Here is a 126,013-nt window from a genome sequence, read left to right on the forward strand (position 1 = left end):
TTTTTTTTTTTTTAAAGCTTAAAAACGGCTAAAATCGCAGAATTTATTTTTTCTCCTACGCTATTATTAACCTCAATAACATTCATTTCCACTCATTTCCAATCTATTCTGAACACCTCACAATATTGTTTTCAGGGCAAAATGTTGCACAGAGGTAGCTGGATAATTATGCTAAGCCACACAAGTGTGCGGCACAAACACTGGACTGATACGGCACACTAAGCATCACCCCTGGACTGATACAGCAGACTTGGCTCACCCCTGGAATTATATGGCACACATGCGGGCACCTTTGGACACATGGGGGCACCCATGGAATTACACTGCACACATGCAGGCACCCCTGGACTGATACGACACACTTAGCATCACCCCTGGACTGATACAGCACACTTAGCATCACCCCTGGACTGATACTGAACACTTAGGATCACCCCTGGACTTATACGGAACACTTAGCATCACCCCTGGACTAATGTAGCACCCCATTAATTATACGGCAGACTTGGCTCACCCCTGAAATTATATGGCACACATGTGGGCACCTTTGGACAGATACGGGACACATGGGGGCACCCATGGAATTACACCACACACATGCAGGCACCCCTTGACTGATACGACACACATAGCATCACCCCTTGACTGATACAACACACATTGCATCACCCCTGAACTGATACAGCACACTTAGCAGCACCCCATGAATTATACAGAAGACTTGGCAGCAACCCATGAATTATATGACACATTTATTCATATTTATTCTCTGTAAAGCGCTTTGGAATCTGTGTGCGCTATATAAGAAACTATAAGAAACTGCTAATAAATAAATTATATGACACACTTGGCTCACCCCAGGAATTATGGGTCACACATGCGGGCACCCCTGACCTGATACAGCACACATGGAATTATACAGCACAGATGGCGGCACCCCTGGACTGATACGGCACACTTGGCGGCAGACATGGAATTATACGGCAGACATGGAATTATACGGCAGACATGGCAACATTCCTGCAGTAAAAAAAAAGAAAAACTTGTATTATTTTAATTTAAAAAAAAGAGCAGCACACCTGGAATTATACAGCAGACTTAGCAACACCCCTTGAATTATATGTCACTCTTGGCTCACCCCTGGACTGATACAGCACATTTAACATTGCAGTAAAAAAAAAAAAACACCTTTTCATTAAAAAAAATGGCAGCTTCCGAGGTCTGATACAGAGGACACATGGGGGCACCCCTGGACTGATACGGGACACATGGGTGCACCCATATAATGATACAGCACACATGGGGGCACCCCTGGACTGATACAGGACACTGGGCACCCCTGGAATTATACGGCACACATTCGGGCACCCCTGGACTGATACAGGACACTGGGCAGCACAGCTGGACTGATATGGCACACTCAACACCCTTTGCAGGTAAAAAAAAAACTTTTGTATTTCAATTAAAAAATGGGGGCAGCTCCCCATGACTGATACGGGACACTGGGCACCCCTGGAATTATGCGGCACACACTGGCACCCCTGGACTGATACAGGACACTGGGCACCTCTGGAATTATATGGCACACATGCGGGCACCCCAGGACTGATACAGGACACATGGGGGCACCCCTGAAATTATACAGCACACATGCGGGCACCCCTGGACTGATATGGGACACATGTTGGATCGGATCTCTAGGATCCGAACCTGCTCATCTCTAAATAATAATAAATAATGAGGGGACAGTGCATGGAAGTAATTATTAAGGTGGGTTATGGGCCGTTGAAGGAGTAAATATAAATTATACATAGATACACGTGTTTGAAGAGAGGGGGAGAGAGGGGCCTGCTTGTGAGAGTTTATATTCTAAAGAAAAGACCAATTACCTACAGTTGTACAACAGTATACACCATGATCTCGTTATTCTTTAATTTTAGAACCGCATTAATGAGAGGACATATTCCTGTTGCATGCCAATATTACAGAGAAAGTGCCAGGGCAAAACTAACTATACTACAACCCCTAGAACTGAAGTTGAACTGCTCTAATGTCCCAGCAGACACAACTGGCACAAGTCATCCATAATATTAGTGTCTACCAAATAGAAATAGTTTACTATAAAACAATATACAGTAATGAAAAATGATGTCAACAGGATGAGCACTCGTTAGCATATGCCTTGCGAATCCAAGGTCACCATATTGGAAAATGGAAGTAGGGCTTCTACTGAGAAAAAAATTAAAAACCATCATGGGGTGACTTTAATAAACTTGTTTACATCCAATCAGATTCTGGCCATCATTTACCTGCTAATTTCTAGAAAATTATAGCTAAAATTCGATTGGTTGCTAGTGACACAACTCCTCCAGTTTTGTAAACCCGCACTTTAGTAGTAAATTGACCACTTTATCTGGCATATGTTTCTACAGTACTTGTGTATTATCACGGCGCCCATCGTATCGCATACCATAAGGCATGCGATGGTATGCGATGCGATATCACGCGATGTTCTACAATGTCATACAATTTTAAAATTGTATGGCATTGTATATGGCATACAATGCCATACAATGCGATGCAATGCGATTATAAGTTGTATAAGCACCCTAATGGGTGCTTACAATGTTAAATGCACACCCACGCCACCCCCCCTATAAACGTGAACCCGAAGCATAGCGAGCCCGCAAGGGGCGGCGGTACGCGTCCTACGACCTTTTCATACCCCCACTATCCACGTCGGCGTGGAGTTAATTTTATAAAGTGTAGCGAGCCACCGAGCCCGAAGCGTGGCGAGCCCCGTGAGGGGACGCGCAGAACTTCACAGGTATACACGTGCGCTCGAAACGCTTCGGGCTCGGTGGCTCGCTGCGCTCGCCACACTTTATAAAATCAACTCCACGCCGACGTGGATAGTGGGGGTATGAAAAGGTCGTAGGACGCGTACCGCCACCCCTCGCGGGCACGCTGTGCTCGCCACGCTTCAGGTTCACGTTTATACTTGGGGGGTGGCGTGGGGGTGCATTTAACATTGTAAGCACCCATTAGGATGCTTAAAAGCACCCATTAGGGTGCTTATACAATTTAACATCCTATATGGGGCAAAATCGCATCGCATGCCATCGGGTGTATGGCATACGATGAAAAATGGGACGACTAATTATTGTGGGTGCCGTGCTAGTACACAAGTACCGTTTCTACTACAAGAATAAGAGCAGACTTTAAAGACCAAAGATATCTTATATAATAAGGGGGGTATTCAATCAATGCCAATATCTCCATCTGGTAGAAGTATCGGCTATCGCCTATTCAATGCTGCCGTTTCTGACTATTTTAAAAGTCAAATCTATATTGTTGGAAACAGCCCGTGGATTGACGAATCTGCCAGTTTTTTTCCGACAATCCGCTGCCATTTCTCGCCGATCCGCAGACTTTCCTGCTCTCAGCAGTCAGAACAATGAATTCCAACTTTCAAGTTAGTGTTGGAAGCCAGAGAAAGTGTCCGGGATTCAAACTGTCAAGACGTTCCAACAGTCAAAATCCCGGATTATATACCCCACAATAAGTCTAAAGCTGGATACACACTATAATATTATCTTTCAAATCTGTCTGTTTGGAATTAGAATCTTCAAACATAGAAGTGTTAATAGTTTATTTGTATCAGTTAACAAAATGCAAAGTGAATGAACAGAAGAGAAATCTAAATCAAATCAATATACTGTATGCTGTGATGACCTTTTTGCCTCAAAACAGCAGCAATTCTTCTAGGTACACTTGCACACAGGTTTTGAAGGAACTCAACAGGACGGGTGTTCCAAACATCTTGGAAAATGAACCACAGGTCTTCTGTGGATGGAGGCTTGCTCAAATTCTTCTGTCTCTTCATGTAATCCGAGGCAGACTTGATGATGTTGAGATCAGGGCTCTGTGGAGGCCATATCATCACTTCCAAGACTTCTTGTTCTCCTTGTCTACACTGAAGACAGTTCTGAATGACATTAGATGTATGTTAGGGGTCATTGTCCTGCTGCAGAATAAATAGGGAGCCAATCAGATGCCTCCCTGATGGTACTGCATGATGGCTAAGTACCTGCCTGCATTTCTCAGCATTGAGGACACCATTAATCCCGGTCAAGTCCGCACTCCATTTCCTGAAATGCAGCCCAAAACTTGCAAGGGACCTCCGCAATGGCTCACTGTTGCCTGCAGACACTCATTATTGTATCACTTTCCAGTCCATGTCGAACAAGATGCCTTCTATTACATCCAAATATTTAACATTTTGACTCATCAGAGCACCCGCTGCAATTTTTCTGCACCCTGTTTCTCTGTTTTTGGCATTTCCACGTCAAAAAATATGGCTTTTTGACAACAAATCTTCCTTGAAGATTACTTCTGGCCAGACTTCTTCAAACAGTAGATGCATGCACCTGGGTCCCACTGGTTTCTGTAAGTTCTGAACTGATGGCACTACTGGACATCTTCCTATTTCAAAGGAAAGTAATCGTTATGTGTCTTTCATCTGACAACTGTGTCTATGGTCCTCAATGTTGCTCATTTCTTTGTGCTTCTTCAAAAGAGCTTGAACAATACACCTTGCATCCCCAAACTGTTTTAACTCTTTGCCTGGGAGAGACCTTGCTGATGCAGTATAACTACTTTGTGTCTTGTTGCTGTGCTTGCCATGGTGGTCACACCAAATAGTGGTTTGATTTAGATCTCTCTCATGTTCCTCTCATACATTTTGTAAATTGATCAAATAAATTAACTATTAACATTTCTATTTGTTAAAGCATTATTACTTTTCAGCAGTATTGCACTTTATACTGTATACATACATACATACATACATACATACATACAGTATATTATCTGAAATAAACACATGGTTTTAGGCAGGGCTTAAAGTGGTCCTGGAGAGGTGATGGAACTCCTTTCCCCTAAAACCGCGCCCCCCCCCCCCCTTTCCTCTCATTAGGCAGAGCCAATGAATTTGCACCCTACCTCCCAGAAAAAGGATAATGGTCCCACAAGGAAGGGGTGTGGCCACACAATAATAACTCCAATTAAAATTTCAACATACAATAGCACAATCATATACACATTACACCACATGTAGTGCCTTTGATTCATATTCAATCACAGAGTAGTGCCCTTTATATACATAGTTGTGCTGCTTATACACATCTGTCTTTGTCACTCCAGCAGCTCACTGTCCATTTCCCTCCGTAGCTCCATGACCTGTGTCCGTCCAGCAGCTTCCCCACCTCTGTGTCTCTCCATCCCCCTCTCACCCTGTCTCCAGCAAGCACAGAGTCTGCTCCTCTTAGTGGCTCTTCTTCACTTCATCAGAGGTGCATGACATCACATATGACGTGACAGAAGAATAAGCCGCTGGAACAGGCTTTTCTATTGGAATTACTGTTCAGGGCAGTAGTAGAGGTGGAACTCAGTTCCCCCTACCATTAGAGGGGGTGGAACGCAGTTCCACCCCATTCCCCCCTCACTTTAACCCCTGGTTTTAGGGCACATTTTAATCAAAATATAAATACCGTATATACTCGAGTATAAGTCGACCCGAATATAAGCTGAGGCACCTAATTTTACAACAAAAAACTAGGAAAACGTATTGACTCAAGTGGGGACCCTCACTCGAGTATAAGCCGAGGGGGGCTTTTTCAGCATAAAAAATGTTCTGAAAAAGAAGGCTTATACTCGAGTATATATGGTACATCTGTGCCAAGGTGACCGCCTTCCTTTTCCTGTTTATCTCTTTGAAGTCTATAACTACCTTCCACCACTTATAACATTTAGGGTTGCATTGATGACTAGTAAGGTATTTTCTTGGCTTTGTGACTTTGGCAGAATATTCCCATTGCCCTCATACACGGTAAGGCCACAGGCCTGGCAGGGGGTGCTTCTAGTGAAACAAGAACCTTTGCACACTATAAGAAAATTGGTCTGTTTAAGACTACATACAAGTAACACCAACAAAGAAATCTGTACACTGCGGTATATTTCACATTTCAAAAATGCAAAGGTGAACATAAGTCGTTGCATGGATGCTGATTGCAGACCTGACTTTCCTCGTGCATTGAGTATGGTTGCATTTTATTTCTTGCAGGATGCATACAGTATTCCTCTAACTCCCTAAGATATGCTTTCATTTCCAGAATCCTGCTACTTAGTATGTCTGTAATGTCCACAGGCCATGCCAGCTAATGTGATCTAGTACAGGATTTCCATCACGCTCTATGCTGGAGGCTGAAGGATCTAAATTACTTAGAGGGAGATTGAAAAAGACTGGAAAGGGAGCATCTGGTAGTGACCTGGAGCCAAGCAACAGACTCAGCAGCTATATGAGAGTCATTCCTGGTCCCAGCGACTCAGCATAAGTGCATATACAGTATGTTATGTGTGCATAGGGTGATATAAAGAGGTATGGAGCCTGTAAACACATATCTACAGAATATTTTACATGGAAACACTGAGATCTCTGTTCCCTTCTGTATCATGTACAGGGGAGAGGAATCAGGACGCAAGGAGGTAGAGTAACAGACTTGGAATAGTGACGTAGGCTGGTGCAGGAAATCAGAGGCTTACAGACAGGAGAGGAGAGAGGTGCAGGAAAACACACACCAGAGAGGGGAGAGCCCCCACACTGCAGCAAATGGTAAGGATGACACTTCTTCACTTGCTAGAGCTGGAAGAGGAGATTATTATGAGAGCCAGACAGGATTATAATGAGAAGTATAGAGGCTGCAGGGAAGTGACAGGTTATTTGAGTGCTTGTGTGGAGATTTGCAGACGTTGTGCATACACAAATAGGATAAAGACTACTACATGTCATTAAACTGAGAAATGATTGCCTGAATGGTTTTTGAGATTGCAAGATAGAAGTTATTTCAATGATTGACATACAGTGTATGGGACCAGTAATTTGTTAGTAATATTCATAGACATATTAAAATATATATTTATAAATACTAATGAAATGTTGAAACTGGTAAAGTTTGAGCCTATTTGCAGTGACTGCATCCAGATTCAGTATACTGCAGAGTACTGCATCTCGCTGCTGCACTCACATACAGGGGGTTAAGTGCAGTCAATTGAAAACTAAATTAAATCATTTTGGAAAATAAATGTATGGGCTAATAAGGGGTTCATAATATTATACTTGAAAGGATGCTGTGTATCGGATCATTAAGGTAATTGTAAAATCAAGTATGCCCACTGGCAGATTTTTAAAACTTGATACCATTGAAACAGATGCCAGTGCAGCACAGTGTTTACACTACCTTGGCACTACCTCTTGAGAAGCAGACCTGTCAATCATCTTTTCTTTTCCTTTTTTTTTTTTGCTTTAAGAAGTCATATTCTTTAATGCAGTGCAACTTTAAGGAATGGAATACCTGTGATTGGCTGTGTAGCCTTGTAGATAGGAGATCTGTACCTCTGCAGCTGCAGATACGCTATGATACAGGTTGATGGGATCACATATGAGTTACCTACAACTGAATTACTGACAATTACTGTTATACCGGCAGGTTGCAAATACCTATGGTCAATATCCTGACATATACATAATACCGACTGTTAAAATGCACACAGTCAATATATTGACATGATCATAATGCAGAACATGTTAAAATACCAACACAGTTATAATGTCGCCATGGACACCATATTACTGTGTACCGAGTCCCATCGCATGGGTTGCTGCACTCGCCATGCATTGGACACTGTGCCTTGCTGCGCTATTTTGGCTATCAGTATTGTGGTTGTGTCGGAGTTATCTTACTGACAGTGTTCTACTTGTCAGTATTTTGATGTTGTTGGCGTTGTGTATATGTCGGTATATTGTCCATTGGCATTTGGTTGTGGAGATTCTGCCAACCAGTATTCCATCTGTCAGCAACTTAATGACAGGTTTCTGGAGTGTCCTTTTTTACTTGCTAAAAGCACTACTGGGGACATCTGTAACTGGCACTACTGGGGACATCTGTAACTGGTCCTATTAGGGATATAATATGTAACTGGCACTACTGGGGACATCTGTAACTGGTACTACTAGGGACATCTGTAACTGGCACTACTGGGGACATCTGTAACTGGTCCTATTAGGGATATAATATGTAACTGGCACTACTGGGGACATCTGTAACTGGTACTACTAGGGACATCTGTAACTGGCACTACTGGGGACATCTGTAACTGGTCCTATTAGGGATATAATATGTAACTGGCACTACTGGGGACATCTGTAACTGGTACTACTAGGGACATCTGTAACTGGCACCACAATGCAAGAAAATGATTGCTCAAGCCTTAAGCATTCAGTTCTTGAGATAGTACACACACTTTGTATTTCATGTGTTTAATGTGTTTATACATCATAAATGCATTTTCTGTTCACATGTGGGTCCCGTCCTCAAGGTACCATACCTCATTGAAGTATAAAAATATTCCAAAATATGGAAAGTGCTTCTGGTCCCGAGCATTTTGGATAAGGGAAACCTGTACTTTTCTTGACATAGCATATTGCCCTTATTGTAGATATTTGTATATATTAAATATCATAGCTGGCACATATGTATAAGTGTAAAGGGGCATACACACGTAGAATAGAGATGTGTGCTAAGCAATTTTGCTTACGCAACAACAAAAAAGTCTGGGTAATGGTTCAGAATGAGAGATTGTGATCAGTATCTCTCATTCTGTACACACAGAGAGATTTACAGTCACTTGCTAAGCAATTTGACTAGATTTTGACTGCATGCACTGACTTTAGTTAGCAAGAGATAATTAATCTCTCCTGGCATACACACGGAGAGATCTGTGCTTACTTTCTAAGCAATCTAGTCAGATTGCTTAGAAAATAGCACAAATTTGCTCCGTGTGTATGCTTAAGGGGCAGCACAGATTGTAACACTGTTTAATGTCAAACAAATATTGTAATCAGAAAGGGAAGTCATTTTTGTAAGGATTTGATCTGAACATTGTTTTTCTTCTCAGAGACACTATTGTTTAGCAGCATTCACAGAATACTGGATACAATTTATGCTAGGTACACTACACACCTGATCGATTAATCGTTAATCAAAGATTTGGGGAGTGTTCTGCACTTATGATATGTACCAATCCACAGCCCGCCATGCCTAGCCACAGGAACTGGTAGTGCCAGACCGGCCGATGTAACAATATACTGTATCTGTAAGATATGTAGGCATCAGAAGTGCTGCACAGCCAAAGTTATACTGTATGTCTCTGAACAACGTTGTTCACAGACATATCAGTTGTACACACAAGCTGATGGCCAGGACAACATATCACATGGGCCCTTATTCTGATCGGTGCGGATATATCCGCGTGCGTTCGTGCCGCCGATGTTTTGTGTCTGCGCATGTGCGAGGGGGGCGTACAGCCAAATCCCGCATGAAATGTGAACACTCCGAACAGGGGGTGGAGAGGGGCGTGAAGGGCTATTTGGGCTCATTACCATATGCATACGCCCCACGTTTCATGGGCGTTCCCATGCAAATGCTGGGCGTACGTATGGTAATGCGGCCGTGACGCACATGTAGGGGGCGGACATATGACATCGCCGGATATCAGCTGCCCGCCCAGATCTCTGCTTTTGCACGGAAAAATGTCCGTGTGGTCTGAGGTTGCGGGAGCTGGTGGAGCACTCGGTCCTGCATTCGATGGTCTGCGACCATCGAATGATGGGGGAGGTTCCCTGAGACGGAGGAGGCGTATTCCATGAAAAATACACGTGCGGTCCGTTCGGCCAGCTTCTTACCGCGTACAGACGGAGTTGGCGATCCGTATGGAAGGCGGGGTTTCGCATGCACGGTCCTGGCCGCATATTCGGATCCGGCCGCACCGATCAGAATAAGGGCCATGGTGTTCACCAAGCCTTAGATGCATCCTGTGTAGTGTATAAGTTACAGAATAATATTTAATGACAGATAATATTTCATTTATTTTTGCAGACCAAAATCATGTCATTATAGGCATTATTCAGTCCTGCAGAAAAACAGGGGGGGGGGGACACATTTTGGTCAATGTTACTTTACAACTTGAAGCAGAAATCCCATATAGATTTTTTTTCTTGACAAGCAAGTTAAATAGCTTTTAAACATGCATCTGATCTATTTTTGCTTATCTATCCTCCTATAAATCGTTACATCCTTTGAAAATCTCTCTGGAGGGCAAACAAAAATGGCTGAAAGCAGTCAGTCAGGTTGCACAAGCTCCCAGGGGAGAAGAAATGATTTATTATGGGACGTAGTGGAAGTGGCAACAATAACAATGTTGACATGCCTATCGTCAACACCAAAATGTCAACTTATCATGTCGTCATTGTAAAAATGTCAACAGGCAAATGTTGCTTTTGTCAGAATGTTGACATAAGGGCTAATCTGAGGTAAGGAGAGTTTGGCTGCAGAAGACAGGTAAGAACTAGGCGCTTGAGGGAGAGTTATAGGAAGGGGTTATGTATAGCGGAGAAATACTCACCAGACGAGATCTGACCCAGAAGTGACAGTCACATGACCACCAGAACCCGGAAGACTACACTGGAGCAGGTAGATCACAGCTGGCCCACCAGGGAGGGACGATGATCCCGATTCAGACCTGCATGCAGGGCTGCTAATTCACAGCCCTGACGATTTTCGTATGACTGCACATGCGTACAGTACGCTGTGTGCTTGTGTGAGCTGACTGTTCCAACGGATCTAGCCTTCGCTGTCTGTACACAGGGCTATTGACACCCTGTGACTGTTTATGCGCGGAAAACCGTTCCCAAGCTGTTGGGAGGGAGGGCCGCTGACATCATCAGCAGCCTCCTTCTCCTCATGGCCTTCGCAGCGCTAATTCTAGACTTACTCAGCGCTTGCGAACAGGGGAGAATCCATTCAATGATGAGTGATTCTGAATTCCCCAGCTGTTTGTGCTTCACAATATATATATCCCATCTATGTGATATACTACAGATGGAGCGCCTCTCGCTCTTGCCCCGCCAGCGCCAGAATCTGTCCGCTGGCGATCGCCAGGGCGGAGAGGTGCTCCATCTGACTGAGATGCGCGTGTGTCTCACGCACACGTGCGTCTCAGTTTTCCGTCGGCGGGGGGACGGGAACCCTGTACGTCTCCGCTTCAGGGAGATGGACAGGGTTGGGGGGGGGGGCGGCAAGGCGGCGGGGACCCAGGCGACCCTCGGCGAGGCGGCGGGGACCCGAGGGGAGCCCCGTTGTAAGGTGACGCGCACGCATCTCGTGCACGCGCGGCCCCTTGCGGCGGATGGCGAATCTTCCGCCATCCCCTGCAAAGATTAGACCCGCTCCATCTGTATGTCAGATAGTCACTCAGATTTTTTCTTTAAACCCCAATAAAATGCTGTAGAAAATGGGAATAAAATCCCCAAATAAATAGAGAAAGAGCCCCTTACCATCCAAAGACCCTTGAGCACGAAAGGGGTAAGAGCCCTAAATTATTACTGAAGAGGGGGAGAGTGCCAAAACAGAAAAGAACAGCGGTAACCGTAAAGAGGGGTAGGAAGTCTGTGTGACTATTGTGCAGTGGTGACACTGAGACAGGGCTGAGGTATCAGAAAAGCATTAGGATAAATGCCTTTCTTATGTAGGCCACAGTGTCTGAATTAATAATGATAATTATGGCAAGATATGTTTCCAGGACTGCTTGAATTATAACATGATGGACTCTTTATTGGATTAAGTTGCAGTATTAGAGAAGTTGTCTATAAAGGCCAAAATGAAAAATAGCAATAGCATCTGTTCATCTGTAAAGGGGCCTACAACATACCTCCCAATTGTCACGATTACAGCGGGACAGTCACGATTTTCGGGTCCTGTCCCGCTGTCCCACCCGCGGCAGGCATTGTCCCGCTGCGGGGGGTGGCAGTTGGGAGACCCCCCAATCTAATAGAATAGACGCTGTGCGCATGCGCACAGCGTCTATTCTCGTATGAAAATGAGGTTGCGGCTAATTAGCATAAGCCGCGACCTCATTTGCATATGCCCCGTCCCCTTTTCGGACGCTGAAGCACAGAAGTTGGGAGGTATGCTACACACAGGGAGATGCTAGATCAGTGGTTCCCAACCCTGGTCCTCAAGTACCCCCAACAGTGCACGTTTTCCAGGTCACCCAGCAGGTGCACTCATTATTCAGGCACATTTTAAAAGAACCACAGGTGGAGCTAATTATGTCACCTGTGATTCTGTGTGGAGACCTGGAAAATGTGCACTGTTGGGGGTACTTGAGGACCAGGGTTGGGAACCACTGTGCTAGATCATTAAGAACGCTCAGCAAGATCACTCAGTGCACAGTGATGTGTCAGCGCTGTGTGCTGAGCGATCTAGGACACTGGCCCTGACCGGCGATTAACTAGATTTCTCCAGCATGCTAGATATTAGTCGCCAGACGCAGTGCCAGATTAAGGTCTAAATGGGCCTGGAGCTGAAAACTATCAAGGGCGTATTATGCACAATAATAGTGGTTATGGCCAGCACCTAATAATGTAGGGGGGGGGGTGACCAGTGTTCTGGTTGGGTGGTCTGCTCATGGGTGTGTCTCTATTTGTGTAAATACTTTCAACTAATTATATATGCCTGCAAAAGGCAGGGAGATATGTTGGCGGGTGCCCGCAGGATGCTGATGTCCTAAGATACTTGCGGGGTGAGGCGGCATTCCAGTCATAAAAAAAATACTGAAAGCTGAAACTTGGTAGACAACATTTCAGCACCTTTTATGTGGTCACCTAAGTTTACCACACCATATACCCCTTAAACAAATCATGCAACACTATAGTAACCCCCTTATACTGTACTTGCCTCTTACACATTATGCCACATGGAATGAGCCAAAATTCACACTATGCCACATGTATTGAGTCAAAATAAACACTTTACCAAACAGATTGAGCAATAATGCACAATATGCTTTATCAACAGGGGCATTGTGCGCCAAAGGCGCGCATTAAAAATTTACACCATAATGCCCATTACATGTTAAGTTACACACCATAATGTCCATTACCTATTATGCCAAACACCATAATGCCTATTAAAAATGATTGTGCATAAGTGCTGCTTACCTACAGATGTAGCCCCTGTCATCTCTGGCCGGGGCTCACCAGAGTCTCCCCTCTTGCGAGCGCCTGCGGACAGGGGCTACACTGAACAGGGACGCATGTGCCCCAATCCTTTGCCGGCGGGGCAGCAGCATCCTGCCCATCTCCGCTTCAGGGAGACAGGCAGGGTTAGGGGGGGTCGGGGCGGCGAGGGGGACCGGCGGCGGGGGAGGTGGCAGGGACCCGGTGGAAGCTCCGTTGACACGGGGTGCTGGCAGGGCTGGCAAAAGTATCGCCAGCACCTGCAAGGTTTAAGCCGGCACATCAGTACATATAGATCCCACTAAAACCCCACCCAAATCTAATTCTCTCTGCACAAGTTACATCTGCCCCACCTGCAGTGCACATGGGCCCTTATTCTAGTTGAATCGGATGGATGCGTATTTTCGGACAGGAACCGAGTGTTCTTAGCCCCGCCTTCAGTACAGATCGCTCACACCGTCCGAATGCAGTAAGACGCCGACCGAACGGACCGTGAGTGGATTTTTCATGTGAACACCTCCTCCATCTGTGGGAACCTCCCCCATCATTCGATGGTCGCCGACCATCGAATGCTGGACCGAGTAGTCAGGCAGCACAGGAGTGCTCCAGACCATTCGGGCATTTCAGGGATATGGACGGGCAGCTGGCATCCGGCTATGTCATATGTCCGCCCCCCACACGTGCGTCACGTCCGGATTACCATACGTACGCCCATGCGGTTTCATGGGAACGCCCATGAAACGCAGGGCTTACGCATATGGTAATGAGCAAAATCAGCCCTTCACGCCCCTCTCCACCCCCTGCTCAGATGGTTCCATACGATCATTTTCTGCACGGATCTCACGCCGTTTTTCGGACGTGTGAAGCGTTCGCACATGCGCAAATACGCCTCTGCACATGCGCAAACATCAACCATCGGCCGGCTGTCCGCATTCAGAGCCATCCGACTCAATCAGAATAAGGGCCATGAAAGAGTGAACAAAAATAAACCACATACTGCTGATTCATATTGCAAAGTCCTGAAGTTTCAAGACAGTACTCGGTGTTCGTTTTTTATGGAAGTGTGAATGGCTCTATTTCAATGGCTTGAAACGTGTCCCTTGGGGGTTAAACGGGTTGAATGTTTGAATAGTATTAAATGATTTTTAAAACGGTTTTCACCTGCAATGTGAAAGGTCTCAAGGTTTAGACCTGTTTTAAAGTCCCATTTAAGAATACCGTGTCATTACCCATTTCTGCAATGTGAAAGCAGTATTACAGTTACAATAAGTATTACAAGTAACAGTGTCAACTGTCTAATGTGTCATTTTACATATCATTTCTGTTTATTGACAGAAAAACAGGTATGCATCCCCTATGCTGGCAATATGAAAGGGCTGCATTACAGCATATAATTATGCCAAAGATAAGCCAATATGTTAACAGTTAAATATGTTAAAGTGCATTATGCTGTAATAAGTGTAATAAGTATGCTGATCAATCCTGCATAGAAATAAACACAGTAATTGGCATATATGTACTGCTGGACACCACTCATAGAATGATTAACTTGTTATTTTTGAATCAATGTTCTTGATTTTATTTTTCTAAACATTAGATGTATTTGTTTATTACAGCATAATGCACTACAACATAGTTAACTGTTAATATATTGGCTTATCTTTGCATAATGATATGCTGTAATGCAGCCAAGGGCGTAACTACCATAGGGGCAAGGGATGCAGCTGCTATGGGGCCCAGAGCTGAAGGGGGCCCATATTTACAGTCTAAGTAATATGTTTTACATACATTTATCACCATCAGCTGCTAAATAGGGGGCCCTTACAAACTTTTGCTATGGGGCCTATGGATATCTAGTTACGCCACTGAATGCAGCCCTTTCATGTTCCCAGCATAGGGGATGTTTTTCAGACAAATTCATGTTTAAAATAAACTGCCACAAGAAAAGACAATAAACAGAAGTGTTTTAAATCCTGCACCTAAAGAACAGAGTGTATTGCATTGTTACTGAACTTACTGGAGCAGTCAGTAAAGAGCAGTGGTGTAGCTAGGTGCCACGGCGCCTGGAGCAAGGGCATGTTTCGCGCCCCCCAATTTGTAGTAAGGCTCCTGCGCAGTGAAAAGTGGGCATGGCCCAACATTATACCACACACCGTAATGCCCATTGCACATTTTAGCAAACTTTGTAATTCCAATTACACATAAAGCCACAGCCATAACGCCAGTTACACATAAGGCCACACATGATGCCCATGGCATACTATCCCGTCACATACTAACACCGTTATGCCCATTGCATACTAACACACCACAATGCCCGTTGCATACTATTTAACAAACCGTAATGCCCATTACACATTTAACACATAAGTGCCACTTACCTACATGCTCGATGCCAGGGGCTTCATGCTCCATGCCAAGGGGGACTGAAATTGCTCATTGCCAAGGGGGACTGAAATTGCTTGCAGGGAGGGTAGGTGTGAGTAATACCCCTTTCACATCGCACTTTTAAAACGGTATATTGCCGTTTTTTTCCCTTTTTAAAACGTTTAAGGGTGCACTGTGAATGCACCACAGGCAATTTACCGTTTTAAGTTAACTGGCATTTCGAACCGTGTAAAAAGCAGAGTCCTACACGGTTCCTTGCCGTTTTTTGTGCAATGTGAATGTGTGCATTCCCCCCCCCCCCCCCCCCCCCGGACAACATATATCCCAGCACTTGCCCGATCATGGCTAGAACTTCCTGCAACATACTGTATATCCCAGCACTTGCCCGACCATGGCTGCAACTTGCTGCAACATACTGTATATTCCAGCACTTGCCCGACCATGGCTGGAACTTGCTGCAACATACTGTACTGTATATCCCAGCACTTGCTCGGCCAAGGCTGGAACTTGCTGCAACATACTGTATATCCCAGCACTTGCCCCCCCCCCCCCCCCCCGTTAAAAGACCTCCCCGGGAGCTGGCAGGGGGTCCGTGCGGCGCGGAGGTACCTGTTAAGGGAGAGCCTGGAGGTCCCTGCGCCTGCGGCGCTGAGTATGATGCTGCCGGGGTCCCTGCAGTGAAGTGGAAATAACGCGCTATCTCCAGCGGAGATAGCGCGTTATTTCCACTTCACTGCAGGGACCCCGGCAGCATCATACTCAGCGCCGCAGGCGCAGGGACCTCCAGGCTCTCCCTTAACAGGTACCTCCGCGCCGCACGGACGAGCACCGGGGATGGCGCTGATCAGTGCATTACACTCTGCCTTGAAACGTGTTCAGATTGAAACGTTTCAACTGCAATGTGTAATGACACTGAACCTGCTTTTAAAACGTTTAATCTGGCCACTATTAAGGCTCTGACCCGTTTTAATTACCGGTTTAAAATACCGGTTTTTAAAACGGGTCTGCGATGTGAAAGTGGTATAATTGATAGTGCAGGGGAGGGGAGTGCAGGGGAGGGGAGTGTGGGATTGATAGTGCAGAGGGAGGGAGGGAGATAGTGCAGAGCAGGGAGGGTGGGTGCGTAGGAGTGATAGTGCAGAGCAGCGTGGGTGGGAGTGATAGTGCAGAGCAGGGTTGGTGGGAGTTATAATGCAGAGCAGGGTGGGTGGGTGGGAGTGATAGTGCAGAGCAGGGTGGGTGGGAGTGATAGTGCAGAGTAGGGTGGGTGGGTGTGATAGTGCAGAGCAGGGTGGGTGAGTGTTGAGTGAGGGTGGGAGGAGTATTGTGGAGCCCCCCAGCTGTCAGGGTACAGTGGCACCCCAACCCCACCCATAGCCGGCAAAGCAGCGGTGCAATCCGCCTGCCCGCTCCCGGGTCCCCGCTGTGTTCGGCGAGACGTGCACGGTGCTATTTAAAAGTCATATCTCCCGCTGGACCACGCTAGCCAATAGGCGCTCGCGGTCCAGCAACCACCAGTTGATAGCTTCTGGCGCCTGGAGCTTGTGCTCCACCGGCACTGCCCTCGCTACGCCTCTGGTAAAGAGTTTGTTGGGCATTAGAAGATACATAGGTGCACTATTCTATTCAAATAGAAAAAAAAAACGTCCCGGAGAAAACACCATGTTCCGGAGAAAACACCATATTCACAATTGAAACCATTAAATGGGTTAATTATTAGGGATTTTTTCTCCCGCAAAAGTCAGTCACTTTGCACTAGGACAAGCTTGTACTCTCTTTTACTAAGCTAAAGTATATTAATAAACCACTCTAAGACATCCTGACATAATTTAAACTAGATCGGAGCATCTTCATAGTTTTCGTCTTTTTCACCAAAAAAGTGAGAATTTAGGCCTCTTGCCAGAACAGAAGATGTTGACTCAGATCAAAAAGATTTTGCACGTTTCTTATTCAGGTCAAGTCACAACTTTCCCACACTAGCCGATTTTGAATTTCTCAATTTTGTTTTTTTCACTTCGCCCTAATGCGCAGTCTAATGCCAGGCAACATCTGAACACTCACACTGTCTGGCTGTTCCTGATCACACCAGCACCCATCCGCACTCTCTTTGCGGAACACCGCACCACTGCACACCGCTGCCCTATCCCCCCATTTTTTTAAATTAAGGAAGCCAATCCCAGGATTGGGCATTTTTCAATCCCAAATCCAGGGATTGAAAAATGCACTGGGATTGGCTTCCCTAATTTAATGTTATTTTCATCCTGGGGCCCATGTAAGTAGGATCACATATACAATGCAGTGTGTTCTGTAGCCCATAGGCTACAATGGGGTACCACCATCTTAGAATGGAAGTAGCCCAGGGACCCGCTGAGATGCTGCCCGATATTGATACATTAGGCCGCAATGCATCGCACATAGAAACCTATAGCCGTTGCAGCTGCAGGCGGGGCAGGAGGGATCGCAGCAGGTATCAGAGATTCTTGCTGTGGTCCATCCTGATACATTTGGGTGATACTTAATATTTGTTGGTCATCTACAAAAACGGGTGTTTTCAGGGATTTAGCCGCAAATATAAAATGATAAATGACCTTTAAATACCACGAGTCTTTTAGATTTCAGAAATACAGGGTCAGCGGAAAATAAATGAATCTCTTCAGAGGGCTAAGGAGCACGTTCTGTAGCTCCGAATACCCAAAAAAATTAACCACAGATTATTCAAACTGCCCTAGTAATTTTTTAAATAAACAAAAAATTATTTAAAAAATTTGCAGTAAGGTGTTGCAATGTCACAATAAAAAATATTCAATAGGCTAATACACTGCAGAGAGTAGCCTAGCATCATCTTACTGTACTTATGGGAGAAGACGCACAGATCCTGGGAACTGACACTCCTGATTGGCCGCTAGGCGCTGCAAGCCGGCCAATAGCGGTATTCAGGGGGCGGAGCCGCATGATGTAAACAAAGACAACGTGCGGCTCCTGCTCAGTCCGTCTGGGTTCGGGTAGCCGGTTTGTTTTTTTGCCAAGACCCCTGGACTACTGCTGTAAAGAAGAGGATGTGATCTTCGCCGCACAGTTGTAAGTATAATTGGTACTTGTTTCCTAGCACGGCGCCACCGATATTAATTGTATGAAAGTGGGTCACAAAAATCGGGTCGATCCTATCGCATGCAACCAAATCGTATGCGATGTGATCGACCCGACCGACCCAATTTTTACATTGGAGCCAATGTTAAATGGTCCCTGAGACCCGATTTTACATTGGCCCCAATGTTAAATGCCCCCCAGACCCCATTTTTCATTGTATGCCCTCCCTTTGTTAACGCCACACCACGATCAACGTCAACCCGAAGCGTGGCGAGCGCAGCGAGCCCGCGAGGGGTGTTGGTACGTGTCCTCCGACCTTTTCATACCCCCACTATCAACGTCGGCGTGGAGTTGATTTTATATAGTGTGGCGAGCGCAGCGAGCAACCAAGCATTAGAATGGCATGGGATGCGACCGATTTTCAAAGTGCGTTAAAAACGTGTTTAAAGCCCGAAAATCGGGTCGGTCGGGACCCATCGCATACCTTAAGTTAAGGTATACGATGGGACCCATGGGGGCCGTGCTAGGAAACAAGTACCGTATAATTTCCTTCCACAGGTTCCCCTATGGATTTCGTCAGACACCGGACCCCTGGACCAGGACACCGGACTCCCCGACCAGGACCACGGACACCAGACCCAGGGACCTACCTACGGGATCAAGATAGGTAAGTATCAGTATGTATGGACTTTGGATGTAATAAAGTTTCATTTTTAATGTGTGTCAGTGTGTTTATTTGACTATTTTTAATACTGTGGAACTACAAGTGCCAGCAGGCCCTTTAATGCCCCGCATGCTGGGACTTGTGGTTCTCCAAGTCCTAGCATGCGGGGGAGGCTTGCTGGGACTCATAGTTCACCAGTATTAGTATTATCAGCCCGGTGACACAGCCCAGGGTCACCGGGGACAGCACCAGGGAACCGGGAACCAGCCCCGGCCCTGGGGAACCCCTGTTTGGCCGGTTTCCTGATTTTTTATTACCAGCTCTGGCTCTTTCAGCCTGGTGCTGGATACGGCCATGGGGGGGGGGGACTACCTATACGAATTCGTATTAGCGGCCGTATATATGGCCGCTAATACGAATAAATACGCCATCGGGGGTTTACAAAGCAGTCGTATTTGACTGCTTTGTAAATTACCCTCCAGAACACAAATTTGCATACGGCTGAAACAACCGTATGCAGTCATATACATTTGTATTAAGAATACTAATACGATATATCATATTCGTATTCTTAGTAAATTTCCCCCTCTGTGTCTACTACTGGATCTGATGCCCTTCGCCATACTAGTGCTGCGCATTGTCGTGTTCCCGGGGCTTCTTGTCCTCCTGCGAGATACCCAGCAACAACACAGATGCCAGGTGGGAAGTGCAATGCAATGCAATCCCCTAGGGCCAACAGAGCAGTGAATAAATTACATAAAAAATTGCATCGCATCGCATGGCATTATAATGGCCCATGAGATGCAATGCAATGCGATTTTGCTACGGAGAATAGCCCTTTACGCTTACAGCATACTGGGTGCCCTGCTAGGAAACAAGTACCAAAAGAAATTGTAATCTTAAAGTGCGGCGGCATGACAGTTGAGTGGTATGCTACTATGCATGTGCGGCCTCTCCTTGCCACTGTGTTAGAGCACCATAGTCACAGACAGATGTCTTCCACTTAGCTCCAGAGAGACCTGCGATATATTGTGTTACCACTACAGAGCCTGGAACTGATTGTATCCTGCATTACTACCCAGGCACAGTCAGCTGCCGGTGGCCTGTGTGCTCCACTCTTCTCAAGCTCAGCTCCAAGCAGTGGCATATCTATAATGGGTGCAGTGTGAGTGGTGCACACGGACCCTGAATCCCAGAGGGGCCCACACCACACACGCTTTATACATGTTTTATATACTTACCCTCTGGAGTTCACCGGCGGTGGCAGGAACGCTGCCGAAATCTCTGGGAAAATGGCGCAGCGGCCATTTTCCAGCAATTTGCACATGCGCAGTGGAGTCTAAGCACTGTAGTGCTCAGACCCTACTACAGTGACAATGCTGCTCCTGAGTCTCGGCAGAGAGGAGTAGGCCCGCCCGGAGGAGGCTGCACACGGGTCTCCTCCTCTCTTAGGGGTAGAGGTATGAAGCAGCAATAAGGAAAGAGAAATGAGCCAGAGGAGAAGTTACCCATGTCAACCAATCAGCACTGAAGTAACATATATAATTTTGCATAATATTAAATTATACAGAGCAGCTGATTGGTTGCCATGGGCCGCTTCTCCTCTGGCTCACTTCTCCTCCCTTATCACTGCTTTATATATCTACTCCTTAAAATTAAACACCCCTTGCTCCAAGTCTATGTATTAATAACTATGAGTAGGACTGCAACTTCACATTGCTACAAAATAAACCACAGCCACTTTTGCAAACATATTACAACAGATATACCACATATTACCACAGACAGTACTGTGGTAATAATAGGCGGGGTTAGGTGGAACAGACAGTAGGAAAAATATCCTTAAGTCACACTGAAATAAGTTTGATTCTTTGCATCTGCAGATATTATCCATTCAAACAATCAATCCAGTCTTTATAACAAAACAGGGCATATGCCAAAATGGATCACAAGTTGCATGCCATAATGGCTATTTTTTGGATATGTCCACAATTATAATGTCGACATTGCCCATGTTAACATTCATCATGTAGGTAATGATGATGGCCCAGCAGGGACATAGCATCATGTGACGCCACTTCCTGGTCAGACTACCAATCCTCCAGCATTCCAGTAAGTAATATTCACCTATCCCTAATCATTACACCTAAACTTAACCCTCCCTCTAGTGCCAGACCATAACCTCCTCCCACCTGCAGACTAATCCTATAATCTTTAGTTCCTAACCCTTCCCACCATATATTAACCCTAATGTAAGAATCTGAAAATATCATAAAAAACAGATCACACCCCTTTTCTATATAGCGCAAGTCCCGATATCTACAAAGGAATTGTTGGGAAGTATTGCCTCAATCATACTTGTCTACCCTCCCGAAATGGCATCCTCCACTTGGCCACCCAGAGGGGTGGGAAAGTCTCCTGCATTCCCTGCAAATTCCCCTCCTCTGCATGTCAAATGACGGTAATCGTGGTTCTGGGAGGGGGTAGGACTAAAATAACGCAAATTGCATCAGTTTAGCCATTACTGTAATGGGTGTGGGGCTTGATGACCCCAGGCTTTGTCCCCACCCCCCCAAAGTGAAGATGGTGAGGAGAAAAAAAATGTCGGTAAGTATGGCTGTTGCAGATCACATACTATGGGCTTTAGCAGCAGCCCATAGAAGCTAAAACACATTCCAGATGCCTGTACACTACAAATGATAGGCACCAGGACTGGTGTATGCGCGGCATTGCCCTCGGTACTGGGCATGCACAGACCCCTTTTAATCTATGGGCTGCAGCCGTAGCATCCCATAGGGGCATCCCGGAGAGAGAGCACACCTCCCATTGGGACTGCCTTGGGTGACTGGCAGGTCGGACTGCCAGTCACAGTGAGGCCAGTGCAGTATCACAGAGAACAGTGGAGGGTTTTACATGACAGTCCTGCAGTCCATAGGGAAAACCCGCCACTGCCAGGGACTCTACATGAACCAGAGGAAGTAGACAACAGTGACCTCAGCTCACCATTCCCCGTGAATTTATGGTTGCAAAACATCTGTGCCCATGTATATAGAAGGTTACAAATAAATATTTATTTTTAAGCATACAGTATATACCCATTTGTTATGAAAGTGACCTAGCTCATTAACATAAATGACACATAATAATACAATTAATTATAACAATAATGAAGAAGAATAAGAGCGTGCCAGGTGGGACTGGAAGCCACACATGACCAAACACTGCTGAGTTATTGGGACTGGCAGCTATGGCAACTGAAGCCTCCTAGTACACAAAGAGGATTATGGGATTTCCCTCAGTTGTGCTGTTAGCGGCTCTGGCTTGTGCAGTATTTCCTCATCATAAACACTCTGAACCATTATGAATAAGAAAAAGAACCTTCATCTTGTCAGAAAAATATGGTAATTTAATTTAGATTTTTTTATTATACACATTACATAAGCACAGGGGAATTCCAGGCCTATTATTCCATTATATTTACTGAGTTGCTGTTTAAATTACCAGTAGGATTACACAGTCTGGCCTGCTGTGCTGTGTCTTTTCAGCTATGAGATTGCACTGAAGCTTTTGGTTGGTTGAAATTCTAAACACACAAGACCGGTTCTTTTTCAATGGAAAGAAGCATGGTCCGGCTGTCCAATCTTTGATATTGTAGCAGATAAAAGGGCTGGGTCTGGCAGATGGAGTTTGAGGTGAAGAAACCTGCAAAAAGGAGTGTTATCAGGGCTAACTTTCCCAGGAGTTGCTAGTCAGCATAATCCATTGAGCTTGTTTGTGGGCTATATACTGTATCTGGTCACTACTCCGCTGATTGTTTAGACAAGGTCTGGAGCATAGCTGCCTACCCTCCTGCATTCTGAAGGAGTCTCCCTGAAATAGCAGCAATCTCCCTCTCTCCCTCATTAGTCTAGCAATCTCCCTCATGTCACCTAGCCCACATTACAATGTTACATTTTTGGGGAAAAAGGAATGAGAGACAGATACATTTACATTGAATCTTTAGCACCATTTCCCAGCACTTTACCAAGTATAGTAGCTCTTACTAACTGCTTTGGGGCTCATCTACATTTGGATATAAGTCATTTTAAAAGATTCTATAAGTCTCTTTTCACATTTTCTCCATATATGGAGCATGACACGCCCTTCAATGGGGCTCTGTGCAAAATTCTATTAGCAACTATAATCTCCCTGAAATTAGTTTTCAAAAGTAAGTAAGTATGGTCTGGAGCCCTCTTCCACATCAGTCTATTACCGCATAATGGGATCAGCTCTGTAGCAAAAAAAAAAAAATCTTATTATGTGTTCTCCAACGGGTGTAGGTTGTTAGGTCTACACCAACTAGGTCAACAAGCATGTCGACTTAGACCCATGTTGACCTAAACCCATGTCGACCATGCTGCCTGTCGACCTAGTGGTGTTGACCCAATGCTTGTCGACCTAGTTGGTGTAGATCTAATGGCCGTATCCCTCTCCAACTATACAATACAATACTAGGGAGTCCTATAAATAATATAACTGGGAAGTGACACTGTTGACAAACATTATAAGATACTATATTAGAACTGGCAGCCCTTTCAGCGCCCCTGGCGACATACAACCACACCCCTCAGATGCCCCCCGAACCTCCCTCCCGCCAGTGTCAGTGCATGTCCTCCTGTTCTAATACTTCTCTTTATTTGAAGAATGTCTCCCTCCTGGAACTTGTTAAAACCCTTGGTATATTTGAAAGTTGCATGCCCCCCACCCCCTTTCACTTCTCTGCTCCAAACTATACAAATTGAGATTTTTTTTTAGTCTTTCTGGGTAAGTTTTGTGGTGTAGGCTTTGCACCATTTTAGATGCACTATCTCTAATGTAATGATATCCTTCTGGAGATATTGGAGTAGGGATGCAGTTTAAATCCCGGCTGTCGGGATCCCGGCATTCAGAATCCCGACGCTGGAATCCTGACCGCCGAAATCCCGACACTTTCTCCCTCCGTGGGTGTCCACGACACCCCTGGAGGGAGTATAAATTAGCGTGCCGAGCGTAGCGAGGCACCGGGCCCGCTGCGCGGCAAGCGCAGCGAGCCCGCAAGGGGGGGGCGATCCACGTTTCCCCCTTGTCGGGATTTCGGCGGTCGGGATTCCAGCGTCGGGATTTTGAACGCTGGGATCCCGACCGCCGGGATTTCATACTGAATCCATTGGAGTGGAATTTATTAAGGTTTACTATTGAAGATGGGATGTTATCCACAGCAATCAGATAATACGACTTCTCTTTGTATTTGGTAGTCGGATTTTTTTCCCCAAATTTACTAACCTGTCGTATTTTGGTGCCCACCATGGCGACAAAAGTGAAGGATGTAGTTGTGCGCACGCCGAAGGGGGCGTGTGCTTTAGTGTAGTGTACCACACCATATACAACAAAATACTAGACCCCATTATACTTGCCCATTACACATGATGCCAAATGGAATGAGCTAAAATTCACATAATGCCACATGGATTGTATAAAAATTCACATAATGCCACACAGATCGAGCCAAAATTCATAAAATGCCATACGGATTGAGCCAAAATTCACATAATGCCACACGGATTGAGCCAAAATTCACATAATGCCACATGGATTGAGCCAAAATTCACATAATGCCACACGGATTGAGCCAGAATTCACATAATACCACACAGATTAAGCCAAAATTCACAATACGCTTCATAAACAGGGACATTGTCCGCCAAAGGCGCGCATTAAACATTTACACCATAATGTCCATTACATGTTAATTTACACACCATTATGTCCATTATGTGTTATGCCAAACCCCATAATGCCTATTAAAAATTATGCTACATAAGTGCTGCTTATCTACATGCTCATTGCCAAGGGTTCCATGCTCATTGCCAGAGGTTCCATGCTCGTTGCCATGTTGGATTACATGCTCATTGCCAAGGGGGAATACATGCTCGCGGTAAATGGGGGACAGCCGCCACCAGGCAGAAGTGATAGCCACTGACAGTGGCAGAGCCTGGCTGTATTCAGAGCACTGCAGGTCCCGGCTATTTGAAATAATACCCCTCTCACACCAGAAAATGCATTCCCAGGTTGGCCCCTTTTACACCAGCCTAGTCCCTGCATTTTCTGGTGTGAGGAGGAGAGAAAACCACCCCTCCCCCCCTTTAACCAGTTATCTCATTTAACCGGCTATATCTTTGGAACCAACTGACCCATTTACATGAGACAAGTATCATATTAAAGAACTTTTGAGTGGGCTTTGAATGATTTTGGTCCAGTGAAACTGGAACCTTTGCTTCCAGGGTAATTTGCCCTCAAAGAACATGAACAGCCATGAAATTACATTTGAAAAAAAAAAAATCGGTTTACTCGCAATATCTCTGGAACTGAGTGACCGATATGGACCAGCCTGGTATCATATTGAAGGCCCAGCAATTTGGAATTGAATGAGATCAACCACAAGCTTCTGTGATGGCAGCCGTCGGAACCAGGTGGGGGTCAGAATTAACGGGTGCCATATTATCCTATGGGGAAAAACGTTACAGCTTTGCCAGGCGATATCTCCGGTTCCCGGGGGGCTAGTGACAGTGGGGGTACGTGCCCGGGTGCCCCCCCCCCCCCCCCCCCGAAACCGCCAATGGCTGTTGCTGCCCGGGAGGGACAGAGGGAGAAGGGAGGGGTTGGACCAGGGCCCCTGCCGGGCCCCTCCATCAAGCCTGGGCCCGGGTAATTAGTACCCCCCCCCCACCCCCTCAGCTGCCCTGAGCATACGCAAGTATGATTGCAGCATTGCAGCATACAGGTGTCACACGGCATAGTAAAAACTCTACAGAAAGCTCCAGGGTTCCCTACTGTAGCCCACACTCCGGCCTATCACTTGTGCAGCTATTCCACCATCAAATGCAATGACCCTCTGCCCTGGAAACCCTTATATCAGGAAGCCACAGGTGCTGCTTGAGCACATCAGTTTTCCTGCTGCTGCAGCTGCTCTAAACACTGCACTAGATCTTCCACATTACTATCATGTGTAAAGATGCTGTCCCTGCCACAATACCTGCAATCTTAAAAACACCTGTTCCATTCATACAGCACCCTCAAATACCTGCCCCACAGCAAAAGTTGTCTGTGGACGACGAAACGCGTCAGGCCAAGCGTTACACTCTAACTATTTGGATTACAAAATAAGAAGTTTATCCACTTAGACCAACTCTCCCTCTCCCAGAACTCTCAACTGTTGGACATCTGTACACTGGACATTAGAAGGGACACCACCACCTGTTACTCACTGGAGCCTTCCTTCAATAAGGACTTAACCTATACATCCATACAAAAACAGGATCAGGTTTTAAAGCTTACAGTCAGGTTTATGGACACCCGCCATTCCAGTTTCTACAAGTATCAAAGTGAGAGATTGTGATTCCTCAAATCGGGAAAGTAACAATAGGAACACAGTATTCTGTGTTTATAAGCATTTATGTTCAAGTATCCATGTAATCCTAATCGGGGTGTATACCACATTTTAATTATATCATATACAATTGTTTTTTAAGTATTCTCATTGTTATATTTGCTAGAATAAAAGATTTTTACTTGTAATACCCAATAGGTCAAAACTATTTTTATGTAGCACTCCACCACCTTCTGTTTTTTCATTCTTGTCTTAATCTTTTGGGGTCTGACCACCCCTAGGTGTGAGCAGCTAGCCAAACCAACCATCTCTAACCGTCTGTTTATATTTTTTTTATCAAGGTGGTTTCATATACACTACGGGTGAGATTTAATAGGATGAGAGATTCAGAAAGTGAGCGATTTGGGAAGAAATCTCCAGGTTTTTTTAAAGCGGCAATCATTTACACGTCAAAATCAAACTGGTTTTGCAGTGTAAATGATTGCCGCTTTAAAAAAACCTGGAGATTTCTTCCCAAATCTCTCACTTTCTGAGTCTCTCATCCTATTAAATCTCACCCTTCTTGTCTTTAATTAAACACGTTTGTTTAATTAGAGTATCTGATGTTCATAAATTATTTTAATGGTATGGAAAACAGCACACCCAATAAATATAGACAGTGTATAGACAGTCCAGTGTTCACAATAAATAACATTTAGTACACTGAAAATATGCTTATTTGCTTAGGGATGAATTCACACAAGGTCAAATTGCATTTGGAATTTATTGCATTTATTGCATTTCTTGTATACTGTGCTGACTGAGAGTAAAATAAATAAATATTGCAGTAAATATAAAATTGCAAGCAAGAAACCTCATATTGCAGACAATGTTAGTATCAATATTTTCAAAACATCCCCAAATATATTGTTATTTATGTAGAAACTAGGTGATTCATCGCGCCCTACGGGCGCTCTTCACACCGTCGTAGGGGGCTACGCCCCATTAAAATGACAACCGTGATTTGCAAGGAGAGGCTTTAGGAGCCCGGTCCCTGCGTCCATCAGGTTTTTCATTGGTGCTAAAAGTCTTGCTTTAACAAAGCAATTGTGGGCGTTAATGGGGGTGGTGTGGTGTTGTGGGGTGGGGGTATGTAGTGTTATGGATGTTATTGCTGTGCTGTAAGTGTAGGTAGGTGTAAAGCGCATGGGGTGGTATAAGTGTGTGTGTATTGTGTGAGCATGAAGGGGTGTTACAATGGAGTGTGAAAAGTACCTTTTATCCGTTGGTGGTATAGTGCTGGGCTGGTGTGGCAGACATGCAGCTTAGAGAGGAGGTCGGCCACAGTAGTTGTGAGGCAGTAGGGGGTGTCAGGCAGCTGTCTCAGGCGGCCGGTAGTGGCATGCATCGGCCACAGTAGTTTGGCAGCAGGAGGGGGTGCCAGGCAGCGGGTGCAGGCATCCGGTGGTGGCAGGCATCAGCCACAGTAGTAGTGCGGCCAGAAGGTGTGACAGGCGGCATCTGCAGGCTAGGGGGGGTGTCAGGCTGCGGGCGCAGGCAAGCGGTGCTGGCAGGAGGGAGTGTGAGGCAGCAGGCACAGTGAAAAGTCAGCTTGCGGTGCTGAGCGTCGGGTTGGCAGCAGGAGGCAGCGGGCGCACGGCACAGTCTGTGCGGAGCGTGTTCCCGCAAGAGTTGCTGTGATGACGCGCACTGCCCTGAGCGCAGGAGCCGGGGCAGAGGGACCGGTACCGTGTTTGCATTATTAGTGCATTAATGTGTGTGTTATTGGGGGGGGGGGGGGGGGTTAGGTTGGCTGGCATGCAGGGTTGGTGATGTCATTTTTCTCTTATATATTTGGCTACGTTTTTTGCTTGTGTCGGCTGGGTGGTGTGTGACCCCGCCCAGCGTTAGACACACACTCTGGGGATGATTGACAGTTGTAGCCAAATATATAAGAGAAGATTGGAGGCATGGATGGATGGAGGTGTGTGTGTGTGTATTTTAGAGTTGTGGAGGCATGGATGGGGGTGTGTGTGTATGTATGTGTGTGTGTGTGTAGAGGTGAGTATTGGAGGCATGGATGGGTGTGTGTGTCAAATTGTGAGTATTGTAGGCATGTAGGGGTGGGTGTGTGTAGTTGTGAGTGTGGTAAGCATGGATGGGTGTGTGTGTGTAGTTGTGAGTATTGGAGGTATGAATGTGTGTGTGTGTAGTAGTGAGTATTCGAGGCATGGATGGGCGTGTATGTGTGTAGTTGTTAGTATTGTAGGCATGGGTGTGTGTGTGTAGTTGTGAGTATTGGAGGCATGGATATGTGTGTGTGTGTGTGTGTGTGTGTGTGTGTGCAATGAGTATTGGAGGCATGGATGGGTGTGTGTGTGTGTGTGTGTGTGTGTGTGTGTGTGTGTGCGTGTAGTTGTGAGTGTTGGAGGCATATATGTGTGTGTGTGTGTGGGGGGGGGGTTGTTGGGTGCGATAAGACATAAAATGAAGTGTGCTAAAGTGGTAAAGGCGGCAGCAGCTGAGGCAAGATAGAAATCCAACACAATATAGTGTGAGATGAAGTGTTTAAGCAAGGAGAGGTGTGTTTAAAGAGGCGTTTGTGGTGTAGCTGTATGGGTTGCTGTGTGGCGTAAGACATACAATGAGGTGTTGTAAAGTCAAATGAGGTGTGTGAAAGTTATAAATGGAGCATGTACCGATCTGATATGTTAATCCACACAATGAAGTGTGAAGAAGAAATGTTGAAGGGAGGATAGTTGTGTTAGAAGAGGCATTGCTAGTGTAGTGGTATGGTGTCGTTGTGAGTATTGGAGGCATGGATGGGTGTCTGTGTGTGTGTGTGTGTGTGTGTGTGTGTGTAATTGTGAGTATTGAAAGCATGGATGTGTTTTTGTGTGTGTGTAGTTGTTAGTAATGGAGGCATAGATGTGTGTGTGGTATGGCTGGGTGTGTGTGTATTACAGGCATGGATGTGTGTGTCTGTATGTGTGTGTACTTGTGAGTATTGAAGGCATGGATGTGTGTATGTGTGTGTGTGTGTGTGTGTGTGTCTGTGTAGTTGTGAGTATTGGAGGCATGGATAGGTGTGTGTAGTTGTGAGTAGGGTGGCCAATCCCGGGATCGGGATCGGCGGGATCCCGGGATTTGGCCCCTAAAACGCCGGGATTTCAATCCCGGGATTGGAGTTTCCAATCCCGGGATTTCGGGATTAGACTGCGCATGCGCAGTCTAATGCCGGCAGCGTCTGAGCAAGTGCTCAGACGCTGCCCGGCTACTCCCGTCCCGGCGTTGTGGCTCTGCGCAGCGTGACGAGGCCAGAGGTCACGCTGCGCAGGCCAAGAAGCTGCGCAGCCCCGTCCTGTCATCGCCCGGCCGCCTGCCCGGCCGCCCGCACACCTCCCTGCCCGGCTCCGGAAGTGAAGTGGCCGCCTCCCGCCCGGCTCCAGCAATGGACCGCCCACCCTCCCAGTTTCACCGAACACCCGCCCGGCCGCACTGCACATGTAAGTAAATATGCGGGGCGGCCGGTGCGGGTTTTTTTAATTAGGGAAGCCAATCCCGGGATCCCGGGAATCCCGGGATTGGGCATTTTTCAATCCCGAATTCCGGGATTGAAAAAATGCTCTGGGATTGGCTTCCCTAGTTGTGAGTATGGGAGGCAAGGATGTGTGTGTGGTTGTGAGTATTGCAGGCATGGATGTGTGTGTGTGTGTGTGTGTGTGTGTGTGTGTGTGTAGTTGTGAGTATAGGAGGCATGGATGGCTGTGTGTGTGTAGTTGTGAGTATTGGAGGCATAGATGTGAGTGTATGGTCGACAATCACGTTGGTGCGTCAGTGGGCAGACGTATGAAAGTGTACTGTTTTACTTTGGTAGTTTTGAAGGGACCTTTAACCCAATGTAAATTTTTGAACACATCAATGGAAGTGTGGCAAAGTATGTTTGAAGATTGGAGGCGTGCATGGGTGTGTGTGTGTGTAGTTGGTAGTATTGGAGGTATGGATGGGTGTGTGTGTAGTTGTGAGTATTGTAGGCATGGATGGGTGTGTGTGTAGTAGTTACTATTGGAGGCATGGATGGGTGTGTGAGTAGTTGTGAGTATTGGAGGCATGGATGGGTGTGTGTGTGTGTGTAGTTGTGAGTATGGGAGGCAAGGATGTGGGTGTGGTTGTGAGTATTGCAGGCATGGATGGTTGTGGGTGTACTTGTGAGTATTGGAGGGATAGATGTGTGTGTGTGCGTGTAGTTGTGAGTATTGGAGGCATAGATGTGAGTGTGTGGTTGACAATCACGTTGATGCGTCAGTGGGCAGACGTCTTAAAGTGTACTGTCTTACTTAGGTAGTTTTGAAGGGGCCTTTAACCCAATGTAAATTTTTGAACACATCAATAGAAGTGTGGCAAAGTATTTTTGAGGATTGGAGGCGTGGATGGGTGTGTGTGTGTGTGTGTAGTTGGTAGTAATGGAGGTATGGATGGGTGTGTCTGTGTGTGTAGTTTGTTGAATTGGAGGCATGTATGGGTGTGTGTGTGTGTGTGTGTGTGTGTGTACTGGCGTGATATTGTTCGGTATGGGGTGCTAGGTGCCACGCAGGAGGTAGTGGCCTGAAATGGAAGGTAGCTGTGTTTGTAGATTAGTTGGTGGTGTAGTGTTATGGGGTGTTAGGTAGTACTTACAGATGGGTGGGGTAGAGTTGTGGTATTTTGCAGGCGTTGTGTGAAAGTTGCGTTTGGCGGCAGCAGGTCGTATAGGGTGGCGGTTGTCGGCAGCAGCTTCTGGAGGGTGTTGAAGAGACCTTAAAGGCAAAGCAAAAATTATAAGACATAAATAGAAGTGTGCCAAAGTCCTAAACCTTGCAGCTACCGGCGTAAGATGCATGGATGGGTGTGTGTGTGTGTGTGTGTGTGTGTGTGTGTGTAGTTGTGATTATTGGAGGCATGGATGGTGTGTGTGTAGGTGTGAGTTTTGGAGCCATGGATGTGTGTGTGTGTGTGTGTGTGTGTGTGTGTAGTTGTGAGTATTGGAAGCATACGTTGGTGCGTAAGTGGGTGTAGTGTGTTAGAGCGTGATGGTTGAAAGGACATGAAGTGTGTTAAAGTTGTAAATCCTGCCGGTCCAACCCTGATATGGGAACTTGCCCAATATAGTGTGTGATGGAAGGTGTTATGGAGGAGAGTTGTGTTGTAAATTGCATTGGTGGGTAAACCCTGCAGGTACGGCACAGTGATAGAAACGCAGGCAATATTGATGGTGGGAAAGGTGTATTTAAAGAGGTGGCGTGATATTGTTTGGTATGGGGTGCTGGGGTGCAGCAGGTGAAATGGAAGGGATCTGTGTTAGGAGATTAGTTGGTGGTGTAGTGGTATGGGGTGGTGGGTAGTACTTACAGTAGGGTGTGGTAGAGTTGTGATCTGCCGCAGCCGGTCTGGAAAAGTAGTGGTCGGCGACAGGAGGTCCTGGAGGGTGTTGGGCGGTGGCTGCAGGTCCTGGAGGCTTGCGCTTGGCGGCAGCAGGTCGTGTAGGGTGGCGGTCGGCAGCAGCAGGTGGGGGGTGGGGCCTGGCTTGGCTGAGTAAGTGTTTGAAGGCAGGGTGGTGCTGTTCATGCAATCTGACTGCAGGACATGTCCCTTCCCTGGGCAGCTCTCCGTGCCTTCTGATGTCCCTGATCTTCATTTTTTAGTGTGGTCCCCCTGGTGTGGTTAGTGCTGTCCCTGAAGCGTGGTGTGCTGTGCTGCACCGCTCACACAGAAATGAGCAAGAGTGGGCTGGAGAGGCTGCCAGCTGATCCGTGCGGGTGTGGGGATATCCCTTGCATGGGGCATAGAGCCTGGGCTGGCCGGAGATCGAGGCTGTGGGGGGCGTGGTGTGTAGGCGGGGGGCGGGCTTAGGTGTGCGGGCATTGCAATTGGTGGTTAAGGGGGGGGATCGCGTCTGGACCCGTCATTTGTGCAGGCATCATCTGCCTGCCGGTGTTTGGCTCAGGCTGCCGTAGAGCCTGGCCTGTGTAGAGAGAGGCTGTGGGGGGCGGCCGCGGTCGCGGTGTGTAGAGCGGGCATGGCTAGTGGTGGGACAGGAGGGGGCGGATCGCGGGGATGAGGCTGTCAGACGCAGCGTGGTCTGGCAAGAGAGAGAGAGGCTGTGGGGGGGCGCGGTATGTATCAGTGGGGCGGTCCTGGGAGTGGTGGCCGAGGAGGGGGCGGATCGCGGCATGAGCTTGTGGATGGTGTGGGGGTGCGGTGAGTAGCCATGGGGCGGGGTTTGGACGTGTATGGGCGGTGGTGGTGTGTAGGACAGAGCTGGCGTGTAGAACCTTAGAGCCCTTGGTTTGCAGTGTGGATAACGGTGGATGGGCCTGTCAATCACCCGTGGAACCCCGCCCACCGTTCCCTACACTGCTTTGAGTGACGGATCTGGCTAAATATATAAGAGATATCTCACATCAATAAGCATTTAAGCATAGACACACCCCTATATGGAGCTAGACACACCCTATGGGCAGAGTGTGACACGCCTCCTCAATGTATCCTACTTCAATCTACCCGATTGTAGTTTTTAAAAGTATGCAAGTACAGTATGTTCTATGGTCATATGACTGATATGAGCACGGCAAGAAATGCAATATGTTTATACAACATCGGTAAAATTGTAAACTGCACACACTGATTTAGAATTGTGAGGGGAGTTTGGTATAAGACATAGACAAGGTCTACGTCAACAGTCAACAGTCAACAGATCGTCCACTAATGGTCGACAGTGACTAGGTTCACACTTTGAAATGGTCAATATATCATAGGTCGACATTGATAGAAGGTCGACACATGCTTAATGTAGACATGGGCGTGGTCAACACCCACAAGGTAGACGTGCAGTTTTCATGATGTGTCGACATGTGTCGACATGGACACTGTATAAGTGTACCCCGTCCAATCCGTCGGCTCGCTGCACTTGGCTTTACTTGGAAAGTAAAGTATGAACCAGGTCAGTCTAAAACCTTGTGGATGTCGACCTTAAGCTTGTGTCGATCTAATGTCAATACCAAACTATGGTATGTCAACCATTTCAAGGTGTGGGCTTATTCACTTTCGACCTAGTGACTGTCGATCTAGACGTTGTTGACCCAGGGTCCGGATACCATAAGGGGGTGGCCTAATCAATTCTAAAATCCAGGGTAAAAGTACAGCTAACCAGTATGTGCGTGTACAACATGCAAGAAGAAGTGGGATGTTCATCTGACCCTCTGTATCTACAGTATGCTGGTGGGTGCCAATCATATCACAAGTCTAAAGGATGTTCAGTGCATCAAGAACATTGGGGCAGATCATATGTATTAAGCCTTAACAAGAGATAAATGCAAGGGTGATAAGGAGAGATAAACCTCCAGCCAATCACCTCATAACTGCCATGTTACAGGCTGTGTTTGAAAAAAGTCAGTAAGGAGCTGATTGGCTGACGTTTATCTCTCCTTATCACCCTTGCATTTATCTCTTGTTAAGGCTTAATACATCTGCCCCATGATGCTTTAAGTTCCTTTACTTGTAAGTGTATAATATTCTGGCAAACATACAGTATATTAAACTCACCAGAGACCATTGTGTACGTGTAAGTGAGGCTGTGGGTGAACAATGTGGGAGGGTGTGTGAGAAACGTGTGTGTGTGTCTCGGGGCAGGCAGTGGTTGTGTGCTCTATTTATATACAGTAATGATCCCCGGGATAGCAGTGCATAGATATGGACAGCAGCGGCGAGGAGACAGGGAGTGATGGGGAGGAGAGCCAGGTAAGTAGCACATTCACTGCTGCCCCTGGCACTCTCGGCTTACTTCTGGATTTAGTGCAATACAAACAGGGCATAAGAACTAATTATACATCTCACCCTGTAAATCATGCCACAAACAACTTTATCAGATAACAGGTCTCATACCCCTGTTATCTGATAAAGTTGTTTGTGCCTCCTATGTACATTATAGTCAATAGCTTGCAAGTATTGGTACTGTATGTATAGTAGCGTATGCTATCTCTGTATTTATTATGTTCTACAGATTTTGTAGAGCTTCTACATTGTCGAGAAGGATATTGTACATGCTTGTTTCCATGCACACAAAAAACGTACCCATTAAATTGGATATAAGCGTTTTTCTTTGGAATTATGTTTTGAGACGCAGCTTTTTGTACCTTTTTATTTTTTGATAAAGTACTACACGTTTAGTATGCCATAACCGAAATGCAAAAATATGTAAAATTCTGAAATACGGATTTTTTGAGTGTCATAAACTTTGTTTAATAAACAAAAATATTAAAAGTAATGTATAACTATCCTTTCAGGCTTTTTATGCACAGTATCTATACTTTGTTTCATTAACCCTTGCCAAACTAGCTGAGGTGTGACATACTGTACCACAGCAAGATTTAAACTCCTGTCATTTAAAAAAAATAACGCTTTATGCAAATTGCTATTTCGTGTATTTGGAGTTATATATCTAATAATATACTTGAATGTTATACTTTTTTTTCAATACCCAAACCATCAACAATTTTTAAAAAATGTTTAGGTTTCAGACAAAAACATTATTCCCATGTAGTGTTGTGATAACCTAAAATCAGGCTGTGCCGTCAACACCTCACTTCCTGTCCTACGTATGCCCCCACCCACTTCCAACTGGGCGCCCACTGCAGGACCACATGGGAGGAGCAGGGGCAGAGAAGTATCCACAATAGTCTTTCACTACTTTACTGCTCCTCATTTTGAAATCAGATATAAAGTGTAAAATCGCATGTGTTTCAGCTCAGATTCCGATCCATCAGATATGCATCAGATCAGAGTTGGCGATTGCAAGGGCTGCACTATAGATTTCTGGGATCCGCGGCCCTTGCTGGGATCGCATGCAATATATCGTATGCAATATATCGTATGCAAAAGGACCATGGGCCTTATTCTGGTCGGTGCGGCCGGATCCGATTATGCGGCCAGGACCGTGCGTGCGAAACCCCGCCTTCCAAACCCCGCCCTCCGTCCGTACGCGGTAAAAAGCTGGCCGAACGGACCGCACGTACACGAAGGGAACCTCCCCCATCATTCGATGGTCGCAGACCATCGAATGCAGGACCGAGTGCTCCACCAGCTCCCGCAACCTCAGACCACACGGACATTGTTCCATGCAAAAGCAGGGATCTGGGCGGGCAGCTGACATCCGGCGATGTCATATGTCCGCCCCCTACACGTGCGTCACGGCCGCATTACCATATGTACGCCCAGCGTTTGCGTGGAAACGCCCATGAAACGCGGGGTGTAAACATATGGTAATGAGCACAAATAGCCCTTCACGCCCCTCTCCACCCCCTGTTCGGAGTGTTCACATATCATGCGGGATTTGGCCGTACGCCCCGCTCGCACATGCGCAGAGACGCCTCTGCACATGCGCAGACACAAAACATCGGCGGCCCGAACGCACGCGGATATATCCGCACCAACCAGAATAAGGGCCCATGTACGATATATCACATGTGATCCTGCCACCCAGGAAACTCCCGGTCCAACATCTAGTCAGGCTCAACAGCCCTAGCTCTAGTAGAATATCTAATGGTGAGCCACTTTAAAATAATTCACATCGTTCAACATTGAATGTAGACCATTTTTTAATTAAAAAAATTGACAATTAAATTAAATATTTAAACCAGACTATTTGAATAAAAAAAAAAATTGGACTGCAAAAGGTTAATGTCTTCCTCAGTGGAGCAGAGCGAGGGAACACACTACAGTAATTGGTGATACACCTACTCTGTTGTCACCATTGACACACAAAAACAGGAAAAACTCATGTTGATCTTTTCATGCGTTGATCTTTTCCATGTCGAAATTCTGTTTGTGTCGACAGCCTCCTATGCTGGCTGTTGTGTGTTTGGGAATGCAGCTGATTGCATTAATACAACTGCAACATTCCCATAATACACCCACTGAATAATACATCTTTGCATGCACTAATAGGCACCTTGCTGTCATATTTGTATGCAGAGACTGGCAAGGAAAAACTTTGCAAAGTGTATCCCATAGGTTACAGTGACCAGTGCCATTTAAAGATAGTGTTAAGTCTCAAGGCCAGGTTCCCAAAAATAACTCTTTTCCGGAGCTTGCTAATGCTGTGTTCTCACTGCGAGTGAGAAAGACACGGCTTTTACTGACGCGCTGGACCCCCGTTCTCACTGCAAGGCAAATTCCCGGGTGAAGAAGTTCTACCCGGGAATTTGCCTTTAAACACGGGTTTTTCGGCAGTGTGAACGGGTCAACCGTGTCTGCATATCTGGATCTCAGACACGGGTAAAAAGAAGGGTTTTACCCGTGTATGAAATCCGGATATGCAACCCGTTCACACTGCCAAAAATCCTGTGTTAAAAGGAAAATTCCCGGGTCTACATGCTAGACCCGGGAATTTGGCTGCAGTGAGAACGGGGTATAAATTAGAATAATGTAACAGCATCCGTAGCCACCGGAATCAGCTACTTTTGCTAACAAAATTGGAAGTGCTGCAGCTATACAGTATCTGCGTCAGTTACTCTTTATTGCAGCATATCATTGAGATTCTGAAATGTTGAGAGTATTTAATTAAATTTATAAATTAATAACATAAATGAATGTATTTATAGTAAATTAATTAATTTGATTTAATAAATATGACCCTCAGATACATCGAGATCCAGGTAGTCTGTTTTGAATAGGTTTTTTTTGTTTTATTTTGTTTAGTTTAGTTTTTACAGTGTTATTTTTTTAGTGTAGTTATTTTTGTATCACTTTTTGTCCTCAGCAAAATTAACAGGGTTATTCTAGTTCATTCTTTCTGACAAAATCCTTCTTAGATGGACAAAACCATGTGCACTGCGGGTGGGGCAGATGTAACTTGTGCAGAGAGAATTAGATTTGGGTGGGGTTTTTCTTCAAAGTGAGATCTATATTGCAGTGTAAAATAAAGCAGTCAGTATTTTCCCTGCACAGAAACAAAATAACTCACCCAAATCTAATTCTATCTGCACATGTTACATCTGCCCCCCTGCAGTGCACATGGTTTTGTCCATTTAAGAAGGATTTTGTCAGAAAGAATAAACCCCCATATTTCCTTTACTAAATGAGCATCTTTTATCTTAATTTTATGGACTTTGTCAAAATAAAATATTTGAGGATACATTATAGTATATTTTAATCAGACTATGATACTATTTATACAGTATTCTCATGTTTCAATGTTTATTAGGCATACTTAGCCTTAGATTTGAGGAATTTTGTTTCTAGATTGTTTAGTAATGTTGCTGTATAACAACAGGAATACGTTAGAGAGCACGATTGGCATAAAGCTCATTAGATTAGACAGTGTGAAGGTCAGAGCCAGAGGACATTGCATAAATCAATATATCAATTGTAGCTGGGTAGTGGGGGTGCGGGGAACCCAACTGTCTGGCTGATGGGTGTTATGAAAGGACAGATTGAGCACTAAGCATTATCTCCAGGGCTGGTTTATTATTTAAGAGTCAGGCTCACTGTTATTGATTAGCTGCTTTACATCTCATTTCAGATTTCCCTATTCTGCATTGTTTTTATATATTTCAGTGTAACATATGTAGAACTGCTTCTGGGTGAATACAATGGGAGCAGTGACAGGTTATATGTGGGACATTTAAACAGTAACCTTGAGATATATTTTGCAGAACTGCTGGTTTTTGGTGGTTTCCCCATTGGTTTTGCATATCCCAGATATAGTAAAGTCAGCCACTGTAAACCAATATAAAACTGTACTTGTTTCCTAGCATGGCGCCCATGGGCGGATTTAGGGATGACGGCGCCCCTAGGCACAACAATAACGCCACCCCCTGTCTAATTATATTATTTTTATTGATTACTTATAAGCTCTTATTTGATAATAGCCAATATAATGGATTTATTTTAAAAAAGCCACTAACTGTGACATGTTATTTTATTATGAATACATATTTACTAAGTAGGACAGTTACAGGGGCAGTGTCTGCATGTCTTATCCATTTACACTCGATTTAAGATGGAATATAGTACAGTACAGTAGATATTTTGCAGTTATTGGTACATTTTGGCTGACCGTACTATCACAGGCATCCAAGTGCCGCCACCAAACATGTGCCGCCCCTAGGCACGTGCCTCACGTGCCTAATGGGAAATTCGGCTCTGATGGCGCCCGTCGGGTCCCATCGCATACCATAACTTAAGGTATGCGATGGGACCCGATCAGACCTAATCGACCCGATTTTAGCCCTTCAAAGACGTTTCCCGTACAATTTAAAAAAAAACGGTCGCATCGAATGCCATTATAATGCCATGCGATGCGATAGGATGCAACCCGATTTTGCCATTGGACCCAATGTTAAATTGTACCTGAGACCCGATTTTACATTGGATCCAATGTTAAATACCTACCCTGATGGTTAATTATTATGTCAAATGCCCCCCCATTGTTAACGCAACGTCAACCCGAAGCGTGGCAAAGTCAGCGAGCCCGTGAGGGGTGGTGGTACGTGTCCTCCGACCTTTTCATACCCCAACTATCCACGTCGGCGATTTTATATAGTGTGGCGAGCGCCGGCTCGCTGCGCTCTCTGCGCTCGCCACGCTTCGGGCTCGGTGGCTCGCTGCGCTTGCCACACTATATAACATCAACTCCACGCTGAGGTGGATAGTGGTGGTATGAAAAGGTCGGCGGACGTGTACCGCCGCCCCTCGCAGGCTCGCTGCACTCGCCACGCTTCGGGTTCACGTTGATCGTGGCGTGCCATTAACAATGGGGGGGCATTTGACCCATCAGGGTGGGTATACAATTAAAATTGGGGTCTGGGGGGCATTTAACATTGGGTACAATGTAAAAAATTGGGTCGGTCGCGTCACATCGCATCGCGATGCAATGTGACCTATTTTTCAGACCCGATGGCATACAACTCAAATCGTGGGCGCTGTGCTAGGAAAAAAGTACCTATAAAAGTAAAGATACCACTAAACACATCGCTGGCCAAAAAGTAAGTAAAACGCCAGTATCTTTGCACCTGCATAAAAACATGCGGCACTGCCGGTGGGGCAGATGTAATGTGCACAGAGATGAATGTGAGAGGGGCATGTTCAAATTGAAATCTATATTGCAATGTAAATTAAAGCTGTCCAGCATTTGTGGGCAATGGGGATTATTCAGACCTGACCGCGAGTAATTATGGAATGACCGCGCATGCGCATAAATCACAGTACGCATGCACGATGCCAAACCGCAACAAAGATCAGCGATTTTTTTTATCACAAGCTGTCCGCTATTGGATTGACAGGAAGCCATCGTTTGAGGGTGGTACCCAGCAGATATCTGGGAGTGTCAGGGAAAACGCAGATGTACCTAAGCATTTTCAAGGAGTGTGTGTGACGTCAGCTGCAGCCTCAATCAACCTGTTTCTATTGCACAGGTAGAGTAGGTCTTGGATTACGCACAGACTGGGGAAATGATTACATGGTGAGTGAGTAGCGTATGGATTTGCAGCTAGCCACCGATCGCCATGATTTTACCAAACCATTCGAATCCTTGCACAGGGCAGGGTCACACTGTGAAGAAACAGAGGTTTGTGTGTTGCCCAATTAACAGCACCTGGCACGGGGCAGTCACTCCCCTAATAATATTAGGATCAACAAAGAAGAAATGTGCCGGCGCTGGCTGAATGATTACGAGGCGGATATCTTAAAAATTTGTTTTTAATATAAAACAATAATATATAACATATTAAAAGACTTTTTCAAAACATAATATGAAAAATAAAATAAATAATACGTTTTTGAACTAAAGCTGTATTTGCTGTGGATGTATATGAGGTCTGTTAATGGCGATTAAATATGACCAAAGAAACAATAAGTGAAAAGCGCAGGTTACGTATTATGTCCGTAACCAGCGTACCCTTTATACCTAGCTACGTGCGAACAAAACGTAGTGCAGCGTAGCGTACCTTTATTGTATATTATACACAACAGAACCAATACCTTATTAAGATATCCTTTCGCAGTACTCTGACTCTAATCTGCGAATATACCTTTAAGGACAGTGTCCGTTTTATACCTTATCGCTGAATGCGAATAAACAGACACAACCACAGTATTAAAGTAAGGAGATAAGAACTCCGTAAAGAGATGTATTTAAGTCCCTAATGGACAAAAGGGGGTTACAGGAATAGAAAATACAGGTATAACAAGTGATACAAAAGTCTAACAATAAGTACAATAAACAGGCTCTACTAGGGGAAGAAAATACAGATACAGGACACAATCATAATCAGCCACATCACATTAAAGGGGAATACGAATGTTACCTTCAGGGGAAATAGCGCAGCGCAGTCCGGTCGGAGCTCACTATGTTCAGGTTTGAACATAGTCCGGTCAAAGGTCAGGGAAAGGAAAATGTGCCGAAGTGACCGAGGCCGCCCTGGGTCACCTATCTTATAGGGTCAGAAGGGGGAGGTCAAAGTCCATTCCTATTGGTCAGAGATCGTATGTCAGGTCCTCTGTGATTGGGGCAAAGTAATCCAACTGGTTAGGAAAGGTGCAGGGGAGTGAACTTTTGGAGTCCTTTGTTTGTTAGTATCGTCGTCAGGGATTGTAAAAAGCAGTCAGAACCGGTTTTAATAGATTCCTTTGTTATATACTTTTCAACAGAAACTGTCTTAGGAATATGGATTTTGTCCATAACTATCAGACCGTATGTATTGCGAAATATTCGCACTGACCGGAATTCTGCGCATATGAAACGGAACATATCGGTACTAAACATGATACAGACGGATGTATGCAAATGCTAACTAAGCTATGTGTGGCGTTCTAAACCTTTAACTATATTTTATTTAGTGTAAGTATGTTATTATGAATTTATGTGTAATAGTATGGCTGCGCTTCTGGTCCACTTTGTCACACAGACTCGGGTATGGAAACTTTATTTGCGCAACTCTGCGAACCAAAATGGCGGCCATACTACTCTAAAATGGCGTGTGTGCAACTCGACTTCCACAGTCCACCCTTTAACAGTAAATATAAAACTGTTACAATACAAACATTTTACATAACAATACAGAAATTCATAATCCAAACAGAGGAATTGGGATCCGTGAATTAAACATATAAGGGGAGTAAACCATCTGCTCTTTGGCCGATCCTGGATCATGGATAAACGATGGGCCGCATTTATCATTTATCGTCACTCAGGGTGACGAAGGATAATGTACAAATCTTGGGATAAAAATAAAAACAGGGGAGGTTACACTATATACAATTGTTTTTCAGATATGGCATCCTTTGGTAGGTATTGTTTGTGACAATAGACCCCTGAACTCTTTGTTGTCTCTCTTTTTGGTATGCTTTTAAGTATGATGGTATTATCACTATCAAACATCCGGTCCTGGGTAATGTGTCAAGTTTATAGATTCTACCTTGACCTAAACTGGGACGGGTAACACACTCTCAGAACTCTGTATCGTCTGTCCAATGCCTGGCAGCAGTGCGGCGGCGGTATCCTTGACTTTGAAGATAAGAACGGATAGTGGGGGGGGACAAGAATAGGACCCACAACAATAGAGAAAACTGAGAAAGGAAAAATTTGTTAGTGATCCTTCCAACCTGTTACCAGTGGGGTGAGTCACAGTCCCTTTTGTAGCTTGTACAGGTTGCTTGACCTTAGCTGCTCTCCCGTCCTCCCGAAATGGTGCCTCTTAGCGATTTCTTTCTTTCGCCCTCGAGTGTAAGGACCTTCTGGCTTTCTGTTCCTTTGGCAGTAGGACGAAGGTACCCGAATCTCTCTCTCTGCGACTTTGTTATTGAGGTAGTGCTGGTCAACAAGACTTGGGGTGGTTCTTTCCAAAGGTCTATCAAGCAACCTGTATATGGCAAAGCAGGGGAAACAACAACATCTCCTGGTTCATGGTTATGACAGTTCAGAACAGGTGTCAACAAAGTCCTTTTGCTGCAGTTTTCCAGGTGTGGATACATCACTTGCATTACTTTTTTCCGTGGTGAGGTCTGGGATCTCCTTGTGGGATTACCATAACGTGTGGCTGCCGGCCAAGCAATGTTTCGATGGGGACAAATGAGGTGGAGTTCTGAGAGTGATTCTACTACTACAAAAAGAGATTGTGGGGTGTACCATCAGTCCCTAAAAGGTTCACACACTTGCATACTCAGGGGTGTTTCTGGGCTGCCATATCTATACACACAAACGTCAACACACATATATATATATATATATATATATTAAAAAAAAGTAAATAAATGACTAGAATGCTTCTAGAGTGGACTGTACAAAGCCAATTTTGTATTACCTGCAGAGGATCCTGCTGGAGGAGGGATGTGGAGATGGCTCTGTGGGAACAGCCGTTGCAGTTTCTTTCCCCCAGACAAGTAAGGCATGATCCTGTCGTCTTACCTGTCTGTGGGCACACCAGTAATTTCGGACTAATTTTTCACATACCTTCCCTGTCAAGACAAGTCAGGCTATGGGCTATCTCTGCCCTGACAGTTTGGCATGTTCTCAGAGTCACTGGTTTTCCTTGTCCATCTTTCTATTCCTGTCCACATCCCTTCGGCTTCCAGACTGCTTCTCCTGCAGGGGACACAAATCTTGTATTTCTATGTGAATACACTGACATTTACAGGGGGAACACAAACATTATCCGCAGAGCGCATGGCTCACCCAACTGCCTTGCCAGCATGTTTATTATCAAGTGACACTGAATCCTTATCGAAGGTGTGGGCTTTACACTTGATAACAGCCACTCTGTCCGGCAGCTGTGTGACTGTCAGGAATCTTTTAAACTTACACGCTTGCGCCACTGGAGTGCCAGCTACTGAAACAAAACATCTCTGAGGCGCCATAGGGCCTAAGATCTTCTGCATTACCCCAACAAACGTACTTGGAGTCGGCATGAATATTGGCTGTTTTTCTCTCAGCCCGCAGTACTACTAATGAGACTGCTGTTGCTGAGTGAGACGTCCAATGGGTCCAGCCTCTACTAAGCCTTTTCCATCTATTATGGTATAGCCAGTGTACAATTTTCCCCTCTCGGTGTTGTGGAAAGAACGAGGGAGAGAAAAAAAAAAAATTAATTACCTCTTCCAATGGGTTGTTACCACCCTTTGGGGGCATGCTGCAAAGGTCTGATTCAAACATGTCATGCAATCATATTCGTCTCGGCTCCCACTAAATTCCACCATTCCAGCAACCTCAGCACCAATCCACCCTTTGTGCCTTGGAGGGCACACCTGGTAAGAGTGTTGCTGGGTTTACAATATTACCCATTTTACTGGTAACATTTATAGAATTCATCAATGCAAGTTCCCATTTAGTGAACTTGGCTGATGAATATTTTTTTTTTTTCACATGTTTAGGCAGAATTTTAGGAGTGTCCAGACTATATGAGGAGCATAAACAGTTAAAACACACCCCAACACCACATTCTCAGTTTTGTTTACCAGTAGTGCTATGGCAACTACACTGTGTAGACAAGTAGGAAGTGCTCAAGTAATAGGGTTTAATTGTACACTGCAGTACGACATTGGTCAGGCTGGCATCACCAGGTTTCTTACGTCACTATATCTGTCGCCCCCTCAGCAGGTCTAATATTCTAAATCACATGGTCTCTTGTGTCAGTCATACCCATGGCAAAAGGCTGTAATCAGGCCTGTTTCTTCTTCTTTACTATCCACATCTGTCTGTGAAGACATGGGTTTTGTGATTGCACCTATTTATATGTAAATGCGTTTTACAACCCTTTTCATTCTGTTGAAGGGGAATGCTTTGTGCACTACTTGGACTGCTTTTCACAAGATGGTGGCTGTGGTTGCCCTGGGTAACATAAAGAGCAATGCTCAAAGTTACTGGGACTTTGTTCAAGATTTCCTGAAAAATATATATTGACTACTCGCTTTATGGGGTACCGCATATTCACAATAGGTATTTCTCTGCTGGGAGTGCGACAGATTTTTCGAACTATTTTTCTATGATTTGTGGGTTTATGGTTACTAATGTGTCCCAGATTCCCCCCCCCCCCCCCCTTTGTTCAGGCGCAACCGCAATCCGTCCTGAGATACCTTATGTCCTGCCTCAGGAGGATACACCAGAAGTTGTCTATCGCCATCTGCTGGTGTTGTGGATGAGGAAAGGACATAACAATAGATCATTAACCCATTGTATTGGTATTTACCCATTGGTGGGCCGTAAGGACAGTGTGCGATCTTGCAAGACCCGGGGGAGGGGCTTGGTGGCTCTCTGAGGTTTCTGGAACAGAAGAGTAGGGAAAGGAGAAAAAATTGGAAAAAGAGAGAGAGAAAAACTCAAAAAAATAGAAAATATTAATGACAGTAATGTGTACATTTATTTTCAACAGGAAATTTTTCTTTTATTTGACACCAGGATTTAGCACTATGGGGGAATTGGCTCTCAACTATTTGGTTCTTACCCTTTTCAACTCCTGTTCTGATTTGTAAGCCCTCCCTTTCTTTCTCTTTCCCAGTGTGAATGTAACTATGGGCTGTGTCTAGGGGTGTTTAGCTAAAAGTTCTCTTTTGGGAACTTTGTTATTTTACTGGGTATTTTCAGCTCAACCTCAGATTTCAAATGGTGAAGCTGTACTTTGGGGCGCTATACTTTCTGTTTTTAACAGGGTTTCTATTGAAGCTATTGTTGCCATTAATCCTGTGTCCTTCCCATCTTTAGTTCAAAGGGAACTCGGTATTTGTGCTGTAGTTTTTAGCTACCTTAGATGGGTTAAAAAAAAAAATCTATAACAGTACAGTGCAGCATTAGTCATGGGGGTATATCTAACAATTTTGCATCTAGTTCGTGCATACTGGTCCTGTTGTCTCTAAGTTATGAATTCTCTGGAGTCCAGTAGCAGACATAACTAAAATTTCAAGGTAGTTCTGTGATTTGAAGGTCAATCGTAGCCGCTGCAGTCAATAAGACAGAGCATTTGATATGCAAGGGCCCGATTATGATCTCTATTTGTTTTACCAATGGGTAATGCTGCACCTTTCCTGTTACCCCAATCGTAACTGCTAATTGCTTGGCACAACCTAGACCAGGAGGGAATGTTGTTAATGGGTTTGATACCAAAAAAAAAAAAAAACTCTTACATTTAAACCATTCCACTTACCCATATCTGAGCGTGTCCACGCATTGTGCATGTCACTATCCTTTACAAGCATTACCTCATCCCTGTCTCCCCGTCCACAAGGAGGTTCCACTGTGTGCAGAGGGTGGATCTGTATCTCCCCGGCCCCATTGGACAACATCCCAGGAACAACTATCTTTGTGCTGTGTTGTGTGTACTTACCTGTGTCTCCAATCGTGTTCCTGGCATCAGCCATCTCCTCGACCAGAATGGCAGCAGCAGCTTGGGCTGTCTCAGCCTCTCTCTCCTTTCCGCTAGTTTCGCAAGGGATGGCTGATGTCAGGAATCCCCCCTGTGGATCTGTATCTTGTTTATAGGGGGTAAAAACAGTACACAAGTTATTCATTTTCAGGTTATTTTTGGTTTCACTTCGGACTTGAATTGTTCCCTTTTTTTTTTACATATTGCTGAGTGGAAACATTCGTATTCGATGTGGCTGATTATACCTGCATCTGACAGATAACTATGTTCCTTTTGGGTTGTAGTTTCCTTCTGCCACAATTTAAGAATTTCTATGTGCTTCACTCTCTTCTTACGACTGGAGAGTAGACATATTTCATCTTTTACTGCCGATAAGATTTCTGGATCAAAGCTACCAACACTGGGAAATTCTAACTTGCTGCCTTGTGTCATTTTTCTCCATTTCTTTTTTTGTAAACAACTGCTCGTTCACTGTGCTCCAACACATTATGGAAGCCGCCGATCCTTTTGGTCGACTCGCTTCCTCCCTAACTGGCACGTTATCACTGTGTGACCCGTTATTACCCATAATTACAGGAATAAACATTCACAGCTAGTAGATACCGGTGGGTTATTACTTGTCTGAGAGCTCCCCAACCACTCACTTCTCCACACAATGGCACTATTCCGCAATCAAGCGTGAAGCCCACTATGCGAGGTAATGTTACTCAATCACCAAGCTCTCAACTAGCCGCGCACGTCTAGTTGACCTACAAGGTGCGGCCTAATTTTTCCAGGGTACAACAAACTTGTTTTCCTGTACCCCCAAAAACTGGATTTTCTAAAGTAGCTAATCGGATCACTGGGTTCCGATGTATCTTCTTGTACCCTCCTAGTGGATCAAAATAGGTAGTTCCACTGAAGGGGCAGTTCCTATGGGCATGTCGTCACGTACACCTTGTCCTACCTGGACTGTCCTACACGGACTACACTGCGCTTGAGTCGTGCCGTCACACACCCGTTCGCCTCAGTTTTGTTTCACACTGGGCGCTAGTTACACCTTGGTCTTATGCTTATTTTTGAAATATTTCTGTACAGAAAATCTTCCCAGGCTGGTAGCTTCTCACTAGATACTTATGCAGGTATAAATCCCTTTTAAATGGCTATAGGAATCTATTAAAATAATGCTTGAGTTGCTTGTTTTTGGAAAATGAACAAAAAGAAAAAAACTTATTTTCTCTTATTAATCACCGCCTTATCCACAGTATATTACTATACTGTTTTAAATAAAGCTAATGATTCAATACTGTTCACCTTTGCGTTCCTATGTGTGCTGCATGTGCAGTGCCAGTGAACAGCCACGTGTGTACGTGTGTTTTGTTCAACCTGTTCACAGGCCGCCGATGAATCGGCCACCCACGTGTTCTATAGTGTATTTGCAAGGTTGCGCTCGAGTTTCGCTATACGCAGTAATTGCGCCTAACTGTGGAATAAATCCCTTAACTTCGTCCGAAAGTTACGTATCAAGATGCGAAATAAATCCCGCATTTAATCCGTAAATCACGTACAAAGATGCGAAAATTTCCCGATATGGGCACGTGCGCGCGCACCTTGCGTAATACACAATAGACGCTTTACGTTACTGTAAAAGGCCCAGAACTTATCGCCACGTGGCGGAGTCCCTGGCCCTGCAGTAACTAACACTAAAAGTTATAGTTTTGCACAGAGGGGATCCTCTATGTACTATAATAAAACACAGGCCTTTGTCTCCACGTGTGCGAACTTTATCGCACGTGGCACATATACTGTAATAAACAAGCAACTCAAGACACTATACCCCGTTAAACTACTTGTGGCAGGCAGAAGTACAGCTTACTAAACACTTAGATATGCTTTAAAACACGTGGCTTAATGTTTCACTTATTGTACTTCGGGTTCAACGCTAGCACTTCTCGAACCCCGCACCGCCGCGGACCTGGCCTATCCAGCAATGGATAATAAATACTTCCACCCTTTTGCTGGTATAGGTCAAGCCGCGCCCGGTACTGAGCTCCAGAATGTGAAACGGACGGACGAGCCCTCAATTGTTAATGGCGATTAAATATGACCAAAGAAACAATAAGTGAAAAGCGCAGTTTACGTAATATGTCCGTAACCTGCGTACCCTTTATACCTAGCTACGTGCGAACAAAACGTAGTGCAGCGTAGCGTACCTTTATTGTATATTATACACAACAGAACCAATACCTTATTAAGATATCCTTTCGCAGTACTCTGACTCTAATCTGCGAATATACCTTTAAGGACAGTGTCCGTTTTATACCTTATCGCTGAATGCGAATAAACAGACACAACCACAGTATTAAAGTAAGGAGATAAGAACTCCGTAAAGAGATGTATTTAAGTCCCTAATGGACAAAAGGGGGTTACAGGAATAGAAAATACAGGTATAACAAGTGATACAAAAGTCTAACAATAAGTACAATAAACAGGCTCTACTAGGGGAAGAAAATACAGATACAGGACACAATCATAATAAGTCACATCACATTAAAGGGGAATACGAATGTTACCTTCAGGGGAAATAGCGCAGCGCAGTCCGGTCGGAGCTCACTATGTTCAGGTTTGAACATAGTCCGGTCAAAGGTCAGGGAAAGGAAAATGTGCCGAAGTGACCGAGGCCGCCCTGGGTCACCTATCTTATAGGGTCAGAAGGGGGAGGTCAAAGGCCATTCCTATTGGTCAGAGATCGTATGTCAGGTCCTCTGTGATTGGGGCAAAGTAATCCAACTGGTTAGGAAAGGTGCAGGGGAGTGAACTTTTGGAGTCCTTTGTTTGTTAGTATCGTCGTCAGGGATTGTAAAAAGCAGTCAGAACCGGTTTTAATAGATTCCTTTGTTATATACTTTTCAACAGAAACTGTCTTAGGAATATGGATTTTGTCCATAACTATCAGACCGTATGTATTGCGAAATATTCGCACTGACCGGAATTCTGCGCATATGAAACGGAACATATCGGTACTAAACATGATACAGACGGATGTATGCAAATGCTAACTAAGCTATGTGTGGCGTTCTAAACCTTTAACTATATTTTATTTAGTGTAAGTATGTTATTATGAATTTATGTGTAATAGTATGGCTGCGCTTCTGGTCCACTTTGTCACACAGACTCGGGTATGGAAACTTTATTTGCGCAACTCTGCGAACCAAAATGGCGGCCATACTACTCTAAAATGGCGTGTGTGCAACTCGACTTCCACAGTCCACCCTTTAACAGTAAATATAAAACTGTTACAATACAAACATTTTACATAACAATACAGAAATTCATAATCCAAACAGAGGAATTGGGATCCGTGAATTAAACATATAAGGGGAGTAAACCATCTGCTCTTTGGCCGATCCTGGATCATGGATAAACGATGGGCCGCATTTATCGAACAATCTACTCAGGGTGACGAAGGATAATGTACAAATCTTGGGATAAAAATAAAAACAGGGGAGGTTACACTATATACAATTGTTTTTCAGATATGGCATCCTTTGGTAGGTATTGTTTGTGACAATAGACCCCTGAACTCTTTGTTGTCTCTCTTTTTGGTATGCTTTTAAGTATGATGGTATTATCACTATCAAACATCCGGTCCTGGGTAATGTGTCAAGTTTATAGATTCTACCTTGACCTAAACTGGGACGGGTAACACACTCTCAGAACTCTGTATCGTCTGTCCAATGCCTGGCAGCAGTGCGGCGGCGGTATCCTTGACTTTGAAGATAAGAACGGATAGTGGGGGGGGACAAGAATAGGACCCACAACAATAGAGAAAACTGAGAAAGGAAAAATTTGTTAGTGATCCTTCCAACCTGTTACCAGTGGGGTGAGTCACAGTCCCTTTTGTAGCTTGTACAGGTTGCTTGACCTTAGCTGCTCTCCCGTCCTCCCGAAATGGTGCCTCTTAGCGATTTCTTTCTTTCGCCCTCGAGTGTAAGGACCTTCTGGCTTTCTGTTCCTTTGGCAGTAGGACGAAGGTACCCGAATCTCTCTCTCTGCGACTTTGTTATTGAGGTAGTGCTGGTCAACAAGACTTGGGGTGGTTCTTTCCAAAGGTCTATCAAGCAACCTGTATATGGCAAAGCAGGGGAAACAACAACATCTCCTGGTTCATGGTTATGACAGTTCAGAACAGGTGTCAACAAAGTCCTTTTGCTGCAGTTTTCCAGGTGTGGATACATCACTTGCATTACTTTTTTCCGTGGTGAGGTCTGGGATCTCCTTGTGGGATTACCATAACGTGTGGCTGCCGGCCAAGCAATGTTTCGATGGGGACAAATGAGGTGGAGTTCTGAGAGTGATTCTACTACTACAAAAAGAGATTGTGGGGTGTACCATCAGTCCCTAAAAGGTTCACACATGACTTAAAATCTTTCATATAAACTTGCATACTCAGGGGTGTTTCTGGGCTGCCATATCTATACACACAAACGTCAACACACATATATATATATATATATATATATATATATATATATATATTAAAAAAAAGTAAATAAATGACTAGAATGCTTCTAGAGTGGACTGTACAAAGCCAATTTTGTATTACCTGCAGAGGATCCTGCTGGAGGAGGGATGTGGAGATGGCTCTGTGGGAACAGCCGTTGCAGTTTCTTTCCCCCAGACAAGTAAGGCATGATCCTGTCGTCTTACCTGTCTGTGGGTACACCAGTAATTTCGGACTAATTTTTCACATACCTTCCCTGTCAAGACAAGTCAGGCTATGGGCTATCTCTGCCCTGACAGTTTGGCATGTTCTCAGAGTCACTGGTTTTCCTTGTCCATCTTTCTATTCCTGTCCACATCCCTTCGGCTTCCAGACTGCTTCTCCTGCAGGGGACACAAATCTTGTATTTCTATGTGAATACACTGACATTTACAGGGGGAACACAAACATTATCCGCAGAGCGCATGGCTCACCCAACTGCCTTGCCAGCATGTTTATTATCAAGTGACACTGAATCCTTATCGAAGGTGTGGGCTTTACACTTGATAACAGCCACTCTGTCCGGCAGCTGTGTGACTGTCAGGAATCTTTTAAACTTACACGCTTGCGCCACTGGAGTGCCAGCTACTGAAACAAAACATCTCTGAGGCGCCATAGGGCCTAAGATCTTCTGCATTACCCCAACAAACGTACTTGGAGTCGGCATGAATATTGGCTGTTTTTCTCTCAGCCCGCAGTACTACTAATGAGACTGCTGTTGCTGAGTGAGACGTCCAATGGGTCCAGCCTCTACTAAGCCTTTTCCATCTATTATGGTATAGCCAGTGTACAATTTTCCCCTCTCGGTGTTGTGGAAAGAACGAGGGAGAGAAAAAAAAAAATTAATTACCTCTTCCAATGGGTTGTTACCACCCTTTGGGGGCATGCTGCAAAGGTCTGATTCAAACATGTCATGCAATCATATTCGTCTCGGCTCCCACTAAATTCCACCATTCCAGCAACCTCAGCACCAATCCACCCTTTGTGCCTTGGAGGGCACACCTGGTAAGAGTGTTGCTGGGTTTACAATATTACCCATTTTACTGGTAACATTTATAGAATTCATCAATGCAAGTTCCCATTTAGTGAACTTGGCTGATGAATATTTTTTTTTTTTCACATGTTTAGGCAGAATTTTAGGAGTGTCCAGACTAGGGCCCTTATTCTGATCGGTGCGGATATTCCCGAGTGTGCTCGGGAATACCGCATCCGAACGGGAGCCAAGCGGTGCTACCGCACGTAAGCGGTGTATTTACGCCAAACAACCCACTATTATGTCAATTCTGCAATACATCACATGACCCACTTATTCAATTACCTATCCTCATAAAAAAATGCTTATTTGGAATTGGAATCAATTAGATGCCAATATATCCTTACAAGCATGCCTAACACATGCATTGCACACATTAACCCTTACAGCAATTGAAGTGCAATGGTTTGTATTAGACCCTGTGTTAAATATTGTAAACAATCTACACATATACTGTTTAATGTGCAAAGAAAACCAACAACTTTGAACTTGCATAAATTATTTATTACGAAGAACAATTAACAATTAAATCTCCAAAAAAAAAAAAAAAAACATTAAATAAGTAAATTGCGCAGGTCCTGCAGATCCGCCAGTAGTAATCTTAAATGGTGTTCTGCACGCAGGAGGGCCCCACGAACCCCCTCATCTGCCGGTGTTGTGTCATCTGTGGGCATGTCAAAGGGGCAAAAATTAGTCATGATATTCATGCATACATTTCACATACTGCTACATAAATTGCAGAAATGCTAGGTGACATGTGTATATATATATATATATATATATGTAGAGAGATAGAGACACACATAGATAAATAGATATGACACACACATATATACATACATGCAAACTTATTTACTATATACTGTGTTTTTTTCCCTCTACCCTTTACTCTGCAGAAGACATAACAGTCATAGTGTTTCTTCTCATTTACAACCCACCCATGACTAACCAATTACAAGCATGTCATGGCCTCCGTCAATAAGAACTTGTCACAATCTCCTCAGTCTAAGTTCAGTGATGGTTCGTGGCATGGGAGTTATGCAAATGTCAGGAATGCACAGTACACATCCTCAAAATCATAATTCAGTCTAAACCAACCTACAATTCTGTGAGGGCAAAAAAACAATCTGAACTACAGGGGGTGTTTAGGTAGAGGAGGCTCCAGGGACACTGGCAACTTGTGACTCCATTCCAAGGTAGGCCGGCCCATACTCCATTTATAGCATACATCCTATAGTTTATAAATAACATTCAACAACAATATAGATTCCACTATATGATGGGTCAGAATCGAGGCTTGCAGCAGGTGAATTTAATCCACAAATGATCCACTCATCCCTTTACTCCAGGATCCTGTTTAACTACAACGGTTATGTGGCAGTCAAAATGGAGCTCCAAGCCATCCCACAAACCTGTGTAATTCAGAGGTGTCCTGGATGAAAGGGATGCCTTGGACACCCCATCTAACCCGTACCAGTATCTGTAGCTACCCACTTTGGGGTCTGTATTAATAGTATTGTACCAAAATTTTTAATCACCAGTGCTACATAACAAATACCAGTCCAACTACTTCATGAATGAAGCATTATGTAAACATACCGATCTGCTGGGACTCCGGGGCCTCACACGCCTCCTCCCCCTCGGATTCTGACACCTCTGGGGCAACCGTGGCCTCCTCAGCCCCCTCCTCCGCCAGCTCCTCCGCCACCATCACCTCCTCCACCTCCTCCGCCACAACCACCTCCTCCACCACCACCACCCTCCTCCACCTCCTCCTCCGCCACCAACACCTCCTCCACCTCCTCCTCTGCCACCAACTCCTCTTCCACCTCCTCCACCACCACCTCCTCAGGCACCTCCTCCTCCTCAACCACCTCCTCCACCATCTCCTCCACCTCCTCCACCATCTCCTCCACCATCTCCTCCACCTCCTCCACTTGCTCCTCCACCATTTCCTCCTCCTCCTCCACTTGCTCCTCCTCCACCCTCGCCGCCACCTCCTCATCACGCTCTTGCGCCTGCTCCTCCGCCAGGGCAGCCTCGGCCTGCTCCCGTGCCTGTCGTGCTCGGGCTCGTGCTGTGTGGTAGAAAACAAAATCATGGTCAATGTCGGGTCATTGGGGCACATGTAATAATCCATAACAAGACATACATGGAAGGGTGATAATGTTGGCAAACGATGCTTGAAAGTAGCTCCTTACTGTTAATGGACTCCAAAATGTGACATTTAAGTTATTATGTGATTGTTAGTAATTTGTTCAATCATTATAACCCTGGCATTTATCAATGTTGAACACATATTAGATCTGGCACATTGTATGCATCTGAATCATGAATGCTATGTCATTACATATAAAAGCCACATGACTGCATGTTAACCAGGAAGAAGCACACATAACAGTCTATGGACTTTTAAACCCATGGACACCCACTTATCATGAGACACATTTTATTGTTTATAGATGGTATGATGTAAGTGCGAAATTTCATAGCTAAAATACTCACAATCAGCTATCTCGCCCCTAATTTGCTGGAGAAGCTGGGGCTGGCGCCTGCGGAGGTCCGACCACCGCCTCTCGAGCTGGCCGAGGCTCCTCCGCACCCGGGTGCGGGCGTAAATCCGGCGCCCTGCCGCAGCATAGGCCCGCCGCTTCTGGCCATTTGTGATAAAGGGCCCCGCACGGCCCAGCCTTGTCTCCATGACGGAGACCAGAGCCCTGAGCTCCGCAGGCGAAAATGGCTCTGCCCTGCGTGTCTCCGCCATGTTAACAATGGCATCAATCAACCAATCAGGTGGTGTCATTGGTTTAAAACAGTTATTTGTGTTAATAACTTTATTGTTCATCTTTACATGAACAGCGTCTCTGCGCCAACACAAATGGTGACAATTTCGCATGCCTTAAAAACAGTAGTGCTGATGTATGGGAATGAGCAAATCTGATATATATAAAACACAGTGTGTATGCACTTAGCAAATCCAATAAGGCCTCGCTCCGCCAAGCAACGCGTGCTATAGCTTAGCAACGCCTAGCTGTACTTAGCATTACTTACTCTATGCATCTATGTGTATGCGTACATTTATGTTTAAAAGACACATACACATACTTGCAGGTATCCTGAGACCAGCATTATACACCAGCGCTGCCTGCCTGGCTGCCTGCCTGGCTGCCTGCCTGCCTGCCTGGCTGCCTGCCTGCCTGCCTGCCAGCCTGCCTGGCTGCCTGCCTGCTCCTTGAAATGTTTAAACATGTTAATAAATTGAAATATCATATATATATATATCTGCAAACAAATCATACATCAACACAGGAAAAAATCCCCAACACATTAGAGAATAAATCAATGTACTCACCAGTCATCAGGGATAGTATCAACTACAATAATGAAGATATAACAAACACATAAGATCCCTTGTACAAGGTATAATAATGAGCACCTATATTGTACTTCCCCCAAAACTAAGCACATATGATAAATATCTCCTATTTCTTTGCCATTAGGAGGGCAGGCTGGCTAATTGTCGTTTTGTAACACTGACAACTACCACACTGTACTTATTTGAAGGGGTGATTTTTACAACAATTGGTGTGTTCTGGTCCACTAGATAAAATGTACCTGAAGTATCTTTGCGCCACAGAGTCCCGCAGCTGGTATCCCCTCCGGCATTCAGGGGCGCGGGATGGGCGCATGGGCGGATCTTGCGGCTCAGATGGTACCTCCCACTCATCAAAGGGTATCTCACGCCGCACAGCAATGTTGTGGAAAAATATACACAGGCCCACGATCCTCGACACCATTTGAGGCGCATACTGTAAGTCACCACCAGTGCGGTGGAGCACTCTAAATCGACCCTTTAAAAGGCCAATTGAGCGCTCCACCACTTGCCTGGTGGCAACATGCGCCCGATTGAATGCCTCCTGTGGGCCCGGTGCTGGGTAGCTGTACGGCGTAAGTAGCCAGGGCGTACATGGGTAACCGGAGTCACCCAGAACCCACGCATCACGGCCTTCCAGCTCTTGTAGTCTTTGCCATATCCCGGTTTGTCGGATGACATGAGAGTCATGGGCACTTCCGGGAAACTTCGAGTTGAAGGCGAGAATCTCCATGGATGGGCCACATACCACCATCACGTTCAGTGAGTGGAACAATTTGCGGTTCCTATATATCTTCTCACTTCGAGATGGAGGCACAAATGGTACATGGGTGCCATCCACAGCCCCTATCACATTAGGGAAGCCAGCAATTTGATGGAAGGCCTGCTGGCTTCTGCGCAGGGTCTCGGTGGCAAATGTCATGGCCATGAAGTGCCCCTTGCGCCTGAACATGGCCGACGTCACACGCCTCAGGATTCGGCAGAAGGCCGGCTGAGATATTCCAGCAAGTACTGCCACTACTTGTTGGAATGATCCTGAGGCGCAGAAATGCAACACCGCCAGCAGCTGTGTGTGAGGCGGAATTGCTGTCGTGATCCCGTGTAGAGGTTCCAGATCACTCTCAATTAACGAGAGCAGATCCAGAATGACATGTGGCGGTAACCGGTACCTAGTAAGTACCTCATCATCGGGCATAGCAAACAGAGTCACCCGTGTGCGATAGATTCTAGCACGTCCTGGCCTCCTTGGCCGACGAGTGGGGAGAGCCGCAAGTGACCTTAGCCTTCTTTCCATGTCCCGCAGCATTGCTTCAGCAACCTATAAAGAAATGAACATAAATACTGATGCACCTATGCACATAATGGCCATATCCCACTACAAATAGATTTGTAGGCTTCAATACGTACAATAGATGGCCGCCCTGTAAAATCCCGAAGATCCATTTGACTCTATAATGATGTAACAATAATATGAACTCAATACACACCGTCCTAAACACACAGATGCTTACAACATCGAACTACTAAACACTACTTGAGTATCAAAGGTGTCTGCATTTGTTGCCGACATCATGTACTATGAGACATTCCAGCTATTGCTGGGACATGTTGTCCTGCAATAGATGAACACACACAGGTTTAAGACCTGTGAGTGAAATAGTGAACATGTGACATGTTGCAATAATGCTACAAAGACTTTGCTGGCCCAACAATCTGTAGTCAGTGAGGCAATGGTGCATACATTCATACACTTACATTGTTAATGGATATCATATCTACAAGGACCATGGAAGAGCTTACCTTAGACCCTGACAAGTCCAGATCTGGAGACAAATGATTCTAGCAGCAAATCACTATTTATAGGCCTGTCACATGTGTGGTCTATAACAGTAGTGATGAGTATTGCATGACTTGTGGCCTGGAATTTCTAAGGGATTGGGCTACTTTTAGCTTGCAATCAAACGCCACAATACCACAGTAGTCATGAACCAAATGGCATGTCATGCTAGCAAATAGCATGTGTATTGTGCGATAGTCACAGGTGTATCAGAAGATTCTATGCAATGTTAGAATTGGTGACCAGTTTTTTAATGTAGAAGTTTCGCCAGGTTTTACACAATGGAATTTCCGCCACCGTATGCGGCGCGAAAAAACAGCGACGTACGCTCGTGCACGGAACGCAGCTGCCGCTGATGTCCGCCAAACAGGATACACAAACAGTATATAAAGGTGTATTAGAATGTGACAATGTTGTTGCTAACATGTCTGGATCACAACCAGAGGTGGACCAGGAGCTGCAGCAACTATTTGACCAGGTGGACTCCAGCACCACCTATGTGCCACTGCACATGCGGCCAGTGGGAAATGAGGAGGCTGCTGGCCCTTCTACAGCAGGGCAACCTGCACCTGACCATTCTACAGCAGGGCAACCTGCACCTGGCCCTTCTGCAGCAGGGCAACCTGCAGCTGTCTCATATGCACCATCAGAAGAATCTTTTGGAACACAACCGGGGACTTCACAAGATAGTACCATGGCCAGCACTTCAAGTGCAGCGACACGTGCCAGGGGGCGTGGCCATGGACGTGGCAAGGGGAGAAAGAGGGCAACAGAGGAACCAACTACAAGAAATAAGGCATATGAAGCACAGGAGCTTGCCATCCTGGTTCCCCGAGCACGTGATTTGATTGAGTGTCCATCAGAGAGGCTGACACACACACGCAGATGGAAGATTTGGGAAGAGATAACGGCAGAGATTAATGAAGTTGCGCCACAAGTTCGTGAGGCCGACCATGTCAAGAAGAGGCAAGTTGTTTTGTGATACATGTGCCCAGTAATAGACAAGTAATGATTGAATTCATGCTTAGATGGATTTTGCAAATGGCCGGTGAGGTTGTTACCATACACAGACATTATTGACATGTTATTTGGTTGAGAGTTAGAGTAGGGTGATTGTGAATGTGTATTGTAACGGTTGATATCATAGTTGCATGTAATGTTATCTTTTGGACATTAAGCACATGTCGTAATATGTAGCACAGAGCAATGGCAGCAACAGCAAACATCTGGAGTGACATGTATTAATATGTCAACTTACATTGCAGGTGGCAGGACTTCAAAACCAACCTGAAGAGGAAGATGACCAAGCGGTGGCAACACAGCCAGACATCTGGGGCCGGGCCCATGCCATCAGGGCTAGAGTTCACCCCCCTGGAGTTGATGGCCGAGAGCTGTGTATCACTTGAGGAGGTCAGAGGGGTGAGCACGATGGATAGCGAGGCCCCAGCTGAAGTGTTTGCGTCTTTTATTGAAGGTAAATATTTGTCATGCCATAAACTTGTGCAAGTAATTATCTTAGAATGTGTCCTAATTGTGTTTATCATTTTCCACAGACACCCCACTGCTTGGTGATGACTCTGGTCAGGAGGTGGAGGAGTCCGTGCCACCTGGCCCCAGTGGTAGGCCTGTGCAGCAGCAGCCATCGGCCCAAGCCGATTTGGCCAGGTTGGCCCAGATGCTTGGGGACATAAACCAGCAGGGAGAGTTGGCATCAGAACGGATGCATAGGACCGAGGAGATCATGGCGAGCTTGGTCAGCACCCAGCAGGCCATCGCTGGGAGCCTGCAGGCCATGGCTGAGGCGCATCAGGCCATGGCTGCAAGTGCTCAGGTGCTGGCCGAGCAAGCCACCCGCCAAAATGATCTCCTCCTCCACCATAATGAGCTTATGGTGGAGCTAGTTACCAGCAACAGGGTCCTAATGTCATCCGTTTCTGGTGCATTACCACCAGCAACACTCCCTGCTGGCAGGAGGGGTAGACCAGCCAACCCCTCACCAGCATCTGCTCCACCTGCCCCAGCATCTGGCCGTGCCCGAAGAGCTGCTGCACAGGCCAAGGAGCCTACCAAGGCCAAACGTGGTCGAAAATGAACTTGTGGCTGCATTAATCTCCACCGTTATCTCATCCCAAATCTTCCATTGTACTGTGTGTGTCAGCTTCTTATGTCCAATCACGTGCTGAGGGTAACCAGATGAGCCCTTGCTTCAAATGTCCTTTTTGGTTCCCCTGTTGCCCTCTTTTGCCTGCCATTACTGTCAGCTGTACTTGAAGTGATGTTGCTAAGTCCCCGGTTGTGTTCCAAATGATTCTGCTGATGGTGCATATGAGCCAGCTGCAGGTTGCCCTGCTGCAGAAGGGCCAGGTGCAGGTTGCCCTGCTGTCGAATGGTCAGGTGCAGGTTGCCCTGCTGTAGAAGGGCCAGCAGCCTCCTCATTTCCCACTGGCTGCATGTGCAGTGGCACATAGGAGGTGCTGGAGTCCATCTGTGTGCAATTATATTTGTTTTGTATTATAATTTATTTTGGTACATTCCTGCCATGGTTTGTTTTTTTTGGTATTTTTATTTTTTTGTCATTGCATCACAGTGGCATTGACTGTGAAATGTATATAAATAAATTTCTTTACTTTACAACAATTGTGTGGTTTAATTAGTACATGTCGCATACACATGTGTATTGCTAGTATTAATATTCAGTCATGTCCATTGTTAGCAGGTTTAAAGTGTGTCAGAAGTACAGCATATGTGGGTGATTAGTAAGGTTTCCTTGAAGCAGCAATGGTTTCAATTAAAGCACTGACAAGCGTCCTATTAGTGAGTAATGAGTAAAGGAGTCGATTTTATTGGGTTCAGGTGTTAATGCTTGTAGTCATTAGGCGGTCCGTTCGCCTCCCGCAGGAACGAGTGGTGTCCGCAAAGCAATAGTGGCCTTTTGGACACCGCACATTTCTTCCCTTTTTGTTCGCGTGCATTCGGAGTGCTATCCGAATGTACGCCCCCCAACATAAGTGTACTCCCCCGTGTCCGCCCATGTTTCCGCCCCGTTTTGCCCACTTTGAAACTACGCCCATGTGTCATTCCGCATGACGCCCATAATACGCCCATATTTCCCGAATGATTGCGGTGACCAGTTTTGTACGGGATTTGCCCGAACAGGTACGGAGTCAAGGCGTGGCACATGCGCGTAGCGTTCTCCACGCATGCGCAGACGCCGTAAAGACGCGATCCGAAAGTATGCGGAAAAGTACGCATCAATCAGAATAAGGGCCTATATGAGGAGCATAAACAGTTAAAACACACCCCAACACCACATTCTCAGTTTTGTTTACCAGTAGTGCTATGGCAACTACACTGTGTAGACAAGTAGGAAGTGCTCAAGTAATAGGGTTTAATTGTACACTGCAGTACGACATTGGTCAGGCTGGCATCACCAGGTTTCTTACGTCACTATATCTGTCGCCCCCTCAGCAGGTCTAATATTCTAAATCACATGGTCTCTTGTGTCAGTCATACCCATGGCAAAAGGCTGTAATCAGGCCTGTTTCTTCTTCTTTACTATCCACATCTGTCTGTGAAGACATGGGTTTTGTGATTGCACCTATTTATATGTAAATGCGTTTTACAACCCTTTTCATTCTGTTGAAGGGGAATGCTTTGTGCACTACTTGGACTGCTTTTCACAAGATGGTGGCTGTGGTTGCCCTGGGTAACATAAAGAGCAATGCTCAAAGTTACTGGGACTTTGTTCAAGATTTCCTGAAAAATATATATTGACTACTCGCTTTATGGGGTACCGCATATTCACAATAGGTATTTCTCTGCTGGGAGTGCGACAGATTTTTTGAACTATTTTTCTATGATTTGTGGGTTTATGGTTACTAATGTGTCCCAGATTCCCCCCCCCCCCCCTTTGTTCAGGCGCAACCGCAATCCGTCCTGAGATACCTTATGTCCTGCCTCAGGAGGATACACCAGAAGTTGTCTATCGCCATCTGCTGGTGTTGTGGATGAGGAAAGGACATAACAATAGATCATTAACCCATTGTATTGGTATTTACCCATTGGTGGGCCGTAAGGACAGTGTGCGATCTTGCAAGACCCGGGGGAGGGGCTTGGTGGCTCTCTGAGGTTTCTGGAACAGAAGAGTAGGGAAAGGAGAAAAAATTGGAAAAAGAGAGAGAGAAAAACTCAAAAAAATAGAAAATATTAATGACAGTAATGTGTACATTTATTTTCAACAGGAAATTTTTCTTTTATTTGACACCAGGATTTAGCACTATGGGGGAATTGGCTCTCAACTATTTGGTTCTTACCCTTTTCAACTCCTGTTCTGATTTGTAAGCCCTCCCTTTCTTTCTCTTTCCCAGTGTGAATGTAACTATGGGCTGTGTCTAGGGGTGTTTAGCTAAAAGTTCTCTTTTGGGAACTTTGTTATTTTACTGGGTATTTTTTTTCAGCTCAACCTCAGATTTCAAATGGTGAAGCTGTACTTTGGGGCGCTATACTTTCTGTTTTTAACAGGGTTTCTATTGAAGCTATTGTTGCCATTAATCCTGTGTCCTTCCCATCTTTAGTTCAAAGGGAACTCGGTAATTGGGCCTTATTTTGGTTCATTCTTTCTGACAAAATCTTTCTTAGATGGACAAAACCATGTGCACTGCAGGGGGGGCAGATGTAACATGTGCAGAGAGAATTAGATTTGGGTGAGTTATTTTGTTTCTGTGCAGGGTAAATACTGACTGCTTTATTTTTACACTGCAATATAGATCTCACTTTGAAGTAAAACCCCACCCAAATCTAATTCTCTCTGCACAAGTAACACCTGCCCCCCTGCAGTGCACATGGTTTTGCCCATCTAAGAAGGATTTTGTCAGAAAGAATGAACCAAAATAAGGCCCTTTGTGCTGTAGTTTTTAGCTACCTTAGATGGGTTAAAAAAAAAAAATCTATAACAGTACAGTGCAGCATTAGTCATGGGGGTATATCTAACAATTTTGCATCTAGTTCGTGCATACTGGTCCTGTTGTCTCTAAGTTATGAATTCTCTGGAGTCCAGTAGCAGACATAACTAAAATTTCAAGGTAGTTCTGTGATTTGAAGGTCAATCGTAGCCGCTGCAGTCAATAAGACAGAGCATTTGATATGCAAGGGCCCGATTATGATCTCTATTTGTTTTACCAATGGGTAATGCTGCACCTTTCCTGTTACCCCAATCGTAACTGCTAATTGCTTGGCACAACCTAGACCAGGAGGGAATGTTGTTAATGGGTTTGATACCAAAAAAAAAAAAAAACTCTTACATTTAAACCATTCCACTTACCCATATCTGAGCGTGTCCACGCATTGTGCATGTCACTATCCTTTACAAGCATTACCTCATCCCTGTCTCCCCGTCCACAAGGAGGTTCCACTGTGTGCAGAGGGTGGATCTGTATCTCCCCGGCCCCATTGGACAACATCCCAGGAACAACTATCTTTGTGCTGTGTTGTGTGTACTTACCTGTGTCTCCAATCGTGTTCCTGGCATCAGCCATCTCCTCGACCAGAATGGCAGCAGCAGCTTGGGCTGTCTCAGCCTCTCTCTCCTTTCCGCTAGTTTCGCAAGGGATGGCTGATGTCAGGAATCCCCCCTGTGGATCTGTATCTTGTTTATAGGGGGTAAAAACAGTACACAAGTTATTAATTTTCAGGTTATTTTTGGTTTCACTTCGGACTTGAATTGTTCCCTTTTTTTTTTACATATTGCTGAGTGGAAACATTCGTATTCGATGTGGCTGATTATACCTGCATCTGACAGATAACTATGTTCCTTTTGGGTTGTAGTTTCCTTCTGCCACAATTTAAGAATTTCTATGTGCTTCACTCTCTTCTTACGACTGGAGAGTAGACATATTTCATCTTTTACTGCCGATAAGATTTCTGGATCAAAGCTACCAACACTGGGAAATTCTAACTTGCTGCCTTGTGTCATTTTTCTCCATTTCTTTTTTTGTAAACAACTGCTCGTTCACTGTGCTCCAACACATTATGGAAGCCGCCGATCCTTTTGGTCGACTCGCTTCCTCCCTAACTGGCACGTTATCACTGTGTGACCCGTTATTACCCATAATTACAGGAATAAACATTCACAGCTAGTAGATACCGGTGGGTTATTACTTGTCTGAGAGCTCCCCAACCACTCACTTCTCCACACAATGGCACTATTCCGCAATCAAGCGTGAAGCCCACTATGCGAGGTAATGTTACTCAATCACCAAGCTCTCAACTAGCCGCGCACGTCTAGTTGACCTACAAGGTGCGGCCTAATTTTTCCAGGGTACAACAAACTTGTTTTCCTGTACCCCCAAAAACTGGATTTTCTAAAGTAGCTAATCGGATCACTGGGTTCCGATGTATCTTCTTGTACCCTCCTAGTGGATCAAAATAGGTAGTTCCACTGAAGGGGCAGTTCCTATGGGCACGTCGTCACGTACACCTTGTCCTACCTGGACTGTCCTACACGGACTACACTGCGCTTGAGTCGTGCCGTCACACACCTGTTCGCCTCAGTTTTGTTTCACACTGGGCGCTAGTTACACCTTGGTCTTATGCTTATTTTTGAAATATTTCTGTACAGAAAATCTTCCCAGGCTGGTAGCTTCTCACTAGATACTTATGCAGGTATAAATCCCTTTTAAATGGCTATAGGAATCTATTAAAATAATGCTTGAGTTGCTTGTTTTTGGAAAATGAACAAAAAGAAAAAAACTTATTTTCTCTTATTAATCACCGCCTTATCCACAGTATATTACTATACTGTTTTAAATAAAGCTAATGATTCAATACTGTTCACCTTTGCGTTCCTATGTGTGCTGCATGTGCAGTGCCAGTGAACAGCCACGTGTGTACGTGTGTTTTGTTCAACCTGTTCACAGGCCGCCGATGAATCGGCCACCCACGTGTTCTATAGTGTATTTGCAAGGTTGCGCTCGAGTTTCGCTATACGCAGTAATTGCGCCTAACTGTGGAATAAATCCCTTAACTTCGTCCGAAAGTTACGTATCAAGATGCGAAATAAATCCCGCATTTAATCCGTAAATCACGTACAAAGATGCGAAAATTTCCCGATATGGGCACGTGCGCGCGCACCTTGCGTAATACACAATAGACGCTTTACGTTACTGTAAAAGGCCCAGAACTTATCGCCACGTGGCGGAGTCCCTGGCCCTGCAGTAACTAACACTAAAAGTTATAGTTTTGCACAGAGGGGATCCTCTATGTACTATAATAAAACACAGGCCTTTGTCTCCACGTGTGCGAACTTTATCGCACGTGGCACATATACTGTAATAAACAAGCAACTCAAGACACTATACCCCGTTAAACTACTTGTGGCAGGCAGAAGTACAGCTTACTAAACACTTAGATATGCTTTAAAACACGTGGCTTAATGTTTCACTTATTGTACTTCGGGTTCAACGCTAGCACTTCTCGAACCCCGCACCGCCGCGGACCTGGCCTATCCAGCAATGGATAATAAATACTTCCACCCTTTTGCTGGTATAGGTCAAGCCGCGCCCGGTACTGAGCTCCAGAATGTGAAACGGACGGACGAGCCCTCAATTGTTAATGGCGATTAAATATGACCAAAGAAACAATAAGTGAAAAGCGCAGTTTACGTAATATGTCCGTAACCTGCGTACCCTTTATACCTAGCTACGTGCGAACAAAATGTAGTGCAGCGTAGCGTACCTTTATTGTATATTATACACAACAGAACCAATACCTTATTAAGATATCCTTTCGCAGTACTCTGACTCTAATCTGCGAATATACCTTTAAGGACAGTGTCCGTTTTATACCTTATCGCTGAATGCGAATAAACAGACACAACCACAGTATTAAAGTAAGGAGATAAGAACTCCGTAAAGAGATGTATTTAAGTCCCTAATGGACAAAAGGGGGTTACAGGAATAGAAAATACAGGTATAACAAGTGATACAAAAGTCTAACAATAAGTACAATAAACAGGCTCTACTAGGGGAAGAAAATACAGATACAGGACACAATCATAATCAGCCACATCACATTAAAGGGGAATACGAATGTTACCTTCAGGGGAAATAGCGCAGCGCAGTCCGGTCGGAGCTCACTATGTTCAGGTTTGAACATAGTCCGGTCAAAGGTCAGGGAAAGGAAAATGTGCCGAAGTGACCGAGGCCGCCCTGGGTCACCTATCTTATAGGGTCAGAAGGGGGAGGTCAAAGGCCATTCCTATTGGTCAGAGATCGTATGTCAGGTCCTCTGTGATTGGGGCAAAGTAATCCAACTGGTTAGGAAAGGTGCAGGGGAGTGAACTTTTGGAGTCCTTTGTTTGTTAGTATCGTCGTCAGGGATTGTAAAAAGCAGTCAGAACCGGTTTTAATAGATTCCTTTGTTATATACTTTTCAACAGAAACTGTCTTAGGAATATGGATTTTGTCCATAACTATCAGACCGTATGTATTGCGAAATATTCGCACTGACCGGAATTCTGCGCATATGAAACGGAACATATCGGTACTAAACATGATACAGACGGATGTATGCAAATGCTAACTAAGCTATGTGTGGCGTTCTAAACCTTTAACTATATTTTATTTAGTGTAAGTATGTTATTATGAATTTATGTGTAATAGTATGGCTGCGCTTCTGGTCCACTTTGTCACACAGACTCGGGTATGGAAACTTTATTTGCGCAACTCTGCGAACCAAAATGGCGGCCATACTACTCTAAAATGGCGTGTGTGCAACTCGACTTCCACAGTCCACCCTTTAACAGTAAATATAAAACTGTTACAATACAAACATTTTACATAACAATACAGAAATTCATAATCCAAACAGAGGAATTGGGATCCGTGAATTAAACAGTTCCAACTGGATTGATAATTGAATGTTTATATTACCATTCCATGATGATGTGCTGGCTGGTAGGATCTAGAGGAGATGGGAATTGATTGATTGTCCCACGTATATAACCGTGTGTTCTATGTCCTCCTTTAAAGTGCACTTGAATTTTTGAGTCCTTGAGAAAATTGCCGCTTGGTATGCTGGTTAATTAGGGGCAATGCAAATGTCCCAAATGCAGTGTCCAGTTAAACGGTGGATTCTCAGGACCAACAGCCAGTGGATGGTAAAATTGACAGTTGGGGGCGACTAAAAAGTGCTCAATGCATTTCCCAAGATATAGCACTCTGGCTTCCTCAGGAGCAATTACATTTGCTGCACCGCCCCCAAACGCCCACAGGATGTCAATCGCCCTGTGAGCAATTAGCGAAGGCTAGCCTTCGCTCGCTGCCTTCGGTTGGATAGGTTCGCGCATACGCACATAATCGCTCAGGCTGCGAATTCTCAGCCCAGTGAGCAGGTCTGAATCAGGCACATTATTGGCATGTAATTGTGTTGGTGTAATTACCTTGAGGCATATTGATTTATCTCCTTGTGGTTGTGCACAACCTTTGTTCTGTTGAAACTATTCCTACTTTTATAGTAATACAATATGACTGATTATAACGTATTCAACTATTATCTAACAAACAAACAAACACAAAAATCCTCTACAAATTTAATGTGTTCAATATAGATGTGACCAATGGATCTGCAGGTGCAGATTTTACATCAAATTGCTAGATATGATGGATCCTGTATCTCCAGTCCATGCTGTGATGTCGACAGTCATAAAGTCAACATTTGTCATTTCAACATGAGAATGTAGACATGGTCAAAATGTCGGTATTTATCCTGTCTACATTCATCATGTAGACCATGATGAAATGTTGGACGTGTATAATTACGTGATCTCGACAACTGCCGTGGCTCCAGATGCGTCTTTTAAGTCCCAGAGGCCTTTGGGTGATACCTCTGATCCTTCAGATCTCAGGTGAGTATTTCTCCCCTAATTTTTATCCCTGTGTCTTGTTGGCCATACAATCAGACCAACTTTCATCCAACCACTCAACTAGTTGGTTGGTTGGAGTGAAAGTCTGGTACTGTATTGGAACAAATGACAATGGTCAAAAACATTTAGTCAAATTGTTTAAATCAAACAGATTCAACTACAGTACCTGGTCTGAATGACAGTTGTCCATTTCCAGATTTTGGGAGCAAATGGCTGAATTGCAAATTACATTTGCTCCAATCCAGTACCAGATTTGTATCCATCCAGCCACCTAGTTGGATGGTTGAATCAAAGATGGTCAAGTGTATGGCCAGCATTAGGCACTAGACTAACTAAATTTATGCTGGCCATACACTTGACCAACTTTGATTCAACCATCCAACTAGGTGGCTGGATGGATACAAATCTGGTACTGGATTGGAGCAAATGTAATTTGCAATTCAGCCATTTGCTCCCAAAATCTGGAAATGGACAACTGTCATTCAGACCAGGTACTGTAGTTGAATCTGTTTGATTTAAACAATTTGACTAAATGTTTTTGTCCATTGTCATTTGTTCCCATACACTAGACCAGTGGTGGTTTTATCTATGTACTGCAGTACTACAGCCCCCATCTAGGTCAAATCCATCACTGTGCTTTGTGTCTGTCTGTGAGACTGCACTGGCTTCCTTGTGACTGGCAGTGACTTCCTATGAGACATCCAACCTGCCAGTCACTCAATGCAGTCCCATTGGGAGGTTTTCCCTCCAGAATACCTCTCTACCTCGACTGCAGCTCTTGCATAGCACAGAGGCTGATGCTGCACATGCACCAGTCGGGTGCCGGACGGGGTCCTGATAGTCATTTACCCAACATCGGGATCCCGACTGTCAAAACACCGGCATCCGGGTGCCTGACGACCACCTGCTATTCTCCCTCGTGGGGGTCCACGACCATCATAGAGGGAGAATATAATAGGTGGCAAGCATAGCCCGCAAGAGGCTTTGTTGCGCTCACCATGCGGTCTGAGTCCGGCCAGTCGGGATCCCGACGTCGGGCTAATGACTTTCGGGATCCCGACGTCGGGCTAATGACTGTCGGGATCACGACTGTCTGACCCCTATACCACACCAGTCCCAGTGCCTGTTATCTGCAGTGTACAGGTGCCGGGAACGTGATGTAGCTTCTATGGGCTGCTTTACGAAGCAGCCCATAGAAGCTGGGGGCATGCGCACTACCAAGGACGATACTGGGCATGTGCCATGGTGGGGGACCAGCGGTGGTATTGGGGACTGGCAGCTGCAGGGGCCAGCAGTGGCAGTGGAGGGGGGTGGCATCACAGCCAGCAGCAGCCCCCTCCTACACTGATTTAGAGTCCACCGCAGCACTAGTCTAACTTTCATCCAACCTTCCACTTAGTTGGTTGGTTGGGCTGAAAATCTGATACTATATCGGAGCAAATGACAATCAGCAATCTACTCACAAACCACGGAAAATGGACAAAAACATTCAGTCAAAACAGATTCAACTACAGTACCATGTCTGAATGACAGTTTCCAGATTTTGTGAGCAAATTACTGAATTACTAATGACATTTGCTCCCATTCAGTAATTGGATCTATTTGGATGGTTGGATGAAAGTTGGTCTAGTGTATGGCCAGCATAGCTCTAATCCCCACCACATAAGGGAAGACATAAACGACAGCACAATGGAGTCGGTAGAATCGGTATGGGTAGAAATCACAGGTAATATTAAAGGGGCTAAAAAACTTAAAGTAGGAACATGTTATAAACCACCCAACATAAATATGGAGGAGGAAAGAGACCTCTTGCTGCAGGTGGGAAAAGCGGCCAGCTTAGGGGACATTATTATTATGGGTGACTTTAACTACCCAGAAATAAATTGGAAGGATACAGTAGGTCAACTAGTGCCGCTAAGGGAAATGTTTTATTGGGTGCCCTAAATGACCACTATTTGTATCAATTTATTGAAAGTCCAACCAGAAATAACAATATCCTTGATCTCTTGAGAAGCAACAACGGGGACATTGTTACTTACATAACCATAAGGGAGACATTGGGGAACAGTGATCACAATATGATCACATTTTATTTAGATTTTAACAAAGATAATTATATTAGAGCAACTAGGTTATTAAATTTCAGAAAAGCAAACTTTGGCAAGTTTGAGGAGTCCTTAAAGTATATAAACTTGAAGGAATTATTTAGAGGTATGGATACTACTAAAGTGTGGCAAACTTTTAAAAAAAAATACTGCTGGAGGGCACTGATAAATTTATTCCTAGGGTAAATAAAAGAACAAATGCCAAAAGTAAACCTATGTGGCTTGACAGCAAAGTCATATTTGAAATAGCTAAAAAAAAAGGAGGGCATTCAAAACATTTAAACAAGATGGGATACCCAAATCATTTGCCGCATATAAAGAATGCAATAAGAAATGTAAAAATACAATCAAGATGGGTAAATTAGAGACTGAACCTAAAATAGCCGCAGATAGCAAAAAATTCTACAGTTATATAAACGGGAAACGGTTAAGGAAGGAAAATATTGGCCCACTAAAAAATAAAAAGGGTACCCTGGTAATAGAAAAGAAAGAGAAAGCGGAATTATTCAATTCATTTTTTGCATCTGTATTTACAAGGGAAGAATCTTCAGAAGATCTCCCACAGATTAAATGCTCGACAATTGATGGCTTCCAAACTGTATGTTTGAGTGAGGAAATGGTCAAAAATAGATTACGGAACCTAAATAGTAACAAATCTCCTGGCCCAGACGAAATACATCCTAGGATACTAAAAGAATTGAGTTCTGTCATAGCACTACCATTATATCTGATATTCGAGGAATCAATAAACTCAGGGATGGTACCAACAGATTGGCGCATAGCTAACGTAGTACCAATATGGAAGAAAGGTAACAAAATGAACCCTGAAAATTATAGGCCAGTTAGTCTTACATCCATTGTGGGGAAAATATTAGAAGGAATGATAGTATCCAAATTTTCTTAGAACTGGAGAAAGTGATAAGTAAGGCTCAACATGGGTTTGTCAAAAATAGATCATGTCAGACTCATTTAATTTGCTTCTATGAGGAAGTCAGTAGGGGGCTGGACTTAGGGAAATCTGTTGATGTACTGTAATACTGTTTGATTTCGCTAAAGCTTTTCACACAGTGCCTCAATAAAGGTTATTTATGAAACTGGTAATTTAGGGTTAGGAGATAAAATTTGTAATTGGATTAAAAATTGGTTGCACAATCGGGGACAGAGAGTGGTAGTAAATGGCAGACATTCCAGCTGGGGTAAGGTCCAAAATGGAGTCCCGCAAGGTTCAATATTGGGATCCACCTAGTTTAATATATTCATTAATGATATTGGAAGTGACGTAGTGAGTAAAATTGCAATATTTGTAGACGACACAAAATTGAGTAAGGAAATTAACTCAGGAGGGGATGTGGAAAAACACTACAAAGTCACTTAAATAAACTGGAAAAGTGAGCGGAAAGGTGGAAAATGCAGTTTAACGTTGAAAAATGTAAAGTAATTTATTATGGGAACAAAAATGAACAAGCTACTTATAGGCTAAATGGAGTTACAGTATTATAGGATATTCGGCTGTAGAGAAGGACTTGGGGGTCATCATAGATGAGAAATTGGGAAATAGTTCACACTGCTTAACACAAAAAGCAAACCGGACACTGGCATGCATTAAAAGGAGTATGGATTCAAGGGATGTCAATGTGATAGTGCCTCTTTACAAGGCATTCGTGAGACCAAACTTGGAGTATTGTGTTCAGTTCTGGGCACCGCACCTTAGGAAGGACATAAATGAATTGGAACAGGTACAGAGAAGGGCGACTATGCTAGTAAAATGGTCTCTTATCACTAGAAAACAAAGATAGGTTAACCAGGCTGAATATGTTTTCACTGGTGAAACGAAGGTTGAGAAGAGATATGATTAATATGTTCAAATACAGGATTGGGAATCATATGGAACTGGGACATGATTTGTTCACTAACAGGCCTATATTTAGGACACGTGGGCATGTACTGAGGCTCGGGGAAAATAAAATCCATACTGAATTAAGAAGAGGATTCTTGACCATTAGAGCAGTAACATTCTGAAACTCATTGTCGGTGGGGTGGTTACAGCAACTACTGTTAATGAATTTAAATCAAAACTGGCCACTAAGGGAATCCTATAGATATGATTTACTCTAGTCAGTAGTTACAAGTTAGATAGGTTAAACTTGATGGATTAATGTCTTTTTTCAGCCTTAATTACTATGTTACAGTCTAACCCTCCCGCCTGCAGTTATCCCCAACCACCCACCTGTAGGATAACCCTAATGTCAACATTTTGACAATCTCTACATTTCACCTGTCGATAGTCTGAGAACACTGACACATTACCTGTTGGCACTTTGACAATGTTAGTATAATTGTGGTGTCCACATTATTAATGTCAATATTGTCACTGTTGACCTTTTGACTAAATCCCCTCCAATTGGTTAGATACAGTGTCAGACTGGGACATGAAGGATCCATCGTGAAAATGCATTGGTAGGGGCCCATGCTTAGAAGATTGGCTAGCCATTAGGAGACTACTAGTGCAATATTAGTAAGTACTGCTAGTGCATTCGTGATCATGTACCAGATTGATAACAGCAATGCAATATAGAAAATGGACCATAGTCCTGTGCAGTAACATATGCATCTTATATAATAAAATCCTAATGGTGATTCATCTTCTACAGCATTTATACACACGCACACACACACACACACACACGCACACACACTCATGAGTAGTGGTTCAAGTGCACAATCCTGAACCTGATCTCCCCCCCCCCCCCCCCTCTCCTCCTCTAAAGGAAGGTACTAGATAAATGCTAGCTAAAAGCTTATAGGTTGCTTTGGGCAAGTTCTGCACTTGTAATCTTTAGAATTTTTAATACTGTGCATCTCCCCTTTATTTGTGTTAAAAGCATTGACTTGCAGTGTGTGCCATAAAATCTGCTGCATCAGTTGGTCTTAACACGCTGTGAACTGTGGCAACCAATAAAAAGAGAGTTTCCATCAGTCGTGTGCAAGCTTCAGTAAGGTGTGTCCACACTTGACAACAGCTTGGCTGCCCCATCTGCGAAGTTGTCACAACAGGGGCATGGGCTGGCATCAGTGGCTGCTCCTACCTTTAAACTTAAGGGGGGCTGCAATTTCCTGAGTACAGCTCATTGCAAATGTCATTAATTATTAGAGACAGGATTATATGCATTTGCATATGCATTTGCATATTTTGCCTATGCTCACTGGTTATTGCATATTTTACCTAAAATCTAGTGATGGTACATATTTTAGACCCGCCTCCTTTCCACCCACGAGTCACAGCACAGCTTTGCCCTGCTGCTGCTGGCCAGGTAGTGGTAGAGTGTGCAGGCCAGGGCAATATGTGCACAGTGTGGGGAACCTTGGATGTACGCTATGTCTGACACTGCTCTAGGCTGCCAATCCATGTTGATAAAAGTCAGTCGGGTGAATGCTATTACGAAGCTCCTGAACCTTTGCCTGCCCCTGGCCTGGGACTTTACACCAAGAGACAGACTTCTGCAGAGAGAAGGCGGGCAGAAGGGTTGTATCATCACATGGCGTAGAGGAAATGCCATGTCACAGTGAGTATGCGGCGCAGGGAAGAAGTCTTCCACTGCGCCGCCCTCACAGGCTATGCTGACATTTCATCCATCGGCGCTGGAGATGAGGGTCCGTGTAGTTGATGCAAGAAGAGCTTTGGACACTGCAGTCTGCTGTAGCAGTCAGGAAGAAAAGAAATCCTGTGTACAGTACTAGCCATCTGCAGACGCTGTGGGCCTATTTTTGAGGTTTATTTGCAACTAATTGCATGCTGATTTTTAAATAAATAAGTTAAAAATTACTTTTTTTATTATTTAATGTAGCATATTTTAACATTTTTCATGCATATTTTAAGTATTTTTCATGCATATTTGCATGCATATTTCAAGCTTTTTATGTTGCATATAATCCTGTCTCTATTAATTATTTGCAGGTTATTAGTTTGATTTGCTCTGTACCAGTGTTTGTGTGCATTTACTGTAAATACATGATGTACTTATATGCACACAAACACAGGTACACAGCAAAATACACTTTTAATAACTGTAATAACTTTTAATAACTGTAATATTAATTAAAGTACACAAAATTATACTCTTAATAAAGATCTACACACAAATATAATTAAAAAAATAAACTTCCATGCACCTCTCTGGTGCAATGCTGCATCACACTGGGTGACTCACTGAAGTCTGGGCATGCTCACTGCAGAGGAATTGCTCCTGGGCTGCACAAGCAGCAGCCCATGGAAGCACTGTAGCTCTGGCGATTTGTACAGAATGGCTTCCTGTTGGAAGCTATTGCTGTCATCACTCCATGTACTGGCAGCCCAAGAGGGGGAGGAGTTACCAGCTCTGTGTATGATGAGCAGTAGCAGCTCCCAATAGGAAGCTACTACATGCTGAACTCCTCCCCACAGGTTTGGGCTGTTGCTGTGTCTGCCCTGTTGCTTCATGGAGCCTAGTGAGAGGACGTTGCCAGCACCAGAGTTACAGAGGATTGGGGGGGAAGCACAAGAGCACTGGTGCTATATGTCTGTGTCTCTGGTGTTGTGATTTTAACTGGAGGGGCTGCAGTTCTGCAGCCCTATAGCAGGAGCCACCACTGGCTGGCATGAAGGGGAACATGATGTAAAATTGAGGTCAGAAGAAGGGCATGACCTTGCAACCACCAGCATTTTGAGTCAGGGAGTAGGGCCATAATGATGTGATTCATTGACCATCCACTTAGGATAATTGCATGGGGAGTTGTGGGTGAATGGGGTGGAGGAATGGAAGGCAGGTGAGTGGCGCCTGACCGGGAGACTTGGCCATTCCAGGTGAGGTATGCAGAAGGAGCTGCAGGGCACAGTTGTGTCAGACTTACCAGCTCCGATTCGCTAATGGATGACCCAGAATATCATTTTTCTTTCTCATGCATTTTGATAGTTACAATACACCAATAGTTGTTAGCCAAAAGACTGCAGCTGCACAGCTAGAGATGAATATTTATATGTGCTTCCGAATAAATGAATATTGAATCCTATATATGTTTGTATGATTGTTCATGACAATGTTGTCAGATGTACTTTATGTGCCTTATGACTGATATTTATCTGTGACATGTGTCTGCAAACATAGCAGATTGAATGTGTTGCAAGAATTTACATATTACAATTAGTAAGTTAGATTTTGTTTTTGACAGCCTTTAAAGTTAATTACTCACCACATAATAAGGGACATTAAGTGCATTTGTATATTATTTATTTATTTATTTATTCACAGTGTCTTATATAATGCAGCAAATTCTGTATACCTATTGATGAACAGAGCAGGGTGTCTCATTCACCTTAATATACCTGATAAGGATAACAGAATACAAATGTTTACTCGGTTCTGTGCTTTTCTTTCCTGTCAGATCCGAAATTTCATATGCAATGATTCGGAAGAGGAAGAGCTGACCGGGATTATTCGTACAATTCCTCGGGAGAGCAACAAAACAGCACAAGAGCAAAGAGAAAGACTCTGCATAGAGCAACAACAGCAAGAGTTAAAGGACCATAGAGAACAAGAAGAAGAAGAGGAAAGGTTCCTCAGGGAAAGCCACCAAGAGGAAAGCTGGCTGCAGAGGGACCAGCAGCAGGAGGAAGATAGGCTGGCCAAACAGCATCAAGAAGAAGAAGAGGAGAGACTTCGAAGAGAGTATCAAGAAGAAAAATTACGTCGCGAGCAGCATGGAGAGGATGAAAGGATCCGCAGGGAGCAGCAGCATCAAGTGGAGGAGAGACTTTTCAGGCAACATCAGGAAGAAACTCTCCGCAGAGAGCAGCAGGAAGAAGACAGGCAGCGTAGAGAGCGCCAAAAGGATATAAGGCTTCGCTGGGAGCAGCAGGGAGAGCAACTGCCCAAAGACCAACACGGAGAGAACTTGTGGTGGGAGCAGGAAGCTGAAGGCCACAGGAGAGATCAGCAGCAATACCACAGAATGCAGTATGAAGAGACAGAGCAGGAAAAGGCCTTCTACAGTGATGATATGCAGCCCCAGGCAGAAGCAGAGCTGATATCTATAGAGCACAGCAAGCAGGAAAATTATGAGGGAGAGTACTTCAGCAATACCCTTCCAGTCGTGCCCACAACATGGGGCTGTCCACCTTTAGTACCACCTCCAAGTCCTTCTAGACCGAAGAGTCCATGGGGAAAGCTGGACCCCTATGACTCCATTGAGGTACAGATGATACATAATAATTCATAAATGTCCCCATTACAGTTTTTTTGTTGACTTAAATATAGAAGACAAATTTTAAATGATAAATTTATTGATTCTCAGATTTACTGTACTTAGATTTACTGCACATACTAAACATACTATATATATAAAGGACAATACAACTGCACAGGGTTCCATGTGGGAAAGATGTATTATACCTTGGAGAGAGTTAACGTAGAGAGAGAGAGAGAAGGTATGATGACAGATATAGTTGATTGGTCGAACCTTATCTCTCTCTCTCATTAGAGTTTGCTATAGCTCTACCTGTAGATTAAATTAAAACCAGAACAATACAAATATTACCTTGAGCTGACTTATAGCTAACATTTTTTAAGTTATGTAAGAAGAAAAGTTATTTAGTTCAGAAAAAATACAGTACACTTCAACAGAGAATAGTTTAATAAAATCTATCATAAAAGTATCAATATATGAGAGTGAGACAAAACATATCCTTACTCTGGTTGGCTGTAGAATTTATTTTGATCAACTTTCAGAAAAGACAAATACATTGGGTGAGATTTAATAGGATTCAGAAAGTGAGAGATTTGGTAAGAAATATCCAGTTTTTTTTAAAGCGGCAATCATTTACACTGCTAAACCAGTTTGATTTTGAAGTGTAAATGATTGCCGCTTTAAAAAAACTGGAGATTTCTCACCAAATCTCTCACTTTCTGAATCTCTCATCCTATTAAATCTCACCCATTATCTTTTACATAATCTCTCTGCTTTTCAAAATACTTTGGGGGAAATTTACTAAGATGTGTATCTACTTCATATGTGATGTTGCTATGGGCAACCAATCAGAATCTACTTATTTATTTAGCACCCTCTAGAAGATAGTAGACAGGATCTGAATGGTTGCCCATAGCACATCTTAGTAAATTTCCCCCTTTGTCTGTCTGCCAACAAGAATTTGTATTCCCTCATTAAAAACATTGTACAGTAGGTTGAACTGCAAACAAAGTCTGAGAGCAGAACTATGGCCGATTTGCAAATGATTTGCAACATAATCCAATGTCACTGATCTATCCAACAGAATCAGTTCACGTGCATGCTTCATGTTCACATCACTTTCCCGGCTCCTTATTCATGGCTGACACTTGTCCAACCTTCTTTGAACTTCTCTATCCATTCATATACACTTCTTCGTGACAAAACACTTTCTTCATACTGTTCACAAGGTCTTTTGAGAAATATTGGTACCAAACAATCTCTCAGACTACAAAAACAGGGATCACTATAGGCTATTTTTCTTTTGTGCATATCACAAATGGGTAATAATTTTTGTTGCATTGCAGTCACAAATGAACTTGCAGTACATAACATGCTCAATCCTGCACAGCAGTGACTGGGGAGACGGCAACCTAATATGAAAAGTGTTGATAAAACAGTGAAGATTTAACTTGAGTGCGGATAATTTTTGACTCACACTTGTAAAATACATTATGGAGCAAAATATTCAAGAAAAGGATGCTTGTATATGCTGCATGTTGCAGACGGACACAATTGAGCTGCAGAAGATGAGCTGGTTTTTACACTGCTGCAATGCTGCATTGTTAGGGTGGAAACTGACCAACACAAAATGCGACCTGCTCACTCGTTTTACCTCAATGATTCATCTTCCATCTATAATTAAGGATGACATTTATGGTATCAATGTTAAAGTTATAAAATGTATCCAGTGCCCTATTGTGATCTTTATTACAGTACTAACATTTATAGTCACATTTTTAATGAATCCATTTATCTTAAATTAAGTGGATATGATTTAGCTCTCTCATAAGAATTCAGTAGCTTATGACCAGTTTTGTATCATTATTTTTCAATATATGAGGGTTGTTTGATAAATGTGTTAAAAAAAAATATAGTTTTATTAATAAAAATGAAAAAATAACTTTTTTGACTGCGCCCAGGTGCGGTGTTTTTTGGCAGCTCTGTTAGGATGAAGGATTTTGTGAATGCTATAAAAACAAAGCACTCTAAAAGGAAGATAAAATAGGAAGAAAAAGATATAGGAAGAAAATAAAATAAAATAAAGAATTGCAATACCAAAAAAATATAAAAATAAAAAATAAAAATGAAAGTAAAAAAGATTGACAATGTATAAGCTCTTTTTAGAGTATAAGTGCAGAGTCCCATTTTCAAGCCTTTAGGGCAGACTGGAGAGCGCATACAAGATCTACTTTTCCCTTACTAGTAGTTGAGATCTTGCTTGTAGCGGCTTCTCCAACTGCTCCAGAGTCCGGTGCGGCGACTTCTGAATTCGGGGATCATACTTTTTAAGGGAAAAGTAGATCTTGTATGCGCTCCCCAGTCTGCACTAAAGGCTTGATAATGGGACCCTGCACTTATACTCCAAAGAGCTTTAACATTGTCGATATTTTTACTTTCAATTTTATTTTTATTTATGTTCATCCTTGTGGCAACTGCTAAACAGCTCACTTCAAATGACTACCGCAAGTGAACAATGCTTCATTTCCGTCTGCAAATTGGCCTGGGGGTTAGAAGAGTGGAACGTCCAAGTGTCACATCAGTGGTCGCCAACCCAATTTAAGACTCAAGAAAATTTAAACCACTTGAAGAGCTACTAAAAATGTTTTTAGAAAATCTGCTAATTTCTTATGTGGTCCTCGTACCTGTCTGGTCGACTTCCAACTAATCCCCTCTACATCTCTCAGTGACTCCCAACTACCTTCCCACTTATCTCCTTGGGACTGTCGGCTGTTCTGCTGTATCCCAAAAGTGGCTCCTGGTGGTGTGCATCTTTGTGGGTCCCCGGAGCAGCCTCCAGTCTGCTATGGGACAATGACACACGAGCCGGTGGCTTCTGGGTTCTTGCTTCCTGCCTTGTGGCTCCAGGAGTCAGGTCCTGATTTCAGGCATTAATACCTGCTGACAGTACTGCAGGTAGGCGAGCTACCCAAACAATGACCGCGAGCTACAGGTTGGAGAACACTGCTCTATCTCATATCAATTTACCACACTTATCAAATGAGCCTCTTATTAATCATTGCAAGTTATGGTGTTGGCATTAGATGCAAATACTAGTACTTTAGTGCATGAACAGATCTGGCAAATTTATGTTCCACTGACAGTCTTATTCCTCCTGCATATAGGAGGACAGAGAATATGTTGGATTTGCCACACTTCCCAACCAGGTGCATAGAAAGTATGTGAAGAAAGGCTTTGAATTCACTCTCATGGTCGCAGGTATTTCTATATTCTATCTGAGCTGTATACCTGATCCGGGCACAACTAAATTGTTATAATCATGGAGGTGACAACCGCTGATTATCTTCTATCTTTTGTTCTAGGTGAGTCTGGTCTTGGAAAGTCCACTCTTATAAATAGTCTCTTCCTTACGGATCTGTACCGCGACCGCCAGATACCAAGCCCAGAAGGTATTAAGCACAATTTTCTAAATATTTATAGTATAAAGTACCTGAGTCGTTCACTTGTATTAGCTACAGATGTAAATTCCGATGTAGCAAACATCAACTTTGTCAAGAGTCAGTGTGGCTAATATAGGAGATGTGCTTATTTAAATAAATATATATATATATATATATATATATATATATATATATATATATATATATATAGAGAGAGAGAGAGAGAGAGATAGAGATATATATATCTATCTCTCTCTCTCTATATATATATATATATATATATATATATACAGTATATAGGAGAAAAACCAGAATGGTGCACAATGAACGTAAACGTAAAAAACACTTTTACTGTTATAAATGCTCACATACATGGAAGTTTAAAACAGCAGGTAAGCTTAAGATTATAAAAACCCAGGGTGGCAGGAGTGAAACTTCTCACAGGCAGGTGCACAGCGTGCAAGCAGCCAGAGTCTGGAAGCCGGGACCGGACAGATGGACGTCACCAGCGTCAAAGGAAGAGTCTGCATCACTCAGGAGAAACACCCCGCTACTGTTCCTGACTCCGCAGGGCTAATTCTAAGGCTATGACATTTGCTGTTTCTTCATCATAAAAGCTCCTTGATAAAGGTCTTGATTGTACCGAAACGTCGGGGCATGATGGAATATAAATTGTTGGAATAAATGACCTTATGATTTTACAACAAAGTGGATTTATTTACTACATGGAGGGTGCTCGATCCCCCACATGATATTGCGGGGATACTTGGACTAATTATGAGGCTTATGGTAACACATAAAAACCTCTTATCAAACACCACAAGGCTGACTTTACCAAGTGAGAGTGCGGTCCTTTTTTGGAATATATATATATATATATATATATATATACACTGTATATATTACATACCTTGCTTTTTCCAGCACAAGTTGATTGGAAGGTGCACTATGTACACACCAGTTATTGTTAATTGGAAGTCTCAAATCTCAACTTGTTGATGAGTACTATGCAGGTCTTATCATTTCATTCCTTAGTTGTAAAAGATCATCGATGTACCATAGCTTTAAAGATCATCAATAAACCAATGAAATCAGACTTCCCAGTGAGTGTGACAAAAATCACACTTTCCCACTGTTTGGTCCTTGATGTGCTATATTTACATGTGATTTACCGCATGTAAAAATAGTACAGAAGGACTCCCGAGGAGCTGCCGGGAGAGTTCAAAGGAAATCGGATGCGATATATAGCAGCTGATGTGCACTTATGCCTGCGCTTCTGATTTATCTTATGTGCGGCAGGTTCAATCCCCGAATCCAATGCGCATGGGGACACGCATCGGATCAGATTAGATGTCAAACACATGCGATTTGGCCACTTTTCACCCGATTTCTCAGCCCGATCTGTTGGAATCAGGTGAAAAGTGGCCAAATCGCAATAGTGTATGGCCAGCTTTACACTTTTAGTAATATGCATGTTTAGCAAAGTATATGGATCAAAGCAAAACACCACCAATGGGCATGAATCTGCCATTGACACAGAAGAGAAAATGGGTATATACTGTATGGATACAATCCCCTCCTTCTGTAACTTCCTTTGTAAAAAATAAAGCTGTCCGGCATTTGTGGCATACGTGGTCCACATACAGAAGCAGCCAGTGTGCACCCTGCGTGCAAAAACAATAAATTAATTTGCAGCCCTTGTACTGCAGCATGGTCTGCCCAGGAGCCAGTTACTTGCTCTTTATTGCTTTACTCGCAACTCAGAATCAGACCACTAGAGGCGCATTACATAACTATTGGGCTTTATTTATTTACTAGAGATGTGCAGGCTCTGATTTACTCTGATTTACTCTGATTTCAAAGCAGGGTCTTCTTGGCTATTAACTGTCAACAACTGTCATGTGATCAGGGATAGCCAATAACATCCTGCTTTGAAATCAGAGTAAATCAGAGTAAACCAGAGCCTGAACATATCTATTATTTACAGTTTCTTATATAGCGCAGCAGCTTCCGTTGCGCTTTACAATTTTAGACAGTGATAAAACAAACCGGGTAACAACAGACAGACTAGACGTGATCCTTCAAATTTCAAATCTTATCACCACTATTTGTGCAATTCTGCACAAATAGTGGTGATAAGAGTGTATTAAAAATCAGTGTATTAAAAATCACATCCAGGGACATAGGATCCAATGCTGTGGTGTGTACAGTAACCAACAATGGCAATATCTAATCTGCTCTAGTATTCTTGGTAAATCTCCCAATTTCTGCTATGGAACCGCTGTAATACATTCAGGGGACACTTACATTTTGTGGGTAAAAAAGGAGACGTTACGAAATGACTTTGATGCACACAAGTGGCCCATGCTCTGTGCTTTGTTATAAGATCATTCATTACCTGCTTGATTTGCAGAATGTGTGACGCAGACTGTGGAGATAGTGAAGCAGACAGTGGACATTCAGGAGAAGGGTGTTCGACTACGGCTAACAATAGTGGACACACCGGGCTATGGAGATGCAATAAATAATGAGGACTGGTAATTATGTCTTATCAGAGTTTATGTGATCTATGTGCTGAATTTCTTGACCTGACACAAATATTCTGGTGCAGAATATGCAGCCAGAACAGATAGAGGGAATGCAACAGAGGTCTGGTAAGCATACTTACCTTGTCTCTGCCCCCCTCTACCTTTAACCCTCCCCCATAGCCTAACCCTCCCCCACACAGCCTGACCTTAAGTCTCCCTGCTAGTGCTTAATCCTAAATTTCATACCCCGCCACCTAAATATATCCCCCCACTCTAAAGCCTAATCCTATCGCCCTTATAAGTGCCTCCCTCCTTGTAGCCTAACCTCTCCCCTGCAGCCTACCCCTTATTACCCCGCTAGTGCCTAAACCTAACACTCCACCCTCCATCCCTGAAGGTAACTCGGCTTGAAACATATACATTTATGCTTCATACTATATGTGTACCCAGTCCGACATTGGTAGTGACAGGATCCAGCGGCATATACACTTGCTGATACAGGCAGTGACGTCCCTGTATGTATGCCCAAAGGAGCATGTTGCTGATGAACCGTGGGAGTGCACATCATCAGGATCATAGTGGGTACACACTAGATCAGCGGTTCTCAAACTATGGGTCCTGACCCTAATGGGGTCACGACTCGATGTTGCTGATCATCAGGCTAATGTGTCTGTGGCGAGGGCACAGGGTATAACTCATTAAATAAATACCCACTGCTTTCCTCTTCCATCCCCGTCAACCTTTTCCATCCCCACCATTACCCACTACCTTCCTGTCACTGACCACACATGTGGCGGTTATTCAGTAGTAACTTGCTGGGGTTCTGTAATAATTGTTATTGTCGGACGGAGTCCCAGAGGTAAATAGTTTGAGCATCCCTGCACTAGATGATGTGCTCGAAATGTCAGCCTAAATTGCCAGATTGCACAACATATCGGCTGTGTGTACAGATCTTTAATCCAAGTTTACTGAAGTTCGTTGAACTTGCACCCTATTTCATATACCCCATAGCCTGATGCTGCCACAGATGCATACTGAGCTTAAATTGGGCTAAAGATAGCTGAAAGTAAAAATGGCATATTTACGCCCATAGACACGTATGCAAAATTGTCCCTGCTCAAAATTAGCTTGAAATGTTGTGTTTTTGAAACTGTTATTTTTATTGATGATCAATCGGATATACAATGATGGGTTTTGTCCTAGGCCTCCTTCAGGCTTCTCCTTCAGGTCTGGGTAATTAGTACCCACTCCACCCCTATCAACACCATTTTACAGGTGTGATAATGGCTGTAATCTCTGTTTGTTTTCCCTCCAGCTGGAAGTTAGTGGCCGATTACATTGATCAGCAATTTGAGCAATACTTCAGAGACGAGAGTGGCTTAAATCGCAAGAATCTCCAGGACACGCGTGTGCACTGCTGTCTGTACTTCCTGTCACCTCTGGGACACGGGTATGTGCATTGTGATTTATTGGGATCAGTTATTTTGTTTCAAAATTAGCATTGAATTTGCCAGTATACCGAATTCCCAAATTCATTTATATACTTCCCACCATTGACATATCTATAACGGGAGCCGGGCATGTGGTAACCATACACTCATACATTATATTTACCTTTCTGGAGCTAGTGCCAAAACTGCAGAAATTCTCAGAAACATAGGGCGGTATTCAATGAGCCTGATTCGCCAGGTTTTTATGGCGAATTTGTGCTGTTTGGCGAATTTCTGACAAAAACGGTGAATCACCCTATTCAATGACCACATGGCGAATACATTTGAAGGTTTTTTTCACTATGATTCACCGAGTAGCAATCGCTATCTTTTTATGGTGAAGTGGAATGTGAACTTTTAAAATAAAGTGTTTTGTTTTTTACATTTGGTGTAAAAAAATCAGGAATTTTATTCTGAGGAGGGGCATGCTATTTTTATTCATGTGCTGTAAGCACATGAATATATATTTAATTTTAAAAATAATATTTTTTTTTTTTTTTTACACAGCAGCCAGCAGGGGGCGCCGGAGCCGAGCCGCTCATTACATATTCATATATTCACTGCACGATCATTACGATCTTGTGTAGTGAATATACGCCCCCCTGCTGGCACCCCCGGGGGGGCAGCCTGTGCTGCCTGGCACCCGGGGAGCCCACCTAACCCCCCACAAAGGTCTGGGCTAGGCAGAGAGACTACCATCTCTCTGCCTGGCACCGTCCTCAGGCTCCCTGCGGCAGAGGCGTAGGGAGGGCGGAGCCACCGGAGCTCATGCTCCAGGCGCCAATTGGTCGAATGGCGCCGCGGCCCGCCCCCCCTCCGCAAATGATCCCTGCATAAGGATGATACTAAACAGTACTAACAGCAAGCAGCGTCGTGCACGGCGGCTGCCCTACCCGGCACTTGCCTCCTGCCGCTGCCCTGCTCGCTCGGCGGTACCTGCCGCCAAGCGCACCGTCCAGGCGGCTGACTCACTCCGTCTCCTCTCCTCTGTCCGGTCTAAAGTGCTGCTGCTGCTGCTCGGTCCGGCTCCCGGACAGCGCAGCGCAGCACTGCAGCAGCACTCCAAACTCCTCCCAGAGAGTCACCTGTCACTCGCAGAGTGACTCACTTCCTCCTCCCTGGCTACAGCCAGCGTCATCAGCCTTCCCAAGCGCTGGCTGTAGCCTGGAGGAGGAGAAGGTTTTCTGCTGCCGGCTTGTTATCTCGTTATTTAAGGTGGATTTATTTTCTTTTTTTTCCTCTAATTAATGATGTTAATAAACTTAGTTACAATCTTGGGGTTTGGGAGATTTGTGGGACACGGGGAAGGGGGGGGGGGAGTGAATCTCTCTGGCTTCTGCTGCCGCCCTGCTGTGCTGTACAGTATATATCTTTATCTGTATATATATTTATTTACAGCTCTTAGCATCTTATATAGCGCAGCAGATTCCATTATAGTGTCTTATATGGCGCAGCAGGTTCCGTTACAGTGTCTTATATAGCGCAGCAGATTCCGTTACAGTGTCTTATATAGTGCAGCAGATTCCGTTACAGTGTCTTATATAGCGCAGCAGATTCCGTTACAGATTCTTATATAGCGCAGCAGATTCCGTTACAGCGTCTTATATAGCGCAGCAGATTCCGTTACAGTGTCTTATATAGCGCAGCAGATTCCGTTACAGCGTCTTATATAGCGCAGCAGATTCCATTACAGTGTCTTATATAGCGCTGCAGATTTCGTTACAGTGTCTTATATAGCGCAGCAGATTCCGTTACAGTGTCTTATATAGCGCAGCAGATTCCGTTACAGCGTCTTATATAGCGCAGCAGATTCCGTTACAGTGTCTTATATTGCGCAGCAGGTTCCGTTACAGCGTCTTATATAGCGCAGCAGATTCCGTTACAGTGTGTTATATAGCGCAGCAGATTCCGTTACAGCGTCTTATATAGCGCAGCAGATTCCGTTACAGCGTCTTATATAGCGCAGCAGATTCCGTTACAGTGTCTTATATAGTACAGCAGATTCCGTTACAGCGTCTTATATAGCGCAGCAGATTCCGTTACAGCGTCTTATATAGCGCAGCAGATTCCGTTACAGTGTCTTATATAGTACAGCAGATTCCGTTACAGCGTCTTATATAGCGCAGCAGATTCCGTTACAGTGTCTTATTTTTAAATTTTTTTCTTTTCAAATGTAAAATGCCAACACATGTTAGCCCCGCCCCCAAATCATTACCGGGGGGGGGGGGGGTTGGTGCGAAATATGCCCTTGCTCCGGGCTCCATGGCACCTAGCTACACCGCTGCCCTGCCGCAGGAGCTCATATTCGCCAGTCAGGGGCTCGCTGCCCCTGACTCCTTGAATACCGGAGCCCGCTGGCTCCGGAACGTGGCGAATGTGCAGCGAATCCAAAAAAGGATTCGCTGCACCTCGCAGGTATTCACATTGAATACCGCCCATAGAGTTTTTTCCTTTACATATTTAGGGAGACATTGGGTATGATAGTGTAATGGTGTACATGCACACATAACACCAACACAGCAGCAGCCATCTCTCCTCCGCTGTTTACAATCAGCCTTCCATCTTTGTCAGGCTCAGCTCCATGTGGGCATTAATCCAGTTCTGGTGATAGAGAAGTAGCAGGGCCATATGGAGGCTGCACATGGGGCCCCTTCCTCTATTGAATGTGTCAGTTTAGTAGCATCCATCTTGGTTTTTCATATGGGATGTTTATAGCTATGTATGTCTTATGGTGGTGCACCAGCCACCTGTACACGATGGAGGTTACTGCTATTAGGCATCGTTTTCAATGTTTCACCCCACAGAATGGCTGTTTCCATTGAGACTATACTTTAAGTTGTGTTTTATTCTAAATAGCAAACAAAACCTCGTGGACAATACTGAACTAACATTTCACCTATGGCCAATTTATTTGGTTAGTTTAGATCAGTGGTAGCCAACTCCAGTCCTCGATAGCTACCAACAGTTCACGTTTTGTAGATCACCTGGCTGGGGCACAGGTGCACTCATAACTGACTGACACATTATAAAAGATCCACAGGTGGAGCTAATTACTTCACTTATGATTATGTGAGGAGAAAACGTGCACTGTTGGCAGCTCTCGAGGACTGCAGTTGGCTATCCCTGGTTTAGATACAGTGCACACTGCATGACTTTTTAACTGGTTATACAGGTCGGGTATCCCGTATCCGGGCATCCCGTATCCGAATTATTCCAAAAACCGTGGTTTTTTGGAATAATAAAAAAAAAAATTTGGTACTTGTGAGTTATCTGGGCTGCCGATTTTTTGATTGTATGCCTTAAGTTAAGGCATACAATCAGATGCGATGCGATGCGATATCGCATCGCATCGCATGCGATCATCGGATGCGATGACCCGATTTTTCCATAGGAATCAATGTTAAAATGGACTGAGTCCATTTTAACATGGAATTCAATGGGAAAAAGGGGTCCTTTTCATACCCCTACTATCCAAGTGGGCATGGAGTTGGATATAAACCTGTGGCGAGCGTAGCGAGCCACCGAGCCCGAAGCGTGGCGAGCGAAGCGAGCCCCGCGAGGGGACGGTATTCTGTGTCCCCTCGCGGGGCTCGCTACGCTCGCCACGCTTCGGGCTCGGTGGCTCGCTACGCTCGCCACAGGTTTATATCCAACTCCATGCCCACTTGGATAGTAGGGGTATGAAAAGGACCCCTTTTTCCCATTGAATTCCATGTTAAAATGGACTCAGTCCATTTTAACATTGATTCCTATGGAAAAATCGGGTCATCGCATCGCATCGCATCGCATCCGATGGTCGCATGCGATGCGATGCGATGTGCCCGATCCGACCCGATTTAGAAATCGGCAGCCCGGATAACTCACAAGTACCAAAAATTTTGTTTCCCCCCCCCCCCCTAACCCTCTTTTAATACTTACCAAGTCCTCCGGTGTCCACGGCAGGCCTTCAGCATCCTCTCCGGCGTCTCCAGCGGTCCCAGAAGTGCTTTGCGCGAGTGCGCGCGCGCGCCGGTGACGTCACCGGCGCGCCTGGGAACTTGCGCAAAGCACTCCTGGGACCGCTGGAGATGCCGGAGACGGTGCTGGTGGCCTGCCGTGGACGCCGGAGGACTCCATGGACGCCGAGGGACCATCGGGGACCCACCAGGGGCAGGTAAGTATAGCTAAAAAAAAATTATTCCAAAAACCGGAATATTCCCTTATCCGGAATGCTCGTGGTCCCGAGCATTTCAGATAAGGGATACTCAACCTGTAGTTATCACATCTTCACTTCTACCTCATCTGTGTCACTCCTCCCGTTCAGAATGTAAGCTCTCACGAGCAGGACTCTCATGTGCTTTCCCTCTCTTGGAAAATGTTTGACTCCATACTCCCTACTACAACAGCACCCAGCCATCGGTTTCTGCCACCCTGGTGATTATATCCTGTCCTCCGATGCAGAAATGTCCTTCCTTTTCTTGTTGTTGTTTTCTTGTCTTGCTGGTTTGTTTATGTAGCTTGTTAGGTGCTGCGGAACCCTTGTGGGGCCACAGAAATAAAAGGTAATAATAATAATATTAGAGTCATGCAGACTGTATATATTATACATGTACATAAACTGTCCTGTTTTAAATGGCAGACCTAGTACCTAGTAATCACCTTATTCCTATGGGGGATATGGATGTGTCACTGAATGATCGTTCGCTCAGCATTTATAATGTAGAATATGACTGTGTCTTGCAGAATGCGGCCCCTGGACGTAGAGTTCCTGCGAGCACTGCAGGACAAAGTGAATATTGTCCCAATACTGGGAAAAGCCGACAGCCTGACACCGAAAGAGCTGGTTCAAAAGAAACAGAGGGTGAGTGAGCAAATATCCCTAATAGAATCCTGTGATCTAAGGCGGACCTGTCACTGGGAAGACTGAAGGGAGGTGTATTTATTGGTTTTAACTTTTAAGTACAGAATGTTCACTGAAACATATAAATACACACACACAGTCAATGTAGCCAGAGATGCTTCCAAAGCTAGCATCCAGTAAGCTAATTGCTCTCTTCCTTTCTAATGCGTTCCTCTTCTGTACTTAAAATAATGGGCAGAGGAATACAGTACTGGTTTGCCAGAGGCTCACTTAGGAGCAGGGCTGGTGTGATGCTTCTCTTCACCCTAGGCAAATTTTCCACCTACCATGCTTCCCCCAACCTCTTACTGCCACCTATACCACTACACCACTTTCCAGCCCATCAATTGAAAGTGTGGAGGTGGGGTCTTACAAGTTCCACAGATGTCACCTGCTTTAAGTGCAAGAAGAATGTCTTCCTCAAAGGCAGCCTTCATTTTGTATAGGCAGGCTCAGTGACATCCCCCCCCCCCCCCCCCGTCCCCGTCCCCCCAGATCCTGGTAAAGCTGGATAAGTAGTGAGGTTGCCCATAGCAACCATACAGCTGCTATTTATTTTATAGAATGCACTTCATGTGTGATCACTAGAAACTGATCGGTTAATATAGGCAAACTCTCTACTTTTGAAGCTCAGGTACATCGCTCCCTCTTTCGTTTTGTGGAATGGTATGCTGAGAGTGGGGGCCTCCAGAAATTGGGGTGATACTGGAGAGACAGGAGGGTCTATTTATCAAAATATACAGTTTGGTCCATATACAGATGGAGCCGTTCTCATCAGAGTGACTACTGGTGCGGTAAGAAGGTGGCACGCATGCTTCAGAGACGCACGTGCATCGCATTCCCGTCTATGGATGCCAGAGCGCGTGAGAGGCTTGTGCGTCCACAATTGCTAGCCTGCCAGTCGCCAGATCTTGTTACTGCGGATGTCTTCAGTTGTTGTTTGTTTGTGTCTCTTTCTGCCTTTGATAGTGTCTTCATTGCAGACTTAGTGTCTTCATTCAACTTCTTTGCGAAAAACTCCTGGGTTGCATTTGCAGTACATTTTTATGTCATCGTCCATCTGTATTTGTAAATATGACTGAATCAGAGCAAACACCATATCCCCATACACTTCATAATTCATCTGTCTTCTATCACATCATCAGTAACCACTAGCAACCCAGGGCGAGATGTACTAAGCCTTGAAAAGTGGTAAAATGAAGAGGGATAAACCACCAACCAATCAGCTCCTACCAGTAATTTTTCAAATACAACCTGTCACATGGCAGGTAGGAGCTGATTGGCTGGTGGTTTATCCCTCTCCATTTTATCACTTTTCAAGCTTAGTACACCTGGCCCCCCAGCATCACTGGAATTTATATATGCCATGCATGTCCATGCCATCACACTTCCTTCAACGTATTTTACAGATAATGTGGCGTCCTTCGGATCATGAGCCATTCCAAGCCTTCTACTCATTTTTTATTTCCATCAGTCTGGTACAGGTTGAAATTAGTTGTGGCTCCAGTACTGGGCTGGAACATGTTTCAGGGTAAAGCCTAATGTGACCTTTCTATGCCTGGGTTATGAATGGTTTGCACCATCTCTCCGCACACAGGCTCAGTTGCCCCTGCATATGGGGCATAACTGTAGGAATAGGGAGGACCACAGCAGATATTGGAAATATGTGTTGCAATCCTCTGTTTTACACCCTGAAAGCAATCCCCATATATTTGCTAAATTGTTGAATTAACCAATCTCTGTAATGCACGAGTGTGGTATGACTGCCCGACAATCAGGCTTCGTTCACCACAGGTTCTATTCTCCCTCTATGGGGGTCGTGGACCCTCACAAGGGAGAATAGCCCCTGTCAGTCGGGATCCTCCCTGTCGGAGCACCAGCAGTCGGGATTCCGATGTCTATATACTGAGTCAGGATCCCGATTGTCGGGCAGTCATCCGGCACCCGTAATGCACAATTAGCACAATAGCACCCCTTTACTTCTAACTCATCGGAGGGATTTCCCATGTCTGTGCATGTATTTTACAATGAATGTAGTACCAGGATCCCTAATTGCTTATTACCACAATAAGAAATTATTTTTGTATGATCCAATCAATGTGCTCGTGGTCCCCTCCAGCTGCTGCTGCATATCCCGGGCCCCAGCCGCCAGTTTCGGTCCCTGTTGCGGGGCCAGCACATGCGCAGTAGCTTCTTCGGTACTGCGCATGCGCTGGCCCCCAGCCTCTATGGGCTGCTTTTGCAGCAGCCCTCAGAGGCATATTCAGGGTCCCGGGTCCGGCGCATGCACAGTATCGTCCTCACACTGCTCATGTGCAGAACCCAGTTTTTATGGGCTGCCACTCAGCAGCCCATGTAGAGGCGTATCGGAGAGAGGGGACACCTCTCAATGGGACTGACTTGGGTGACTGGCAGGTCAGACTTCCAATAGGCTCCACTTAGGCAGAGAACAGTGGCGGATTTTACCTGGGGGGGAGGGGGGGGCTGTAGCCCTGCAGCCCGTAGGTAAAAACCACCACTGAACCCAATACTTTGCCCCAGAGATCGCCCAGTTTGCAGTTTGAGTACCGGACACAGTAAGGTCTGGCTGCACCTCTGGGAAATGGGGATTTGGAGAGTTTTCTTTTCTCAAAAGCACACAGATACCCTATTACTTTGAAGACATGACACTCTCTGATCGGTTCATGCTAACAAAAAAGCAGCCACTTAACAAACAAGATTGTTCATTGCTATGATATTAGGGGAATATAAATCTTTGCAAGTCACCCCCTCCTTTGGCGCCCCATGTTCCAGTTCCTGCAGTGGCAATAGCACATCACTAATACTCAGTAGGGGCTAACTGCAATGGCATTTATATCTCATTATCTCAGATAAGGCCACAGGATTATCATTCCCTGCATGTGTTTAACAAGACATCAGTTAATGGGGTTACTATCACTTATTTATAAAGAGCATTTTCCACATTGCTCTACAACAAGGTTACAAGAGGAGAGAAAAAACAATAAATGATAGAGATAAAGAACTGTATGGTTGTAACCATTCAGTGCAGCTGCTGACAGTAACACACAATTCCTATGTATTTGATACACTAGGGCAGGAATTCAATTAACTGCAGTATATCTAGTTAACCCCGATGCCAGGAGTTATCATGGGGTTTTTTTTCACCTAACTCAGTGGTTCGAAAAAAAAATCTGATAATTAGCTGGTTATTGGGTACTGCAACACTCATGGGTTCTGTGTGTTAACGCCCATTAACCCATGTTAACACCAGTTAACATGCTACTGTACTTCTAGGGGCTGTTGGGAGAAAAAGTACAATTGAATAGTCCCAGGCATTCAAGCCCAATGCTACCTCCCTTTTTCATCTGCAGTGATTTAACATGGGTAATTGAAGGAGTGTCAAGTTATTGCAGGAGTATTGTATATAAAACAGGAAGAAATACTCTGTACTGTTTACACTGAATTTCGTTTAATGTTCATGTATGTGGGCATTTTATGACAATAAAGATATTATTATTATTATTATTATTATTATTATTATTATTATTGTTAAATAAATGTGAACATGCAAAGTAAATTACAAATATTTTTCTTCTATTTATGAATTATAAATATTTGACATACTGTATAATAGCCAATGTTACTTGCTTATTTGGCTGTAATATTATATTTACAGTATATACTAGTATAATGGATCTGGCATTTGACCGGTCAGTTCCGCCCTCTCTGTCACTGGTCCGGCCCCCTCTCTTCAGTTCTCCGCCTCACTACTTTGTAGTGGCTCCATCCCTGCTGCTGCATCCACTAAGCCGTACAAGGTGTTCCCTCAACAAATTAGGGAAACAGGACAGAACTTCTGAAATTATTTTTAGATTTTGAGGTGGTGGCTATGAATTGCATCATGCTATTTCTGATGAAAAATATCAGTAAGTAAGTACAAGTATTTGTTCTCACTATATGATTTTAATAGAGTCTCTTTCCTCACAGATAAGGGAGGAGTTGGAATATTTTGGAATTCAAATCTATCAGTTTCCAGAATGTGACTCTGATCAAGATGAAGACTTTAAGACTCAGGATCTGGAACTGAAGGTAATGCCATCTGTACAGTTAGAATAAGCCCTGTTTGTCTCCAGTTGTTATTTGCGACCAGTAGATTTATGAGCCGGAGATTCTAAGAATGAATATTCTGAGAATGAAGCCTTGGCATAACCCCCAGAGACATTGGAGGTAGTGGCCACCAGACTCCAGCTCTCAAAGGAGCCAATTAACCTACTTGTATATTACTTATAGACAGTACTATTTTTCTGGAAAAATAGGTTCAGGAACTCCAGGTCTGGGGCGGATCAATTAAATAGAAAAAATATATATAAAATAGAGAGAGGGAGATAGAGCACCTGGAGGATGAGCGAGTTTGGATTAGGGGAATCTGGACACCCCTGGACTCCCCTAATCCGAACCCGCTTTCTGCGCCTGTTCAGGATTTCCTGCCTAGATTCAGAACGCATTTTTCGTGACCTTGCGAGATCTTGCCATTGGATCTCGCATGATTCGGACCCTATATATATGCGGGAGGGTGGCGCCATTTTTCACTCCAGCTTAGGGGAGAGGAAAGGTGTGCTGTGGTTTTGTGTCCTGCGGAGCCCTGTTCAGTGATACTGTTGCATAAATCCAGTCCAGTGATCCTGCTGTATAAGTCCATTCCATAAATACTGCCTTTAAAGTCCAGTGATAGTGCTGCAGTTCCAGTCCAGTGATAGTGCTGTATAAGTCCAGTCCAGTGGTACTGCCATTAAAGTCCAGCCCAGTGATAATGCTGCATAAGTCCAGTCAAGTGGTACTGCCGTTAAAGTCCAGTGGTACTGCCATTAAAGTCCAGTCCAGTGATACTGCTGCATAAATCCAGTCCAGTGGTAATGCTGTTACAGTCCAGTGATACTGCCTTAAAGTCCAGCGATACTGCTGTTAAAGTCCAGTGATACTGCAGTTAAAGTCAAGTCCAGTGGTACGGCCATTAAAGTCTAGTGGTACTGCCATTAAAGTCCAATGATACAGGTTGAGTATCCCGTATCCGTGTATCCATTATCCGAATTATTCCAAAAACTGTGGTTTTTGGAATAATTTGATTTTTTTTTTTTACCCCCCTAACCCTCTTTTCATACTTACCAAGTCCCAAGGCGTCCACAGCAGGCCTCTTCTCCAGGGCCTCCAGTGGTCCCAGGAATGCATTGCGCGAGTTTGCGCGCGCGCCGGTGACGTCACCGGTGAGCACGCACACCCGCGCAATGCATTCCTGGGACCGCTGGAGACCCAGAGAAGATGCCAGAGCTGTGGACGCCCGGGGACTGCGTGGATGCCGAGGGACCAGCGGACACCATCAGGGGACAGGTAAGTAAGCCTAAAAAAAATTATTCTAAAAACCGAAAAAATCCCCTATCCGGAATGCTCATGGTCCCGAGCATTTCGGATAAGGGATACTCAACCTGTACTGCTATTAAAGTCCAGTAATACTGTTACATAATTCCAGTCCAGTTATACTGCTGCATAATTCCAGTCCAGTGATACTGCTGCATAATTCCTGTCCAGTGATACAGCTGCATAATTCCTGTCCAGTCAGTGGCGTAATTATGGTCCCCATACACTACCACAAAATGATCACTATTACCAAACAGCGCTCGTTTGGTAATAGTGATACTTTTGTGGTAGTGTATTGTTTCCTAAAGGTTTAGGGTGACCTTTCAATCACTATTTCCTTATAGCAGCACGAGTGTGAGCAACTAGATAGTTAGCCAATTTTCTTTTGTCAGTAATTATGGTCCCGCATACCCCGTGGCAGCTTGGGAGAGAGCCAGTTCCAGCGGGGTCTGCGGGGAGCGACGCTGCCAGGTATGCAGACAGTCTGCCTAAGCAGATACATAACTGGTACCGCGCAAGTCTCCATTCACCCTCTGCCTCCTCTCTCCACACCCCCCATACTCTCATTGCCGTCTTGTCTCCCACCCTCCGCCGTCCTCCCTCCCTCTGCCTCCTCTCTCAGCCATCCCCCATACTTTCTACACCATCCTCTATCTGCCCTCCAACCTGCGGAGTACTGCCGGACACCCGATGAAAAAAAAAAGAAAAAGGGTGCGTTCAAGCAGCGCAGCTCTGCCTGCCTGTATGTGTCAACCAGAATAACCTCCTTAGAACGCAAATATATCCTGATGTGTAGATGTATTACAAACGCACTCAGGAATTTATATACTAAGCCTTGGAGAGAGATGAAGTGGATGGAGATAAAGAACCAGCCAATCAGCTCCAGACATTTTTAAAACACAGGGCCAGATGTATCAAGCTTCAGAGAGTGATACAATGGAGAGGGATAAACAACCAGCCAATCAGTTCCTACCTGTAATTTTTGAAACTCAGCCTGTAACATGGCAGTTAGGATCTGATTGGCTGGTACTTTATTTCTCGCCCAGGCTCAGTGCACAGGAATTAGTATGAGTGTTAGGAATGGATCTGGCATTCAGATACTTCTGTCAGATTGTGGGTACAACATAATAAAGGTGGCCCTGGACATTTTCCTAACTGCCTGTCTCTTTCCAGAAAAGCATTCCCTTTGCTGTGATTGGCTCTAACACTGTTGTGGAGATTAATGGAAAGCGTGTCAGGGGTCGACTGTACCCCTGGGGGGTTGTAGAAGGTAAGACTCATTTACATGGTTATTTCCACTAGTAATGTAGTGAGTACCATACACAAATACATGTACTGTAGATAGAATAATATATTAGTCCTAAACTTGATACTACAATGTCAGCAGCATACGATTACATAATTGAACTTCAACATTCAGCACAGTGGATGTTTGGGTTAAGCAGCGGGAGGGGAAGTTAGGCTTAGGCACTAGGTGAAGTGTAAGGGTTAGGACATACTGTAGTAGGGGAGGTTAGGGTTAGGATATAGGAGGGGAAGTTAGGCTTAGGCACTAGGTGAAGTGTAAGGGTTAGGACATACTGTAGTAGGGGAGGTTAGGGTTAGGATATAGGAGGGGAAGTTAGGCTTAGGCACTAGGTGAAGTGTAAGGGTTAGGACATAGTAGGGGAGGTTAGGGTTAGGCACTCAGGGACGTGGAAGGGTTAGGACATAGTAGGGGAGGTTAGGGTTAGGCATTAGGGGAAGTGGAAGGGTTAGGACATAGGATGGTAGGTTAGGGTTAGGCACTAGAAGAAGTGTAAGGGTTAGGATATAGGATGGGAGGTTAGGTTTAGGATAAAGGATGGGAAGTAAGGGTTAGGCATTAGGTGAAGTGTAAGGGTTAGGATAAAGGCGGGGAGGTTAGGGTTAGGTTTAGGCATTAGGGGAAGGTTAGGGTTAGGATAAAGAAGGAGGGTTACGATTAGGCAATAGGTTGGAGGTTAGAGTTAGGCATTAGGGGAAGTATAAGGGTTAGGATAAAGGAGGGGGGGGGGGTTAGGGTTAGGCAATAGGTGGAGGTTAGGGTTAGGCATTAGGGGAAGTGTAAGGGTTAGGATAAAGGAGGGGAGGTTAGGGTCAGGATATAGGAGGGGAGGTTAGGGTCAGGATATAGGAGGGGAGGTTAGGGTCAGGATATAGGAGGGGAGGTTAGGGTCAGGATATAGGAGGGGAGGTTAGGGTCAGGATATAGGAGGGGAGGTTAGGGTCAGGATAAAGGAGGGGAGGTTAGGGTCAGGATATAGGAGGGGAGGTTAGGGTCAGGATATAGGAGGGGAGGTTAGGGTCAGGATATAGGAGGGGAGGTTAGGGTCAGGATATAGGAGGGGAGGTTAGGGTCAGGATATAGGAGGGGAGGTTAGGGTCAGGATATAGGAGGGGAGGTTAGGGTCAGGATATAGGAGGGGAGGTTAGGGATAGGCATTAGGGGAAGTGTTAGAGTTAGGATAATGGAGGGGGGGTTAGGAAATAGGAGGAGGTTAGGGATAGGCATTAGGGGAAGTGTTAGAGTTAGGGTATAGGAGGGGGGGGGTTAGGGTTAGGCATTAGGGGAAGTGTTAGAGTTAGGGTATAGGAGGGGGGGGTTAGGGTTAGGCACTAGGGGAAGTGTTAGAGTTAGGATATAGGAGGGGAGGTTAGGGTTAGGCAATAGGGGAAGTGTAAGGGTTAGGATATAGGAGGGGAGGTTAGGGTTAGGCAATAGGGGAAGTGTAAGGGTTAGGATATAGGAGGGGAGGTTAGGGATAGGCACTAGGGGAAGTGTTAGAGTTAGGGTATAGGAGGGGGGTTAGGGTTAGGCACTAGGGGAAGGATAAGTGTTAGTATTAGCAAAATGTACTAGAAGTTGTGCAGGATCTGCTGGAAGTAATCAGGACATGGCCGCTGCCTCCAGTAGACCACAGCTGTCAGAAATCTCATCATGTTCACATGAATGTATCAGTATGTTATGCGGATGTGAATGCTGCCAGCAGTCACTGACCCTATCTATGCAGGACAGATATGTTTTGTCCATGTGGTTGCTGTCTAGAGTCACAGGGGTAAAGTTACCAAGATGAGAGTTCTATTGGAGATGGGATGTTGCCCATAGCAACTAATCAGATTATATCTATTATCTTCTAAAAGGTGCTAAATAAATAAAAAAAAAGTAAAATCTGATTGGTTGCCATGGGCAACATCGCATCTTCAATAGAACTCCCATCATAGTAAATTTACCCTACTACAGATGGAGCCGCAAAAGCGGCAAGTCTCGGCGCCCCATTCACCATGGCTGGCCGAGCGTGTGCGTGTGCGATGGGATAGATAAGAGCGGCTCCATCTGTATTATAGTAGTATATTATTTAGAATATCGCTGACACTGTAATGCAATTTACAGCTTTGGAATGGTATCGGCATTATAACTTTAAACATCATAAAGCCTCATGTTCAAAGTTATAATACTTTATATAATATTACAACAATTATCTCTAGTCGATAAAATGATGTCGACAAATTGACTGTTGACATCATCCACATTGACCAACAGAAAAATAGTTATGGGCAGCGTCTGAGGCAGCACAGGGCTCCCATACTGTACTGTACCTTTTGAATGTTTGTAAATACCCAGTTTGTTGTATTACTGTCTTTATAAAGCGCAACGGAATATGCTGCGCTATGTAAGAAATTCATGTTCATAAATAAATAAGTATCCACTAAGATTTATATATACTGTACAGTAGGGAAGCCAATCCCGGGGCATTTTTTCAATCCCGGAATTCGGGATTGAAAAATGCCCAATCCCGGGATCCCCGGGATCCCGGGATTGGCTTCTCTACTATTAAAAACCCACCTCGGCCGCCCCGCATATTTACTTACAGATGCGTGGTGCGGCCGGGTGGGTTGGCGAGATGGGGTGATGGAGCCCGGGCTGGTCCGCTGGTGGCCCGGTGTGCCGGAAGGTCCGCTGCTGGGCAGGCGGTCTGGTCCGCTGGTGGCCCGGTGTGCCGGCAGGTCCGCTGCTGGGCGGGCTGGTCCGGGGACAGGACGGCTGGGCGGGCTGATCCGGGGACAGGATGGAGGCAGACAGCCTGTGCGGCCTGGGCAGCGTGACCTCTGACGTCATCACGCTGAGCAGAGCCGCACTGCCCGGGACGGGAGAAGCCGGGCAGCTGCTGAGCACCCGCTCAGACGCTGCCCGGCATTAGACTGCGCATGCGCAGTCTAATCCCGAAATCCCGGGATTGGAAATCCCGGTGTTTTGGGGGCCAAATCCCGGGATCCCGCGGATCCCGATCCCGGGATTGGCCACCCTACTGTACAGTATGTATAAGATATTTACTATTAAAAACACAGCTCAGACCAGTACATGAATAAGTATAAATACATGATCCATGCTGCAGACAGCATATCAGCAGTGTTTCTCTATCTATGGAAACACAAGATACTTTTGCAAAAGAGTATATCGGGCGCAGTAATATTGGTTTCTTTGTATAAGTATCTTTGTTTCTGTATCTATGAACTATGAATAATGGTCAGATGGAGATGGAACATGGGATATATTCTGGTTCACTCGCAAAGGCAAATTCCTTTACAAAACCATGTGCACTGCAGGTGGGGTAGATGTAACTTGTGCAGAGACAGTTAGATTTGGGTGGGGTATTACTTCAAAATGAGATCTATATGGCAGTGTAAAATTAAAGCAGTCAGTATTCTTCCTGCACAGAAACAAAATAACTCACCCAAATCTAATTGTCTCTGCACATGTTACATCTGCCCCCACCTGCAGTGCTCATGGTTTTGTCCATTTGAGAAGGAATTTGCCTTTGCGAGTGAACCAGAATAATAGCCATGATCTGATGACACAGTGTAGATTTACCAAAGCATCTAAAACAGACATGTGAAAGTGTTGTCTATGCCACCAATCAGATCCTATCATTTTCTAGTGGTAAGTAGAATCTGATTGGTTTTTATGGGCAACACCACCTTTCCATACCTCCCAACTTTGAAACTCCCTGAAGAAGGACACAGGCGCGCATTGAAGGCGCGTGTCCGAAAATTAGGTGGCATAGCTAAACAAGAAGGTGCTGCAGCCTATAATCACGAGTCCACGCCCCATTTTGACGCTGTGGGGGCATGGCCCAGAGGCTCTGTGAGCCTCTAGCCATACCCCCCCCTTCCCCTGGCTGCGGGAATGCTCAGCAGCTGACAGGGGGGACTCCCAACAGCCCCCCCCCCCCCCGCCGCGGGATACTGCTGGCCACGGGAGGGACCTTGGAATGTCCCCAAAAACCGTGACGTTCCCACGGTAATCGGGACTGTTGGGAGGTATGCTTTTCTTTTTAAAAAGCGTTAATACATCTACCACATAGTGGTGCAGCTAGCCTTGAGCTATAATAAGTAGCCATTGGAAAAAGTATTGCTGTGTGATTTATTGAACATTAACTATGTCCTGGAATAATTTGCATATTTTACAATTATTGTTATACACTTTTGCACTTTGTCATTGTAAATTGTAGTTTGAGGGCAAGATTTCCATATCTGCTCGTCTTTGGTCGTATAAAATGTATTTGCAAACAGGACAGTTATAGGACATTTCTACCTACTTATTATTATTAGACTATAATTTGCCAAATGAGCAGAGCAATCTAAAAATTAAGTTAGAAGGTAAATTTAATGATGGTTCTCTTCCCAATCTGTAGTCTGCTTTCCATAAAAATCAGATATACCGTATGTCTCTCTAGCGCTCTAACTCTCCTTACATTCTGTATATAAAACAAAGCAGCAACTGGTTTTCATTTCCTTCTTCCTTGGTGGCCGTGATCTGCCTCATTTCACAGCCACTGCTGACCATGTGAAACCATCCTCATAGTCAGGGCTGTTTCTAGACAATTTAGCTCCCAGGGCGAAGAAATCAAAATGCGCCCCCCCCCCCCCCCAAAAAAAAACCATAACATGGCATCATAGAAATTGTGCGCGCCGGAGGCGCGCGCCGAAATAGGGGGTGTGGCTTAATTTTAAAAGGGGTGTGGCTTAATATAAGGCATGGTCTAGCAGGAAAACAATTACCTTATATCACACTTTTGCAACCTGCATGACCAGACATTGGTTACTGCAGGAATTGTTATTGTCCTCCCGCACTTAAGTTGGCCGGCTGAAGGCCACACAGTGACTTAGTACGCCTCACAGATCAAGGCCAAACAATGACAGGCTACTTAAATCATTATACACTATTTATCCGTGATGACAATTACCCATTACGCCGTACACTGATATGACGATTACATATTACGCCGCACACCGTGATGACAATTACACATTATGTTGCACACCGTGATGCCCATTAGACCCCACAATGTGATGGCAATTACACAATACTCCCCACATCGTAATGCCCATTACACATTATGCCCCATGTGCCGCTGCCGCACAACTGATGCCGTTTACTAATATGCCCCCACAGTGCCAGCTATGCCCCCACAGTGCCACAAATAAATGCCCCCACAGTGCCACAAATAAATGCCCCCACAGTGCCACAAATAAATGCCCCCACAGTGCCACAAATAAATGCCCCCACAGTGACACAAATAAATGCCCCCACAGTGCCACAAATAAATGCCCCCACAGTGCCACAAATAAATGCCCCCACAGTGCCACAAATAAATGCCCCCACAGTGCCACAAATAAATGCCCCCACAGTGACACAAATAAATGCCCCCACAGTGCCACAAATAAATGCCCCCACAGTGACACAAATAAATGCCCCCACAGTGCCACAAATAAATGCCCCCACAGTGACACAAATAAATGCCCCCACAGTGACACAAATAAATGCCCCCACAGTGACACAAATAAATGCCCCCACAGTGACACAAATAAATGCCCCCACAGTGACACAAATATTTGCCCCCACAGTGACACAAATATTTGCCCCCACAGTGACACAAATATTTGCCCCCACAGTGCCACACATATGCCCCCACAGCGCCACACATATGCCCCCACAGCGCCACACATATGCCCCCACAGTGACACACACATATGCCCCCCACAGTGACACAAATATATGTCCCCCACAGTGACACAAATATATGTCCCCACAGTGACACAAATATATGTCCCCACAATGCCAAACTCACTTTGTTGCTGCCTCTGCTGCCGCTGCTTCCGAGGGGAGGGGAGGGGAGCGCATCGTGCCTCTTTCCTTCCCCTTCAGTGTGTGTACCTCGCGCCCTAGCTCTGATTGGCTGACAGCGGCAGCCCAGTGACGTGAGCGAGGGGAAGGAGAGACGCACAATGCGTTCCCCTCCCCTTTCCAGGGAAATCTCAGCCTCTGCTTATGACGTGTCGTGCGTGGAGTCGGGCCGGCCGGGGACACAGAGTGGCGGAGGAGGAGGAAGGGAGGAGGCGGCGGCGTTGGGGGAGACTGCCGGGCGCCCTGGCTGTTTTAGAGGCGGACAAGCCGTGCGGCGCCCCGGGCTGCTGCACGGCTTGTCCGCCTCTAGAAACGGCCCTGCTCATAGTAATTGGGATTCCTAATAATAAAAAACAACAAATGCAGTGCCTGAAATAATAAAAATTAAACTAAAAAGTGATTGGATTGACTTTACAAAATCTTATATATATATATATATATATATATATATATATATATATATATATATATATATTAAGATGTGTAATACAGTACTAGTTAATTTACTAGACCAATATTTCAAGAGCAAATAATGACATATAAAAAGCAATTGCATATATTGAGTGGTATCAAAATACACCACACTAAATAATTTAAAATGCTGTACTGATACACTGTCCATTCCTATATAGACCTGCGGATATTATGACTGATTCAGGGTAAATTATAATTACCATCCGCCTCCTCGGATTGGGGGCTCAAATTGTCTTGTAAGCCATAGAGTTGAGATTCCACCTTAGGACTACGGAGGGTCTTTTTTAAGGCAAGAGTCCTTTTTGTGATTCGGATAGCAGTGAGGCATGGAAGCACCGCCGTTTGGGTCCCTGAGTATGAATTATCCAAAAATGTCAGTCCATCCAGGTTGGTTCGGCCAGAAGTATCCAAGGTAGAAACAAATTGGTACAGCTAGAAAGTCCCCTGACACGTTTCGCTATGCTGCACCAATTTGTTTCCACCTTGGATACTACAGGCCGAACCAACCTGGATGGACTGACATTTTTGGACAATTCATACATGGACCCAAACAGCGGTGCTTCCACGCCTCGCTGCTATTTCTCAAATTTTAGGGGAAATTTGGGGAAGAATTACTTCACAGAAAGAGTAGTAGATAAGTGGAATAGCCTCCCATCAGAGGTGGTAGAGGCAAATACAGTAGAACAATTGAAACATGCTTGGGATAGGCATATTGATATCCTTACCAAAAAAAAAAAGGATTAAATATGGTTTGAGGTAACATGTTTTAAAAAGGGGCAGACTAGATGGGCCAAGTGGTTCTTAGCTGCCGTCAAATTCTATGTTTCTATGATAGCCTATGGGCTACTGTAACACATTCTGTCAGAGAGAGATCCTCTCCATACCTTCTTACAAAGTGATATAACATCATAACTATATTAAACATATGGGATGGGATAAATATGCACCATGAAAGTAACGGGAACCCTCCTCCTGTTGAGACCAACCACTAGAAACATAGAATTTGGTGGCAGATAATAAACACTTGGTCCATCTAGTCTGCCCTAAACACATGCACATGTGTAGAACATGACCTTCCCTATATAACTTTGTACATTCGTGCAACACAGATATAACAGCATGTAAAAAACGCCCATTGCACTGCATGGCCACAACTTCATAAATGGCCTTCACATTCTCTTCCATGGAGAAGAATTGGCTCTGTATTAAACATATGAGCAACAGAATAGAAGATAGAAAAGTTTAATATAGTTCTGGATAAAAATATATTATGGTTGAATCCTGTGTCACTGCTATGGGCTCTAACAACGTTCCATCTTCCCTAGTGGAGAACGAGCAGCACTGTGACTTTGTGAAGCTACGCACAATGCTCATCCGCACTCACATGCAGGACCTTAAAGATGTGACTCGAGAGACGCACTACGAGAACTACAGGGCCCAGTGCATCCAGAACCTGACACAGCGGGTGGTCAGAGAACGGAACCGAAAGTATGTGCATGGTCAGAGTGGTAGCAGACTCCAATTATTTGATTCAAAACATATTCTGTGTTATCCAATGAGTCGGTTTACATGGATTTAAGTAGCAAGATGTTAAGGATTATTTAGGAAGGTGTAATAGTGAGATCTAGCCATCTTTCCTCTTTGGAAACTAAGACCATTGGGTGGATGTTGGGCCAAGCCAGTAAAAGTAAATATGTATTTTAAGTTTGTTCCTAATACTACTTTTTGGGGCACGCACTTAATTTGTTACAATTTTTTTAATTGTTATCCTAAAATGCTGCTCAGAGGGAAGGGAAGGCACTGTCATGGGTGTAACTATGGTGGTCGCAAGCAGTGCCATTATGGGGGCCTGGTTATAAAGCTGTATACCAATTAAGAAGATGCCTGCTAAGCGATTGGGTCTGATCCATTGCCCAGCATGTGTGATATTATATTTTCAGTGAGAGGAGTGTGTAGTGGATGTTATAATGGCAAGAGGGATCTGTAACCTAGCATAATTTGAACTGGCGGGCACTTAAATGTGGCACAGTATAAACGGGTATGGTATAACCTTCTGACTGTCGGCATTCCGATGGTCGTATCTCCAACATCGGAATCCTGACTGTCAGTAGCCCAACAGGGGGGCAACGCATTTAAGCCTCTTGTGGGCTTGGTGGCTCACTGTGCTTGCCACCTAATGTGTCATAATATGAACTGGGGGCACTACATGTCATAATGTGAATTGGGATTACTGTGTGGCATAATGTGTACTGGCAGCCCTACAATGTGATGTAAACTAGGGAACTATGGTTCAATTAATAAACTTTTGCACTACTATGGGGCATAATATGAATAAGGCACTATTGTACTATGGTTCATAAAAGGAATTAGGGCACTATTATGGGGCATAAAATGTATAACTGCTGCAGAAAGGGGATTCTCAATAAACATTGGGACAGGGACACTTTCAATATGTTGCTATGGGGCCCACTGGTTCTGGTTATGGTTATGCCCTAGGCACTGTCTAAATTACTTATAACACATCTGTACCATTTCATTTTATTGCACTGTTATTTGTGCACACAGGAAATTTACAGTATTCCTGGTTAGTGTACAAGTCCCATTATTAACCCCTTCCTGACAGAGCCAGTTTTTGCGTTCCTGACAGAGCCCTTTTTTTCAAATCTGACATGTATCACTTAAGTGGGGATAACTTTTTTTTGCTTTTACTTATCCCAGTGATTTTGAGATTGTTTTTTCATGACACATTGTACTTCAAATTAGTGGTAAATTTGGGTCGATACAGTCTGTGTTTTTTTGTGAAAAATACCAAAATGTCGTGAAAAAATGGAAAATTTTGCAATTTGCAAAATGTTAAATTTTCTGCTTGTGAGACAAATAATCATACCACTCAAAATAGTTAATAACTAACATAGACCATATGTCTACTTTATGTTTCCATCATTATTTCAACTTCCTTTTAATTTTTTTGGACACTAGGAGGCTTACAATATGAATAGCAAATTCTCAAATTTTCAAGAAAATTTCAAACACTGATTTTTTTAGGGACCAGTTCAGTTCTGATGTGACTTTGAGGGACTTGTATGTGAGACACCCCCATAAATGATACCATTTCAAAAACTGCACCCCTCACAGTATTCAAAACAGCATTTTGGAAGTTTGTTAACCCTTTAGGTGTTTCACAGGAATTAAAACAAAGTGTAGGTGAAATTTCAAAATTTCATTTTTTTTGCAGATTTGCAATTTTAATACATTTTTCTAAGGAACACAGTACATTTTACTAGAGAAATGTGACTAAAAATTGATTCCCCCAATTCTTTTGTTTTCATAAATATCCTATATGTGGCCCTAGTGTGCACGTTGACCAAACCACAGGCTTCATAATAGAAGGAGCACCTACTTGATTTTGGAGCCTCCTTTTTATGAGATTATTTTTTAGGCACCATGTAGGTTTCTAGGCACCATAAGATGCTAAAATTTAGGAACCCCCCCACAAGTGACCCCATTTTGCAAACTACACCCCTCAGGGAATTCATCTAGGGGTATAGTGTACATTTCAAACCCCCAGGGGTTTCACCAATTGTGGTACAACTGGGCAGTGAAAATTAAAAATTACATTTTTTACACAAAAATGCAGTTCTGGCTCAAAATTTTTCATTTTCAGAAGGTATGAAGGAGAAAAAGCACCCCAAAATCTGTGCCCCAATTTCTCCCGAGTACGGCAATGCCTCACATGTGACCAAAAAATACCATTTGGGTGCATGGCAGGACTCAGAAAGGAAGGAGTGATTTTTGGATTTTGCAGCTCAGATTCTGGTGGAATGTTGGTGGGTGCTATGTTGCATTAGCAAGACCCCCCAAGCACCAATACAGTGGAACCCCCCCACAAGTGACCCCATTTTGCAAACTACACCCCTCAGGGAATTCATCTAGGGGTATAGTGTACATTTCAAACCCCCAGGGGTTTCACCAATTTTGATACAACTGGGCAGTGAAAATGAAAAATTACATTTTTTTACACAAAAATGCAGTTCTGGCTCAAAATTTTTCATTTTCATAAGGTATGAAGGAGAAAAAGCACCCCAAAATCTGTGCCCCAATTTCTCCCGAGTATGGCAATGCCTCATATGTGACCAAAAAATACCAGTTGGGTGCATGGCAGGACTCAGAAGGGAAGGAGTGATTTTTGGTGGTGGAATGTTGGTGGGTGCTATGTCGCATTAGCAAGACCCCCCAAGCACCAATACAGTGGAACCCCCCCACAAGTGACCCCATTTTGCAAACTACACCCCTCAGGGAATTCATCTAGGGGTATAGTGTACATTTCAAACCCCCAGGGGTTTCACCAATTTTGATACAACTGGGCTGTGCAAATGCAAAATTACATTTTTTACACAAAAATGCAGTTCTGGCTCAAAATTTTTCATTTTCACAAGGAATGAAGGAGACAAAGCACCCCAAAATCTGTGCCCCAATTTCTCCCGAGTACGGCAATGCCTCACATGTGACCAAAAAATACCATTTGGGTGCATGGCAGGACTCAGAAAGGAAGGAGTGATTTTTGGATTTTGCAGCTCAGATTCTGGTGGAATGTTGGTGGGTGCTATGTTGCATTAGCAAGACCCCCCAAGCACCAATACAGTGGAACCCCCCCACAAGTGACCCCATTTTGCAAACTACACCCCTCAGGGAATTCATCTAGGGGTATAGTGTACATTTCAAACCCCCAGGGGTTTCACCAATTTTGATACAACTGGGCTGTGCAAATGAAAAAATACATTTTTTTTACACAAAAATGCAGTTCTGGCTCAAAATTTTTCATTTTCATAAGGTATGAAGGAGAAAAAGCACCCCAAAATCTGTGCCCCAATTTCTCCCGAGTATGGCAATGCCTCACATGTGACCAAAAAATACCATTTGGGCGCATGGCAGGACTCAGAAGGGAAGGAGTGATTTTTGGATTTTGCAGCTCAGATTCTGGTGGAATTTTGGTGGGTGCTATGTCGCATTAGCAAGACCCCCCAAGCACCAATACAGTGGAACCCCCCCACAAGTGACCCCATTTTGCAAACTACACCCCTCAGGGAATTCATCTAGGGGTATAGTGTACATTTCAAACCCCCAGGGGTTTCACCAATTTTGATACAACTGGGCTGTGCAAATGCAAAATTACATTTTTTACACAAAAATGCAGTTCTGGCTCAAAATTTTTCATTTTCACAAGGAATGAAGGAGACAAAGCACCCCAAAATCTGTGCCCCAATTTCTCCCGAGTACGGCAATGCCTCACATGGGACCAAAAAATACCATTTGGGTGCATGGCAGGACTCAGAAAGGAAGGAGTGATTTTTGGATTTTGCAGCTCAGATTCTGGTGGAATGTTGGTGGGTGCTATGTTGCATTAGCAAGACCCCCCAAGCACCAATACAGTGGAACCCCCCCACAAGTGACCCCATTTTGCAAACTACACCCCTCAGGGAATTCATCTAGGGGTATAGTGTACATTTCAAACCCCCAGGGGTTTCACCAATTTTGATACAACTGGGCTGTGCAAATGAAAAATTACATTTTTTTACACAAAAATGCAGTTCTGGCTCAAAATTTTTCATTTTCATAAGGTATGAAGGAGAAAAAGCACCCCAAAATCTGTGCCCCAATTTCTCCCGAGTATGGCAATGCCTCACATGTGACCAAAAAATACCAGTTGGGTGCATGGCAGGACTCAGAAGGGAAGGAGTGATTTTTGGTGGTGGAATGTTGGTGGGTGCTATGTCGCATTAGCAAGACCCCCAAAGCACCAATACAGTGGAACCCCCCCACAAGTGACCCCATTTTGCAAACTACACCCCTCAGGGAATTCATCTAGGGGTATAGTGTACATTTCAAACCCCCAGGGGTTTCACCAATTTTGATACAACTGGGCTGTGCAAATGAAAAAATACATTTTTTTACACAAAAATGCAGTTCTGGCTCAAAATTTTTCATTTTCATAAGGTATGAAGGAGAAAAAGCACCCCAAAATCTGTGCCCCAATTTCTCCCGAGTATGGCAATGCCTCACATGTGACCAAAAAATACCATTTGGGCGCATGGCAGGACTCAGAAGGGAAGGAGTGATTTTTGGATTTTGCAGCTCAGATTCTGGTGGAATTTTGGTGGGTGCTATGTCGCATTAGCAAGACCCCCCAAGCACCAATACAGTGGAACCCCCCCACAAGTGACCCCATTTTGCAAACTACACCCCTCAGGGAATTCATCTAGGGGTATAGTGTACATTTCAAACCCCCAGGGGTTTCACCAATTTTGATACAACTGGGCTGTGCAAATGCAAAATTACATTTTTTACACAAAAATGCAGTTCTGGCTCAAAATTTTTCATTTTCACAAGGAATGAAGGAGACAAAGCACCCCAAAATCTGTGCCCCAATTTCTCCCGAGTACGGCAATGCCTCACATGGGACCAAAAAATACCATTTGGGTGCATGGCAGGACTCAGAAAGGAAGGAGTGATTTTTGGATTTTGCAGCTCAGATTCTGGTGGAATGTTGGTGGGTGCTATGTTGCATTAGCAAGACCCCCCAAGCACCAATACAGTGGAACCCCCCCACAAGTGACCCCATTTTGCAAACTACACCCCTCAGGGAATTCATCTAGGGGTATAGTGTACATTTCAAACCCCCAGGGGTTTCACCAATTTTGATACAACTGGGCTGTGCAAATGAAAAATTACATTTTTTTACACAAAAATGCAGTTCTGGCTCAAAATTTTTCATTTTCATAAGGAAAGAAAGGAGAAAAAGCATCCCAAAATCTGTGCCCCAATTTCTCCCGAGTATGGCAATGCCTCACATGTGACCAAAAAATACCAGTTGGGTGCATGGCAGGACTCAGAAGGGAAGGAGTGATTTTTGGTGGTGGAATGTTGGTGGGTGCTATGTCGCATTAGCAAGACCCCCAAAGCACCAATACAGTGGAACCCCCCCACAAGTGACCCCATTTTGCAAACTACACCCCTCAGGGAATTCATCTAGGGGTATAGTGTACATTTCAAACCCCCAGGGGTTTCACCAATTTTGATACAACTGGGCAGTGAAAATGAAAAATTACATTTTTTTACACAAAAATGCAGTTCTGGCTCAAAATTTTTCATTTTCAGAAGGTATGAAGGAGAAAAAGCACCCCAAAATCTGTGCCCCAATTTCTCCCGAGTACGGCAATGCCTCATGTGTGACCAAAAAGTGGCAGGACTCAGAAGGGAAGGAGTGAAATTTGGATTTTGCAGCACAAATTCTGGTGGAATGTTGGTGGGTGCTATGTCGCATTAGCAAGACCCCCAAAGCACCAATACAGTGGAACCCCCCCACAAGTGACCCCATTTTGCAAACTAAACCCCTCAGGGAATTCATCTAGGGGTATAGTGTACATTTCAAACCCCCAGGGGTTTCACCAATTTTGATACAACTGGGCAGTGAAAATGAAAAATTACATTTTTTTACACAAAAATGCAGTTCTGGCTCAAAATTTTTCATTTTCAGAAGGTATGAAGGAGAAAAAGCACCCCAAAATCTGTGCCCCAATTTCTCCCGAGTACGGCAATGCCTCACATGTGACCAAAAAATACCAGTTGGGTGCATGGCAGGACTCAGAAGGGAAGGAGTGATTTTTGGATTTTGCGGCTCAGATTCTGGTGGAATGAATGGTGGGTGCTATGTGGCATTAGCAAGACCCCCGAAGCACGGTGAAATGATGAACCTAAAAATCCATAGATGTGTGGTATATTTTAAAACACTCCTTTATACATAGGCCGGGTTTGTCGGGGCAAGTGTCACACTGGAAAATAGTTTGCTTTCTTATTCCCTTTTTATAGCAAACTTTGCACCTTTTTTGTGTCCTGCCCTTTTTTCCAGTGGAGGGGATTTCATCAGGAAAATGCTGCCCTGGTACAATACGGGGGCCAGTACTAGAAGTACTGGGGCCCTCTGCCTGCTGGTTCCCAAATACTAGGCCCTTTATGACTTCCTCTTGAAAGTGCATAAATGTCCCCCTCTGGCTGGTAGAACGGAATAGCACGTAAGCGTTATACAGTGCCATCTGGATGATATACACGGCCAGCTTCTTGTACCAGATTTTTGTTTTCCGCAGGGGACTGTACGGCTTCAGTACCTGATCTGAAAGATCCACTCCGCCCATGTACCTATTGTAATCCAGGATACAATTAGGTTTTGAGGTGTGGGTACTGGTACCTCGTACAGGGACGGAGGTGGTACTGTCTCCGTGAATTGTTGTCAGTATAAGGACATCCCTCTTGTCCTTATATTTGACCAACAACATATTTTCGGTGCATATTCCCCTGCTTTCACCCCTTCTCATTACTTGGGCAATGTGCGTTTTTGGGAGGCCTCTTTGGTTCTTGCGCACAGTACCGCAAGCTGCTGTACCTCTTGAACCAAGGGCCTTAAACAGGGGGATGCTGGTGTAAAAGTTATCCACATAGAGGTGATAACCTTTATCCAGGAAGGGGTGCACTAAATCCCAGACAATTTTTCCACTAACACCTACGAGGGAGGGGGGGCATTCTGGCGGTTCAATTCTTGAATCCTTCCCTTCATATACCCTAAACCTGTGGGTGTACCCTGAGGTGCTTTTACACAGCTTATACATTTTTATGCCATACCTTGCCCTCTTACTGGGAAGGTACTGGCGGAATTTAACCCTTCCTTTAAAATGTATAAGGGACTCGTCTATGCAAATGAATTTATCTGGGATGTACATCTCTTCAAATTTGGCACTGAAATGATCAATGACCGGCCTGACTTTGAATAGCCGGTCAAAGGTGGGATCATCTCTGGGTGGGCACTGTGCATTATCGTTGTAATGCAAAAATTTAAGGATCGTCTCAAATCGAGCCCGGGGCATGGCCATACGGTAAAATGGGGTGTTGTACAGAACATCTGTACTCCAATATTGCCTAATTTCTGGCTTTTTTACTATGCCCATATGAAACACCAGACCCCAAAACGTCATCATCTCTACTGCATCTACAGGGGTCCACCTAGCAAATGATGACGTGGGGTTTTGAGCAATAAACTGCTGGGCATATAAATTAGTTTGGTCCACCATTAAATTTATAAAATCAGAGAAAAATAATTTGAAAAAGTCAATTTCTCTGAGACCTGTGGAATCAAATTGGATTCCTGGCATGGCCAAAAACTCAGGAACCTGGGGCTCAAAATTGTCTGGTGGTGGGGTCCATACGAGATCAATTATTGGGGGGGGGTCTCAGCTGCTCTACGGGGGCGTCTTTAAAGGGGGGCCCTCATCACTAGAGGAGGAAGAGGAGCTTAAGACGAAGCCTTCAAATTCCCCGCTTGCATCACTGGCTGTGTCAGAGTCAGAGGCAAGCATGGCATATGCCTCCTCCGCTGAATACATTCTTCTGGATGACTGGGATGACATTTGGGATGACATTTGGGATGCCATTTTTATTTTTGTGTTACTGGTAGTAAAATGTTTCATCACGTGTATAGTGTAGGGGGGGGTACAAACTTTATTTTAACCCGGGGGGTATGTAGTGTGTAGTGTGTATGTAGTGCAGAAAAAAAAAATACTTTATACAAAAAAAAAAATTGAAGGGGTTAAAAAAAAAAAAATTGAAGGGGTTAAAAAATAAAAAATTGAAGGGGTTCAAAAAAAAAAAAAGGTCCTGCGCCAAAAATTGAGCACAGATGTTGGTCAGTAACGTCCGTCACTGAACAGCGCTCAAAGGCAACAGGAATTTGATCCAAAAAAAAAAAAAAAAGATCAACCCTGTGCCGAAAAAGCTGATCAGTGATGTACGTCACTGATCAGCGCACAGTGGCCACAGGACACCCACAAAATCACAGTGTGTGTAAAAAAAAAATTAAAAAAAGACCCACAGCAGCCTCAAAAAAAAAAAGGTGATCAGTGATGCGACACTGATTACCAGTGAGGGGCAGCAGGTGCACAACCTTTGGTGCAACTGACAGTGCAACTGGCAGCAACTGGCAGGTATATATACCCCCAAAAAGTTGCTGATCACCTCAGATATAGTGATCAGCACAAAAGGCGGGGGCAGCAGACACAAAATTTAGCACTCTCTATCACTATCTCTCTCTATCTCTCTATCTCTCTATCTCTCAATATCTATCACTCTATGACACTGCAGCAGCAGCACTGACAGTTATATATATGAAAAATAACCCCTGCACCCCCAAAAAGTTGCTGGGGGTGCACAAAATGGGGGCAGCAGACACAAAATATAGCAGTCTCTATCACTCTCTGTCACTATCTCTCTCTATCTCTCTATCTCTCTATCTCTCACTATCTATCACTCTATAACACTGCAGCAGCAGCACTGACAGGTATATATATATATAAAAAAAAAACCTGCGCCCCCAAAAAGTTGCTGATTTATACTGATCAGCACAAAAGGGGGGGCAGCAGTCAGTTATATAAAAAATATATAGCACAATCTGTCACTATCTCTCTATCTCTCTCTATCTCTCTCTCTCTATCTCTCTATCTATAACTATATCACACTGCAGCAGCACAAAATATAGCACTCTCTGACACTATCTCTCTCTATCTCTCTCTATCTATCTCTCTCTATCTAACGCTATTACACTGCAGCAGCACAAGTTCACAACACAGGAAGTCACAAGTAGTAACAGGATCCAGGAAGCATCCAGCACACTACAGGCAGTAATGAAGCAGTGATCAGGTAAGTATTTTGCTCGGTTCAGGTCAGTATACTGCGGCAGCTAGGCACGGTGACCGCACTGCACGCAATTCCAGACCGGAATGGCGTCTGCAGTGCAGTCACCGTTAGTTTAAATCTCCCTCCTTGGCTGTGATTGGTCCGTCGGTCCGACGAACCAATCACGGCCTTTGGGGGCGGGCGGGGTGAGGTGGGGTGACACCAGTGTCACCCTTACACCCCGCGGTGATTGGTGCTGTACTTTACAGCACCAATCACCTCCGATCGCGTGTCACCGGCGAACGTTATTCGCCGGTGACACAGAAAACGCTGTAATTGGCTGTTCACACTGAACAGCCAATCACAGCGATCGCCGACGGGGGGGGGCATCGCAGCCCCCCCTGGGCATGCAGGGACATGTCTGCTGTCAGGGACAGCAGACATGTTGAAACTGTCACCGCGTCTATAGACGCGGTGACAGTTACAAGCCATGACGTACATTTACGCCATGTGTCGGGAAGTACTTCCCGACCATGACGTAAATGTACGTCAAATGTCGGGAAGGGGTTAAAGTTAAAGACAATTTCCAGCAACACAGATGGTGCATGAAAAGATTATATTGTATCTGATAAACAGTAGACCCTAAAACAGATTTTTGTTCCACAGTTGGGGGTCTTCACTTATTGATTGCATACATATGGACTATCCCTATTTGTTTAATTTAAAGGGGCTATTCATTTTTGCACATATCATGAGGCGGTTGAAAAACTGATATCTTCTGATAACTTATTATATCACAGCACTGGAAATTCTAATCATGCATCTACATGTGCAAAACCATGTGTACTGTAGGTGGGGCAAATGTAACGTGCAGAGAGAGTTAGATTTGGGTGGGGTGTGTTCAAACTGAAATCTAAATTGCAGCCAATATTTACCCTGTACAGAAATAAAATAAAATAACTCACCCACATCTAAATTTCTCTGCACATGTTACATTAGCCCCACCTGCAGTGCACATGGTTTTGCCCATTAGAGAAAAAAAATCCTTTTGGGATTATTACTAAATAACCATACATACCTCCCAACTATAGATCCATACTCGGCAGGATAGCCATATGCACCCAAAATGTGTGGGTGTGGCCTGGCAGCAAGGGGGCATGGCCTACAAATAGCGTTACTTTCACGAGGGCACACCCTATTTTGCCGCTATGGGGCTTTGTGAGCTGCTGGCCATGCCCTTAGTCCCTCTGCCTGCAGGAACAGACATTTTAGTAAGCGGACCTGAGTGGTTGTGGCCCATTTACTTGTATCAGCATCTCTACAAACTACACAAATTACACAACTGGCTGATCAGCGTGATAATTGTGTAGTGTGTACTCAGTTTTTGGAATGCAAATTCAGTCAAAATCTGTGTATTCCAATACTGGGTTGGATGTTGAGGATAGCTTATAGTATCATATCACTTAACAAAATGTATTCTTTATCTGAAATCCGGTATTTGCTTTTTCTGTCCTGACAGTAAACTAACTCGGGAGAGTGGGACCGACTTTCCAATCCCCAGCGTGCCTCCATCACCAGACCATGACACCTTGAAACTCATCCGGGAGAAGGATGAAGAGGTGAGTCAGGGTCTCTGTGACATGTGTACATTAAGGGTTAAGTATACAGCAGTTAATTATATAATACAAAGAAGAGTTTGAAACACTTATACTATTGAAATAACTAGAAAATGTATTGTACAAAATAAAGGTTTGATGACAAGTAAAGGACTCCACAGATGTGATTCCAAATATTCCAATATGATAGAGTGGTAACAACTACTGGGCTAACACAGCAAACTAAATTTGGTAAGGAGTGGTTTATGTGTGTGGATTAGAATTTAATGGCATATGCCATTGATTGATGGGGGGGGCTGGGAATTCATGCTGAAAACGACAATATTTTCCAACGATTGTACCAAAAGCCCACCTCTTTCTAAATTTCCCCAAAAGTTGTTCATCAGTATCAACATGATCATTACATTTTTCTTAAAATTTAAGATCAACATCAATCAAATAGGGCATTCCAACAATCCCTATTTTACCCGGATGGTCCTGGTTCAAGAATCTAAAATGTACAGTACAGTACAGTATATGGCCTTGTGAAAAAGTGGATGTGGTTTGGGTTCAGTATGATTTCCTGACAGTCAGGATCCTGGCTGCGGGATTGCCAGCAGCGGGGGGGATTGTAACGAGGCCCCTTGCAGACTCACTACTCTGCTGGCATAAGTTTCTGTTCTCCTGCTATGGGGGTCATGGGCCACCACAAAGAAGAATAGACCCTGTGCGTGGGATTCCAGCTAGTAATGTCACTCAGGATCTTGGCTGGCTCGTTTTGCCGAGAACGGATGTGAATTTTCGAGCTCATGGCCGGATCTCCACCATCCACAGCTGTTTATCACGGCCCCACACCCTTTCGGCACTCGGCATGCGGGACATTGAATCCCACCTGCCGAGATTCAGTCGAGGGGGCCGAAAATGGGACCGGGTCATGACCGACAGTCGTGACCCGGGATTGAATACCCCTCTAAGACATGGCACATCATTTTCTTGCGGTCTGTTCAATCTCTATTCTGTTTTGCAGTTGCGGAGAATGCACGAGGTGCTACAGAAGATGCAGCGGCAGATGAAAGACTCCCATTAACCTTTGCTGTGCCACTTCCAAATTCCAATCTCTTATCATAATACCTCAAATTTCCCACGGTCTTCCCTCCCACTCTAATGCCACATCTAGAGGATAGACAAGTACAGGTGCTACTGGGCAGGAAAAGGATGAACATGAAGCTGTATTACTGATGTTTGGAGAGGCAACGTGGGTGTATGGGCTAGAGGGGTGCCGGACAGGGTCCCGACAGTCAGGATCCCGACAGGCATTTACCCGACGTCGGGATCCCGACTGTCAAAATACCGACAGCCGGGTTTCCGGCGGCCACCTTCTATTCTCCCTCGTGGGGGTCCAATAGAATAGGGGCTTATTTGCACTCACCATGCTGTCTGAGTCCGGGCAGTCGGGATCCCGACGTCGGGCTAATGACTGTCAGGATCCCGACTGTCGGACCCCTATACCAAACCCGGGCAAGAGAGCAGGAAGGGGTCAAAAGGGGCGATTAGGAAGCATTTTTGTTAACAAAATATTTTCCTATCTATTATATTGATATGGTGAGGTCCGGAGTATTCAGCTGCACATATTGTAGCTCTTGGTTTAAAGTTGGAGGTAAAAATGACTGTGGGCCAGAACAATCGCTGTATTGTAAGGTACTTCAGCAGTTTTGCAGGGGGAACCCTGCATGGGTTCTACCCCAGCATTATAGGCTGTAGCCCTAGTGATGGGTTCTTATTTAAGAAGTGGTAACACATTTTTATTTATTTATTACATTTTTAAGTGTCAGTCGTCATTGTCAAGTTGATAATGATGACTGCTGTATCTTTTCTCTGGAAGAGCACATCTTGATGCAGCCTCATCTATACACTGTACTGTGTACAGGGCGTGGAAGATACATTCAAAATGGTGTCTCTGAAGATCCTATTAATGAGCAAAGGCTTCATGATAATGCATGGTGCCACTTTTTAAACAGTTTTGGCTGATCTCTCACATTACCATATGATTTAGTACAACATACCCTCCAACTGTACCGAATTTGCCGGTACAGTACCGTTTTTTAACGGTCTGTACCGGCAAATTAAGAACGTACCGAATGTACCGATTTTTCTGTCAGGGAGCATCTTCTCCATTCCGGGCACCAGCAGCCGCCGCAAATCACCATCATCGTAACCCCTTTTCTGGTACATGGATTCAGAATAGTGCAGATTGCTGAAGGTGCAGTAACGGTGACGCAAATTTCAGTTACAAAAGGTAAAATATGTGCCACTGCAGGACGCTCCCAGTACTGATAGCGTCTACGTGGCTCGGCGATTGTTTGCTTTAGCCTGGCGACAGCACAGCAGCCTGCACGCCGGATCTAGTGCATTCATTGCGAGACAGCTCACATCTATCTATGGCTGGCGTACTGAATAAGGTGAGACAGCGGAGGTCATAATACCTACCCCGTGTGTCCACAGATAGTGATAGATCTATAGACGCACAGATACCGTGCCTCTGCCCCCGGTGACAACACTGTCCTGCACCCAGTGTTGACTTCGGCGTTATCAGTGACCAAACCCAATATAAATACTTACCTCCCAACATGACCCTGGAGGGACACATGAAGCTCTGCAGAAAGGAAGGTTGGCTATGGATACACTTTTTATTTTATTTTAAATGCCGAGTACACATTCAAAAAGGGGTGGCCACGCCCCCTTTTCCAGTGGCCACGCCCCTTTCTGGATGTGTACCGATTTTTACCCTTCAAATGTTGGAGGGTATGGTACAGCAGGAAAAACAGAAAATGAGGTGAAAGGGAAAGTCTGCAAACACAGGGCTAGCAGATGCTTCCAGACCTACTGCAAATCATTGCATAAGTATTAACCCAAATCAACCTATTAATACTAATTTTGGCATTCTAAACATTTGAATTACACTTTGTGATGTACTTTTTTAAGCACACACACGGGGGAATTTAATCACATGAGATATTGTATGGGCATCCAATCAGAATCTACTTCTTATTTATTTATCACCTTTTAGAAGATAATATATAGTATATCATTGGTTTCCCGTAGCAACATCATCTCATCTGAAATAGAACTCCAATCTAAGTAAATTTCCCCCACAGCCTTTTGTCCATCTCTGGCAGAACTAAAGTAAAACATTGGAGGTATTTCTTTGGTGACCGTAATGAACAGATATAGTCTATGAGCTTAGGCTTAGAAGGAGACCTATTCTAGTAACCATATTTGAAGAGTCACATTATAACTTCAGTAGCGCCTTAAAGTGATTGCCTTCCCCCTTACGTTAAATATGATAACTATTCCTGCATGTGATATTTCTCCAATGCCTGTGAATACACCTTTGCTTGAACTGAAGGGGAACTGAACAAACATCCAACTGCTAATTACCGGTGACATTAAACTTTTTCATCCTTCACAGCCTCTTTCATTATTTTACTATATGAAATATGTTATCTTCTTATAGGGCTTCACTTACCGGTAGGTTAATGAACAACGCCACCTACTGTACAATCTACATTTGCACAGTTCTGGTCTCTGTCAAGCAACAGATCTGTAAAGGATGCAAACAGGGGTGTATCATGCTCTTTCTTTTAAGTGGTGTATCTAGAATAGGTGTAGGTATGAGGCCACACAGGCCCATGGGTCAAGGGGTGACGCACAGAAGAAAGATTCTCCACTATACCCGTGCAGCAGCCTCACCCCCTATACTTGCTGCTAGCAGCCCCAACTCTCCAGCGATGTAGTAAAGATGGAACCAGCACCAGAGATAGCAAAGAGTCTTCACTATCTTCTGGCATGAGCCATCTTTCCAAACACCTTAATGGAAAAATTACATTACTAACAACACATTTGGTTGTGTGTCCTCATAACCTTTTGTCTCTTAAAGTGGCCCTGGTTCAAAACTGGAGTCTGTACCCCTCAATAAGTACTAAAGACCCCTGTTGCCTGTACAGATCCATACTCAGCTGTTGAGAGAAGAAGTTTGGAACTGAAAACTGCATTGGAAAACTAAGTGTGGACATACTGTAAATGAATGTGTCCTCAACTCCTTGTACTACTACTGCTACTACTACTACTACTCAGGGGTTAAAGTGGGGGGGAACTGAGCTCCACCACCTCTAATTTGGCTGCAGAGATGTCACTGTCAGTCACAGTGAAGCCAGAGCAGTCGCACAAACATCTGTCATCACCAACATGGAGCAAGGTGGTGGCGGGGGGGGAGAGGGTGACAGATCCGGCTCCTCTCCTCACACTGGGGCAGATGTATTAAGCTTTAACAAGAGATAAATTCAAGGGTGATAAGGAGAGATAAACGTCCAGCCAATCCTTACTGACTTTTTCAAACACAGCCTGTAACATTACAGTTAGTTAGCAGGTGATTGGCTGGACATTTATCTCTCCTTATCACCCTTGAATTTATCTCTTGTTAAAGCTTAATACATCTGCCCCATTGTTAGATGCATGCGCACGGCATCTGTTCTGTGATCACCAGTTGCTTTGCAGAGCAGCAGTTATCCCAGGCTCTCCCAACCTGGGACAGCATCCAATTGTATAAAATGTAACCTTTCAAATAATGTTTAGTTACTATCCAGATCTAACCACAAGGGGGTGCTACCACATATACTGTCAATAATAATATTTAATTACATATTAAATAGATGCCTACTTCCTGAACAACAACAAGGAACTGAAGGCGCTTGACTGGTATGTCCAGGTGTGTAGATTAATTTCTCAATAGTGGGAAACAAAACATAAACAAAAAATGTGTATCAGTGACACAATTCAAAACTGGGTAATGGAATTATCATGGGTCCCAGAGACAAATATCGTACCGGAACTCACAGTGCAGTGCTGTGCTTAACACATGTAAAGGTATCTTTTTACGGGTACACCGCTGGTGAACAACTTAAGTGCTGATATCAGAGGGTGAGTAAGTACTCCAATGTGCGTACCATACTCACTAGTGAAAATATATGGTAAAACAAATAAAGGTTTCTTTTAACACTCAATGCAACACGGGCATATATGGGTGGATGACAATAGTCTCAATGCTGCATACCGTACTCACTCCGTGTGTAGGTAGGATCCACTTATAAAGGTATCTTTAGGAGGATGATCCCCTTAAAACAATCCACTCTCCAAAGTCACCGTATTATGGACCGGAAACAAAGAGGAGGACCAGTCTCAGTATAAAATCCAATTTATTAAAACAATAGTGGTATGGCCTGCAGACCAATAACACTGATGAATAAAACAAAACAAAAAGGAACTCACTTATCTTCCCGACATGTTTCGGCGGTCCCAGCCGCCTTTCTCAAGGATGCCTACTTCCTGTCAATCACTTTGCAAACGGTGTGTGAATAGAAAAGTGATTGAAAAATAGATTTAACGGGATGGTCCGGGCAACACATTTCATGGACAGGAAGAGCAAACACTCTGAAAATGAATCATTAGCAATAATGATACCATCAATCATTTTTAAAAACTTACATAAAATGTTTTCAAAATTCTTATGGTCAGGAAAAAGACCAAGGGTTCGGTTAAAAACCATAGACGAGGGTACAAGAGAAGGAGGACTCGGAGTCCCAAATTTGTAATTTTATTATTATGCAGTTCATATTGCCCAGGCGGTACTATGGCACTCAGACACAGCTAAACGTAGGTGGGTACAACTAGAATCAGAACAGCTACAAGTACACTCTATTAACATTACTTTGGCTGCCAAAAAATCAGAGACCAATAAAAGTAAAAAGTTCTGCAGTAATCTCATTTACACTAATTCTATGGGATAAACTAAATAAAGGCTTCAATTTACTATCCTCTCCTCCAGCTCTAATACCTATGTGGGATAACCCACAATTCACTGTTAGCAAAGATAGACAATTATATAAGGACGAAAATGGAAATATTATTTATAAATGACCTAGAGGTGGCAGACAACCTCCCAGTATTCGCGGATCTGCAATCAAAATATAATATTCCAAATAAATGCTTTTATCAATATCTGCAGATTCGCAGCTACTACACAACAGTTCAAAATGTTAGGGCTAAAACAAAATTAGAAGGCCTGTGTCAGAAAAGGGCAAACTCTAAGGGATTAATCTCAACAACATATCAATTAATGTTAAAATACAGAAAGGAAATACGAACATCATATGAAGTAGCCTCCAAACATTCAAGCGTTCCCTGAAAACTCACCTCTTCAGGCAAGCCTATAATGTTTAAGTTCTACATGCATAACCCTCTGAGGCACTTATGTATTATATAGCTACCCTTCTGGACTTGTAACTTGGTGGGACTGCTATGGTATTACTGGTGCCTGTCCTTGTGTTTCCACCAATATCCCTATAGATTGTAAGCTTGCAGCAGGGCCCTCCTACCTCCAAGTCTGTATGTTGTTACCCAGTTTGTTTTATCACTGTCTACTATTGTAAAGCGCAACGGAATCTGCTGCGCTATATAAGAACCTATAAATAAATAATAAATAAGTGGCCTGGGAAGCAGATTTCGGGAAACAAATAAAGCCAGAGATATGGGATAAGATTAAACAAAACTTGATTTCGATTTTCCCATCGATTCGTTACAGAGAGAATGCCTATAAACTATACGCGTTGGTACTTGGCACCTAGTAGATTAGCACACATTTATCCAGATGCTACAGAGCAATGCTGGAGGAGGTGTGGAGAAATAGGTACCCTGATTCATGTTTTCTGGGAGTGTCCCCGAATACGGGATACCTGGAAATATATACATAAATTAATACAAGAAGTCACTGGGCGGAATACACCGATGTTGCCCGAGTTTATGTTACTCCCACAGAACATATCAGGGACCTCAAAGGAAACTCAAAAACTCATGGTTTATGAGCAGTGCAGTAAAAATAAAAATAGCTACACACTGGAAAGCAGATACATGCCCATCAAAAAATGCAATAAAGGAGGTTATTTGGGACTTGTATCATATGGAATTTCTATCAAGTATTGTAGAAGAGAAACCTATAGCCTTCAGAGAAACTTGGACTCCATGGCTAACATATCATGGTCTCTCCCCCCTTAATGGATATCAAGGTAAAATAAAAGAAGAGATTACAAATATGAATGCTCTATTTAGAATTAAGTAGGCCAGATAGAACAAAGTGATAAACACCCCCCCCCCCCCCCCTATATGTGAAACCCCCCCCCATGTCTTATAAGTTAGAGTATTGTCATGTTCTGTCCTTTTTTTCTTAACCTAGTTGGTTGTTGTATCGGAAATGGAATAATCTGTATTGTGTTATAATGAAACTGCAATGCATAAAATAATATAATGTGAGAACAGATTATGTAATGTAAAAAAATGGATATTCAATTAAAAAAGATTTATAAAAAAAAAAAAAAAAGTAGCAGGACTTCATCGCAGGATGGTCTCGCGCATGCTTACTACGGGCAGTTCGCATCCGCAGTGTATCGATAATGGCCCGGTGTGCGAATTTGCAGCTGTGCAATCAGGTCTGAATAACCCCCTATATCCATTATACTGATAACAGCCAGATCCATATACAATGCACCAAAAAAGCCAGATCAGATCCACATGCAATACTCTTAAAAAGCCATATAATATAGAGAAACACTGGGGTCTTGGGGGTACATGGAGAGATATACCTCATTTAGACTTCATTGCAAAGCATATTTTGGGTGAAATGTAATAGTATGAGATATTCAGAAAGTGTAAATGATTGCCGCTTTAAAAAAACTGGAGCTATCTTGCCAAATCTCGCACTTTCTGAATCTCTCATTCTACTAAATTTCACCCAAAATGTGCTTTGCGATCAAGTCTAAATTAGACCCCACTGTGGAGACTTTCAAGCAGCAATTTGGTTACCTAGCAGAAGGCTATACAAAAATGTCCGTGCATAAATATTCGACCATGCGGATGTACAGTAAGTGTTGTTTTGTAGGTTTGTAATAGTGTATGAATGGTGCAAGTGACTTGGATGCGGCAGTAGCTGGACGCAAACGCTCATTAAATGGAGTCTTCCGAAGTACATTAAACCCTTGATCTGGGTTCTAATGTATAGAAACACAGAGTGGAATGTAATGGGGTGTGAGAATTAGAAAGTGAGAGATTTGGGGATTTTTTTTTTTTTTAAATCACGAAAATCACAGCCTCTACATAGACAGTTAGTAAGTCGACCCCATGTGGTTGACATGCGTTAGGTCAAAAAGTTGACAGGTAAAAAGAAATGCGGTGGCTAAGATTGACAGGTACAAAAGCTTGACATGGTTGATGCATGTGGTGAACACAAGTTTTTTGGCGTTTCTTTTACATATTTTTCAACTGTTGCTTGATTTACAAACCACGTCAGAGGCGGAACTACTATTCAAGCAGCAGGTGCAGTGCACCAGGGCCTTAGAGGGGTAAGGGGCCCACTGCTGCCCGTGTCAACCTCTTTTTGTCAACCACTGTTTTTCCCTGTCACACTGCTTTCCCCTACCTCTCCCCGTCACCCACTGCCATGTTGCATAGTGTGTTAGCCGCACTAGTGGGTGGCGTTTCATTCAGCATGCATAAGCGTCTCCTGGGCCTGATGCTCAGCAACCAGGGATGCTTGATGCGACTTCTGCTCCGGCAGTTGCAAGGTACCTGGATGCCTGGGAACGAATTCCGTTCAGTGATTGCCGGGGAGTGGGGGATGCGAGCCCGGTGCACCTAAACACAGCTGGATAAATCAGGTCCGGGGGGGCTGGGCTGGCAACTCTTCATGTCAATGGTCTTCTGGAATTTTTAAGGAATTCAGTCCAGCAGAGCCCTGCCGGTGATAGCTTTCCTTCAGCTATTCAGCCTGCCTGCTCCCAGCTCCATTCGGCTCTGCCTGGGCCTCGGTCAGCTGTGCGCTGTGAACTATCCATCAGCTCCTGATTCTTTGCTGGTGTTTGTGAGTCCTCCTTCCAGGAGACCTTCTTCTCAGTTCTTTCCATATCCAGCTTACAGGTTGTTCCATGTTTTGTGGTGTGCCACTTCCTCATATATTTGTATTCTTCCCACTGCAGTTGTCGTTGTCCCATATTCCATTTTCTTATAAATGCTGTTACCCATTAGCAGTGCTATTTCTCGTCTTTTGTGTGGTGTTTTATTGTGCTTGCAGTGGTGCATTTTGTGTTTTTGTGTGGTGTAAGAATTATTGTATATGTAACTTGGCCGCTCTGGTTGTTTGCAACTTGGGTGCTCAGTTGATTTTGTGATTAGATTGCTTATTTTCATTGTGTATGCAGTGGTGATGTTCCTTGATATTTTTGTTTACCTTGTTAGGCAACATAAGCCAGTATTTCCTTTTTATATTTCTCAAAGTTTGCTGACCTCTTCGTTCCACCTGGTGGCATCAGAGTTGGAGCATTCTTAATTTGCCCATCCAACCCTGGCTATTAGAGGTGGAGCCTTAGTTACGCAGGGGTCAGCCATCGTTGGGAGAGTTCAACAGAGTCCGTGTAGGATCCGCTGTGACCGTTATAAACAGAGGTTACAGCTTGGGGTTCACACCCGATTCTGAACATAGTGTGAACTTGGGTTGGGGTGGAGAAAGGGGCCCTTTTATTTTTATTTTTATTTTGCACCTGGGCTCACAATTGGGAATAGCCACATAAACCAAAGTGTGGCGAGTGAAACCAGCCCACGAAGGAACAAGTTTACACAGATCCTGGTTACAGATGATAAAAATCCACCCAAAAAACTTTAAAAAAAACTTGTGTGGACAAATTCCAAGTTGTCCTTTTAACCCTGTTGACCTTTTCTACCTGTTGACCTTTTATGCTGTCTACCTTTTCCATGTCAATCCTTTTGACCCCATCAATCTTTGGCTCTGTTGATCTAATGCATGTCCACAATAAAATGTCGACATAATGACTAAGACTCTTTTATTATTGTAAATTTTTTTATATCAAACCCCTTAATCCTGGGTTTTGTATTCCAATTAATCTGTGAATGGATCATCTCATTCTTACTATGATATGTGTATAAGTTCATGTATTGCTAAAGGGTAAAGTAGTGTATGGTTGCCATAGTAGGTTGCATAGTTGCCTACCCTCCTGCATTCTGCAGGAGACTCCCTGAAATAACAGCAATCTCCCTCTCTCCCTCATTAGTCTAGTAATCTCCCTCATTACACCTAGCCCACATTACACTGTTACATTTTTGGAGAAAAAAGGAATGAGACAGATACATTTACATTAAATCAACAGCACCATTTCCCAGCACTTTACCAAGTATAGTAGCTCTTACTAACTGCTTTGGGGCTCATCTACATTGGATATTTCATTTTAAAAGATTCCACTCAGATGTAGCCGTACACACCCACGTTTCTAGGTGCCATGTTCACAATCTCCAGTGGCGGTTTTTACGTATGGGCTGCAGGGCCAGGTAAAATCTGCCACTGTAGTGAAGCCAAATGCAGTCGGTGAGACTCTACTGGCTTCACTGTGACTGGCACTGACTTCCTATTGGAAGTCCAACCTGCCAGTCACCCAAGGCAGTCCCATTGGGAGGTGTTCCCTCCCTCTGGAATGCCTCTATGGGCTGCTGCATGGCAGCCCATAAAATCCAGGGTCTGCACATGCGCAGTACCTACGGCAGTACTGTCCATGTGCTGGTCCCTATATTGTACTGGCTCCGGGACTGTGATTTCACTTCTAGGGCTGTTGCCGATGCAGATTTATCTTCAGATCTATCTGGTTGGAACAAAAACCTGGGTATGGTATGGATGAGAGCAAATTACAGTTTACCATTTGCTTGGAAATGCTGGAAAACTGACAAACTGTCACTCATCCATAGCCATGTTATTGTTCCCACCAGCCAGATCTGAAGATAAATCTTACTATATGGCCACCTTAAGTGTAATAAGTTACTGAGGAGCGCCCTGCACATAATGTACTGCTACTGATCAAGGTAATGAACACTGTTGTATAAATTATATAGATATTAGCATTGGCCGGGGAGATGTAACCATGGACAGTTCTCTAGGCCTTGTCTATTATACAGGGCACAGACCTCTAGGGTGACATCTTATACCCACAGTAATGTACAGTAGGGGGATATTACACCTTGTTACACACAATCTCATTACACTTTGTAAGTAACAGGATTTGTGTTCAGCATTAGCAGCGTCTTATGGCGTTGCGGTATCAGTACCAATAACTATACAACACTATGCGGCTAATTCGGAGTCAGAGTCTCTGAATAAAATTTTGAACCTGTAAAACACATTAACAAAATCAGCACAGTTGCTGGCATACGCAAATTAGCAACACTTGCCGGATGTGTGTAGGTGTGCACCAGTAGTGCATGCGCCCGGGTTGTGTCACACACACACGCACACGCACGTTCTGTTATTTTACAGGGGTTTATTTGTACATTGGTTATACTGTACATAGATAGTTAGTGATATCTATAGATAGATAGATAGATAGATAGATAGATAGATAGATAGATAGATAGATAGATAGATAGATAGATAGATAATCTATCTATAACTATGTACAATATTTACAAATTATATACATATATACATATATACAGGCAGGTACAGTGCAACACATCTTCACAAAGAACTTCTTCTTCCATCCGGTTCTTGTGAAGAATTAGTGTGCAATACTGTCCTTCTCACCACCGACCAGCAGTAGTAAAGAAATATATATACATCCTGACTATCCAGGTTACAAAAAGCATCAAAATGATAATGTCATCAGGGTCATAATCGTCCCGATCTGCATGCCTGGTGCCAGGTGTCACTGTGCCACTCCCTGGGCCAACACTATCTCCTCCGCTGTCATCGCGTTCCACATCAGACGCCTCCGGCTCCTCCTCCTCATATATGGGGGTCAGTACAGGTTTAAACCTATGGAGCTTGTGCCTTCTGCTGAACGTTGGCCGTGAGGAAATAATCTTCCATAGGATGTATCCCTGATCTTCAATGGAGAACTCGCCGTCGCTATCGCAGACGTCGGCATTCTGAGCTCTCGCAGGTGTAGCGCAGTACACATCATCATCATCACCAAGGCATTTACTGAGACAGCAACCCATCTTGACAATGAACTTGAGCAATGATCACCAAGCCAGAGAGAAATGAGCACCAAGCCAAACAGCACAGACTGTGAGATCAGTAATGCCATGTGACATCACTGCTCTGTGACATCATGACTCTGTGAAGCCTCAGAGCTACTCACATTTGCACAGGTGGCAAATTGCTTTTTGATGGTTCAGAAATTGCCTATAGATCTGCGGGTGGATAGTTTGCAGACTTGCATTGGGCGGGAGATCTAGCAGCAGCTATTTACTTACAGTCATCTGCAACTTCTCAGATTAGCAATCCATGTTGAAATAAGCCCTATATCCCACATAGCAATGACCCAAAAATTATGCCCCACAAAGTATTGCCCCGCACATTATGCCCACACATTTTGTCCGGCATAGTAATGCCCACACACATTATGCCCACACAGTATTGCTCCACACAATTACATACCTCCCAACATGACCCATTCCAGAGGGACACAGTGCTCTGTACATGGGCTCCCTGCTAGTAATAGTTGTAGTGGTGGGGCTGTAGCGCAGTCCATAATACAAATAGGGGAGCCACACCAACTGCCACCCCAAGCACTGCCATACATCACCAGCCGGGACTCACTGTCAGCTGATGCAGCTCCCCTATCTGATTTTTGGACTGTGCCACATCCCTGACTCTGCAACTGCCACTGGCAATGAAGCCCAGGAACAGAGCATTTTGTCCCTTCCTGGAGATATGCAATTATTGGGTGGGATTTAACTCTAACTGGGCAGCGACACAACAGCGATCAGGTCTGAATCAGGTCTATTATGCCTTACACAGTAATGCCCCGCTCTTTGGGCCTAATTCGGATCTGAATGCACGGCTGCGAATTCTCAGGCCGGGGGATTGTTGATTATGTGCTAGGCCATCCTGTGATAAAAGCCTGCTACTTCTTCTAAAGGCTGGCCATATCCAAGGTGATTGACAGGAAGCCGGCGTTTGTGGGTGGTAACCGTCCATTTATTGGGAGTGTCAGGAAACAATGCAGGTGTGCCCAGGTATTTTAGGGGAAGCCGTGTGACCTCACCCCCGGCCCCAAACAGCCTCCCAATAGGTCCTGGGCTACGCACAAACTGCACACAGTGCAAAAA

At 44.4% G+C, this 126,013-nt stretch overlaps 1 protein-coding gene across 2 annotated transcripts; it reads left to right on the forward strand.

Moving 5' to 3' along the window:
• The first annotated feature begins 6,506 nt into the window (after positions 1 to 6,506).
• On the forward strand, positions 6,507 to 116,259 carry LOC146059656 (septin-5-like). 2 transcript variants are annotated; one of them, XM_083172070.1, is made up of 12 exons: positions 6,508 to 6,673; positions 74,254 to 75,060; positions 78,219 to 78,312; positions 78,417 to 78,503; positions 80,908 to 81,031; positions 82,338 to 82,472; positions 87,235 to 87,352; positions 91,379 to 91,480; positions 93,977 to 94,073; positions 101,810 to 101,972; positions 112,720 to 112,819; positions 113,823 to 116,259. In XM_083172070.1, the coding sequence occupies exons 1-12, from the start codon at positions 6,671 to 6,673 to the stop codon at positions 113,880 to 113,882; spliced, it is 1,890 nt and encodes a 629-aa protein (XP_083028196.1). In that variant the 5' UTR covers positions 6,508 to 6,670; the 3' UTR covers positions 113,883 to 116,259. The 2 variants fall into 2 exon arrangements, with proteins under 2 accessions (XP_083028197.1, XP_083028196.1); XM_083172071.1 differs by lacking the exon at positions 78,417 to 78,503 and having other exon boundaries at positions 6,507 to 6,673.
• The last annotated feature ends 9,754 nt before the right edge of the window (positions 116,260 to 126,013 follow it).

Source organism: Crinia signifera, chromosome 2 (assembly GCF_055691185.1).
Source record: "Crinia signifera chromosome 2, ASM5569118v1, whole genome shotgun sequence".
Classification (NCBI taxonomy): Eukaryota; Metazoa; Chordata; class Amphibia; order Anura; family Myobatrachidae; genus Crinia; species Crinia signifera.

Bases quoted from the DNA above. Each gene is read 5' to 3' on its own strand.
- LOC146059656 (XM_083172070.1), top strand. The intron at 91,481-93,976 runs GTAATGCCATCT...GTCTCTTTCCAG, and splicing joins CTCAGGATCTGGAACTGAAG to AAAAGCATTCCCTTTGCTGT. The intron at 112,820-113,822 runs GTGAGTCAGGGT...TCTGTTTTGCAG, and splicing joins TCCGGGAGAAGGATGAAGAG to TTGCGGAGAATGCACGAGGT.